Source organism: Onychomys torridus, chromosome 8 (genome assembly GCF_903995425.1).
Source record: "Onychomys torridus chromosome 8, mOncTor1.1, whole genome shotgun sequence".
Lineage (NCBI taxonomy): Eukaryota > Metazoa > Chordata > Mammalia > Rodentia > Cricetidae > Onychomys > Onychomys torridus.
Genome location: NC_050450.1, coordinates 48,147,581 through 48,289,099, shown reverse-complemented (window position 1 = coordinate 48,289,099; position 141,519 = coordinate 48,147,581). Strand labels below are relative to the sequence as shown.

The 141,519-nt window shown below is 49.4% G+C and overlaps 3 protein-coding genes, 1 non-coding gene and 1 pseudogene across 10 annotated transcripts; 4 read left to right on the top strand and 1 right to left on the bottom strand.

Annotated features, from left to right (window-relative positions):
• Nucleotides 1–30,211: 30,211 nt before the first annotated feature.
• Nucleotides 30,212–120,575, top strand: Pemt (phosphatidylethanolamine N-methyltransferase). Of its 6 annotated transcripts, none has more exons than XM_036196013.1 (7): nucleotides 30,212–30,404; nucleotides 43,598–43,701; nucleotides 100,718–100,833; nucleotides 109,910–110,055; nucleotides 113,077–113,188; nucleotides 115,963–116,037; nucleotides 120,199–120,575. In XM_036196013.1, exons 1-7 carry the CDS (start codon nucleotides 30,233–30,235, stop codon nucleotides 120,563–120,565), a joined length of 1,092 nt encoding a protein of 363 aa, XP_036051906.1. In that variant the 5' UTR covers nucleotides 30,212–30,232; the 3' UTR covers nucleotides 120,566–120,575. The 6 variants fall into 6 exon arrangements, with proteins under 6 accessions (XP_036051906.1, XP_036051911.1, XP_036051908.1 ...); XM_036196018.1 differs by having other exon boundaries at nucleotides 43,594–43,701; XM_036196015.1 differs by lacking the exon at nucleotides 120,199–120,575 and adding an exon at nucleotides 116,346–116,593 and having other exon boundaries at nucleotides 30,214–30,404.
• On the top strand, nucleotides 74,375–75,370 carry LOC118590144 (annotated as a pseudogene).
• On the top strand, nucleotides 97,846–97,918 carry Trnak-cuu. Its single transcript has one exon. It is a non-coding gene; the product is annotated as a tRNA-Lys (tRNA).
• Nucleotides 120,576–120,586: 11 nt separating the features above from the next.
• Nucleotides 120,587–122,495, top strand: Rasd1 (ras related dexamethasone induced 1). 2 transcript variants are annotated; one of them, XM_036196021.1, is made up of 2 exons: nucleotides 120,587–121,150; nucleotides 121,363–121,436. In XM_036196021.1, exons 1-2 carry the CDS (start codon nucleotides 120,865–120,867, stop codon nucleotides 121,434–121,436), a joined length of 360 nt encoding a protein of 119 aa, XP_036051914.1. In that variant the 5' UTR covers nucleotides 120,587–120,864. The 2 variants fall into 2 exon arrangements, with proteins under 2 accessions (XP_036051914.1, XP_036051913.1); XM_036196020.1 differs by having other exon boundaries at nucleotides 120,594–121,150; nucleotides 121,289–122,495.
• Nucleotides 122,496–123,548: 1,053 nt separating this feature from the next.
• On the bottom strand, nucleotides 123,549–137,986 carry Med9 (mediator complex subunit 9). Its single transcript, XM_036197546.1, has 2 exons — nucleotides 137,714–137,986; nucleotides 123,549–125,258 (listed from the first exon to the last, which is right to left on the bottom strand). The coding sequence occupies exons 1-2, from the start codon at nucleotides 137,923–137,925 to the stop codon at nucleotides 125,042–125,044; spliced, it is 429 nt and encodes a 142-aa protein (XP_036053439.1). The 5' UTR covers nucleotides 137,926–137,986; the 3' UTR covers nucleotides 123,549–125,041.
• Nucleotides 137,987–141,519: the final 3,533 nt, after the last annotated feature.

Here is a 141,519-nt window from a genome sequence, read left to right as displayed (position 1 = left end):
GCAGCTCGGGTGGGACCCTACAAATGGGTGGCCTCACTGCCTGGGGGTTCCCAGGTCTGAGAATGGGAATGAACAAGGGCTGCTCACTCCACAAGGCAGACATGCTTGAGCCTTCAAGGGGCTCAGTGCATGGCAGGGTCATTGGGAGTGGTTCCTGTTTCAGCTAGTCTAGCCTCTCCCTTCCTCCCGGAACTGGGGTTTCACACAGACCTCTTTCTGACTCTGGGTTCATGCTGGCTTTGGCCTTGGTCTGGAGTGCTGGGGTTTGGGTCTGCCGCCCCAGCCGCCATCCTCCGTACACAGGCTCCTCCTCACTGCACCTCAGCAGGATCTGTGGTCCTGCTTCCAGGTTTTCCACAATGCCCCTGGTTGTGCCCCCAGTTGTTCTTCCAGACATCTTTGCCATCTGGTTTCCTGGTCCTCAGGTCTCAGGTGGACCATCACCTCCTCAGAGAGACCTTCCCTGCTCACTTTTCCTTAAGCTGGCACCTGGCTCCTTTTTTCACACTGTTTACCCTATCTGGAAAGGCTTGGTGCTTTCTGAGTGTTTTGGACTGTATATTGGCTCCTATGTGGACACTGTTTTCTTTGTCCCCCAGCATACGGTGGGATCCATGGACTACATGTCAGAGGGCAAGTCGAAGAGGATGGGAAAGTGAGGAAGAGTGGAAAACAAGACAGGAAGGGCCACAGACATGGGGGCAGGGAGGAAATGAGTGTGTTTAACAGGAAAGTTTACTAGAGGAGAATGGGGTGCTGGGGTGAATTGTGTGGGTCTTAGGGGGATGCGTGCTGCCTTGGGGAGGAGGTCGGGCCAAGCTCTGGATTCCCTGAGACTTGCAAAAGAAGGGAAGGGGCAGCCATTTCATCATTGGGCTTGGACCAGGCTTATCCTGGGCACAGGGCCAGTGTGACAAGAGGCAACTGGTGTGATTTGGCTATGGCTTCCTGTCTGGAGTCAACTGTGTAGGCCAGGTTGACCCACTGGGGAACATGGGCAAGTCTGGCCACTTCTGCCTTCTGAAACAGCTAGTTCCTGAGATACTTTTCTGGGCTCTAAAGTGGGTCCCTGGTACATTTCTCAGGGGCTTATGATGACTCAGGGAGTCAGACAGGCTCTCCCGCTGCCTCCATACCTGGGGTCGCCTTCCTTGTGTTGGAACCTTCAGCCTCAGCCTCAGTCTGGCTGCAGTCCCTGGTGCTGCCAGGAGCTGTGTCCTTCGTTCCCTTTTCTCCCTTGGGCTGACCTGTCGGAGCTGCCTTGGCCTGCCATTACTGCTGCCCACTCTGACTTTGCAAAGTGTTCTCTTTCCACCAGGTCCCCAACCCTGCCAAGGCTCTCATGGAAAGGATCCAATGTTTGGCCATACTATACCCTGTAGAAGCGCATAGTGTGGCTTGAAGCCAGATTTGTGCTCCACATGCTGGTTTATGTCAAGTCAGCAAAAAAAACTAATTCGCATAGGAGCATTGGCTGCTCATCTGGAGTCATAAGGGACCCAACTTCTGGACGCCCTCTTCTGGACTCTGTAGGAACTGCATATACATGGTGTACAGATATACGTGCAGGCGAAACTCCCATACACAGATTTTTCTCTTTTCATTTTTCAAGACAAGGTTTCTCTGTGTAGCCCTGGGCTGTTCTGGAACTCACTCTGTAGACCAGACTAGCCTCAAACTCAGAGTCCAGAGTGCCTCTGCCTCCCAAGTGCTGGGATTAAAGATGTGTGCCACCATTGCCTACCTAAAAAATTTTTTTAAAGGATAATAAACAAAAACAAGGTGGATGACTTTTGAGGAGCCTTCACATGCATGAAGACCTCTGGTTTCCAAATGCGTAGGCACACATATGCAAATACACCCTCTCGTACACACACACACACACACACACACACACACACACACACAACGAAAATGTGGACCAAAAGACAACTTTTCTATCTATAAATTAGTTTCCTCTGAGATTTTGTTATGTTAACATGATACTGGACAAGAAAAATGCCTCAAAGAATTGAAAGTGAGTGCTCAAATACTCATATGCAAACTCTTATAGCCTCATACTATCTTTAACGTATTGGGGTGCTGATAACCAAAGCTCAGACCTCACTCATGCTAGACACATGCTCTACCCCAACCACACCCAGCCCAGCCTCATTACTATAGTCAAATGTCTGCAAACAGAACACCAGTTAGAAACCTGTGGAGCATGCACACAACGGAAGAATACTTATCCAGCCACAAAAGGAGTAAAACACTGACATGTCCCAGTATGGCCATATGGTTTGCACCTGGAATGTCTCCCAGGGCCTTATGTTTGGGGCACTTGGTCCCTAGCTGGTGGCGCTGTTCTGGGAGGTGCTGGAACCCTCCAGAGGCCTAGCCAGCAGAAGTGTATCTCTGGGGGTGGTTCATCGCAGGCTCCCAGCACTGTTACTGATAGAACCCCTCAGATGCATGTGCCACCACCCCCATGAGCCAAAACCTTCCTTAAATTAATTCGGGGACCTATTTTGTCACAGCGACAAGAAAAATGACCAACCCAAAGAATAAAGCTCAACAACATTATGCTTCGAGATCAAGGGCCATATTATTGTATGGCTTCTTTTACATAAAGTAGTGAGACTAGGTTGGTCTGCAGAGAATGAAATCTGGTTGCTGGTGGCCAGGAGTGTGAGAGAAGGGATTACTTCATAGGCACAGGGTTGTTTTGGAAATAGAGACATTGGCTGAAAAACATGGTGAATTATACACTTAAAATGTGTGTTTATTTACATGTTTGGGCACTTTGCCTGCCTGTATGTCAGTGCACCATGTGTGTGCCTGGAGGCCAGAAGAGGATGTTGAATCCCTTGGGACTGGAGTTACAGACAGATGTAAGAAGCCATGTAGGTGCTGAGAATTGAACCTAGCATGTCTGGAAGAGCAGCCAGTGTTCTTAACCATTGAGGCAGCTTTTTAGACCACAAATTATACACTTTTAAATGGTCAGATATTTAGTGAGAATTTCATAATCAACCACCCAGCCATCAAGAATTCATATCTAGCACATTCGAGGAACTCCTACAGTTCAGCAAGAAGGAAGGCAGGAAACCTGTTAGGAAAATTAGAGGTGTGATGAGTTCAGAGGGCTGACGGGTAGACAAGAACACACTGCAGCCCATTCATAGGCGAAGCTTGGAGGCAAAGCCACATGTGCCTTTCCTGGGAGGAGCGGATTGGCAAAATGGTCATCATCTGTGATTGACATGGCTGTGCCTTCCCTTAGGAAGGAGGCAAGTGTCTACGAGACTCGTTAGGAGTCTCTGGTGTGAACTAAATTACTCAATGTGTTGTGTATATATTCCAACCAGGGCCTCAGGGCGGGGAATCCAATCTTCTAGGGAGAGAGAGAGAGAGAGAGAGAGAGAGAGCCACTACTTGCCATGAGGGAGCAAGTGACTGCTTCAGGCCTCAGGTTCAGGATGTGAGATCTCTGCACAGGGCCTGTGGAGAGGAGCAGTCCCGATGGTGCAGTCTGAGGAGAAAGCATCCCCAAGGTGCAACAGAGCAAGATCAGGATCAGTGTAAGCTTTCCAGAGCTGCTTGTCTGCCCCTGGCAGCCTCTAGCATGGTCCTGGAGCAATTGTGGGGTTATCATTCATATGGAACCTACTGAAAACCCAAACTTGAACTTCAGAAGGTTAGCCTTTAAACCAAGGGTGCCGTCAGTGCCTTGGGCAGCCTCCTGGAAGTGGGTAAGTTTTTCTCATTTGTACCTAGGGGCCCTATACTGGATTTTTGTCCACTTGGAGTACTCCCATTGACCCAGGTACCACACTTGGATGCTGATGGCTCTTCAGAGCCAGGGTTTTCCTGAGACCCTTCACAAATGGTCACATTTCTGGCAGTTCTGGGGACCAAGATTGTGGAGCGCCCACAAAACCCTTTATAACCCCTGCCCTTCCTTCTGGGAATCAGGGGTAACACTCAGATCACAATATCTAGGTTGGTCCCAGCTCTCACATTGCCGCCAGGCTGAAGCTCAGGGAGAAGACAGAGGTGGCCACATCTGTATAAGAGGATGACTTCAGGTTGTGTGGCATCAGAAGGATTCCAACAATTCCTCTTTTGTAGCTGGGGAGGGAGATCCTGAGATAGCTGGGCAGGAGGTCACACAGGGAGTGTCATCCCCGGTTTGATTTCCCAAGCCCCCTTCCTATCTGGGTGGAAACCATCACAAACATGTAGCAGGCTTTCTTTTTTTGGGCCACCAACCAGCTCCCAAATCATGACATGGAGACTTATAAGTTATGAATGCTCAGCCTTATCTTATACTTGTTTCTTGCTGGCTCTTATAACAACCTTTTTCTCTTCATCTATGCTTTGCCTCAGGGCTTTTTGTTTTGTTTTGTTTTGTTTTTCGAGACAGGGTTTTTCTGTGTAGCTTTGTGCCTTTCCTGGAACTCACTTGGTAGCCCAGGCTGGCCTCAAACTCACAGAGATCCGCCTGGCTCTGCCTCCCGAGTGCTGGGATTAAAGGCATGCGCCACCACCGCCCGGCTGCCTCAGGGCTTTTAGCCTTTCTTTCCTTTTGTATGTCCTACTCTGTCTCGCTGGCTGGTGGCTGCCTGGTTGGCTGGCCCTGGGCATCTCCCTCCTCTTCTCCTTCATTCTTTCCTCCTTTTCTCTTTCTCTTCCTAGCTCTCTCCTCCCACTTATTCTCTCCACCATCCCTGCCTATCCCTCTACTGCCTAGATATTGGCTGTCCAGTTTTTTATTAGACCCATCAGGTGCCTTAGGCAGGCAAAGGGAAACAAATGTAACACATCTTTACAATGTTAACAAAGGCAGCATAAACAGATGTAACACATCTCTACACTGTTAAAGTAACATTACACACTACAAACTTCTTTGGGGAGGGCTCTGGAGCAAGTGTGAACCCAGTACATGAGTGAGAATAAGGCTGGGCGTTGGGATCCTGGGGTGAGGCTCTGTTTTTAGAATTCCAGTGTGTATCTCTCCCTTCTGTCCTAGAGGAAGCCCTGGAACCCCTGACATTGCTGCCTGTGACCTTGAAGACACCTCCTTCCAAGTTCTGTTAGCCCATCCTATGTTGCCCTGGATAACATGAGAAGCCATGAGCTTGGAATTGGCACAGGTGGTCTAGTGACTTCTATGACAGAACAGCTGGAGTCCCCTGCTGTCCTCATTGAGTTTGAGGGTACTGGGCAGGCTCAAGTCCTCTGTTCCTGCACCCGAGAAAGGAAAGTGAGCAGATGCTAAAGTGGGTGATTTTGTCCAATGTATAGTATTGGCCATGGAGAAGTCCTTCTTTGCTAGACTCCCTGGTGCCAATCCAGAGCCAAAGTTCAGATTGGCAAAGGGCTTTTGTGGGTGACACTGAGGGGGCCCCACAGAGGCTACGGGGAACGGCTGTCCTGTAACACCAATGGGAAGACCAAGGACTGGATAGGCACATGGCTGTGAAGTTCCTGGTGGGAACCTTGTTTAGTTCTTTGGGAAACTCCGTGTCTAAAGGCTCTATGGTTCCTCAGCAGGGGTCACAGCCCCAGCTCTGGCCAATATGACCACCAAGGCTAGCTTTGGAGGGGACTGTCCCAATCCCAGGAGGAGAGACAGCCAAGGACTTGGAAGACAGAGGATGTGGCTATGGTGAATGAATCTTCCAGATATTCAAGAGTTCCTCAGCTCTGAGCAACTTGGCAAATGGGAGATAGTAGTAGAGTGAGGAACCCCAGAAACTGCCCTAATTTGTCTTGTAAGCACTGGAGATACATCCCTGTTCAGGTTCCCAGGAGGCCTCCAGGCCATGATGCCTTACTAGGGCCCTAAGACACTATAGGCAAGCCAGGTACCTTGGTGGGGCAGAAGCCCAGAGCCCACCAAGGAAGCACCTTCAGGTGAGTGAACTGTCAAGGTCCTAGAAAAAGATCTGGTAACTATTCTCTAGCCTTTTGTTTGCATTTTAGACACTTTCCCCAGTAGAAAAAGAAAGCCAGTGAGACTTACTGGTGTAGTCAGGCATTTGCAGCAGCAGTGTGTGAGCATGCCGTCATGTTTGAGGATGCAGACTTGTGTGAGTGTGAACGTGAGGGGAGTCCAGTCTGAGTGTGTGAATCTGTGTGAGTGTGGGTGAGTATGAGCAGGTACATGTGAGTGGGTATACACCTGAGTATGTGAGTGTGAGTGGAGGCATGTGACTGGGCTCACGAGTGGTATGAGTGGGTACATGTGAATGGGTATGTGCCTGAGTGTATATAAGTGAGGATGTGCCTGAGTGTAAGTGAGGATGTGTCTGAGTGTATATAAGTGAGGATGTGTCTGAGTGTAAGTGAGGGATGTGTCTGAGTGTATATAAGTGAGGATGTGCCTGAGTGTATATAAGTGAGGATGTGTCTGAGTGTAAGTGAGGGATGTGTCTGAGTGTATATAAGTGAGGATGTGCCTGAGTGTAAGTGAGGGATGTGTCTGAGTGTATATAAGTGAGGATGTGTCTGAGTGTATATAAGTGAGGATGTGCCTGAGTGTAAGTGAGGATGTGTCAGAGTGTAAATGAGGATGTGTCTGAGTGTATATAAGTGAGGATGTGTCTGAGTGTATATAAGTGAGGATGTGTCTGAGTGTATATAAGTGAGGATGTGTCTGAGTGTAAGTGAGGGATGTGTCTGAGTGTATATAAGTGAGGATGTGTCTGAGTGTATATAAGTGAGGATGTGCCTGAGTGTAAGTGAGGATGTGTCAGAGTGTAAGTGAGGATGTGTCTGAGTGTATATAAGTGAGGATGTGTCTGAGTGTATATAAGTGAGGATGTGTCTGAGTGTATATAAGTGAGGATGTGCCTGAGTGTAAGTGAGGATGTGTCTGAGTGTAAGTGAGGATGTGTCTGAGTGTAAGTGAGGGATGTGTCTGAGTGTATATAAGTGAGGATGTGCCTGAGTGTAAGTGAGGGATGTGTCTGAGTGTATATAAGTGAGGATGTGCCTGAGTGTATATAAGTGGGGATGTGTCTGAGTGTATATAAGTGGGGATGTGTCTGAGTGTATATAAGTGAGGATGTGTCTGAGTGTATATAAGTGGGGATGTGTCTGAGTGTAAGTGAGGATGTGTCTGAGTGTATATAAGTGAGGGATGTGTCTGAGTGTAAGTGGTGCACAGGAGTGTCTCCCCCTCAGATTCCTGAGGATGGTTGCAAGGATTCACTCTTGAACTGTCACAACCCAGCATCCCCGAGAGCCTGGCAACCTTCCATGTACCCAGAGGCCCTTCTAGCAGACAACAGACTGAGCTTCTGTTCCCAGGGTGCAGAGGAAGAGACCCAGGTTCAGCAAGGTGAGGTCACTTGCTCATGGGCCCATAGTCAGCTGAAATCTAGGTGAAGCCCCAACCTTGTCTGAGGCCTGGAGACCTGCTCCTTGTCATAGTCACAGGGCAGGCTGTGAATGTAGACTCCTTGCACCCATGCCCCTGCACATCCTGATGCGCAGGGCACCACCATTTTGGTTGGAGATTCTGCGTGCTGCCAGTTGGGTGGCCAGCTCCGCTAAGAGGAACCTGGCTGTATACATGGCTAGGAGGCATAGAAGAATGGTGGGAACCTTGGAGGTGGACCTCCTGCCGCCTCAGAGAACTGGCAACAGTCCCACTACACAGGGGGTGGCTGTCACGAAGTGAGTGAGCTCGGCAGAACTCAGGGCTGACAGTTTCCTGGCCAAGATATTCTTATAAGGAAACCACAGGGCATGAGACTCTGGCAGCTGTGTTTAAACACGAACACCCTCCGGGCCTTCGGAGGCCTTTTCCAGACACCTCATCCTCTCCTCTCCTTTCAAGGGAGCTCCCTTAGATACAAAACAGTAATTCTGCAGTGGCTGCACGCTGCATACCTGCCAGGAGAATGCCTTGCATTTCCCCTGGAAATAGTTCTAAAATTACAGTTTAAATGTATTTGTTGCGTGTATGAGCACAAATGTGTGCATGCATGCCACACCGGGCACATGAAGGTCAGAGGACAACTTGAGGGAATCCGTTCTCTCCTTCGTCTATTGTGTGGGTCTCCAGGATCAAATTCAGGTGGTCAGGCTCGGTGGCAAGTGCTTTTCCCTGCTGAGCCATCTTGTCAGCCGGCATCTGGAAATATCTCAGCAGTAATCTATCTAAGACAAGAGCTGTTCTTTTGTGAACAAAGCCACTTTTGTAACTGCCGAGAAAGTGCTGATTTTGCGAATGCTTTTTTGTGCGGCTTTCTTTCTTGTGATCTTTCTTCCTTGGCCTGTTGATGTGATGGATTATATAAATTGATGTTTGAGTGTTGAACTAGGCTGTCTTGCATGATGGCACAGATTCCCCTGTAGCCTTGACGTATTTTTTAATCTATTATTGAATTTGCTAATATTTTGTTAAGGAGTTTGCATCCATGTTCATGAGAGAAATCAGTTTGAATTTTCTCCTCTTGTGTTGTTCAGGTCTGGGGTGGGTAACATAGGGTCCCGGAATGTGTTAGGATGTATCTTCTCTCTATGTTTTTGTCTTCTTTAGGGGATTACAGAAAATTGATATGGTTTCCTCAGAATTTCACAGATCTCACAGTGGGCCTGGTGCTCCTCTTTTGGAAAGTTATTAGTGACTGAATGGGTCTCTTTAATGGATATATGCTTAGTTCTTGTGTTTTTCAAAGAATAAATCCAACCACTTTTTGGCATTTTGGCTAAAATCAAGGACTTAATTTTTTTAAAAGATTTATTTATTTATTATGTATACAGTGTTCTGCCTGCACACCAGAAGAGGGCACCAGATCTCATTACAGATGGCTGTGAGCCATCATGTGGTTGCCGGGAATTGAACTCAGGACCTCTGGAAGAGCAGTCAGTGCTCTTAACCTCCAAGCCATACCTCCAGCATGGACTTACTCTTTTGCACCCAGGGTAACACCTTTGTGGACAGCTGTACACAGTGTTAATTTCTCATCTTTTTGATGTTCATGGGACCTGGAGTGCTGTCTCCTGTTTCAAATCATGCATGAATCATGTGCACCATGCTATCTGTAGTCAGGAAGGTATTGATTTTGTTGCTTTCCCCCAAAGGAATCTGCTTTGGACTTTGTTTTATTTTCTGTGCTCAATTTCAGTGTGTGTGTGTGTGTGTGTGTGTGTGTGTGTAATTTGCTTTACTCTGTGTTTTTCTGAAGTAGAACTTTACGTGACTGGTTGGGATCTTTCATCCTTTCTCATATGTAGATTCAATGCTATACATTTTCCTCGAAGTACGGCTTTTTCTGCATCGCATAATTTTTATGTTGCAGTTTCATTTTCATTTAGTTAAATATTTTAAAATTTATCTTGAGAGTTATTCACATCAGGTGTTATTTAGATATCTATGGTTTAAACTCCATTAAAATAGTTTTTTTTTTTTTAAATTGACGTCTAGTTTAATTCCACTGTGGCCAAGAGCAGTTGTTGTGTAAGTAATTTACATTCTTTTACACTTGCTAAGGTGTGTCATATGTCTCATGTCCTAGAAGGTGGTCAGCATGACTGAGTGTTCATATGAGATACAGAAGGATCTGTATTCTTCAAATTTCTGGTTCTTTGTTTTGTTTTATTTTTTGAGACAGGGTTTCTCTTTGTAGCCCTGGCTGTCCTGGAACTCAGAGATCCTCCTACCTCCCGAGTGCTAGGACTAAAGGTGTGTGCCACCACCGCCAGGCAGATGGAGGAGTCCTAAAGTCTCTACCTTTAATAGAAGCATCATCTGTCTCTCCTGGAAATTTATCCATTTGTTTTTCAACAGTGCCAGGACTAAACCTAAGACCACCATACACACCAGACAGGGATCTACCACTGAGCTGTGTAGTTTATCTGTCTTGCCATACGTTTCCATAGTCTGTTGTTATGCATGTTAAGTTTTGCATGTATGTTATAAAGATTGTAATGTTGTAGCAATTTGCTTTCTAATGTTATAAAACACCACAAACAAGAGCATCTTGGGGAGGAATGAGTTTATTTGGCTCACATGGTCCATTGTAAAGAGACATCTGGGCAAGCCGGGCAGTGGAGGCACACACCTTTAATCCCAGCACTGAGGAGACAGAGCCAGGTGGATCTCTGTGAGTTTGAGGCCAGTCTGGTCGCCAGCCTGGTCTACAGAGGGAGATCCAGGACAGGCACCAAAACTACACAGAGGAACCCTGTTTTGAAAAAAACAAAAACAAAATGAGATAGAGAGAGAGAGAGAGAGAGAGAGAGAGAGAGGGGTCTGAGCAAGAACTTGAAGCGGGAACTGAAGCAAACGCCATGGAGGACTGCTGCTTATTGGCTTGCTCAGCTTCCTTTCTTACACCACCTAGAACCACCTGCCCAGGGGTAGCTCTGAGCACAATGGGCGAGGCCCTCCCAAGTCCATCATTTATCAAGGAAATGTACCACAGACTTGCCTACAGGCCAGTCTGATGGAGGCATCTCAGCTGAGGTCCTCTCTTCTCAGATGACTCCAGCTTGTGTCAAGCTGACAAAAGCTACTTACACACTCCACATTTCACAGGCCTATTTACCACCTCTGGCCCTCTGAGGGCAGAGGGTCGTCTTCTCTTAAGACGCGCACACTGAGGCTTAGAGAGACGACATGGGACATTCTAGTCAGTAACCCAGCTGCAGTAGGGGCACAGCTTGTTCTCAGCTCTGGGCAGTTCTAAAGGTTGTTCTTGTAGGTCAGGAATTACAGTGGTTGGTGGGAGAGATCCAATTGTAGTTCTGCTGTGGATATCACTCTGTATAAATAAAGTACTGATTGGCTAGTAGCCAGGCAGGAAGGATAGGGTAGGCGGGACAAGGAAGAGGAGAAGGCTAGGAACAGGAAGGCTGGGAGGAGACATACCAACTGCTGCCATGAGAAGCAACATGTAAAGACACCAGTAAGCCACAAGCCATGTGGCAAAGTATAGACTAACAGAAATGGGTTAATTTAAGATAGGAGAAGTAGATAACAAGTAGCCTGCCATGGCCATACAGTTTATAACCAATATAAGTTTCTGTGTGTTTACTTGGTTGGTTCTGAGCATCTATGGGCCTGGCAGGTGAGAGAGATTTGCCCTGACTGTGGGCCAGGCAGAAAAACTCTAACTACATAGTTCCTTCAACAACCGGGTTTTTTAAACTTCGTATCAGAGATAACTGGTGGCGGGTCCACGGATGGTTTGGAAACTGCACAAAATTATTAGGAGCCCAGACACCACCATCTCCAGAGTATGATTTTCAACCTCAAAATCACCTCACTGTCCACAGTGGCTTCAGAGGCTCCTTTAGTCTATACTTTAGTTCATGTGGTTTGTAGACAAGAAGAGGAAAAGAGAGGGCACCAAAAATTCTTTTCTTTCACGGGAACCCATGGGATTAAAGGGACTCGTTTCCCAGGCCCCCTGCAGCTCGGACAGCCAAAGAACTTGAGTTGGAAGCCCCCAACTAATGACTAATAAAAATGGAGCTGGGAGTCAGTCTTTTTGTGCCTCTTTGGACTGTGTGCTAATGTGCACTTTGGTGGTAAGTTGTCATGTGCTATTTGAGTTCTCTGAGAGGCTGGCTCTGGGTCCATCTATCTCTTACCATTTCAGACCTAAGCATGCTTATCTCAAAGTGTTCTTCAAGGCCCCACTAACTCTGACAGGGAGGGAAGAGAACGGAACAGAGGATCCAAAAGTCAAAGCATTATGTCCTTGAGACCAATGAGAAGGTAACTCTTTTGTATCCGATTTGATGATGTCACCTATCTGCTGCTATTTGTTCTTTTCCTTGGAAGCCTCACCCAAGCCTCACACTGCTCTGCCAAGGACTCTTTCTACTGAGAACTTCAGCCGCTGGCCTCATAAGGGCTTCCTCAGTCAATTTTTGCTAGGTATTTTGAAGACTGATTTGATGATGTTTTGTGCTCTCTCTCTCTACTCTTTTATGTTGGCTTACTATATATAAATAATTCTTTGGGAATTTCACATCATGCACCCCAATCCTGCTCACCTCCCAGTCCCTCTATAGCCTCCCCCCATCCCTGCAGCATCCCCCCCACATAGAAGCCCCCCTGAAAAAAATCAATTAAAAACAAAACAAAAACATAAAAACACCTTGTTCCTTTGTCTTTCCAACACCTCTTCATTCATCCTAGTGGCACTGGGAGCTGCGGTGTGTCACACAGTATACCCTTTTGTCCAATCAGCCCCACCCACAAAAAGTTCATTGCAATGAGTCATAGGTCTGGCTCAAGGCCTCTTGCACAGCATCATCACTGGGGCCTCATCGAAACTCCTCTTGGATATCCTGCTGTTTCCCCAAGTCATGGGGATCCTACAGTTATCCTTCTACAGGACCAGTCTCTTTGAGCACTCCAGCAGGGCATAGATGGAATAGATGTTAGGGTGGACCAACCCAAGGCCCAGGATGTGGGTCTGGGTGGTAGCTGAGCTGGTGGGTCTGAGCCATTGGGACCACTCCCTCAGGTGAGAGACAGAGCCAGCTCCTCTAGGCCCATGGTGAGGGGTGGGAACATCTCTTCCAGTGTAGGGATTTTTGTTTGTTTTTTGGCCAGCTCTCTGGTGGGGGGCAGGGCGGGAAGCAGGGTCAACTCTCCTCCTGCTGTGACCAGCAAGGGGCAGGGCCAGCTATCCCAGGGCCAGTGAAGGGTGGGGCTGGCTCAGCATGGCCCTTGAATTTCAATACTCATGGTTCCTATGACCCCCTGTGGCAACATGGGCCATGGACCTCATCACACACCCCAGCTGCCGCAGGACCACAGATCTAGACATGACCCTTGGCAGCAGCTCAGGCCTGGGCATCACCATGGCCCCAGCGGCAGCACAGGCCATCCATATCAGTGTGGTCCTATCAACAGCAAGGCCCTGGACACCAGCATGGTACTAGGTGGCTGCCCAGACCTCAGGCATCTGAATGGCCTTGGTGGTAATAGGAGTCATGGACATCAAATCAGACTCTGGCTGCTGCTGAGCCACAGATCCAGACATAGGTCTATGCAGTAGTCTAGGCCCGGAAGACACCATGGCCTTGTGTGGCAGTGCAGGCCACCCAGATCGGTATGGCCCAATGGCTGCATGGCCCTCAGACACCAACATGACCACAGGTTCCAGCTTAGACCCTGGAAAACCATAGCCTTTGGTGTTATCATGTTACTACGGACATCAACACAGACCCTGGCTGCAGTACGGTCATGGACCCAGACATGGCCCGAGGCAGCAGCCCAGGCCCAGACACCACTCAGGTCTTAGGTGACAAGCAGGCCGCCAACATCAGCCCGTTGCTCACCACCCTCTCTTCTTCAGATCTGCCTCTTACCACAACATACAAACCATTCCACCTCTCAGTCTCTCCCATTTCTTCATCAAATACTTATTCCTCATAATGGTACCCACCCACACAGGGTGGGTCTGTGGATGCCTGCAGGCAGCCCAGCCTGTGAGGACCCAGGCTGCCCCATGGGTTTCTTTTGCTCACCGGAGTTGCATGGCATCAGGCAGGCCTCAGCTTGATATATTCTTAAGAAACTCATTCATGGGGCTAGAGAGATGGCTCAGCAGTTAAGAGAACTGTCTGTTCTTCCAGAGGTCCTGAGTTCAATTCTCAGTACCCACGCGGTGGCTCACAACCATCTATAATGAGATCTGGTGCCCTCTTCTGGAGTGCAGGTTTATGTGCAGGCAGAATACTGTATACATAATAAACAAACAAACAAATAATCTTTAAAAAATGTATAAAGAAAAGAAAAAGAAATTCACTCATTCAGGCTAGGTGGTAGTGGCACACACCTTTAATTTCAGCATTCAGGAGGCAGATGTAGGTGGATCACTATGAATTGGAGGCCAGCCTGGTCTACAAAGCAAGCTCCAGGACAACCAGGGCTGTTACACAGAGAAACCCTGTCTGAAACCCGACCCCCAAAATGGTATGTGGGGTATGGTGGCACACACCTTTGATCCTAGCACTCCTAGGAAGGAGAATCTCTGAGTTTGAGGCCAGCCTGGTTTATAAAAGAAGTTCCAGGCTAGCCAGAATATGCCAGCCAGCCAGGACTACACTGTGAGACCCTGTCTCAAAAACACAAGCAAAGCAAAGCAAAACAAACAAACAAAAAACCAACATCAACAATGATAAGAAAAACAAACTAAAAGAATGGCGTTGTCGGGCTGGAGAGATGGCTCAGAGGTTAAGAGCACTGGCTGTTCTTCCAGAGGTCCTGAGTTCAATTCCCAGCAACCACATGGTGACTCACAACCATCTGTAATGAGATCTGGTGCCCTCTTCTGGTCATACATGCTGCATACATAATAAAGTAAATAACTCTTAAAAAAAAAAAGAATGTCTTTGTAGAGCATCATCTGGACCATCACATCACAGAAGCATTGTAGGTCCACCAGGAGAGCAAACCAGTGCTCTTGGCTGCTTTGCATGTAGGGATCTTGGTCCCAGAGAACACAGAGCAACCTGAAAGGTTAGGGATTGCATCATGGCCTGTGGCCTCGAAGGGGCTCCATGATGCCTGTGTGTAGACCTTGCTCTTCCATCTTCTGTTCCTGCGCTGCCGGTAGGGACCCCACTTTCCCTCAGCAGAGGCATGGGTTGCTGTGGCTTCACTCCTCTGTTTATAGTACCTGCACTGTCTGTGTTTTCCCTGGAGTGTTCCCAATGAGCGTAGGAGGTGACTGAGGAGGAATCTGAGAGATGGGAGATTAAGCAGAGACGGCTAGGGAAGGGCCACACCGGGAATACCTGTGGTCTGGCTGCACAGCTTTGTTCTGCACACAGCCTGGGAACTGCCCTGAGAGCGTGGGAGGGGAGGATGGAGGTGGTTGTGTTCACCCCATGAGAGGATTCTAGGATGGGCTCCCCTGAGGGCCTGGCTCACCAGATACTCAGCACACAAGGGCACCATTGTCTTGTTCCCAGACCCTTCGACTCTCCTCTTGCTTTCTCACACTGGACCCAGTGTGACTTCCTGAGCACGGATTCTTCCTTCATTTATTTTTACTTCCGTTTCCTTGGAATTCTGAGTTCCAGCTGGACTGCGTGGAGGACCTGCCAATTTCTCAGATGGGAGTAACCAGGAACACTATGTCTATTTTGCAGAAACCAGTGACCAGGGTCTTCTGGAAGGGTGATTCCAGGTCTCCCTTCCCTTCCTGGGGACAGAGTCCAGCTACACCAGAATGGCTGGGTAGAGCCCACTGGTAAAGGCAGTCTGGCAAAGGGTGGTGGCTCCCTGAAGACTTCCTAAGAAAAAGCCCCAAGGTAGAGACTTCACTCTCTGCCACTTTTGTCCTCACAGAGACAGGTCCTAGGGAGCCAGGCTTGCCGGCTCTGGGAAGGAAAGGTAAGTGAATCTCTCTCTCTCTCTCTCTCTCTCTCTCTCTCTCTCTCTCTCTCTCTCTCTCCTCCCTTCCTCCCTCCCTCCCTCCCTCCCCCCCCCTCCCTCCCCCCTCCCTCCCTCCCTTCCTTCCTTTCTTTTTCCAAGATAGGGTTTCTCTGGGACAGCTTGGCTGTCCCAAAATTTGCTTTGTAGACTAGACTGGCCTTGAACTCAAGAAATTTACCTGCTGCCTCTGCCTCCCGAATAAAGGAATAAAGGTGTGCGCCACCACTGCCTGGCTGGTGGATGTGTTTCTAATGCACAAAAGCTGGGACAGGTTGATCAGTGAGGAGACACTGCAGGCTCAGATACAGCCATGAACAGCTCCTCTGGACTTCTGTGTTCTGGGTCCACTGCTGGACCATGGAGAAATGCAGGGGGCCAGGCCCAGCCCTTCCTTTTACAGGGGGTGGTCAGCTCTGAAACTCAGACTGAGTGGGGCTGCTGTCCTCTGCCTTTGCCATCTCTGCTGACCCAGACAAGTGCTTCCTCCAGAAAGCCAGTCGCTGTGACAAGAAAATCTGAGTCTTGGAGAACCACACAGCCAGGCCCTTCTGGGACTCACAACAGCCCATCATTGTTGGCAGGGTTGGGCAGCGGGGAAGTTACTTGGCACAGGCATTTGAGGATCTGGACTCTAGATCCTGGGTCTCTACCTTCTCTGGGTCTTCATCTCATAACCACGGCAAGGTACCTGACGTGAGCTAGTTTGAGGAAGAAGAATCTATTTCAGCTCGAGTTTCAGAGAGTTCCATGCAGTCACTTGGCATCGTGCTTTTAGGCAGAACATCATGGGCGTAGGGGTCTGCAACAGATGCGTTCTCACACGTGGTAGACAGGGAGCCGAGACGGAGGTACTCTTAAGAACCTGTCTCCAGTGACCCACCTCCTGTAGATAAGCCTTCCCTCCTAAAGACTCTAGCGTCTCCTACTGTAGCATCACCAACTGAGCCCTAGGCTTTGATACAATGTGAGATACATTTTATAACCAAACCATTATGATTCTCTCAGCTGAGAGACAGGGAATGAGAGAGCAATGGTAGTGCCAGCAGGGGGTTCTGGGCCAGGTCAGATGTGGTGGTATCACTTTCTCTCACATTCCCATCAGCTAGACCTTTTTACACATCTAACTGTAGTAGAGTGCTGAGAAATGGAGTCTCCTGTGCCCCCGGGGAAGAAGAGCAAACACAGAGGTTGTATGTACCACGTGATCCCTCTGAAGCAGAAGGCATTATGGGAGGTTCTGCCATCTCCCAACCTATCAAGGCAAACCTTCCTCTTATGAAGGCCACACAGTCCTCTTCCCCTGCTGGGGGTGAGAACAGACTTAGGCATCCTTCTTCATCAGCCCAAGACCATGCCCAAGACTCCTTCCAGCATATCTGGGCCTTGCTAACGTTTGTGTCCCCAGACGTCCTCAGTACCCTGGATGCCACTATGTGGAGAAGCACCCCCTGCAGTGTGTCCTTCTGGGATAAGCAGGCTTCTACAGTCCTGCAGCTCCCAGCTTTGTGGAAGTGGCCCTGCATATGCAGGCCTCTAGTACTTCCTTGGCCACTAGCCACTAGATGGCCACAGCAGGCCCCACAGTGCCGAAAACTGAGAATGTTTCCAGGCAACGGCCCAGCCTCTCTGGGGTGGGGGTACTGGGTTCTGTGAACTCTGTGGCTGGCAGGTGCAGGAGCTCTAGAGTGGGAGGGTTGGAAGTGAACCCTTACCCCTTTGACAAAAATCAAACATGGCCAGCCGTATCACTGGGCGCCGTATCATTCTGGATGCAGTCAGATCAGTACAGAAGGAGGTCTCTGCAGGGCTGGGGGCTTCAGGGTGGATAGACAGGCCACGTCTACTTCTGGAGCTTTTTAGAGGACAAGAAGTCCTCCTGATGGCTGAGGTACAGAGGACTTTGTCACATAGGGCTGTGGAAATGGTTTCTGGTGGGTGTACCCAGTCCCCAAGGCAGGCAATTACACTATGCATTGTGGGAATCAGAAGTGTTTTTTTTTTTCTTTTCCATTTTTGTTTTGGTTTATGTCTATTTATTTTGTGTATGAGTGCTCTATCTGCATGTAGGCCTGTATGCCAGAAGAAGACATCAGATACCATTACAGATGGTTGTGAGCCACCATGTAGTTGCTGGGAATTGAACTCAGGACCTCTGGAAGAGCAGCCTGTGCTCTTAACCACTGAGCCATCTCTCCAGCCCCTCAGAAGTGTTTCTATATGACTGGGTGGTCCTCTGGGGCCCCTGGCTCCACAAGTCCACTTCACATTGTTTTCAGTCTCCTTTCTGGTCCCATTTTCCCATTCTCCTGTCTTCCTGCTGATGGTCACCCTGCTGTGGCTTGCTTTCTTTCAATGCCTGTCCTTTTTTTTTTTTTTTTTTTTCTCGAGACAGAGTCTCTCTGCAAAGCCTTGGCTGTCCTGGACTTCACTTTGTAGACCAGGCTGGCCTTGAACTCACAGAGATCCACCTGCCCCTGCCTCCTGAGTGCTGGGATTAATGGGATTAAAAGCATACAACACTATGCCCAGCTACTTAATTCCTGGTTTTTTGTTGCATTGTGTCCCATTCGCAACACAGTCTCAGAAAACTGAATGAGCAAATGAACCAACAGGTGATGGAGCACATGCCTGGTAACATGACTAGAATCCCAGCTCTCAGAGGCCAAGGCAGGAAGACCAGGAATTTGAAGCCTACCTGGGTGGTTGTGCATGCCTATGATCCCAGCACTTGGGAGGCAGAGGCAAGAGAAAGAAAGACAAACCAACTTGAGAGTTCAAGGCCAGCCTGGTGGAAAGATTCTGTTTCCAAACAAAACAACCCAACCATGGAGGACTCCAGACAGCAGCCTGAGAAGATGGGACCTGGAGACGTTAGAGCGGTCTTGGGGTGAGGGGTGGTCTTCTAGGGGTGTTGCTACTGAGTTCATTCTGTGGGACAAAAGAAGAAGAACTGTGCATTTGGGAAAGAAGACTAAAGCAGAGGAAGAGAAAGTGACGGGGTTTGAGAGTTTGAAGGCTCATACAACAGAGAAGGAAGAGACAGACCTGAAGAGTTAGGAAAGTGAAAAGAGCCAACTAATTCAAGCAAACAGCTCCTCGGCAGGATGGGAGGGGCTCAGAGCCAGGAGTCTGCCTGGGCTGCTCAGGGTTGCATGCTTTAGAGGGTTCCCAGCCTTCCCTTTGCTAATTCCTTCGCCTTCCCCTGTTTGATCCTGCCCACGTATCCTTTCTTGGGCGGGATCTTTGACTTGCCAGTGGGCTTTTTCTTCAGGCCATTGGCAGTTTCAACAGTTGCAAGGTAAACTCAAGGAATGAGAAGCAGGCACTGCGAGCAAGAAGCAGTCTCTTTGAAAAGAGTTGACCTTGCTTTCCTGGTAGGCTTATAGACCCCTAACTCTCACACGGATGGAGATGGGGTGACTCAAGATTGGGGAAGGGGAGGAAGGCTTCTAGGAGGAGGCAGCAGTGGGGTGGAGCCTTCAGGATAAAGAAGAAATCTAAGTTGGACATGGGAAGTTAGGGGTGGCTGGAGAGTACAGGACATTGCTGTGCCCACCCTATATAATGGCTGTAGTGATTGGGTAAAGTGTAGGCACTGGAGTTTCCTGGAAGCCACTTTGCGCATGTGTGTGGGGATTCTCAACCCCCTGCAGATGGGGGGCAGGCAAGACTGTAGGTAGAAAACACAGCCAGGTTCTCCTCAGTAACTGGAGATGCCTTGAGAAGCTGTGAGATCTCACGCCCAATTTTATATGAGTGAGAGGTAGGTTACCCCACCTCTTAGAACCTAATCATCAAGAGGCAGGTCACTCAGTTACAAATCATCAAGACACCAGACTCTTCTACAAAGACAAAAGGGTGGCTGATGGCACAGGAAGACTCTCCGTGACATTATCCAGGAGGAAGGCCACCTTGCACTGGGAAGGGCAGGAGGCGGAGCCAAGAGCCAGAAGGTACAGGTGGGCGGGACTTATCATATAGGGCTGGCACCAGGTGCATCCCCAGGACTGAATAAATAAACAACCAACCAACCAAATAAATATTAAATTAAATTAAAGGCAGAAGATACCTGTGCTGGGGAACTGGCTTGTGGTGACACAGGCAGCCACCACATCAGAACCCTTAAGCAGTCCTGTGTTTGAGATGATAAGCCAGGTGGAGATGTACCTGGAAGGGAACGCAGCAAGGAGTTTCCTTGACTCAGAAACAAAAACACATGCCCCTAAAAATCCTGCATGTGAGCCAGACATGGCAGCACACACCTTTAGTCTCAGCACTGGGGTGGCAGAGGCAGGCGGATCTCTGTGAGTTCGAGGCCAGCCTAGTCTACATAGTGAGATACTGTCTCAAAAAAAAAAAAAAAAAAAAAAAAAAAGAAAGAAAGAAAGAAAGAAAAAAGAAAAAGCCCCTCATGTGGCAGACTTCATCCCTTCAACCTATCCAATCCACTCCTAGGTCTACATAATTAATTGGACACAGTTTTTGTATACAGTTGAAGAGGCAAGCCACATGGTCAGGCCCAGTGCCTGCAGTGAACGTCAGTATGCTCGGGTTGGAGAGGGCAATGATTGGGCAAGAAGTTTGCTGGACAAGAATCCCATCTCTCATGAGATGAGCTCTCTTCTTTAGTTCAGCCTTCACTTAGAAGCCCAGGCTAGGCGTCCCTAAGTACACAGAGGTTCATGGGGAGCGAGGGCTCAGGACCCAGGACTTGAGCCTTACTTCCAATCCTTCCTGGTTTGGGGGATGTCGCTTAGACCTCTGAGCTTCATTTTCTGATTGGTAACCTGGATTCCTGAAAGGCCCAGAGGGGCATCAACAGCATGGTGGGAGGCCGGTGCATGGAGTGCACAGGGTACGGTGGTTACTAGTGACTATCTAGTATCCATGCAAGCCTGGCTCCTGCCTCAGAGGGAACAAGAGACTGTTTATTCTGGAGCTAAATGTCTGTGGCCATGGCTGGGGAATGTGGATTTGGTTTACCCCAAATAAATGTCCCCTTCTGGAAACAGTTTCATGGAGTCTTTATAGTTGCAGGAACAAAAGAAAGTTAAAAAAAAAAAAATCAAGGTGCTTTTCAACTCTGTTGGTGGGAAGCTCAGGCAAGCGGGTTACAGGGAAGCAGGAAGGTCTCTGCTCCTGACACAAAACCACAGTCCTCACCACAAGACAGGTGAGAGCTCATTTACTCTGGAGGCAAATAAGAGTGACCGTGGCCTGGAACACAGCTTCTGCTCTCCCCAAGGCCAGGCTCCAATGAGGGGCCAGGCTCGGAACTTCTTATGGTAACAGAACAACGAAATCCACAAATCAGGACTCACATTGGTGGACACACCAGGTAGGGGGTTATGACCACATGAAGAGAACTCTGCTATAGCCTTTAGTTGCTGAGAGCATTCTCGGCCCTTTGGCTGGGGGAAAACTAGGGTTTTGTTAATATAGTCCCAAAAGGTTCTTACCTGCTGGTGACAGGATGTTAGTTCTGACACAAAGATAGGCAAGGGACTGAAGATGGCCCAGATAAACTGTAGTTAGGCTCTGGACCTGCAACATTCCAACTCTGCAGGTCTAATCGGTGGACACTCTTTGCAGACACAGCTTCTCCCTAGGAATTCTTGTTCACACTGCTGTAGATCTCAGATGCTATCTGATGCATTCTTCGCTTCAGGCGGGTGGGTGGAAGCGGCGGGCTGTTAACAATGCATTCCAAAAGGCTTCCCGGGATAGTCACAAGGGTGTTAGGCTAGATAAGAGTAGGTGACAAATGGCTATTAAGGAGACTAAAGATAGTTCAAGATAACTTGGTTGTGGATTTGCAACATTCCAACTCTTCACACCACAGAGTTGTAATCAGCCTTGTAGAACCTTTAACATAGTTGTGGCTTTTTTTCTGGGAGCTTCGGTTTACACCAGCTGTCTTCAGCTGGGGGTTCTACTGTCCTCAGAGACAGCAGCTAGAAGTGCATTTAAAGACTTATTTCAGGGTTGGGGATTTAGCTCAGTGATAGAGTGCTTGCCTAGCAAGTACAAGGCCCTGGGTTCAGTTCTCAGCTCCGGGGGTGGGTGGGGTGGGGGGGGGGGGGAAGGACTATTTCATGGGTGAGAGCCAAGGGTACCCAAACCATAAAAGTTGCCCTGCCTTATGCCATGTACCCTGAACCCTACCACATCCTGTCCACCTCCGTGTTGGGGATTGAATTCAGGGCAGCTACATACTCAGCCTTGAACAGACCAGACTCTTCTAGGCACTTAACTCACAGGCAAAGGGTAGGGCCCAGGGGATCTGGGGTGGGAACTGGGGCGGGTTGGTTAAGAGCGGCTGAGCCTTTCAGGTTGCATCTGGGTTGGATCTGTAGTCACTCATGAGCCCAGCAGCCTGATTCTAGTGGGCAGTTGCAGAGATGTCTCTTCAGCCCCAGGGCACAGGGCATGTGATCCCCTTTCTCCTGCTAGCACCTTGTGCCAGCGGTAATGTGTGCCCACCATGTGGGCCTGGGAGGGCTGGTGTTGGCTGCCGCCAGTCACCGTGTCTAAGAACCAAGAGGAACAGCACAGGAGGGCGTACATGCCCCTCATCCCAGCACTCAGGTTGCTGAGGCAGGAGGACTTCCAAGAATTCAAGGCCACCTAGGGAATTCTATGCTAGCCAGGGTTAGAGAGTGGGACCCCCCCAACCCCCACCCACGTCTCAAAATAAAAGAAAACAAACAAAATGCTATCCAAACAAACAAAACCCAACCAACCCAAACACAACAAAACAAACTACAGAAGAGAAAGGGCACATTCCTAGTCTGTGACAATACACCTGTGGGGACATTCCTGATTAAAGAGGCCGAGCACTCGGTGAGTTGTGACAAAGCTCAGAAACCCCTGGCTTGGGCTCTCCCAAGCTGCCGATGTCAATCTTCAGCTTCTAAAATATTATTGTTGAAGCAGGGTCTCATTCTTTAGGGGAAGTTGGCCTGGAGCGTGTGGTCCTCCTGCTTCAAGCCTTCCAAGTGCTGGATTACAGATATGCCACCACACTTGTCTTTGATGTCTCTCTCTCTCTTTTTAAATTTGGTTAATTAATTGTGTGTGGGTGGGTGTGGGGGTGTGGGTGTGCACGCACACGCGCGTGCGCGCACATATGCCACAGTGTACACGTGGAGGTCAGGGAACAACTTTTGGGATCTGGTTCTCTCTTTCCACTCTGGATCCTGGGGATTACACTGATGTCCTCAGACTTGGCGGCAAGTGCCTGTATCCTCTGATCCTTCTCATTTCCCTCTCCACCCCTAGATATTTCTTTTCTTCTTTTTCTCTTTCTTCCCTGCCCCAACTCAAAACAAGGTCTCACCATGTAACCCTGGCTGGCCTCTAACAGAGATCTGCCTGTCTCTGTGTTCTGGGTGCTGAGATTAAACGTGTGTGCCACTGTGCCCAGCTCCCCAGTATATTTCTAATGGAAAAAGACAGACCAAAGCTGGCTGTGTGTGGCCTGTACTGTGGATCTTAGAACTGCATATTAGCAGGGCTGTCTCATTGTGGATCCTGGCTGGGCTGTAAGTCAGCCGACCATGCTGGCTATCTGTAATCCTGAGCATTGTGCTGTGAATCGACGCAGTGACTGTTCATTAAGTCCCAGTGAAATCTACCCCTACCCCTCAAACAGTTCACAAGCAAGCAGAACATAAAATCAGAAGCAGATGAAACATATGCCAAGAAATGCAGAGGCAAATCCAGGGGAGAGGTGCTGGGAGCCCACTGCATAATTCTTGAGTGTTTATTGTGGCTTGAAAATTTTTGAGATAGGAAATTATTAAGGTATGAGTTTTCTACAAAAAATAAAAAAAAATGCTTAAGTCTGTGGTGTAGTTCTATGATAGAGCTCTTGCCAAGCAGAAACCCTGGGTTTGACCCCCAGCGCTGTGTACCGAACGACACCCCCCAAACACACAGAACCGGCTACACACACATGGAACGGTACAGAACAAAGACACCTAGGAAAGCATTGTAGTGCCCTCTGTAGTTCCTCTGTGTATGAGGGTGAGTCATGCCATGAGTCATGGCATGAGACCAAAATCCTTTGCATATGTGAAGTCAGTCTCATGCTTACACACGGTCCGGTCCGTTTGGGCTGAAGCTTCCTGAGAACCGGAAAAGCAGACCTGGTGGGGGTGGGACTTGTGGACTCGCAGCAGCATGCGGCTTGAGTCTGCAGCCTGCTTGATTTTTCCTGCATTTGCTCTCAGTTATCAAGACAAACATTTTCAAGTCTACAAGATAGAGCCATGGCTGCTAAGCGTCCACCACTCCTTCCCGTCTGTTGACATGGGCCACTTGTCCCCACTTCTCTGTGTCTTATGTGCCAACTTCTGTGGGGCAGTCTTCAGCTGCTGGAAGAAGTCCCCTGCAGTTGCTCTTCTGGCTGGATCTGCTCCCAGCTTCTGTTTCTCTGAAAACGTATTTACTTTGCCTCATTTTCCTTTTCCTTTTTAAAAGATGGAGCCTTGGGGCTTGTCTCAGTTAGGGTTCTGTTGCTGTGAAGTTACCATGACCACAGCAACTCTTTTTTTAAAAATATTTTTTAAAAGATTTATTTATTATGTATACAGTGTTCTGTCTGCACATATCCCTACAGGCCAGAAGAGGGCACCAGATCTCATTACAGATGGTTGTGAGCCACCATGTGGTTGTTGGGAATTGAACTCAGGACCTTTGGAAGAACAAGCAGTGCTCTTAACCTCTGAGCCATCTCTCCAGCCTGGCAACTCTTATAAAGAAAACATTTAATTCAGGTCCTCACTTACAGTTTCAGAGGTTCAGTCCATACGTGCTGGCAGATGTGGTGCTTGAGAGTCCTACATCTTGCAGATAGCAGGAAGGAGACTGTGACACTGAGCGAAACTTAAGCGAAAGACCTCAAAGCCCACGTCCACAGTGGCACATCTCCTTCAACGTGGTCATACTTACAGCCACACCTCCCAATAGTGCCACTCCCTTTAGGGGCCATTTTCTCTCAAACCACCACAGGGCTGGAGAGATGGCCCAGGGTTAACAGCACTTGCTGCTCTTTCAGAGGACCCAGGTGAAGCTGGAGACCTTCTCTCCAGCCCCCGCCAAGCCCTGTTAGTCTGACAGCCCAATTATAAAATAAACACACAGACACTTATATTATTTAAACTGCTTGGCCATTAGCTCAGGCCTACCATTGTCTAGCTCTTACGCTTATATTTAGCCCATTTCTATTAATCTATACTTTGCCCACGTAGCTCATGGCTTACTGGTACCTTGCATCTTCCTTGTCCTGGCAGCCACTGGCAGCTCTCTCTGCCTCTGCTTTCTCCTTCCCAGAATTCTCTTCTCTACTTGTCCCACCTATACTTCCTGCCTGGCTCCTGGCCAATCAGTGTTTTATTTATACAGAGCGATAGCCACAGCACCCAGGTTTGGTTCGCAGCACCCACAGGGTGGCTCACAACTCCAGTTGCAGGGGATCTGATGCACTCTTATGACCTCTGTGGGCACCAGGCACCCAAGTGGTATATGTGCATATATACAGGCAAAATACTTACAAACATACAATATAAAAACACTAAAAAAGGAAGTCTTGCTATGTTGCCTGGGCTAGCATTGAACTCATGGGCTCAAGGGGTCCTCCTCTTGCTTCAGCTTCCCTACTGGGTTAGAGTAGATAGGAGTTTGTCACCATGCCTGCTTTGGGCCTTCAGTTTTGAAGAATAATTTCACTTAACCAAAACAAAGCCTTGACCCCATTCATTCAGCAAATAGTTGATGAGTTCTAAGTAGGCACCAGGTACATGTAGGTACAAGATTCAAGGGTAGCTGAAGTGGAGTTCTTGTTCTCTGAGAAGGGAAGAGTGTGGCTGGCAGAGGAAACTAGAGGTACCAGGGCCCCGAGACTGGCAGGAATGGACAAAGAGGCCAGTGAGGTCAGAGTGAGTCCGGCTTGAAGGAGTGTCCATCTTCTCAGACTGTGCTGGGATGAGACCCTGAGCTTGCAAGAGAGATGAACAGCCACAGAGAAGGGGCAGGACCAAGAAGGGTTTTAAGCACCCACCAAGTGAGCGCTTGGACTTCTGGGGATCACATCTGGTCCCAGGGAGGTGGGTTTTAGTGTTGGGTGAAGAACAGTCTCCACCTTGGCTCTTTGAACGGTGGGTTTTAAGGCTGACCCTTACTCAGTGACTGTGGGGTCCATTTCCCCAGGACAGAATACAGCCTCTGCCTCCACAGGGCTGCTGGGTGGCTTCCAAGAAGCCAGAGGCTCTTGAAGTGCTGACTCTAGGGTTTGCAATCCCGCAAGAACACAGATTAGATTTCCATGGTTAGGAGTTTGAGAGTCAGAGAGAGCAGGCCACTTCCCCCAGGCTTCACAGCCAGTAAGTGGTGGGGCAGAGAGGCCAATGGCAAGAGGTAACTTTAGTTTTCAGCTTGGATGGTAAGTAGTGTGATTTCCCATTCCACAGACAGGGCCTGTATGGCTCAGAAAGCTGCCTTGCCCAAGGCCCTCAGCTTAGAGTAGCAGAACTGTTCATCCAGCGTTGCTTACTGAGTGCCTGCTTTGTGTCAGGCATAGTTTGAGGTACCCAGGGAAAACAGAAAACCACTGCCCTGGTGCGGTGCACATCCTGGTGCCCAGAATAAAGGGGCAAGTGAGATAGAGTTGCTAGACTGTGACAGGGCTGTGGGGAGAAATCAGGTTGGCCAAGGGGAAGGAGTACCTTGATGGGTTGGCATTCACAGCAGGGTGACATCCAAGTGCAGTCTGGAGTGCGTGAAGGAAGGATCTGTGAGAAACCTGGGGAAGAACATCCATGCTGAGGCAACAGCACATATGAAACCGCTGGTGGGAACACATGGTAAAGATACATGTCTCAGTCACTGTTCTGTTGATGTGAAGAGGGGCCACGACCAAGGCAACTCTTAACAAAAGAAAGCGTTGAATTGGGAGCTTGCTTACAGTGTCGGAAATTTAGTCTATTATCACTGTGGCGGGAAGCAAGGCAGCAGCCGTGGTGCAGATGGTGCTGGAAAAGTAGAGGGCAAATCCTGATCTGCAGGCAGGCAAAGAGAGACACTGGGCCTGGCATGGGCTTTTGAGACTTCAAAGTCAACCCCCAGTGACACATTTTCTCAAACAAGGTCACACCTCCTAAGCCTTTTCAAATAGTGCCACTCCCTGATGACTAACCTGAGCCTAGAGGGCCATTCTTATTCAAATGATCACATTATGTGGAGGAGCTGCAGGGAGGCCAACAGGAAGCAAGGGTTAGTGTACTTTGGAGGCTGCGGTGCAGAGAAGGCCCACCAACACTGGAGGCCATGACGGGGTCCTCAGCTGGCTGATATCATGGGGAACTGGTTCAGATGTATTAATTCATGTGCCCTTTCGCCACCACGTAGGCCACTTGGGGAAAGGGCTACTTGCCTAGTGCGGAAGGGAACATGTGGGAACTCCGCAGAGCTTGCATCTCAAAATGATCTCTGCTCTGGAAAGATCTCCCCACCGCACCTAATTCTGCCCGCACCCCTCTCCCCCAGCCTGTTCACGGAGAACAAGTGTACTCAAGACAGGACGCTTCCTTTATGAATAGAAAATAGACTGTGAGCTGGGAAAGGATTAGGCTGTACCAATCTCCAGGAGCTACTACATCCAGATTCAACATAGAGGGAAGGCAGCATGGAGGCAAACCTCTGGCCCAAAAGGACCATCTGGAACAGCAGAGGGGGGGGGGGGGGAGAGAGAGAGAGAGAGAGCTCTAAGGATTAAAAAAAGAGGTTCATGTATTACAACTTTAGAAATGGAGAGTGGAGTAAGCAGGCATCAAGCATGGACACTCCCACAGAGGAGCAGGCTCTGTCAAGTGGTGAGATCCCCATCATTTGGGGGCATGTAAACAGAGTCATTAAAGAAAATCCCCAGTGAGAGACTGCCTGGATGTCTTCTCTTCAAGCTCAGATGTAGAGGTTTCCAAAGAGCCCAGGCAAAAGCTTCTGCCTCAAAACATCATCCTTTGAGCTGGGCGGTGGTGGCACACACCTTTAATTCCAGCACTCCGGAGGCAGAGCCAGGCGGAACTCTGTGAGTTCAAGGCCAGCCTGGGCTACAGAGTGAGTTCCAGGAAAGACACAAAGCTACACAGAGAAACCCTGTCTTAAAAAAAAAAAAGAAAAAACAAACAAAAAAAACCCAAAAAACAAACAAACAAACAAAAACAAAAAACAAACAAAACCCCCCAAAAACCAAAACCAAAACATTCTTTGGCTTGTGACTTGAACCCCAGTTGCATTTCAAATGGCAAGTTTGGCCCCATGACACCATAGAACAACCACTCTGGTGGGGTGATTTGAGTAGGGTGACAGACTACATTGCATCAGTTCTGATGTGAGCTTTAACCTTTACCCTTCTCTGTCTCCTGAAAAAAGCAAACACATAGAAATTCACAGTCACAGTTCAATAAAATAGCCAAAGGTATCCAGTAGCTGAGAAGCCTGGACCTCCCTTGGAAAACATGTCTGGTAGATGTGGGTGACCTCTAGATAGATGCTGTCTCCTGACAAGCAGGGCTGGTGACACCGAGCAGGGCCAGGCCCCTGATCATCGTGAGCAGCACAGCAGTGGTCATTCAGAGACCAGCTCTTTGTGTCCAGTCCAGCAGTGGCCAGTGCTAGTTCCCATGGATCAGCTCCTTCACGAGTCTTACCACTGTGTATTCCCTTTACTCCAAAGCAGGGGAAAGCTGGGCTTGGTCTCAGAGCTAGTGTGTGTCCTTTAAAGCCAATGGCCCTCCTGGCTCCTTGGTCTGCTTGTCCCATCCTAGGCATTTTGTGAAGCCTGGGACCATCTGTGAGGTGGTCCCACAGAACTGAGCCAGACACCTGTTCAGGATAGGCTTGATTCTTGGTGCAGGGGTGTGTGTGTGTGGGTGGGGACGAAGTGCAGAGAAGTGGTCCACAAAGAATTAGGAATCAGCTGAGGTGGATGATGTCCTGCCTGGCCACCTTGGGCTGGTTGAGTGCCTGAGCAAATCTTAGAATTTTGGATTCTATTTCTCCATAGATCTCACTAGCTACAAAAAGCGATTGTCCTGCACCCAGTCACCTAAACTTCCACCTGCTCCCCACATTGTATCACTATGTAGAGCTCACCTGTACTTCCCATTCACAGGCTCTCCCAATGTTGTCCTGCCTCCTGGTTTGCCCTGTGCTGGCACTTGCCATACTTGGCACTTCCTCTTAGTATTCTAAAGCTGTGCCCTTCCATACTATCTCAACTAGCCTGCAGTCTTTCCCACCATACTGCTTACTCAAGTTATTACCCCCCCCCTTTTTTTTTAAATCTCTGGAAGCAGAGGTCAGGGATCTTGTGTTAATGTCCATAGCACCACCAGCATGAGGCATGTTCAGCAAACACTTATGAATGAATAAGGAAATCAATGCAGGAATGAGTGGGGCAGGGGTCTCTGGTTGAATCAAAGGCTCTTGGGACTTTGGGGGAACCCAGAGGAGCTGTAGTTGACCTGGCTCTACCTCTGGATTGTGCTGAGGGACACTGGCCTGGGCTTAAAAGCAAGATGGTAGAGGGGTGTATACAAAGTTGCCTATAATTCTGGTTCACTGTTTGCAGTCTCTAGTCCTATCTACCGAAGGACCCAGCTTCCTATCCTTTAGGGACCTTCTCTCAGGTAAAGCTTCCTTTACTTTATGGTGGAAAAGAATTTCAGGAGAAGCCAGTTTAAAGCAGAGTTTATTGGGAAGAAAGTTTAGAATGGATATAAGCATGGGAGATTAAAAAGAGGAAGTGCTCAGAAGAAAGACACTGAAAAATGTGGGTATGGGCTTCTCAGAGGAGAGCCACACTTAAGTGTTTGTAGCCCAAATATGCCATTCTGGTGACTCTCAAGTTACATCTTAGAGGGTTGATAACCACACTCCTCGACATATGACATCATAGGGTGGCTCCAGATGTGCCTTGGTTAGGATGGTAGTCTAGAAAAACAAACAGTGGGTTGCATAAAGGGGTCAAGAAATATCTTTTGCTGTAAATAGGGTTTGTGAGACTCCTAGACAATTGTAGGTTTGTAACTGGAAAAGGAGAAAGGCCATAGACTCTCAGGCTTTAAAACTCAGTGAATTGTTATTTTAACATTTTTATTTGAAAATATCCAGCAGGGCGGTGGTGGTGCACGCCTTTAATCCCAGCACTCGGGAGGCAGAGCCAGGCAGATCTCTGTGAGTTCGAAGCCAGCCTAGTCTACAAAGCTAGTTCCAGAATAGGCTCCAAAGCTACACAGAGAAACCCTATCTCAAAAACGAAACAAAACAACTCCCCCCCCAAAAGAAAATATCCATATCCATATAAGAACTCCGCCCCCGCCCCCCAAAAAAGAAAATATCCATATCCATATAAGAGGAACACTTTCTGTACATAGGCAACTTTCACAGCAAGAGTTAACTGTGCTGGAATCCTTGATCCTCAGCTGGCAAATGTCTTACAACTATACTCTGGAGTGAGGATCCTTTTACTTTCCATAAATGCCCGTGTCTTTTTATCCTATCTCGGGGAAACTAGCTAAGCTGGGGGATGGGGTGCAGCAATAGGGCCCAAAGTAGCGGGGTAAGAGCCTCAATCTGAGGGACATTACCCGAGTCCCTCCGTAACCAGCAACCTCTCTCTAAAAGTGCCCTGGGAATTGTAGTCCTCCGCTTCTTGCGACTTGGAAGTGCGCCCCACGAGGCAGTGTCCGGAAACTACATTTCCCAGAAGGCTAGGAGTCGTTGGGGGACACCAGGAAAGTCTACCGGCTGGCCGCGCTTCCTTAAATGCCAAGGGGCCGGCTCCCCAGCCAAGCGGCGGGGCGAGGTCCCCACGTGTCACCCTCTGAGGGGGCTCACGGGGTGGAAGGAGATAACGAGTCCGGCAGCCGCACTTATGAGCAGCTTGGCAGAGGGACACGACTGCTGCGGAGGCCTCGGCAATATCGACTTCAGGCAGGTACACTTCCGCACTGCAGCTCCGCTTAACCGAAAGCGAGGGACCAGGCCGGTGCCGGCAGGCAACGCCTTCAACGCTTGGTGGGCGGGGTTACCCTGTTCCCAAGCAACGATGGGCGGGGCCTGGAGGAGAGGGGAGCGCTCGATTGGTTGTGGTGGCAGTGGTGGTGATTGTCGGAACATGGCGCGAATCTTGTCATCTCTGTTGTAGCATAGGGGAGCCTCTGTGTCTGTGATTATATACCGCTGGGAAATTGTGCGTGGAAGTCTCTTGGAAGGTGGGAGCCTGGGGTTTTGCATGTGAGTTCCTGGAGTTGTGTAGGGATGTCCAGAGTGTGAGTGCGTGTAGGGAGAAGGCGGCTTACTGCTTTTGGGTGCCTGCTGTGTGGCTTCACACTTGTGGCCTCCTGGTCCAGTCGGGACGGGATGGGAGTGGGCCCTGGGCCACCCTGGGACTTGATTGACCTCCTGCAAACTTCTGCAAACTCATGGGCATCTCCCCAGGTTCCTGATTCTATCGAGTCTCCTCTCCTGTATGTTGCCTCCTTTTACCAGCCATGCTTCGCAGAGCCTGTAAAATCTCCAATTCACGTCATTTGTTTCCTTTTTCATGGCTCAGTGTGATCATACTCATTTATTTACAGATATGGTCAATATTCAGAAAGGGACTGTTGAGGTCCGGTTTCTGGGACAATCAGTCGCTGGCTACCACTGAGCTTTCATTCATGTAAAGAAGACTACAGGCATAGAAGTAGTTCTTGAAAAGAGAGGAAACTGATCCGTGTTTTAGAATAGCAGGTGAAAGTTTGCCATGTGTGCCAGGGAAGGGATGGAAATATAAGCATTGAGTGATAAGCCGCTGGGTAGGAGTTCCTTGTGGAGGGACAGCAGGCACACAGGAGGGAACAGGAGACCGTTACCCACTGGTGTTAAGAGTGTGAAGGGCAGTTGAGGTGGATGGGTGGGCAGTGGATGTTGGAGAATAGTTTTCGCCTTTAGAATATTTGTTACTGAAGCATATTCTCCATCCAGCTAAGTAACTGGCAAGTCCTAAGTGCATCTCCAGCCTTTGAATAAGGCAGGGCCTCCCATCCCCCACATCCCTATCTCCTATCCTCTCTTCAACCCCTTTCTCCAACTAGTGTTTTTCTTGGGCATGTGAGACAAGTGTTACACCAGCCTCAGCTCCAGTGAGTCATGCTTTCTAACCTAGTGCGTCACACATAGCAATAATACTGGCTGGAGTGGTGGGTAACCTTGAGCTTGGGAGTGGGGAAGATGTGAGGGGGCAGGCTAGAATGCAGGGGGTGAGTGACACATTGTAGATTGTTAGCACTAACCGAGGGTTCTTGGCTTACCCCAGGATGATGGAAACAAGGCATGTGTTGTAGGCCTGGAGCCAAGAGACAAGAAGTCTGTCCTGGCTGGGATAGCTCCCTGGGTGTGACGTCTTCCTGTCTTCCTAACCCTCTCAGGTCTAGTGGGTTTTCCTATCCTGCATGCTCCCAGCCTTATACAGCTGGAGAGCCAAGGGTGTTTCCCAAGATAGGTTAGGATGACCCTTGTTGACTAACATTGTGTTGCAGCCTGGTCAGCTTCCTATCTCCAAGGGATTTTTCTTAATAAAATAAAAGCAATAACATCACTGTCTTAGTTACTTTATTATTGATGTGATAAGACACCATGACCTGGGTAATTTACAGAAGAGTTTATTGGGGGCTTGCAGTTTCAGAGGTTTAGAGTCCATGACCATCATGGTGGGGAGTGTGGCAGCAGGCAGGCAGGCATGGCTCTGGAGCAGTAGCTGAGAGCTCACATCTTGATCCACAAGTAGAAGGCAGAGAGAATTAACCGGGAAGGGCATGGGCTTTTGAAGCCTCAAAGCTCCTTCCTCTCCACTTCCCCCCATGACATACCCCCCAGTGACATACCTCCTCCAATAAGGTCACACCTCCATGAACAGTTCCACAAACCATGGGACAAGCATTCAAACATATGAGTCTTCAGGGGCCATTCTCACTCCCACCACTACATACACATATATATACATACATACATACATATATACAGCATTAAGGTTTCTCTTATGCAGGAAATCTTCCTCTGTCAAAATCTCTGGGTAAAATAGTCCCTGGCCTAAGAAAACGTCCAGGTTTTTCCTTCACTTATGGACACCTGAGCTGAGGCACTCAGTGCCATCTAATGAAGTGTTATGTATCCCATATATAATTTGGGCTTTTGTGCTGGGGTGTGGCTCAAAGGTAGAACACTTGCCTAACATGTTCAAGGCCCTGAGTTTGATCCCCATCATTGCAACAAACAAAAGCAATATATATATATATATATATTTTAGTAACCACATTATTTAAGGAGAAATATAAAAGAGGGGCTGAGTAGATGGCTTATTTGGTAGAGTGCTGGCTTGCTGTGCACACATGAGGACCTGAGTTCAGATCCTCGGCATCCACATAAAAGGCTGGGTGCAGCCACAGCATCCACAGTCCCAGCTCTGGAGAAGTGCAGACAGGAAGGCCCCCAAGGCCCTCTGGCCAGCCAGTCTAGCCAAGTTGGTGAGCTCCAGGTCCAGTGGGAGAGCCTGTCTCCAAAGATAAGGTAGAAATCATAGAGGAAGACATTTATTGTCAACACGTGGCCTCCACACACCCCATCCTAAACACACAAAACAAAAAACAAAACAAACAAAGAATTTTCCCAAAATACAATTTCCTTCCATACCTGCAGTTTCTTTATCTGCACATTACCTTATCCAGATTGAAAGAAATTGTGTGCACCCATGATAGAATTTTTTTCTTGATATAATCCACTAAACATATAGCAGTAACTATCTATACAGCGTCTCTATTGTGTTGGGATGTGATTTAGAGCATGTAAGTACGCACACATTCTATGCAGACACTATGCCATTTAACATGAAGGACTTCAGCTGCCCCTGGTGTTGGTGACTGCAGGGGATGCTGGAACTAATTTTTTGTTTTTTTGAGCTGAGGATCAAACCCAGGGCCTTGCGCTTGCTAGGCAAGCACTCTACCACTGAGCTAGTTCCCCAACCCAAGGAACCAATCTTCTATGGGGTGTCTGAGGGATGTCTGTATTTGATTATTAACTGTATATGTGGTGACATGGTGTCCCCCAATATATTGTGCACCTTAATAAACTTATCTGGGGTCAGAGAACAGAACAGCCACTAGATATACAGGCCAGAAAATGGTGGCATATACGCCTTTAATCCTACCATTCTAAAGGCAGAGATCCATCTGGATTTCTGTAAATTCAAAGCCACGCTGGAAACAGCCAGGCATGGTGACACACGCCTTTAATCCCAGGAATTGATGGCAGGAAGCAGAAAGGTATATAAGGCGTGAGGACCAGGAACTAGGCCTAGTTAAGCTTTTAGGCTTTTAAGCAGCAGTTCAGCTGAGATCCATTTGGATGAGGACACAGAGGCTTCCAGTTTGAGGAAACAGGATCTGCTGAGAAGTTGGTAAGGTGAGGTAGCTGTGGCTGGTTCTGTTTCTCTGGTCTTTCAGCACTCACCCCAATACCTGGCTCCGGGTTTGTTTTTATTAATAAGACCTTTTAAGATTCGTGTTACATGTATATAAGAATATTTCACCACGTGATGCTAAGGCACTCACAGCTTCTTGTTGCTGGTGGCTGCTGTGCTGACTGATCGTTCCAGATGTTGAGGAACCGGCGCTTAGCCAGGCACCACTAGTCCACCCAGCTGTTACAGTAGTCTTGTTTTGGTGTTTAGTTTTAAAAGTCATTGGTTAGGGCAAGAAGTGGTCCTGTCGTAGCTCACAGCCCAAGGTACTTCTGTCCCCTGTGTGGCAGTTGTAAGAAGATCACCCTGGGATACCCAGAGCCTGAGGCATGATGGTCCAGGTGGTCCTGTTTCATGGCCATCCACCATTTTCCTTTTCATGAGGACTTTTCTGCTCAAGGGAGAAGATGGGTGATAATGTCACCGACTCAGCCTAGGTGTCACAAAATGTGCTTCAGTTTTTTGTTTTTTCATCTATCAGATGAGTATAGGAACAGCTGTGGACAATGCTCTTCAGCTGTCCAAGTTCCTGGGCGCAGGAAACTGAGAGTAGATGGGCATGGCTTCCTTCAGCTGCTCATCCCCGTTTGCAGTAGCTGTGCCCAAGTGCACCGCTGGAGACCAAGCCTTCTTGGTGGCAGATGTGGTGTGCCTTGACGATTGTGCTACTCAGCTTTTCTAACACTGTGACCAAATACCAAAGAGGATCAATTTAAAAAGATAAAAGGTTTAGTTTGGGTCACAGATTGAGATGTTTCAGTCCACAGTCACTTTCTCCGTTGCCTTTGGGCTGGTGGTGGCATGGTACATCATAGTGGGGGCATGTGACAGCATGTTCACTTGATGGTGCCCAGGAGAAAAAAGAGAGGAAGGGTCCATGGTCCCCGCATCTCCTTTATGGTCTCTCCACCAGTGACCTACCTTCCTTCCACTAAGCCCTGGCTCCCAAAGCTTTTGTTTTCTCACAGTGCCATCAGTTAGAGAACAAGCCTTCAACACATGGGCCTCAGCGGGTCACCTCAGATCCAAACTATAGCTGTGCCATTCAGGGAAAGATGGCTGCTTGCTGCCAAATTGTCATAAATTTTCTTTCTTTCTTTCTTTCTTTCTTTCTTCCTTCCTTCCTTCCTTCCTTCCTTCCTTCCTTCCTTCCTTCCTTCCTCCCTTCCTTCTTTCCTTCTGTTTTTCAAGGCAGGGTTTCTCTGTGTAATTTTGGAACCTGTCCTAGATCTTGCTCTGTAGACCAGGCTGGCCTCAAACTCACAGAGATCTGCCTGGCTCTGCCTCCTGAGTGCTGGGATTAAAGGCGTGCATCACCAATGCCTGGCTTCTTTCTTTCTTTCTTAAGACCGCACCTTACTACATATCTCTGGCTGACCTGGAACTTGTTATATATTTAGATCAGGCTGGCCTTGAACTCACAGAGATCCTCCTGTCTGTATCTACTAGCAGCTAGGATTAAAGGAGTGCACCACCATACCAGGATTAAATTATTTTTCAAACTGATCATCGTGGTGCACACCTCTAATTCCAGTACTTTGGAAGAGAGGCAGGAGAATTTTGAGTTTTAGGACAATCAGGGCTACATAGTGAGACCCTTTTCAAAACCAAACCAAACTAAGCCAAACCAAGACACCTTTCAGTTTAATTACTTTTAAATGACTATCAGGCCGTAATTTAAATAGCTTATTTTATGAACTTATTAAGGACATACATTTTGTCTTTAGGTTTTTGTTTGTTTGTTTGTTTGTTTGTTTTTCCATTTAAGGTAGACTAGGATGAGAGCTTTCTTTGGTGCTCTTAGTAACCAGGTGCTACTTCTGCTTCTGCTGACCCATGTGTGGCTCCTAGCATGATGAGTGGCACTGAGGCTGAGTGCTGAAGACCTTTGAGCTCCAGGGATGGCTGCCTTTTGGTCTTGCCAGGTTGTCATTTGAGTAAATTGCTGAGTTGATTTGGTATTATTTTGTACAAGATTGCACAGCTGTGCCAATGAGAAATGTGGCTTTTGTTTTCCTTGTGGTATCTTTATCTAGTGTAGTATTAAGATATCGTTGGTCAAGCCGGGCGGTGGTGGCGCATGCTTTTAACCTCAGTACTTGGGAGGCAGAGGCAGGTGGATCTCTGTGAGTCTGAGACCAGCCTGGTCTCCAGAGCGAGACCCTGTCTCAAACATATACATATGTGATATCTGTTGCTGGTCTGACAGAGCAAATGGGAAACAGTCCCTCCTCTTGCATGTTCTAGAAGCAACCCTGTAGAATTGGTATTATTTCCATAAGTCTTTGGTAGAATTCATCCAGTGAAACCATCTGGACCTGGAGATTTTTCTTCCTTCTTTTGATAGTTTAAACTATGAGTTCACTTTCTTTCATAGGCAAAGTACTATTATTTCTTCTTGAGTGGATTTTGGTACTTTGTGTCTTTCAAGAAATGGTGCATTTCATCTTCATTGTTGAATTTATGGGACTTAAGATTCTTCATAATAGCTGGGTGGTGGCGGCGGCAACAAACACCTTTAATCCCAGCACTCAGGAGGCAGAGCCAGGTGGATCTCTGTGAGTTCAAGGCCAGCCTAGACTACAGAGTGAGATCCAGGACAGGCACCAAAACTACACAGAGAAACCCTGTTTCAAAAAACTAAAAAAAAATAAATAAATAAGAGAAAATCCTTCTTATTACTGATGTTGGTAACTGCTCCCACAGCTATCTCTATCCCTTCTGGGATGAAAGGGTTTATTTATTGGTTCATGCTTCCAAGGGCTGCCAGCCCATTGTGGAAGGAGGCTGACAGGGTGGGCCTTGTCCTTGATAGCAGGTGAAGGCAGGCAGGAGCTGTTAACTTGTACTTGTCTCCTTTGCTTCCTAGTCAGTTTGGTTAGCCGTTGGTCTATTGCTTTCTTTCCCCAAAGAACCAGCTATGGGTTCTTTGTGTCCTCACCACCCCTCCCGCCCACTTGGATAGGATTGATTTTTGCTCTTCTCTTGTGCTTCCCTCCTGCCTATCATAGGATGACCGACCCCCACTGTCCAGGACTAGCTTTGGATCAGTGTCTTCTGGTTCTTGCTTTAGGATATGCCTCCCAAGAGGTCCCTCCAGAAAGTGAGAGGTGACACATCTGTATTTCATAGTTAGTGTGTAGTAGAGGAAAAAGTCCAAGTGACTTGATGCCAGAGCAGCCCATGTACCTGCACCTTCCTCCCTGTACTTCACATCTGCTTTGCACTCTGCACGGGTAGTCTGGGGTGGCCATTCTTGTCAGTGAGGGAATCTGGCCTGGATTGGTCCTGGAGGCTGCTGTGAACTCTGTAGGGATCAGGAGGAAGGTAGAGCTCTGCTCTACACCAGATCCCACCTCAGACCCAGGCAGACCCCACTGCAGCAAATGGGGTGGAAGGGATTCCTTAATGTTAAATGTAGCGCCTACTCCTCCTGGGGCATAGACCTAGATGGAAATGTCCCAATACCTGCTTCCCCCTTTTCAAGGCACAGGGCTCTTGTGGAATTGTCTTGTGGAATTGTTCCTGGATCTGCTGGCAGTACCAAGACACTGAGACAGCCGGGAAGGGGGAGAAGGGTGTGCAACCACAGAGGCCCACTGTATGAGGTGAAAGATCCTGTCCCTTTTATCCTTTGACGTGTATGGCACATGCCACAGAGTGGCCCATTACTGTCGGGTGATCAATGCGGAGTTGACTGTCCTGTGCTCTTGCTGTTTGTTTGGATGTCACAATGTAGCTTGCACCTGGGTGCTGTTGACCCCCTGCAAATCATTCCCTAACAACAGGACATTGCTCGGAAGTGTGTCCAGGTCTCCAGTGCATCGGAACTGCTATGTGCCTCTTTTCTACCAGCCTGTGGGGGTTCTGCAGCTGAGTTCATCAGCAGGGACAGGTGACCTGAGCTGTCCCTGGAGCCCAGCTCCCATTTCCTTCTGGTTCTGGTAGGTTGAGTCTCTTTAGCCTCCAGTAGGCCTGTGACCCTGAGGGAAAGTCCTTTCTTAGGAGTCAGGCTTCCCTGTTTGAAGCAGGTTGAAACTGGGAAGGGGCCCTCTCCTTCACTGAGGTGGCCCACATGGAGCCTCTGGCACTGGTTGGGAGGCAGAGCCTTGGTGAGAGAGCCATGTTCCCCTGTTCATGTCAGACGGATTTTGGGTTAATTTCGGCTGATCTAGTTTTGAGTGGGCTTTGGGATGTGGGCCTCTCTATACCTCTCGGGTGTAGAGAGCTGGGAGCATGTCCCCCACTTCTGGTTTCTGTCCAGCATTAGTCACTCTTTCCTAGGAGGCAGCTGCTTCTCCAGGCAACACTAACCCCCAAGGTGACCTGGCTTCCAGATGCGCCCTCCCCACCTGCCGAGGCAGGCTGACCGGGGCACTGGGACCTGGTTGTGTGGCCATATTCTGGTTTGAGTGACAGATGGATGCCAGTGTTTGTTGGGCCCAGCCATGTTTATTAGTTTTTGAGTGCCTCAGTTTCCCTCCTTTGTCTTAGCTCCCACAAAGGGTGGAAGAAGTGTGTTTTTCTGGATTCACTTCACCCATCTTATGGTGGGGGCCAGGATCCAGAAACTGTCTTTTATCCTTGTCCACTGGGGTGGGTGGTCCTCCCCTGGTGAAGTCCACATTTGTGGGGTTTCTTGCCTAGGATCCAGAAGGGCTGATCTAGTCAAGGCTGGTGCTGGCCCTCACAGCCTGGGCTCTGTGGGTTTCTCCAGACCCTGGCTGTCCTATCTTCGGTGGGGCCAGTGATAAATCTTCTTTCAGAGCTTGGTTCCTAGACCTTGGTGATGGGCCCTAGGAATTCTCTCAGGCCTGGCCATTTTTTTTTAGTCCTTGACACCCTGTACTAGGACAGGCTCCCTTCATGGTGCTCATCACCTGGAGAATGACATTGAGTTGAATTCTTGACAATCCCTAAAGAGTGTGAGAACATTTTTCACCCCAGAGCCCACGGAGAAAGAGCGAGAGTTCTCACTGCAAGGGCAAAATGCTGTCTCCTGCAGGTGCCCCGCCTCCACCTTGCTCCCATAATATGGCAAGCTCACTGTTAAAAATCACATTGGGATTTACTGGTTTTGCATATGTGTGGCATGCATTCACGTGCCACAGCACATGTAGGGCCTTATGGACATATAGGCCCAGGAGGTCCTTCTGTGGGAGCTGCACGGAGGCCAGCCAGTGGAGGGGACAAGTAGTGGAGCAGGGTCTGCAAGGGAAGGGGGGCGCTGGGATTCAGGCCAGGGCCAGAGCCTCAGGACTTCTAGCCCTCTACCTTGTCTCCCATGTCCTCCTCCACCTCTAACTTCATACCTAGGCACAAACAAGCCTCACCTGGGGAAGTCCCTCCTCTCCCTCTAGCTTGGCATTCCACCTCTGTCAACTCTTGTAAAGCATAGTGTTGAAGCATAGTGTCTCTGTAGCTGGTGATCCCAGGTCTTGCAATCTTACAAGAAGCCATGCTTCTGTGTCCAGAGGGGCCTGTTAGTCATGTTGGCTGCTAGCTGTCTGGTTGCTTGCAAAACAACCTCCAGGGGCTGCTTTGGCAATTTCTTATATTTCCAAAGCCAGACTGGAGGAGGTCACAGGGTGGCTCAGCCACTGAGCCCCTTGGAGATGACCATTAGCCTTCAAATTTTAATGATGATGAAACAAGGGCTTCTGTTCACTTAGCAAATATTTACTTTCTGCCAGCCTTGGCAGTCAGAAATGGAGACACAAAGATCAATAAAAATGTGGTCCTTAGCCCGAGGAGCAGTTGCAAGACAGGGATGATAATTAGATAATCGCAAAGGCTGAACTTCAGGAATACAATAGAGTGCCCTGGTAAGAAATAGAGGGTGCTGGAGAGATGGCTCAGCGGTTAAGAACACTGGCTGTTCTTCCAGAGGTCCTGAGTTCAATTCCCAGCAACCACATGGTGGCTCACAACGATCTGTAATGAGATCTGGTGCCCTCTTCTGGCCTGCAAGCATGCATGTAGGCAGAACACTGTATACATAATAAATAAATAAATCTAAAAAAAAAAAAAAAAAAAAAAAAAGAAAAATAGGGGACTGCTCCATCTGGGTCGAGGGATGAGCAGGAGTTTGTTCACAGTGTGTAGAAGGACAGATAGTATAGAAGGACAGATGGTATTCCTGGCATGCACAGAGCTTTTGTAAAAGGATGGGTTGTAGGTGAGGGACTTGCACCCTACTTTATGGGGTGATATAGGGCTCATCTGCTGGTGTGCCTCAGTGAGCAAAGTGTAGGTGAGGAGGTGTGGGTGAGGGTGGCCAGCAGGATGTGAGGTGCTATCTAGGAGGGCTCAGAAGGGAACCAAAAGGTAGGAGGTCGTGAAGGTCCTTTGCTATGCCCTGGGGGAGCCATGAGCACAGGGGTGGTGAGGGTAAGGGATGGATTGAGTGATTAGGTAAGAAAAGACTAACAGATAAGACAATGAGACAGGGGTGTGGGTGCCTAAGCAATCCAAGTTTTGGGCTGGGGCTTGAAAGGCAGAATAGGAAGGAAGGGTTGTGATGTATAAGGACTTCCTACTGGCTAAGGACATGTGGTCCAAGTGAGGGAAGTACCATCAGCATGCTCTGGAAGTGGTCAGGCAAAGTCAGAACTCTTTTTTTTTTTTTTTTTGAAGATTTATTTATTATGTATACAGTGTTCTACCTACATATATGCTTGCAGGTCAGAAGAGGGCACCAGATCTCATTACATGTGGTTGCTGGGAATTGAACTCAGGACCTCTGAAAGAGCAGCCAGTGCTCTTAACCACTGAGCCATCTCTCCAGCCCCAAAGTCAGGACTCTTGTGTCTAGACCAGCTGCCCTTCCTCTCTTTTTCTGCAGTGCCTGCCCCCCACGAGTGGTTGGGGCCTTGTGATCATGGATGCTTAACACATGTCTCTCTCAGTGGGCTCCGATTCTCGAAGCTCTAGGGCTACACAGCTCCAATCCCCTCCTTTTTCTGTAAGGCAGCATGGTCAAGTTTGAGGTCTGATCCAGTGGCTTTGTCCTGCATGGGCGGTGTGTGCTCTGGGAGCATATGACCTTACTTTCCACAGCCCAAGGTTGTGCTAAGAGGCCCTGATGTTGTCCAGGGTTTCCTGAGGCTTTGTCTAGGGGCTCTGAAAGGCTAGGGCAAGTTTGCCTGCTGTATTGCCTATGTGCTCTTGAACTGTCCGCAGCCTGGGACAAGGCTGTGCCTTCAGGCTCATTCTCCCTGTAGGTTCCTGAGCAGGATCTCTGTCACTCATTTATCAGCACCCTGAGTGTGCTCACTGAGGTGTTTCACATACTTGCTCCCACACTAGTGCTCCTACTATTGGCTCCTTATCTGCTGAGCAGGACGATCCTGTGTCTGTGGTCTCCACAGCAGGATGGTGAGTAGAGCACAGAAGAGAGGAGGGGTGTCCACACCACCTGCTTGTCTGTTTTAATCACACCCCTTCCTCCCTCCCTCCCTCCCTTGCTTCTGTTTTCCTTGTTTTTTTTTTTTTTTTGAGACAGGCTCTCACTTTGTAGCCTGTTTGTGGGCAGGCTCTCAGAAAGTATCTTTTTTACTTGGCTGGGCCTTAAGCCTGCTAGGGATGAATCATCCCACAGGAACTCACTGTTTAGACTAGCCTGGCTCATAGAGATCAGCTTGCCTCTGCCTCCTGAGTAACGGGATTCCAGGTGTGCACACCACCAAGGCCTGCTCTGGTTCGAGTTACTGAGTAACTAGAACCAAGAGGTTATTGTTAACCTCTTTTGTTTTTGTTTTTCGAGACAGGGTTTCTCTGTGTAGCTTTGCGCCTTTCCTGGATCTTGCTCCGTAGACCAGGCTGGCCTCGAACTCACAAAGATCTGCCTGCCTCTGCCTCCCCAGTGCTGGGATTAAAGGCGTGTGCCACCACCACCCGGCTGTTGTTAACCTCTTGATGTGCCTGGTTTACAGAATGTTTTCTATTGGAGATGCACGCGTATTAGAAGAGAACAGTATAGTATCTATCTGCAGTTTTGGTGCCAGCTGCAGTTTTGGCATCTATAGGGGTCTTGGTGTATCCCTTGTGGATATGGGTGGCTGTGCACTGGGTTTGAGCAGTTAGCATCTGTTCTGCCCCCCTTTGGTTCCATATCCTGGTGAGAACTGGGGTTTGATTGGGCGGAGAGGTCGTGGTGGAAGACCTTACATGCCTAGTAACTTTCCAGTGTCTGTGTCACACTGGGCACTGTGGTCTGGACGGCAGGCTGAGTCTTCCCAGGAGACGGTTACTGGGTGAAGTAAGAGCCCGGGTAGAGGTTGCTGCTCTCTCTCCAGGGATGGGCAGCTCTGGGGGTGGGGGTGGCGTTCTAGCAATGTAGCATATCATTTCCCCTCCTCCCCCTAATGTGGAGAACGGAAGCACTCTTTGAAAGAAATTATTCCTTCCTGAAATGAAACAACTAAGCATGCCATGAGAGCAGAGTCTGAGGAAGGCCAGCGGCCTGGTGGAGGAAGCCTCGTTTACGATTTAGTGTGGCTTTTATTTCAGTTGCATGTGGGCAGACTCCACGAGAGCACCAGTGCTTTGGGCCTTTAAGATGCTTCCTAAAATGGAAACTAAGGCAGTTTAGAGAAGAGCACAAGGACTCAGCGATACCCCCCAGCGCCAGAACTTTCTCACTGTCTAAGAAAGAAGCTGGTGCTGAAAGTGGCTGGCTGCTCCTCCTCTCTCCTGTGGGCAGAGGCTATGGGACATATGGAGCCATCTCTGGTTGCCTGTCGGGAGGAGCTGCCATCTTCCAGTGGGTGGAAGCTGGGATCGGGGCTGCCAGGCACCCTAAGGGCGCACAGCACAGCCTAGTGCTGACAGCTTGTACCAGCTGTCAAGGGCCAGAGAATTTGTATGCGCGGATGGAGCCGTTGACCTCTGTGGTTTGGGGGCTTCACACATGGGTCATACCTTATTTCTCTAGGTTGGGCACATAGGTTGATCTGGTGGTTCTGTTTTGGTGATGGTATTGCAGGTAGACTCCAAGGTTTTGTACCTCCTAGGCAGGTGCTCTGCTACTGAGCTGCCCCCACACCCCCGGGTTGTGTCTTACGACCCCTGGTCATTGTCAGTGTGAGCTGGAGGGAGTGCTACCACCTGCTCCCCTCATGCTGTGTGCAGAACCACTTCCATCCTCAGCTGCAGTCACACGGCTCCTCCTGGGCTGCTGGGAGAGGCAGCCATTGCCCGTGGTCATTAACTTCTGCTGCTATCTCCTGAGGCTGAGCTTCTCTTCCCATGTATTTGGGCCACCTGAGTTTTCCTTGGGTCTCCAGAGAAGCCTCCTTCAAGGATTTCCATCCCATCCAGGCTTAGTGTCACTTCCTTCTCGGGCTGTCTTGAGAGCCATTGACATCTACATACAGTGCCCATAAGCACCTCGGCAATCATTAGCCTAGCGCCTCCTGATAGCTGACATGGCTGACTAGTTTTCAGCCTTTCATCTTCCCTTTTATGAGAGTCAAGTGTAGTGACTGTGACTCTGTCTGGACTTGGATGTCCCAAGCTTCCTTTATTTTCCCAGAGGTCTTTGCATCCTGGGGCCTCACAGATCCTGGCAGTTTCTGGGTGTTGCTAGACAGGTCTCCTGCTGATGGCAATTCTGTCCTTGCAGGCAGATCTCTTCGTTATGACCTGGCTGCTGGGGTTCGTGGACCCCACAGAGCCCAGCTTTGTGGCTGCCGTGTTCACCATTGTGTTTAGTCCACTCTTCTGGAATGTGGTGAGTACCATTGTGCTGGCACTGGCTAGCTGGTGAGCCTGGTGTGGTGGGGTCACTGCTACCAGTAAGCCAGACACATGGACAGAGGGGTAGATGGTGGCTCAGTTCTCTGCCTTTCCACACCTGTCACTGTCCTCTCCCTTCTTCCCTCCCGAGGTGGCACTCAATGAATGGACGCTGAGGGGACCCTCTTGCCTTAGTGGAGGCCCTGGGCCAGTGTCAGGGTGATCTAGGGTGTCCCAAGAGCCTGCAGCAGACAGCTGCATGGTGGAGGGGGGCTTCCACCTGTACCTGGCCCTCTCACTGGGTGGCCTGGGCTGTCCAGGCTCTCCCTGTGCTTCTCCCTGGGTTGCTCTGTGGCAGCACTGCTCTTCTCACAGGAAGTTCCTGAAAGCAGCCCACACACTGGGTGGGTGTGCCTGATGGGGGACAGGGACCGAAAGCCGAAGACAGTGGTACCCAGTTCATTACGGCACAAGGAGATCATGGAGGCCAGAGTGCTCGCTGAGGCAGAGCCTGGGATACCCTGTGATTGCCCTGGAGCTAGTCTGTAGAAGGCTGTGCTTGCTGTCAGCAGCACACTGTTCCCAGACTGTTGTCAGATCAGCCACACCAGGGTGGGACACTGTATTCTTTTCATCTGATTTGGGGCTCTTTTCCACCTGGGCCGAGGAGAGCAGGGTAGATGGGGGCAGGGATGCTTGGCTCAGAGCCACCACCTTCTGAATGTTTTGTCCCTGCAGTCCTGAACATGCTGGACCTGCCTTAGGAGGGGCTGCTGGCAGGGGTCCAGATGTCAGCCAAGACCATTGTGTAGGTGTGACCTCCCCTTGCTCCAGAGAAGCCATGGCCTTGGAGTGTTCTGCTAGCGTGTGCCATTGCTGGCCCTGGTTCCCTTGTAGCCTTCTGGTAAGACCAGAGACATGGTGCTCTGTGCCCTTAGCCTGCCCCACTCAATCCTCACCCTTCCTGTGTGCTCTCTGCCCTACTGTGTGCTCAGAGCCTGTATGGTGCAGAGCCAGCACCCCAGGCTGCAGGACCTTGTAGGGGACAAATACTGACTTAAGCCATGCGAGAATGTTTCTCTTGTTTTCAAGGAGCCAGAGGAAACTAGTACAGGGCACTAAAGAGGCTCCTGGCCTGGCTAGGAGATAGTGCAGTCGTAATTCACTCTCCATTAGATGTGTGCACAGGACTCTCCTGCAGGAGGCTGCTGGGCTCCATAGCTGGTTGGAGCCTGTGTTCTCTCTTCTGGTAGGCCTAGGCTGATTAGCAATGAGTGTGGACTGGGCTCTCAGCACAGGGAGAACAGCTGGCCAGATGCACACTGGGTATGGGGAATACTTTTTTTTTTAAAAGATTTATTTATTTAGTATACAGAAGAGGGCACCAGATCTCATTACAGATGGTTGTGAGTGGTGGCTGGGAATTGAACTCAGGACCTCTGGAAGAACAGTTAGCGCTCCTAACCTCTGAGCCATCTCTCCAGCCCAAGGGAATACTTTTTATTGATGCCCAAGTCCCCTTGTTCATTTCCCAGTGACCCTTGAAGCAGTATGTCTTTGCACACTTAATTTGGAAGCTGAGTTTGATCCACAGGAACAGCCCAAACAGCCCAGATTTGGATATGAGTGAGTGCCCTGTGCCTGGTTCCTTTTCTTTTGGTAGTAAGTTTTTTATTTGACTCATTTTGAAAAACGTATTCCTTGGAAGAATGTACAGTCATCAGCAGAGGAATGAGTGAGCTCTTCAGAGTCAGTTCAGGAGGAGACAAGTCAGAGTGTTGTGGTTGGGTCAGCTGAGCTCAGAGGAGCTGACGTGGCATCTGGAGGCAGGAGGGCAGGAGGCTGGAAGCCTAGCTCCGCCTTGGTGGGGACCGGAAACTGCTGTGAGCAGGTGCATGCTGGGAGAGTAGTGCAATGTCTTACTGACTGTAGCGCTGGGCAGGGCTCGCTGTGCTGAGGCTTGGTGCCTGGCATTTCTGCAGGGTAGCAAGCACTGCAAATGCTGTCGCTCTTACCCTAGGAAATGGGTGTAGGGACAGTTTTAGCCCCTTTCTGCGGCTTTAATACAGCGATTCTCAACCTGTGGGTCACAACCCCTTTAGGTATTGATGACCCTTTCACAGAGGTCGCATGCCAGATTTCTTGCATATCAGGTATTTACACTACAATTCATAACAGTAGCAAAATTACAGTTATGATGTAGCAATGAAAATAATTTTATGGTTGGAGGTTACTACACTATGAACTGTATCAAAGGGTCCCAGCATTAGGAAGGTGGAGAACCATTGCTTTAACAGAATAACTGGTGTGGAGAACTGTATACAAGGAAGATGGGTGTTTAAATCATAATCTTTGGAAGAACCTAACAGTGTGGTGCCAGCATCCTGGAAAGGGCCCCCTAGATGTATCAAAATATAACAGGGAAGCAGAAAGGAAAATGGCCACATGCATAAGAGGCCGAGTGCGTGTGGGTAGTTTCACTTTATAGGAGTCCACCCTCAGGAGAAAGAGCAGTCCTCAGAGACCAGCACCACTCCCTTCCCAGGGGGTCTGCCATGATCAACCACCTCACACTTGCCCTTCTTAAGGGTTCTAGCACCTCCCAACACCATCATGCCTGGAATCAAGCCTTCAGCACATCAGTTTTAGTGGACACACTGGAATCATGTCCAAACCATATCAAAGAAAAAATTTCATTTATTCTTCAGATACTTATTGAGGTTACCAGTAAGAGTGTGTGGGCCTGGCCCTGGTGCGGTGGCCTCTAGGGAGAGCAGAAAGTGGATAAAGACACAAACCAAGCCCTCAGGGACAAAGCAGGTATGAGGAGAGACAGGAAGGGTAGTCAGGGAAGGCCTGTCTGAAGGGGTGGCCTTTGGCCGAAACCTGACACTTGCATAATAAGGTCCCGGGTTTCTGGGGGAAAGTTGCAGGGCTTGAGCTAGTTTTTAGGGTGGTGTAGTGAGGCCAGTGGGGAGGCAGCCAGGGTGAACTGGGAGGCCCAGATGGTGGCTTGCAACAGAATGAGGCCGTGGAGGTGGGAGAAGTAGCAAGGAAAGGTCTAGAAGGATTGCAGTAGCAGCCACGTGCCTGTTCTACTGTGGGCTTGTGTGGCCAGCAGGAGGGCTGGTTTTTGGCTGAGCTGGGCAGCTGAGGATGAACTTGTCTGTGGGCTTCAGGAGGAAAGGCCATATTGGTCACTTTGCTGTGCTGAAATAACATGAGCAAAAGCCACGTCTAGAAGAGTTTGTTTGACTTACAGTTCCAGAGGGTAAGAGCCTTTGTAGAGGAAGGCCTGGCAACAAGGGGCAAGCATGGGCTGGAGCAGGAAGCTGAGCGTTCACATCTGTAACCACAAGCACAAAGCAGAGAGGGCCAACTGAAAGGACCGGGGCACGTCCAATTCTCAAAGCCCAGCCCCAGTGACACACTTCCTCTAGCAAGGCTAGACCACCTAGACTTCCCAGGCAGCACCACCAACTGGGGACCAAGTGTTCAAACCACCACAAGGCTGGGCGACACGGGTCTGCTTTTGGGTTCCCATCCAACCCCTGGGCTTTAGCTGGAAGAAGTTTGTTGGTAGCCTTGGGCTGGGTAGAGTCACTTCAGGTGGCAGCATTTGGACAGGTGGGGTGATCCTTCCTTGTCCACATCGGTCTCAGCCTCTACTCTCCCTCTCCGACCATGGCCCCCTTTTACTTTGTCCTCACATCACAGCTGACTTGTATCCACTACCCTTGGGGACCCTTATTCTCCTGAGGCCTCTCGAGGCTCTCTGTTGGTCAGCCCAGATGAGGCCTTCCCAGCCCTTTTGTGCTCGGGCCTCTGGGACCGTCTCACCAGGGCCTTCCTTTCCTGGGGCCCGCTTTGCTGATTCCCCTTGCTGCCTTGCTGGATGTGTTTCCCCAACACCTCATATTTTCAAAGCTGCAGATAAGTCTGGAGGTCCCTCTATGCCAGAGAGGGGGCTGTTTGGACACAGGAAGAAATGTAAAGGTCATGAAAACTGGTGGAGCAGGGAAGGAGGGGCCAGGATGCTATCAAGGAGCCATGTGGGGCTCTCACTCTGAGATAGGGATCTCTGTGGCCCAGACTCTGCTCAGAGGTCTAAATGCCCAGTGTCTGCAGCCCATCTGAGCACCTCCAGGCCCCAAGGGAGCTGCTGGGCCAATGTGCTTCCTTCTCCCTCCCTGGCCCTGTAGGGGAGATGCCAGTGGGAGGCCTGGCCACCATCCTCTGCCATGACCCCTGGGTCTGTCTTCACAAACTACAGCTGTGAGCAGGAGTCATCACGGGGTATCAGACACCCTGTGTCGGTTGCTGGCATCTGCACTGCTCTAGCTGTGTGGCTGTTACAGGCTTAGGAGGTCCAGCAGGGAGGGCAGAAGTACAGCTCTTAGCCTGGCTGGGGCCTTTGGGTCAAGTGTCTTTTTACCCACATCCTTGGTTACCCTGGGCCCTAGCCCCTTATTGGATGTATGACTCCTGCTTTTTGAGGGTTTCTAGAAGACCTTTGTCCCTGTGGCCTGTGGTGATCTTTGTCAGCTCACCTCACTGGTCTTTCCCCCCTCTCTACCTGCCTTCTCTGGTTCTAGATTGCAGACATTTGGGGCCAGCTACCAAGTACACTGTAGTGTGCTCAGCAGCCGTAGCTCCTGCCCAGCAAAGGTCAGTAACACAGTGGACAGTGGCCCAAGTAGTCTGAATGTCCGCTCTGTATCTTGTACATCTGTTAGTGCTGCTAGGAACACTGCTCCTGTCTGCATCCTAGAGTGCTCCCGAGTGCGTGCTTTCCCATGCTGTCCCCAGCCTGCCACACACTGTTCTGGGGAGCAGCTGCTGCTTGGCCTGCATCTGAGGGGTCCAGCCCTGGTCTCTTCGGTGCTCTTGTTTCCATGGACGTATACTGGCTCATGACTGGCCTGCTGAATGGCGCCCAGCGAACACATTCTGTGTCCATCTGATGTGCACACCCCCTCCCTCTGGCAAACCCAGGAGGGAAAGCACCAGAGGGTCAGTGACAGATCCCAGGAGAGGTGAGGTTGATGGCTCCGTGAAAGCTCCAGTGGCCACGCTTTGCCTGGTCAGAGCCCTGGAAAGCCAGAGCCTGGACCCCAGCAATGGCCTTGAGCTTGGCGGTTTACTTGAGGAAATGTCACACAAGCTTTGGTATCCTTAGCCAGATGGAACAGATTGGCGACAACAGTGGAGACAGCCTATTTGGACATGGGGCAGACGGTGATGATCATAGAGCATGTCCTGAACCAGTCCACCCTGAGGGGGCAGGCTGCTGTTAAGACCCTTGTCAAGACAGCTGGTGTTTGGGGCGGAGCTCCTCACAGGCTCCTTCCATGTACGCTTGTTGCTGTGACTCCAGCTGCTCCCTCAGGTCAGAGAGCAGCTGCCCTCCCTTACAGGGTGAGGGGCCCTTCTGAGGAAGTCTTGGTTGGACCAGCTGCCCACGAGCACCAGGCCTCACAACCACCGCAGGGTAAGTCCAGCTGCAGGCAGACACCATCTGAAGCAACCCTGTGTCAACTCTGCTCAGGAGGTACCTATTGTGATCCACAGGCTGTCCTGAAGGCCCCCCGGTGGCCCTAGACAATGGTCACTGTGTCTGGGGAGCTGGTTTGAGAAGGTGACGGTCCTTTCAGGACTTGGGAAGAACAGCTGTGCTGGACACAGAGGATGTTTAGTCTGGGACTGTGGCCGGACAGCACAGGAGCCTTGGAAGGAGATCCCGGCAGCTGAACAGTAGGGGGCGCTGTGGTCTCGAGGCCTGCACCCTTGTTCCCAAGGAGGAGGTGACAGTGAGGGGGAGGAGGTGACAGTGAGGAGGAGGAGGAGGAGGTGACAGTGAGGAGGAGGAGGAGGAGGTGACAGTGAGGAGGAGGAGGAGGAGGGGACAGTGAGGGGGAGGAGGAGGTGACAGTGAGGAGGGGACAGTGAGGAGGAGGAGGTGACAGTGAGGAGGAGGAGGTGACAGTGAGGAGGAGGAGGAGGAGGTGAGAGTGAGGAGGAGGAGGGGACAGTGAGGAGGAGGAGGTGGGAGTGAGGAGGAGGAGGAGGTGACAGTGAGGAGGAGGAGGAGGAGGAGGAGGTGAGAGTGAGGAGGAGGAGGTGAGAGTGAGGAGGAGGAGGAGGTGAGAGTGAGGAGGAGGAGGAGGTGAGAGTGAGGAGGAGGAGGTGAGAGTGAGGAGGAGGAGGAGGGGACAGTGAGGAGGAGGAGGAGGTGACAGTGAGGAGGAGGAGGAGGTGAGAGTGAGGAGGAGGAGGTGACAGTGAGGAGGAGGAGGGGACAGTGAGGAGGGAGGGGACAGGAGGTACAGTGAGGAAGTTTCCTGGAACTGGATGGATCACAGCGTGGTAATGGTGTCCTTTGCTCTGGTGGTGGCCAGCAAGAGCTCTCAAGCTTCCTCTGTCCCCTGCTTGCTCTTCCTCTTCTCTGGATGTGAGGGAGCCTCTCAGGGCAGAGACGCTTACCCTGTGCATCCTGTGGGGGGCAGCCTAGCTTTGTAGTCTGGCTCTGCCCTTGCTGACTGCTGGTCAGGTGAGGTCTAAGCTCTGAGGTCTCCTCCAGCTGTGGAAACCTGCATTTACCCAGGCCTGGCCTGTGGTGGATCATCTTGGCATCCTACCCTGAGCTCCTGGAGTGAGCCTGTGGCTAGGCAGGTTAGCTTGGATACCAGAAGAGCAGCAGGGTTACCAGGTGTGCTCTCACAGCTCCAGAGGCACTCAGGAGAAAGTGTTACAAGCGCAGGTGAGGGCTGGTGAATCCAGCTGTGGATTGGAGGGTGTGTCTTGAGGTGGTGGAGGGAGCGCATATGCACTTTCTAGAAGAGGAGGAGGGAAAATGAGGGGGATGTGGAGAGAGAGGGTGAGAGGGCTCTGGTTCCCCTGAAGGATGGTCCTGCCTGCTGGCCTGCCACCCTAGTTGTTTCCTGGAGGCTCGTGGTGTGGCTGAGAGTATATGAGTGTGATGGTGTGTCTCATTCAGACACCTGGAGTTAGGAACATCAGTGTGCAGTTTGGGATTCTTGCCGCATCTGCCTTAGCAATCTGGCACTGGGGGCATGACCTTGTACCCACTAGGCTCAGAGCTGGAGCTTGGGGATCGGAATGTCTTCTCTTGTTGAGCTGCAGAGGCGGGCCTGACCAGTGCTGCGACTCAAGGCAGCTAAGCATCTCTTTGAGCAGAGCCAGCTGGCTCACAGAACAGGAGACCTTGGTTGTGGGCTCACCAGGCTCACACCAGCCAGCCACTAATCTCTTTTGACTGATGTCACCTGATGCACCATGGCACTCCTAAGTCTCCCCTGGTTCTGTCTCAGCTGTATAGTCATGATACTCCTCCAGAACCAGTGCAGGCCCAGCCTCATACTGGGCTGAGGATGACAGCTTCCGTTTAGCAGTGACGCGGCCACACCATTTGCCCCTCGGTGTTGGCTTAAGTGCAGAATAGCTCAGGGCATTTGAGCATTTGAGGGTGTAAGCTCTTCTGAGCTGGGCAGTAGATGCGCATGTAGCTGGAAGCAGCCTCGTCTCCTCACTGATCCCATCCACCGGGCAGCTTGCTGTGCCTCCAGCCACCAGGGCTGCTTTAGAACCCAGCACCCCAGCAACGTGAAGGGGTGAAGTGCCCTATAATGTCACACACAGAGTGAGCTCACAGTCTCTGCCAGGACGGCTCAGAGACACAGCAAAGAACAAAAGGAAGGAAGGTGGGCAAACTTGCTGAGTGAGGCTTGTCCCTATAGAGTTGGTGCCGTGGTCTAGCTGGTTTCAGTTATCTTCGAGTATGCTAGCTGGGTGGGGCCAGGGACATCTTCCCTCCATGATTATTTGGATACAGGCTATTTTGGTGTTTTTGATTAGTTTGTTGTTTCAAGGTTATGCTACACCCAAGCATGGCTGACATTAATATACCTGAAAGATGGTAGGTAGACAGAATGTTTGGCCGTGTGGTTTGATATGGATGAGCTCAGGGACACAGGAAGTGGGGTCTTAGTACTTTGCTGTTTCATCTGTATTCCTGGCAGGTCAGGCTGTTCTACTGCAATGCCCTCCCTCCCTTTCTCCCTCCCTCCCTCCCCCTCCCTCCCTCCTTCTCTTTTCCCCTCCCTCCCTCCCTCCTTCTTCCTGTTCCTTCTCTGAAGACTGAACCCAGGGCCTTAACATATGCTTGTGTTTCTCCACTGAGCCACACCCCTAGCATCTGACCCTATAGCTCCTGGCTGCTGTAGCATGGTCTGAGAGGTACTTTCATGACACAGATGTACCTCCAAGGGAGCACTCCTCCTGCGACATCTTCTGGAGCCCTGGCCACCTGACTTATCACCATTCTACGGACAGATAATTCTCCATGTGCCTCTGACATTCTGTTCATTCTTCCTAAAGGATTTCCACCATGGCCTTGCTTAGCTACCCTTCCCCTCTTCAGCTAGACCCCTGATTCTATCCCTAAGGAAACATGAGCCCTGGCCATGGGACTATTAATGCTAAATGTGGGTCCTGCTTTCTCCCAGACTGAGCTCAGGGAAGGGTTGGAGCCATCCACAGACACCCAGGGCGGAGCCTAGGATTGGAAAGGATAGATGGATCAAGGTCTCCCTCCTTCCTGGAGAGTGAGCCTGTGGTGGCCCCGGGAGGAGTAGAGCAAGGAGTGATCAACTCCTACTCTGCTGAGAGCACACAGACTTCTGCTGGCCATTCTCTTCTTTCTTACTCCATCTGTAAAAGGGACTTGCAACTACCCCAGTGGGCCCTACAAGGTTCTTTTTGGGATCTATGAGGTACAACCATGGCCCTTGTAAGCCTAGAGCCAGCCTGGCTATTCCTTCACTTCTGAAGTCTGGGGTCTTCAGCAGAACTAACATATGTGTGGAGCAGAGTGACAGTTCCATGTGTGTCTACAGTGTGTAGTGGTCACACCAGGTTTAAGCAACCTTTCAGTCTCCTTAACCATCTGTCATTGTTTGTGCCGAGAGCCTTCCAACTCTCCTCTGCTTCTTTACAAACTTGTAACAAGCTGTTGTAAAAGATGCTTGTTTACGTTAGGCAGTCATTCTCCACCCTCCTCTTCCATCTGTACTTTCCTCCTCTTTCCCTCCCCTCCCCTCCCCTCCTCTTCCATCTGTACTTTCCTCCTCTTTCCCTCCCTCCCCTCCTCTTCCATCTGTACTTTCCTCCTCTTTCCCTCCCTCCCCTCCTCTTCCATCTGTACTTTCCTCCTCTTTCCCTCCCCTCCCCTCTTCTTCCATCTGTACTTTCCTCCTCTCTTCCCCTCCTCTCCTCTTCCATCTGTACTTTCCTCCTCTTTCCCTCCCCTCCCCTCCTCTTCCATCTGTACTTTCCTCCTCTTTCCCTCCCTCCCCTCCTCTTCCATCTGTACTTTCTTCCACTTTCCCTCCCCTCCTCTCTTTCCCTCCCTCCTCTCCTCTTCCATCTGTACTTTCCTCCTCTCTTCCCCTCCTCTCCTCTTCCATCTGTACTTTCCTCCTCTCTTCCCTCCCTCCCCTCCTCTTCCATCTGTACTTTCTTCCACTTTCCCTCCCCTCCTCTCTTTCCCTCCCTCCTCTCCTCTTCCATCTGTACTTTCCTCCTCTCTTCCCCTCCTCTCCTCTTCCATCTGTACTTTCCTCCTCTCTTCCCCTCCTCTCCTCTTCCATCTGTACTTTCCTCCTCTCTTCCCCTCCCCTCCTCTTCCATCTGTACTTTCCTCCTCTCTTCCCCTCCTCTCCTCTTCCATCTGTACTTTCCTCCTCTCTTCCCTCCCTCCTCTCCTCTGACTGCATCTGCTTTTAGCTGCTTCCACATTTGTCATGCTTATTTCACTTAGCGTAATATCCTCCAGCTCTAACCATTTTTCTATCAACAATATGATTCCATTTGTGTGTGTGTGTGTGTGTGTGTGTGTGTGTGTGTGTGTGTGTGTGTGTTGGAGACAAACCTTGGGTGTTGTTCTTCAGGAGCCATCCCAGTTTTTTTTTTTTTGGAGACAGGTTCTCTCATCGTCCTGGAGTTCATGCTTGTTTGGCAAGCATTTTATCAACCAAGCTGTCTCCTCAGCCCAGGAGTTCATTCGTTTTTTTGTGTTGTTGAATAGTACCATATGCCTCATTTCCTTATCCATTCATTCATCACTGGCTGATATGAATAGTGCAGAAATAAACATGAGAGGCAAGTATCTCTCAGCTGCACTGGTCCCGTCGCCTTTGACTATGTGAATATTAGTGGGTTTGCTGGATCTTGTGGTAGTTCTGTTTCGGATGTGTGTGTGCATGTGTGCATGTGCAGGTGGAGGCCATAAAGTTGACATTGGATGTCATCCCAAATCATTCTCCACTTTAGTTTTTGAGACAGGGTCTCTCACTGAACTTAGAACTTACCAATTCAGTCCATCCTGATGGGAAGGTTGGGACAATTTGGTCTGTGGTGTGGGGAGTAAAGTAGGTGGGAAGTGGGGGCCTGGCCGTGGACATAATGGGCCAGTGACACAGAGTTCCTCCTTCTACCTTGCCTGGCTGCGCGCACTGTGGGTGACATGGGCCTCAGGGGAATAATGCTTATATGTAATTCCCGACATTCAGTACTTGAGGAGGGTCCTTTGCCATTAGCAGGATTGATTGGGAGGCTTTGTTGCTGTTTGCGGTGCTGGGGGTCTAACCAGGGCCTTTGTGCATCCTAGGTGAGTGCTCCACCCATGAGCTTGCCCAGTCCCTGCTTGAGAGGTTCTGGCTGCCTTGCTGGCACCAGTAACAACCTTCACAGGCCAAGTATCCACCTCCAGCCCCCATCATGGAAGGGCTGTATCTACCTTTCTGTGTTTGCTCTTCCAGCCTGCCTAGAGGGATGTAGAGGACATCTGTGTGGGTTCTCCTGCTGACACTTCCTAAAAAGGTGTCTGGTGTCTCTGGGAGCCATGTTGGGGCAGGCAGGGTATGGGCTCCAAGGTAGGAAGCAGCTTTCCCATGCAGGGTGTGGAGAGTCCCTGACCTCTGCACACCAGGGAATAACCTTGACCCGGGTAGGGTCCCATGCTTCTAGGCATTTCAGAGCTTCAGCCAAGGTGTCCAGGGCAGAAATCAAATCCACCAGCTCCCACTGGGCCTCTTTTCCCTTAGGAGGGAAGGCAAGGAGGCAAGGAGCACTTTTGCCTAGTATGGAACAGGGGGCCGAGGTTGGGGGTTGTCCTCTGCAGATCCACCTACTGTTCGTTTGTTTTTATCAAGACAGGGTTTCTCTGTGTGTAGCCCTGGCTGTCCTGGAACTCACTCTGTAAACTGGGATGGCCTCAAAACTCAGATCCTCCTGCCTCTGTCTTCAGAGTGCTGAGATTAAAGGCATGTGCCACCACACCTTCTTATAAAGGAAAATATTTAATTGGGTCTGGCTTGCAGTTCAGAGGTTTAGTCCATTGTCATCATGGTGAGAATCATGGCAGCATGCAGGCAGACATGGTGCTGGAGAAGGAGCCGAGAATTCTCTACATCTTGATCCATAGGCAGCAGAAGGAAGACTGAGACACGCTGGCCAGACTTGAGCTTCTGAGACCTCAAACTCCCACCCCCAGGACTGACTTTCTCCAACAAAGCCACACCTATTTCAGCAAGACCACATCTCCTAATAGTGGCACTCCACTCCCTATGGGCCAGACATTCAAATACATGGGTGTATGGGGGCCATTCCTATTCAACCACCACAAGCCCTACTAAGGGTAGTGTCAAGGGGTCTCAGCCATCACATGGGTGGATGTCCTAGTTAGGTTTCTGCTACTGTAATAAACACTGACCACAAGCAACTTGGGGAGGAAAGGGTTTATTTTGCTTGCAGGTCACATTCAGTCATTGAGGGAAGAAGCCACAGCAGGAGCTCAAGGTAGGAACTGAGAGCTGCGACTATGGAGGAATGCTGCTTACTGGCTTGCTCCTGAGGCTTGTTTAACTACGTTCTCATACAATCTGCGACCACCAGCCTAGGGGTAGCACCACCCACAGTGTGCTGGGCCCTCCCACATCAATCATTAATCAAGAAAATGCCCCACAGACATTCCCACAGGCCAGGCTGATGGAGGCAACTCCTCAGTTGAGGTTCCTATTTTTAGTGACTCTTGTGTTGACAAAACCTAACCAGTACAATGGGGGATGGTATCCAAGGCTTCCCCAGTGCTCCATAAGCACAGCGCTCTTATGATAATTACAATCACCATAATGGCCCGCTTTGTGTCCCTAGCATAGTCTCAACGGACAAAACTGATAATGAATATATATATATTTAAGGGGATTTATTAGACTGGCTTACAGGATGCGATCCAGGTGGTCAAACAACAACTGTCTCATACTAGAGAGGCCAAGAATCTGGTAGTTCAGTCCACAAGGCTGGATGTCTTAGCAGGCCCAATATGGTATTGGAGGCCTGGGGATTCTTGGGAGCTGCTGATTTTTTTTTTAAATTTTTTTACATTCATTTTTATTTTATGTACGTTGGTGTTTTGCCTGCACATATGTCTGTGTGAGGGTTTCAGATCTGGAACTGGAGTTACAGTTAGTTATGAGCTGCCATATGGTTGCTGGGAATTGAACCCAGATCCTTTGGAAGAGCAGTCAGTGCTCTTAACCTCTGAGCCATCTCTCCAGCCCTGGGAGCTGCTGATCTTAAGTCTATGTTGGAATCCTCAATGAAGTTGGTTCTGTTATTAGTGAACTAATGCTGCAGTAAGAGAATAGGTGAACTTGCCAGTGACAGTGAGGACAAGCATGCAGAAAGCAAGCTTCCTTCTCCATGCCCTGTTATGTGGGCTGCCACCAGGAGGAGTAGCTCACATATAGGGTGTGTCTTCCTGCCTTAACAATCTGATCAGGAAGATCCCTCACAGGAGTGTATTGTTGGTTGTTTTTGTTCTCTGGAGGGCCCACCACCCAGCTCCCAAATAAACCACACACAGAGGCTCATTTTTAATTATAAACGTCCGACCTTAGCTTGATTTGGTTCTTGCCAGCTTTTCTTTTCTTTTTTTTTTTTTTTGAGCTGAGGATCAAACCCAGAGCCTTGCGCTTGCTAGGCAAACACTCTACCACTGAGCTAAATCCCCAACCCGCCAGCTTTTCTTAATTTAACCCATCTACCTTTTGCCTCTGGGCTTTTTCCCCTTTTCTTACTTATATATATCTTTTTTTCCCCCATTTTCATTTATTTATTTATTTTTCTATTATCAGCTTGATACAGTACAAATTTTTATCCTAATAATGAAATGTTTCACTGAGGCTTGCCCAGTGATTGAGTAAAACCAAAACTTACTATAAGCCACAGTCATCCTAGGGTCCCCCCTGCTAGGTAGCCTCCCTCATTCTGTGGGTTGCAGTCTGATTGTTCTTTGCTTTATATCTAGTATCCACTTATGAGTGAGTACATACCATGTTTGTCCTTCTGGGTTTGGGTTACCTCGCTCAGGATGATTTTTTCTAGTTCCATCCATTTGTCTGCAAATTTCCTGCTGTCCTTGTTTTTCTCTGCTGAGTAGTACTCCATTGTGTATATGTACCACATCTTCTTAATCCATTCTTCTTTTCTTACTTCTGTGGATCTTACTTTCACTCTTACTCTGTGGCTGTGTGGCTGTGTGGCTGGGTGGCTGTGTGGCTGGGTGACTGGGTGACTGGGTGGCTGGGTGGCTGGGTGGCTGGCCCCTGACATCCTCCTCTCCTTGCTCTCTTGCTCTTTCTCTTCTTTTCCTCCCAGATTTCTCCTTTTATTTTTTCTCTCTGCCCGCCAGCCCCGCCTATCCTTTCTCCTGCCTTGCTATTGGCTGTTTGGCTCTTTATTAGATCATCAAGTGTTTTAGGCACAGTAACACAGCTGCACAGAGTTAAACAAATGCAACATAAAAGAACGCAACACATCTTTGCATCATTAAAGCAAATGTTCCACAGCACAAACAAACGTAACACATCTTAAACTAATATTCCACCACGGAGTGCCAGTAGCTTAAGTTCTGGCTGATTCCAGATGCAGTCAGTTTGCAAACCAAGATTGACTGCCACACTGCCCGGAGCCCATTCCACAAGGCCACTGAGGACTGGACGTGGATTTTACAGAAATAACCACTGAGGGTCAGAGAGGTTCTTTGACAGGCCTAAGTCACATACACCTAGTACTGACCTGGGCCAGCCTGCTCGTGTGCTTTCCTCCACCTGCCCTTATGTACACCCACAGCCACAGTGTGGTACAAGCTGAGATGTTGTGCTGTGTTGAAGGACAGCGACATAGCCTGGAGTGGCGGCATGACCTGGCCTGGCCCAGATCTGCCCAATCCTAGGCCCTGCTGTCATCAGTGCCCGAGAGCCAGGGTGGGGCTACACGCGCCCTGCAGCCCTTCGGGGATTTCTCCATGGTCTTATTTCTGAGCTGGTGTGTGCTTGCCCTGTGTCAATGTTTTGAGTACATGTAGGTCTTCCTGTGGGCAGGGCTGCACATGGGCCAGCCTCGTGTGAGACAGTCACGTGGAAGCGACATTTCTGTATCCTTCAGCCTGCCACCTTTCCTGGACATCCTCAGGAACTTGGTGCAGTCATGTCTTCCCACTTCACTAGGTCTCTGAGCACACTCAGACCCATCATTCCCTTCTATTTCTTAGTACTTGGGCCTGGGCAGGATTCCTGGCTTCTCGGAGCCCTGGTTTTTCTCTTCTGTAAGTAGCAGGTAGGGGTAGCAGCGTGGCATGTTGCTACAAGACAAGGAAGGTCTTGGTGAGAAGGCTGTCTAGACCTGCACTGCAGTTGCTGTGTTGGGCTGTCTCTTCTTGCCCCCTGCCTCTCTCTCACGGTTGGCAGCTCTCTGGTTTTTACAGAACTGGCCCATCCTCCTGCCTGTAGGATCCACTCAGGCTTCTGTAGAGTGTGCTCACTGAGGCTCCCCCCTCTCCGCCGCCTCATATTCATGGGTCTTGGGTGTTGTTTGCCACCAGGCTGAGCCTGGGAACTGTGCCTTCATTTCCTTCCCTGTGAAACAGCATCAGCAGAAGCTCTCCCCCACTCCTGTATTGTGGGGCGTTATTCCTGGGGAGGCATGAATAGATATCTACTCACACTAGATAGGGAACTGATGACAGGTCAAAGTACCATGTGAGTGTTCTCCGGGACTAGCACCACGAAAGCCCAACTTGGCGAACCAGTCCGTTCTCTTGGGGTTGCTTATAGGGATATGGGTGAAGGGTTACTTATAGGAGCAGAAATAACTCAAAGAGAGCTTCATCACCAAAGCCTGCCGCAGCATGGGTGACAGCTCATGAAAGCTGGGAGCCTGGAGCACACTGCGCAGGCTGCGGGCAGCTCAGCAGGTGGAGAGCTCCTTTCCAGGCAGCTCAGTTGGTCTGGGTGTCTTCCAGGCAGCCTGGCTGGTGGCTGTTCTAGGCCGTTCAGCTTGTCGTGGCTTTTCCAGGCAGCTCTGCTGGTCTGAGCTTCTTCTAAAGCCCCCAGCTTGTCTGAGGGCGTCTCTTAGCAATCCTTACATAGATATACTTGCGGAGGGAGTGGCCTAGCAAAGCTGGTCAGTTTGAGGGACTTCCTGGGCTTAAGGAGCTTCCCCACAGGGTGGAGCGTTTCACCTCCCCTTGGAACACCTCGCTGTTTTAGCTCCTGTAAACATCCCATCTTAAAACTATCCCATTGTTTCACCTCCCCGTCTTAAGGAGTGAAGGGCTGTCCCTCCAAGATGGAAGGTTGTCATCTTGGAGGAAACCGCCACACAACGCCCTGTCCAGACTGTGGTGAAAGCTAAAGAAGTACCCTGAGGCGAGTACCCAAGACAGTGCTGGGCAGGCCCAGCTTGGCAAGAGCAACTGTAAGTATCATTTGTCCTGTGTACTGGTGCCTAGTAAAGGTTTGGTGACTGGGGAACATGGGTCCTAATGATCCTGTGGGATCCCCTGGGTCCTGGGAGCAAATTAGAGAAAATTAGGGTTCAGAGGAAGGGCAGCAAAGTGGGGAGAACATGGACAAAAAGGAGATCTGAGCACTCCCTTGTCTCATCTCACACATGCCTAGGTTGGAAGGCAGTTATGGAGTGGGCAGGTAAGAGCAGGGCCAGGGGGAGTTGCATGATGTAGTGGGTGGAGGAGCCAGGTGCTGCCTTGCACTCATTATTGAGGTAGGACCAGGGCAAAGCAGGAGCAGGTCAACACAGGAGACTGGTTGAATGGAGAGCCGTAGGCACAGTGAGAGCCCTTTGCTAGTCACCGTACTGCCCCTTGGATCTGCCGCACTGTTCCTCATGGCCACTTGGTTACCAGTGCTGACACTTGTGTTGACTTGCTTCTGGACTCCTTCCACTGTGGGTTCTGTGGCCTTTTCTTTCTGATCTTCCTCCCAGCCTTCTGGGCCCCGAGTAGTATAGCATGTAGGGCTGTGGGCTCTCATAGGCTGGGCAAGCATTTGGAACAGCATCTGCTGCTGATTTTCTGTGTATAGTTGGGCAGGTTCTTTGCCTTTTCAGGGCCTCAGTTTTTCCTCAGATGACTCTGCCTGGGTGTTTGTTTGGTGTTAAAAACCAGATTATTTGTGTCAAGGGTAAGACACAGAGGTAGCGGTCTTTGACGTGTGGTTTATGCTGTTGTGTGAAGGATGCAAGAACCAGGAGGGCAGGAAGTCACTTCTCCTTTTGTCTGTCTGGGTACCAATTCATTCCCATGCTCTTCCCTCCCCAGCACCTTTGCTCTGTCTGTCTCCCAGCTAACCACAGTGCCAATCATTCCAGCCTCTGGTTCCTGGCCCAGCCCACCAGGTACTGTTCCGCCTCTGTTGCTTAGCTGACCTGGCTGCCCCTTGGCTGGTTTTTGGCTTTCTCTGGTCATCTGGGGTACCATTTTCCCTGCAAACCCTCTGGAGGAGCAGGGCTGGCTCTCAGCTCACCTTGACATTCCTCAGTCCAGTAGCCAGAGCTTTCTCCAAGGGCTGTTTTCTCCAGCTGCCCAGGCCTCAAGAAATACTTGCCTCTGCCAGGAAGCAGATGTGTCACCTGTTGCTGCTTGAAGCCCTGCCCTATCTCCTACTAACTCTGTGAAGACTTGTGTCCATCCTTTGCTCTCGCTGACATTCTCTGGTTGTCTTACTTTTATGTTTTAGGCAGTCTTGCTATGTCCCAGAGCTGGCCTTCTACATTCTGTATAGCTGGGACTGTCATGCAGTCTGAGTCTGGCTCATGGTTTTGCTCATTCCAGTGCCACTTCCTGGACATTTCCCCATGGACAACACTGTTCTGGTAGGAGTTCTGGGTGTTAGAAGTGGACAGGAAGCTAGCCTATCCTGGGAGTCTTCTGATTGGCCTCCATGGCCACAGAGTTCCTAGCAAGAGGAGCCTTTTGGCTTGTGAGGCTGCCAGCTATCTGTTCAGCCTCTTGCATGGCTCCGTGGGCACCAGCATTTCATCTTCCACATCTCATTTCCGTTCCCTTCCTGTTTAATGTGTGCGCCTTTGTAAGTGTCTCACTTTTCATAGTGGGCGGTGGGACCAAGAAACAAAAGCTTCAGAGCCCAGTGCGAGACAGCTGGTTGGGCTTGTGCTTGAGCCCCTTAGGGACACTGGGAAAGCAGCATGGCTCTTGCTGGCTGTGTCTTAGGTGGGATATAGCTGGGCAGGTAGCCTGGTCTGTTTAAAGGTCAGGGAAGGGCTGCTGGGATTGCAAGGGTAGAAGTATGGAAGGGAAGGGGTCAGGGGAGGGAGGGAAGGGCTTGAGCCTGGGATCTTCAGGAGCTGTGATCTTGCTCTCTCTCCATTTTGCTCTTCAGCTGAAGATTAGAACCTGTGGTACTGCTACAGTGCTACTGGACTGTCTCTGTGCATCTGGTTCTCCATTAGCTGCAGAATACCTGCTGCAGAAGGCTTTCCAGCCAACCCAAATGTGTCCCTCACTGTCTCAACCCCCGTGCTGTGTGGCTCATCTGGCCTCTGCTGGAAGAGAGAGGATGTTTCAGAGCCCCTGCAAGTGTTTAGATGCCCACAGGACCCCAACAGGAGTGGGGATTGGCCCTTGGCAGCTCCAGCACGGCCAGAGTGTCTGATGCCTTGGGCACCTGTGCCAACCCTTTCTCTTGGGCAGTGGGCCAATCTCAAGGGCTGTGCTGAGTTTCATTGGCTTGCTCTAAGTTTTAGGGAAGTGATATTGATAGGGCCTGGCCATGCTTTGGGGAACCTGTGCTCTGCACAGGTCCATTTGCCTCTGAACTCTTTGGTCTTTTTCCTTGTCCTGGGGCCTAGAAGTGATCCTAACTTGCCATTTGTGGCTCCTGTGTGTATCATTTGCTCTCAGAGAGGGTGTGCCTGAGGGGGTGCATGCACCTGTGAGCACGCAGAAACTTTGTGTTCTTCTTCCCTGCCTTTTCACTCTGTGTTGTTTGGATTTTGTTTTGTTTTGTTTTGGTTTTGAGCTGAGGATCGAACCCAGGGCCTTGCGGTTGTTAGGCAAGTGCTCTACCACTGAGCCAAATCCCCAACCCTGTTGTATAGATTTTTAAAAACCTGGTGAAACCTCACTGGCTGTTACTGGTGAAACTACAGTTCAAGAGTTCTTTGGTAGAAGGCCTACAAGACTCACAACACATGTCTGCTGGCTTTAAACATGGCCAGAGGTAGGGGAAGCCAGCTGTTCCACCCCTGCCAGTAGAGTTGGAGTGTGCTTAAAAGGTAGTATTGATGCCTCTGAAGCTGACCATTTTCCCTGCAGCAGGATGTGGTTGGAAAATTCGTAAACAGTGGTGTGTTGACTTCTGTTGTGCCATTGTGGACTGTCAACAACGTCCTGTTTGCCGAAGGATAGAGGGTCTGACTTCACAGCCTCTAGCTCCAGAGGGCAGGCCCAAGTCTCTCATGCTTGATGCCCCCTTTACTCTGAAACCTAATCTCCGTGGGAGGTACTTTGGAGAGAAACCGTGTAGATACAGAGGAGAACTGAGGCCAGGCTGAGGATGCTTGGGCTCTTTTAGCCTCAAGGTCCTCTCTACAAGGCCATGTTCTGGTTTCTGCCTGACTTCTCCAGGCCAGCTCCTGCTTATGGGCCAGGCTACAGATCCAAAGCCCACACGCAAACAAGCTTTGAGACTCACTCTGGCATTCCTCACCTGCTGCCTGGGCATGTGCCAGGTGGGAGGGAGGGATGACTGCTTGCTCCAGATGCAGTCATAGACAGAAGCCGGATCTTCCAAGATGGCAACATATGTCAAGGGAACCAAAGAGAGTTATCTGGGTATTGCTGGACTCTCTGGCATCATTTGAAGGAGCCTGGGGCCTCACATGATTGTGTGAGTGACCTGACGTCTCTGTAAGTGGCTCTTCATGGAGATGGCCATACATGGGAAGCTGGGAGGTGTCTGGGTCAGTCTGGTACTGGAAGTCAAGTAGACATGAGGCTCTTCAGTGTCCCAGGTGTCCCAGAGTGAGAGGCTGGCCTGTAATTTCATCTGAAGGATTTCTCTAAGACAAAGGGACCAGCAGCCTACCAGGGGACCCACATGGTTGTTGATGGGTCCCCATGAGTGTCCCCTTCTTTCTTCAGTCTCTTGAGTTCTCAGAGCCTTCCCAAGGAAGCAGGGAGCGTCACAGATAGGTGAGAAGACAGGGGTCCCGATGTGCCATGTCTTACATGTCCACAGCCTGGCCAAGGACGGCCACCTTAAGGGTATGTTGTATTCCCACCTGCTGGCCTGGTGACAGGTAGCTGGGTCTCCTTTTCTGGACTGGGGGTGCAAGCTTCTGGGCTGTCAGGGGTCCTGTCCTGCACCTGTTTTTTTGTCCTTTCGTCTGACTTTGTTCCTAGACTGAGAGGCAGTAACATTAGCTCCTTTCTGGCCTTGGGTACTAGGTCTGCAAAGGATACAGCATGTAAAAGCCTTCTGAATCCCTAGCTGGACAGGTGCTCTTAACACTTAAGTGTTTCCCTAGAGGGAGGGTTGTAGCAGGGGATTCTGGGAGATAAGGGAGGTACTCCAGCCAGACTTCGAGCGTTGCCCTAGGCCCACCAAAGCAGATTACCCCCACCTGTGGCTCCTGCCGGAGTGGTGAGGCTGCTGGGGGAGCAGCATGTTCTCTGTTCAGAAGACAATGTTCTCAGGTGGATTTACACCTCTTCCACTCAGAGCTTGGAAAATGAGGTGTGAGATGCTAATTTTAGACCTTCGGTCTCCATGTCAAAATGGCAGCAGGATATTTAGAAAGAAAGAATGACGGCATGGCTTTGTCCCTCGTTAATTGTGGGTCAAACACATTTCCATGAGAGAAACAGGCCCATCATGACTACATGTTGCACCAGGGCCTCTCAGTTGCCTGGCCTGGGGCAACTCTGTGGGCACCTAGGTTAGGCTAAGGACCCGGCAGACAGCAAGTGTGTTTTAGTTACAGAAGCTGTCTTCCTACAGTGGCAGAGCGTGGAGACAAGGTATCTGGAGTGACCATTGTAGCCCTTTGGGGTAAATTCATTGTTAGGAGACAGAAAGGACAAGAAGTCTGAGCAGGCAAGTGAGGCCACTTGTCAGCCAGAGCTTCCATACAGGAGTCTGTTTCACATCTGAGAACGCCCAGCTTTTAGTGAACTCCCAGGCTATTTTGTCCTCTCTGCCTTCTTGCTGGCAGTCTTCCTGGGTCACCCAGGCTCCCTCCCCTCCTCAGTCCTCCCATGATGCAGTGGTGGAAGGTCCCCAGCAGTCCCCAGTTACTAGCCAGCTGCCACTGGACCCAGCTATGTGGGGCGCCTGCTGCCATGTTCTTCAGAAGCCTGTTGTGCGTGCTCTTCCAACCCCGCCCTCATCTCAGTGCACAAGGGCCTGGTGTCCTGCTCCCCTCCTACCCAGTGCTTTGTACCACACTTCTCGCCTCCAGGTGATTGGTTGTTAAACACAGGGAAGCAAAAGCAGCAGGGTCTGAGACAGGACCTGCTGTCCCTACAGCATGCTCACCCTCACTGGCACAAAAAGAACTACCATTTATTTATTTATTTTTGAGACAGGGTTTCTCTGTGTAGCCCTGGCTGTCCTGGAACTCACTCTGTAGACCAGGCTGGCCTCGAACTCAGTGATCCACCTGCCTTTGCCTCCCAGTGCTGGGATTAAAGGTGTGCACTACTACTAAACCCAGCTGAGACCTCCCTCTTGACATGGCAGTCCCATGTGCCGGTCTTGCCTTTTTCTCCACACATCCTGGAGTATGCTGAACTGTTAGCTGTGCTGCACCCCGCCCCCAGCACCCCTGTGGCTCTCAGTGGGTTTTGGAGGTGGTTCACTTGCTGTCTGTCTGTAGAGCCTCTTGTTCTTTTTCCCAGCTTCCCACTCAATATTCTGCCACAGAGATGCCCTCTAATTCTTGCCTTATTTCCTCACTGGTGGCTTTTGACTTGTGCCAACTTTTACTACTGTCCACAGTGCTGATGGGAACTGCCTCATGCCACTCATGGGCCCCATGGGCAGGCCCGTGATAGGTCCCCAGTAGACATGGAATTGATGTATGACAGTGATATCTACAGGGAGGGGACTGTGTTTCTGAAGGATGGAGACCCTCTGTTCTAAATTAGGCTGCTTCAGTGTGGCTTGTGCAATCTGAGTGTCACAGGGGCCTCCAAACTCTGTCATTTGCAAAGCATTGTGGGGCTGCTTAACCCTGACTTGATAAGTGATACAGCAGACCTATGCCAGATCATCCCCCAGAGAGCCTGAGCTGCAGCAGGCTGTGAATAGGCAAAGAGCATGCTGTTCTGTTACATTGTGTGTCCCCCACTCCCCAGGATGACATCCTAGTCTTCTGAAACATTTTGGGGTGTGTGTGTGTGTTGATAGTGGGGGTACTAATTAGCACAGAACATGATATTTAGAATTTAGACTGTACCCAGTGAGGAGAGAGAGTTCCCGTGCCCAGTGGCTGCCAGCCTGCAGCTGTCAGACACCGCTTTCAGGGACAATCACACCACTCTGTGAAGTGGTGTGGAGATTGGCTTTCTGTGAACAGGCTGACTTTTTCTGTTCCTCATGGCTGTCGGCCAGGGTACATACCTCCCCATGCTCACAGCACCCCGCACCCAGAGGAGGGCTCAGTCTCTTGAGGGAGGACCACAGACATGGGGTGGCTACATAGGCACCAAGTGGTCCTGCAACCGTGGTGTGGATGTGTAGGTACTAGTTGGATATGTGGACATGGTAGCTATGAGGCTTCTCCAATCTGCTGGGCCCCAAAGCTAAGGAACCCTCACCTCAAAAGAGGACTGCTTTTGCCCGAGTCTGGACAGCATGTCTCTGCTGTAGTTGTGACCTCTGGCCTCTGTCTTGTGAAGTGGTGGTCACAGGGAGCTTGGGGAGGCACGAGAGCAGTAGTCCTCACTGTTTCTGGTGGACTTTAGAGATCTCAGAGTATTCTAGAATAAGGGTTGTTTTTAAAATGTGCTTGTCATTGCAGAAGGTTGGGAGCATGGCTTGGACAGAATCCACTGCAGGAGGCCAGAACTGCTCATCCTACTTCTGGACATTTGCACAGGGCTTGGGCATCTTGAGGTCCAAGAGCTCCCAGCCTGCTGCCAAAGAGGCCCTGCCGCCACTCTGCCAGTCCATAAACCCACAGCAACACCAGTGCAACATACTCAATGTGGTGATTAATCTTGACTGCCAACTTGATGGGACGTAGAAAACAAACCTCCGGGCACCTCTGTGAGGGTGTCTGTGAGGGAGTTTCTTGTTGACCCATCCTGAGTGTGGGCAGCATCATCCCATGGGCTGGGATCCTGAACTTACTTAAAGAGAGAAAGGGAACATAAGCACTCACCTCTGTCTGCTTCTTGACTGGTGCAATGGACCAGGGGACTTGAGTTCCTGCCATCAAGACTTGCTTGTCATGGTGGACTGTGCCCTCAAACTGAGGCCCAGAATAAGCCCTTCCTTGAGGTTCCTTTGTCAGGCATTTTATCCCAGCAGTGAAGAAAGGGACTGATACAGAAATTGGTATCTGAGAAGTGGGGTAATTGCTGTGATAAATCTGGCATGGTCCTTAGGCCTTTGGAACTGATTTGTGGGAGGATTGTGGAAGACCTTGGAACTTTGGGCTAATAATGACCTTAAAAAGCTACAAGCAGCCAGAGATGATTGCACATGCCCACACGCCTTTAATTCCAGCACTTGGGAGGCAGAGGCAGGCCTCTGTGAGTTTGAGGCTAGCCTGGTCTACAGAGCAAGTTCCAGGACAGCTAGGGCTACACAGAGAAACCTTGTCTTGAAAAACAAAACAGAGAGAGAGAGAGAGAGAGAGAGAGAGAGAGAGAGAGAGAGAGAAAAGAAGAAGAAGAAGAAGAAGAGGAGGAGGAGGAGGAGAGGAGGAGGAGGAGGAGGAGGAGGAGGAGGACAGAAAGAAAGCAAAGCAAAGCTATAAGCCGAGTTTCATAGGCCATTCTGATAGGAGCATGAAGACAAGATTGCTGGGAGATGCTCATGAGGTTACAGACGGAGAGCAAAGACCCGGTAAAGGACTGGGACAGGAGGAGAGCTGTAGGCCGAGTGAGGGAGAAGCAGCAGCAAGCAGGGGTGTGGCCCTTAGACAGGCCTTCCAGCAGGAGCTGGGCTCATGGCATACAGTCAGAGCTGTGACACCGCACAGGAGATGGGCAGGCTGCACCAGAACCTTTGCACATGAGTTTTCTATCCCCCAAATCCTTTCTGTCATTTAAGAAGTCTCCTTCTCACCCTTTAATCCCAACAGGCAGAGGCAGGTGGATCTCTGAGTTCAAGGCCAGTCTGGTCTACAGAGCAAGTTCCAGGACAGCCAGGGCTACAGAGAAAATCAAAACCAACCAACCAACCAACCAACCAACCAACCAACCCCCCCCCCCCAAAAAAAAACAAACCACCCAAAAACCTGTCTTGGAAAAACAAAAAAGTCTCCTTCTCAGTTTTTAGGTCTCAGTATGGAAGTTGCCCTCCCAATTCCCCACCATGGCTTTCTCTCAGTGGCTTGTTCCTGGACAATGACACCTCCAGCATTAGAATGTAGAATACCCCACAGACAGGAGGCCTCTTGAGGGCAGAGGTCACACCCAGTATCTGGCACATGGCTTCCTGTGTGTGGAAGAGGTTGAGCTGTATATGTGTATGCACCTGATCCTGAGCCTGGCCTGTGCTCTGGTGGCTGTGAGTAGTTTCCAGATTCTTTCCTTTGATCCAGCATGAACTTGACTGTTGAGCTCCAAGGGCGCATGCCCAGTGGCTACCGATTGCCATAACAACAAAACTGCTCCTGGGAAGCATTGGGTGCTTGAGGATGTATTGGACTTGAAAGCATACACAATGTGCAGGGTAGGAGGCAGCTTGGCACTCTAGAGGACATGTCCTCAGCTGGTATAGATGGTCCCCTGTAGCCATTCAGTTATAAGGCCCACACTCATGTCCTGTTCTTTAAAAAGTCAGGAAAGCTAAGCCTAATGGACCAGGGTCTGGGTCCTCACATAGCCAATGAAACAGTGTCAGCATTTCCAAGACTGTCTCTGTGAGGATAATGAGATAGCCTTTATCGTCATGGCCATTCAGCAACCAGCAACCAGCTCATTGGGAATTTCTGACCTGCTTCCAAACTATGAGCCCTGAGGGCCACCAAGGACCCATCCTGTCGTGATAGTCTCCTTGATCATGTAGGAAACTACAGGAGAGTATACTTGGAGCATGTAGGGTGGAGACTAGGTTGAAGCAGGGCCAGCAACTCAGCCCTGAGGTTGGTGGCAGGCTGGCAATGGTGAGTGGTGACTGTGGCTGTTGGGCAGGCACGGACCAGGCCACTATTCCAAATGTTTCTTGTGGCTCCCAATTTTGTAGATGCTTCTCCTTTCTCAGCATCGTGGCAGATCTAGCTCAGATCAGAGCACTACAGGTGGCGTATTTCCTCATACCCACAGCCCCTTGGCCAGCCACAGGCGCACAGTCCCTGCCTTCTGCCTGCTTGGATCACTCTGTGCTTTCAGGGTGTTTAGGATTCTTCTCATGGACATGCATCCCAGGGGGTCGCAGCCACGGGGCCATTCCTGGGAGCAGCTGCAGCACAAGCCACCCAGGGTGGGTCTTTGTCTTGTGTTCTGAGTTTTGGCCTCATTTCTTCCACTTGACTCAACCCACCTACAACAAAGTTCTTGGGCTCTTCTTGTCCTTCCTAGGGGCCTGTACATCCTTGACTCTTTCATTCCATTCCTGAACAGTCCCTATGCCAATTTTAATGCTCAAAATGTTCTCTTGTGATAATGAATTGTTGGCGATATAGGAAGTGCCCTTAGTTTAGAAATGCTATGATGAAGGAGGAGTGGAGAACATGTCCTGGAGTCCATGATGTCACCAAATACAAAATGTTCTGGGATTTTGATGCTGGTACTTGGAGGTTGGTTCTTCCTACTTTTACATGGGTTCAAACATCTGTCAGTTAAAAGAAATCCCCTTATACCTGGGAAAAAGTGTGTGCTGGCAGGGCAGGATGAGGGCCTGTCTGATCCCTGGAACTCACCATGGAGGAGGAAAAAAATGACTCTCAGAAGTTGTCTATACACACACACACTAATAATAATAATAATAATAATAATAATAATAATAATAATAATAATAAAACAACTTTAAAGGCTTTAAATAGCCAGTATAAAGTCAGGTTTTGTGGGGAAGTTCTGGCTTTCTGTCCCTAAGATGTTTCTAGTTACCTGAGACATTTCATAGATACTGGTGCAAGAGGGATGAGGAGTCTGTTGCCCCCTTCTAAAAGACTGACAGAAAGCTAAACTGCAGAGTTTTTAAAAATTAAAAGAGAAGACACAGGGTAATGAAGATAACAGTCTTTTTTGAAATATTTTGTCCTTTAAAAATGCTAGTCCCTTTCTAGTGAGGGTCCACACACAGCCTATCCAATATCCAACAAGTACCCAGCAGGAGAGAGCACAGTTTCAAACATATAAAACTGTCAGCACAGACTGGAGGAAGGCCAAGTGTTTAAACAGACAAGTTCCAGAATACCACGGGAATAAAAGCATTGGAACAAAGGGAAGTGGAAGCTGTCCGGGAGAGGATGGAGAGAGGAGCGCTGACTCCTGGTATTGTTACACCAGGGGAAGGTGGGCTCACCACTGTCAACTGCTGAAAAGGAAAAGGAAGCTCCCAAATAGATTAGGGGTGTTGAAAACTGTCACATGCTGTTGGTAACAGTAACGTGCAGAAAACCAAGGAAGTGAACCAAACTCAAAGTAGAATTTTTAGCACATTGTGTCTGCCAGTCCTAAGTTTAGAAGCAGGTTTGTGAGAAGGACCAGATGTGGGGTTACCCTCAGGAGAGCTTTGTTAGGAGAGAGACTCATGAACATGGGTAGCAATGAGGGCCTTAACGTGGGTGAGCATTAGGAGAGAGGGAAAGCATCATGCCTGCAGTACCATGAGGGGCCTTCAAGGGAGAGAGAGCCCTTTCCTTCAAAATCCCAAGAGGACTTGCATTAGGAGAGACATCATGTATAGCTGACAGGGGTCCTTGGGGAGACAGCCTTCAAATCCCCAAATGTCAGGAGAGGTAGAAAATCATGGCCATAGGCAGCCACTTTGGAGCCTTCAAAACCAGGGCATAAAGGGGTTTCCTTCTGACTTTTACAGGTTTCCGGAGTGGGTGGGCAGCCTTTATACCATGTGGTCCAGCCTTTGTGACTCTTGGCAGGGAGGCAAGCACTAGGTGGGGCCATAGTTTAAAAGTTGCCTTTGTCCTTGGCAGCAGAGAGGATGCTGGGGCTGATTTTCTTGAGTTACAGCAAGTTCCTGTCCTCCTTTGTCCTAAGGGACAGACTGTGGGCGGCAGTGCTTGATTTCTGGGAGAAAGAGGCAGCTAGAGGGTCTGTGATCTAACTGTTACATAATGTATTGCATCTGTCCTAAGAACATTCTTCTTACAAACATGAATAATATTATGTTCATTAGTCTGGTAAATGAGACTCTGGGCCTTTTGAGAATAATACTTTTTTTTTGTTGTTGTTGTTGTTTTGTTTTTTTGTTTTTTCGAGACAGGGTTTCTCTGTATAGCTTCACACCTTTCCTGGAACTCGCTTTGGAGACCAGGTTGACCTCGAACTCACAGAGATCCGCCTGGCTCTGCCTCCTGAGTGCTGGGATTAAAGGTGTGCACCACTCGGCATAATACTGGTTTTATCTTGATAATTTTACAATGTACATTCAGGAGACAAGTATTAATAGGCTTAGGGGCTTGAGGATGAACCCATTCTATAACCGAACAGACTAAAAATTAGTGAGTAAATAAAAAATAAACATACAAAAAGGTGCCCTGCCCACCAGGATGGCAAAGCCTTTCCTTTGCATACCTTGTATACGGTGTAAATGCAACCTTTGCATACATTGTATACAGTGTGAACCCATCCTTTGCATACATTGTATGCAGTGTGAATCCATCCTTTGCATACATTGTATGCAGTGTGAACCCAAACTCTGCATACCTTGTATGCAGTGTGAACCCATCCTTTGCATACCTTGTATGCAGTGTGAACCCATCCTTTGCATACCTTGCATACAGTGTGAACCCATCCTTTGCATACCTTGTATGCAGTGTGAACCCATCCTTTGCATACCTTGTATGCAGTGTGAACCCATCCTTTGCATACCTTGCATACAGTGTGAACCCATCCTTTGCATACCTTGCATACAATGTGAACTCACTCCTCTCTCCAGTGCTCTGAGTTCCTGGGAGAGACAGACATCACTGACCTCTCCATTTCCCATCCCACATCGTGTTCCATTCGCTGAAGTAGTCTCGTCCCCTTTTTACAGTTGCCCACAGGTCCTCACTGCCAGCTTCACCTGCCTTTCTAGTTTTGAGCTCTAGTTAAAAGAACAGAATTTTCCTTCTCCCCTTTCTGTCTCTTGGGTGCTGACAGGGAGCATTCTGGCTCTCTCTGATGAGCCTGCTCCCTCCTTGTGTGACTCATAGGTGTCTACCATTGAGCCTGATGTTCCCCTTCTCCCAAATTTCAACAAAACAGTCTTTGAGCTTCCTTCTGGGTCCATTTCCAAATCTCCTATCAGTGAGCTAAGAACCTTCAAAGGAAACTCTGGTTCCTGGTAACACATTTAAATATTATGATATATAATTTTAAATCCTGTAACATTATTTACAATGAAATGTGCTATCTACTAGTAATTATCCCAATAACAAAATTAACTCATTTCAACATTGGCAAAATATACATGTATTTCATATGGATCAATGCCCAGAAATCCTAAATAAATTGTACCTTTCAAATTTGCTAGCAAAAAACAATTTAGATATTTTTCTGACCATTTAGAAAAAGCATATTTTACTTAACTAAGTAAGGTCTTAGTTTATCTCCATTTGGTAAAACTTTAAGGAAGTAGCCTTCATCTGTTTTGTATATAGAGCCAACTAGCATGGACCCTCAAAGCTATTGTTTGTAGGGATATTTTCTTCTGTAATTTCTATCATAAAAAGGAAATGTAACATTTTTTTGATAAACATACATATCCATCATTTTTATTTCATATTTATCACTTATATATTAACAGTATTCTTAATAAGAAAACCACAGCAATAATCTAACAAAAAAATTTTCTCCCTGTCTCATTTTCCAGAATATTTGAAAGTATCTAGCACTAACATTCCTTCAGCAAAGACACTCAGAATTAATATTTCAAGTGGTTAACATTTTACACATGAAGTAAAGTTTATCATTCTTTTTAGTCTAAAATTCAAATTTTCCAAATTTTTGCATCGTTGCTTTCTCTTTAAAGGAAGACAAACTGAAATAGAAAAGCAAAGGCTCCCCTAAACACCCACATTCATTTATACACATACTCATACAGGGTAGTGTGTATCTGGATTCTCTAGAGAACGGAAGTGATAGGATGAATTAATTAAATGATTTTAGCTTACGTTTAATGACAACAACTAGTAGCAGCAGCTGTCTCACACCTTAGAGGCCAAGAACCTAGTAGTTTCTGGGTTCTTGAGGCTAGATACCCTGGCAGCTGGAGGAGTCCCACAGTGGCGGTCTCACACTGGAAGTTCATGAGGCTGAGCACCTCGCCTCTTCCATTCTAGCACAGAACACCGGAAAGGTTCCTGGAGAGCTGCTGCTGGTCTGTAGTCAATGACAGAAGCCTGGAAACACTGGCTCTGATAGCAGTGAAGGAATCATCATCAGTGGCAGCAGGGTAACTCAACTCTGGAGAGAGGGAGGTCAGGTGAGCAAGTCATCCTCTATCTGATGGCCCTTTTTATCCCCACTGCTAACAGAAGGTGCTGCCCTCACTTGGTCGGATCTGCCCACATGACTGAAGCCATCAGGACAATTCCTCAGTGGAGGCTCCCTACCTAGGCATGATGGTTTGAATAGGAATGGTCCCTAAAGGCTCATATACTTGAATAACTTGGTCATTAGGGAGTGGCACTACTTGAGAGGGATTAGGAGGTGTGGCCTTGTTGGAGAGGGTGTGGCCTTGTTGGAGTGGGTGTGGCCTTGTTGGAGTGGTTTTGTTGGAGTAAGTGTGTCACTGGGTGTGGGCTTTGGGGTTTCAGAAGCCCAAGCATGCCCAATGGCTCTGTCTTTTCCTGCTGCCTGGGGATCTGAATATAGAACTCTCAGCTCCTTCTCCAGTACCATGCATGCCTGTGTGTCGCCATGCTTCCTGCCGTGCTGATAATGGACTGAACTTCTGAAACTGTAAGCCAGTTCAAGTTAAATGCTTCTGTTTATAAGAGTTGTTTTGGCTGGGCAGTGGTGGCGCATGCCTTTAATCCCAGCACTCGGGAGGAAGAGGCAGGCAGATAGATCTCTGTGAGTTCCAGGAAAGGTGCAAAGCTACACAGAGAAACTCTGTCTCGGAAAAAAAAAAAAAAGAATAAAAAGAAGAGTTGTTTTGGTCATGGTGTCTCTTCACAGCCATAGAACACTGACTAAGCTACCTGGTGACTCTAATTTGTGTGGCAAGTTGACATTAAAACCAACCATCATGGGGTTGGGGATTTAGCTCAGTGGTAGAGTGCTTGCTTAGCAAGCTCAAGGACCTGGGTTCGGTTCTCAGCTCCAAAAAACAAAAACAAAAAACAAACCCAACAAACAAACAAACAAACAAACAAACAAAAAACAAAAGAACTAACAATCACAATCTGGGACCTACTGCTTTAAGTGATCAGGTGGACACTCTGGGAGAATCAGGCCACACTCCTTCAGTCTATCATTCAGGACAAGGACTTAACAGGTGCCTCTGTGACAGAGCACTCAGGCCTCAATGGGAAAAATGAGCCAGCTCCTCTCCCTTGCAACTGCAAGATAAGTTTACAGTCTTACCTAATGCCTGTCTCTGTGGCCCTTGGCACATAGGATAAGCCAGGCTAAGTCATGTGGTATGAACTTCTCCCAGCCCTGAAAACCTGCAGGGGTCAGAAGGCCCTTTTGTCCTGGGGTCAGAAGGCTTTCCTTCAGGTCTCCCATCATGTGTTTATGGCACCTCTTTCCTAATGAGCATCCCCTCCAGGGTTCCATCTCCCAAGAAAGCACTTCTGAAGGCTGACTCCTGTTGGCTGCCTCCATGAGCTGAGAAGCAGAGGAGCAGTGGCTGGCTGAGCTGAGCTACATGCCTGGTTCTGCTCTCCATTAGCCAGCCCACCTACCAGTTGAGGAAATGGTTAAAGAAACCACCCCCAATGATGTTTTGGGGGTCAAACTCAATGCATTCAGAACTGACAAAGGCCTTGAAGTACCACCACCCTGATAAGAATCCAAATGAAGGATTAAAGTCTAAACAGGTTTATAATGCTTATGAAGTTCTCTCTGCTTCCAAAAAGGGGGTGGGGAGAGACAAAGAAAAAATATGACAAAGGAGTGATTCAGGAGGATGGAGCAGATAGTGGCTTCAGCTCCCCATGGACATCTTTAGTATGTTCTTTGGAGGAGGAAGAAGGATGCAAACAGGGAAGAGAGGTAAAAATGGTGTGCATAGGCTCTCAGTGACCTTAAAGGACTTGTGTAATGGTGCAGCAAGGAAGCTGGCTGGCTCTGGAAAAGAATGTGACTTGTGCTGGATGTGAAGGCTGAGGTAGTGAGAAAGGAACAGCAAGTAGAATGCTTCCCAGCTGCCGAGGTACTGGCGTGCACACAAGGACTCACCAGATAGGACCCGGAGTGACAGAGCGAAGTCAGACTGTGTCATGGAGAACGGATCAGTTTTGAAGACATATGTAAATGACACAGGAGAAGAAAGGAGCTCTGAGAGCAGCTTTTAGAAATTCCTATTGACAAAGCATGAAAGACAGCCAGAAGATAGCATCCATGGTGAGAGAGACCCAAAACCGGGGCTGCAGCCAGGAAGGACCATGCCTTTTTTACTCGAAGAGAAGAACTTTACATATGTGTGGACCTAGAGCTGATTGAAGCATTGTGTGGCCTCCAAAAGCCAGTATCCATTCTTGACAGGTGAACTGTTAGCATCATCTCTCCCCCAGGTCACATGGTTGAGCATGGAGATTTTTAAGTCCTAAGTGAAGACATGCCAGTACACTGTTGATCATGTGAAAAAGAATGTCACTCAGAATGGCTTTCTCTCTCCTGATAATTCTCTTTGCTGGAAAAACTCCTTTCCGAGAGGAAGGCTATAGAAGAGACTGGCGGAACCCTTTAGGAAGAGAGCAAGGACTTTGATCCAAATCAAAGCCAGTGAATAACACTCACTGCCAGCATTTTATATGCAGCACATAGGATTATCATCATAATATAGTTGCTATTTGGCTGTTGTTTTTGTTTTAATACTCAACTATAGTATCAGGATTTTAAAAGCTAGGTAAAGAATAAGTTCAAGAACTCTGACTTTACTATGTCTACACGCTGATTTCAGTGTGTGAGAAGTCCAACACCTGTAAAATGATTTTAACAGCTCCCCAGTGTCTGTTAGTTACACCGTGTCCTGACTTAGGTGTGCATGAAGAAAAGCTTAGACTGACATTCTAGGTGCATGTGTTGACTTCCTTGTGTGACTCTTCATTGTTAAGGAAGGTATGAAATTAAAATTCTGTATTTAGCTGGTAATCAGAAACACTTAAGTAGAAATGTGTCAGGCTAGTTATATGAAGTGAACTCAATGATGCCTCTGCATTGTATTGCCTCAGCTATTGCTTGAAGGTGGCATAATACAAATTACATAGAAATGAAACCTTCCTAAAGAAGTTTGTCATCATAAGCTGTTGCTTAAGTGCGTAGATTTCTAGACTGCATTCCTCCTGTGGTACCATCTCTCTCTCTCTCTCTCTCTCTCTCTCTCTCTCTCTCTCTCTCTCACACACACACACACACACACACACACACACACACACACGTTGGCCAGTCCTGGTTACATTCTTTGCCCCCTCTCTTTGAACTACAATAATCCATGAGTAGAAATTCCAAATTCAAGTAACTTAGAAATCAAAGGGAAGAGACTTGTGTGTTTGTATTAGAATCCAGGAAGATGTCTTGGATACATCTCCACTTCCTTTAAACCATTTGACTTAGGCTCCAAAGTAAGTACAATTTATGTTGGTAACACAGCAAATTATGAACAGCTTTAATTGTAGGTATAAAGTTGCATGTTCCCATGCTTAAATCTGGATACTAGAATTTAAGCAGTTATTGAAATGTATGACTGACTGTCTCCTAAAAACTGATTACAAAGCCCCCCAAATTGAGGCAGTCACTGTAATCCCAATTTTTAGTGCATAATGAGTTCCAAGAAATGCAAGTGGCCAGAGGGATTTTTTTTTAAACTTAGTTATTTTTAGGAGCTCTGTGGCAGAGATTGGTTTTGCCCCATTGATGGCATACAGAACAATCTTAAGTTTGTGAGGGACTAGTTAGCTACAACTCTCCCTAAGGGTCATGGTCACAGAGGCAGGAAAGACTTAATATTTTTTATCATTACACACAAACACCTCTTTTCTCTGTCTCAAATGAACTGTCTCCAGAACTTGGTGGCTCAGACATGGAAGCTCAAACTCCCCTTGTCACACAGCAGATGTCCAAACAGTTCAGCAGAATTACAACTTTGCTTGGAAAAAAACTTCCTAATTGGCAAGGAATGTCTTACAAATGACGATAGCCAAATAGTCCCACAAAAGAACCCCAACAGCTCAATGGAGTGCCCAAACAGACAGGAAGGCAAAGCCTGAGTCACACTGATGGGGAAGAAACCCACCACTAGCCAGACTTTCCCAAGAATTCAAAACAAAGTCCAAATCCTCATTTATCTGCCTCACTAAATAGAGGTTTAAAAAGCAGCTGATGCTGGCTAAAGTGGGAGATTAAAAAAAAAAAAATACCCTGGAGTAAAGAGATTATGGCAGCTGCTGGAGACATTCTGTCTTTGCACACACCAAGGGGCAGCTTGTTGCAGGTGGCAGACACCCCAAAATGCACTTATCTCCCATCTAGGTTGCCAAAATTAAGGGTCAGAGCCTGGGTCCCGAGAGCCCCAATAAACCAGGTCCATCTGCCTGTTCTTAATAAGCCAACTTAACAAATGAGTAATAGTAAAAAGTACAAAAAGAAGAATTATTTAATGTGACCACAGTGGGAGGGACAGACTGGGCCAGTGGCCCTTTCCTGACCAGTCCATTTTCAGGGTCCTCATGTGAGGGTAAGGTTAAGGTAGAGGGCCAGAGGAAAACAGTTAAGTCATCCTGGGCATGGTGTAGTCCTGGTCATCATTGCCTTTGTTCCAGCCTCTCCTGTAAGGTGGCTCAAAAATTATGAGCACGTGAGATCACTTTTCCAGAGACAAGCTCTGTCTGCTGATGGCACAAGGCTGGAAAATCAACCCCCGCCCCAGCCCTCTGACATCTTCTGTTCACAGTCTGGTAGCCGAAAGGAGGGACGCAAGTGTCTTCATGCCTGCCAGGCTATAGGCTGCAAAGTGGTCTCATTCTAAACAGGTTACAGAGGTTTAGGGAGATGTGTCCAAAGGCCCGTGTGTTGTAGGCTTGGCCCCCACCCAGCCTGTGTCACTGTTGAGTGTGGTGGGGCATTTAAAGGGTATGGCCCAGCAGGAGAACATCAGGTCTTTAAGTGGGACTCTACCCCCCCTCCCCCCATTTCCCAATAATGTGGTGAGAGGCTTTGTTCTGCCTGTCATGATGTGCCGTAGACCGGAAGCAGCAGGCCTGGCTGATGATGGAGGGGAACTGGGAGGTGAGACTGTTGGTGGATAGAAACCTCAGAAGCTGTGAGGTGAGACAAAGCTTGCTCACCGCTCACCGCAATCAGGCATTGCTGGTGTTTGTGACAGTGGTGGGGAGCTCCCTAACACAGCCAGGGGACACGTGGTGGCTGTCGCTATGGAAACTGGAGATACTGGGGAGCTCTGTGGAATAGGAAACGCCTTCTCTCAGGGCTTGTGGACCTGGAGTCCATCTGGCCATGCTCAGGAGGAAGGAAGCCCTGGAACTGATCCTCCCAAAGCACAGCTGTGGACCACTGGGTGGGAGCTCTGCAGATTGTTGTTAGCCCAGAGGGTGGTGGCTCAGATGCCTGTTTCTGCACCAGTTTTGTGTGTGGAGGATGGTCTGAGGTAGCATATCCTGTGGGAAAATGTTCTTGGGCCTCCAAGGAAGTAAGGAAGTAGGGGAATAGCTAGCTCTGTTTGGCCTGAGCTGGCTCAGATGTGAAATGTCAGCTATTAACTGCACTCTACCCTCCTCTCAGGCGGCCACACTGCGATCTCTTCAGCTAGTCTGGCAGGGTAGTTGCAGTCGAAGGAGGCCATAGGATTTAGAGGTGTGGACAGAAGCTGCTCTTTCCCATGGCCCAGCTCTATGGCTTTGGCAAGTTACTTAGTGCCTTTGTCTCCTCTTGTATAAATGTTCATATTTGGCAGAGGATTCTATGAGACACCCGTCTGTATCCATTAGGGGCATTTACAGACTCATCCAAGCTGTCTGCTCCCTGTTGTGTCCCCACATGCTGGTAACAAGGCTCTGTTGTGAGGTGCCTCAAGATAGGAGCTCCATCTTGAAATTCCCCTCACCTCCAGTGACAAAGCTTCAGGTTGTCACTAGTAACTGCAAGTCACAAACTACTTAATGGCCAAGCTCAGACGTTCTGTTTGAGGTCAGAAAAGTCATGAACCGGGTTTGCCCTTTGCTGAACACAGCCAATGTCTCTTGCTTCCCTGAAGGTTCTTGCCTCTGTATGCTGAGCAGGAACTTGGTTCTTTCAGCGACCCTGAGAAGGCACTATATTCAGTTCTACCCCTTTGGCAGTCCACCCATAGTAAGATATCTGACCATGGTGAAGAGGCAGGTTCTTTCTGTACTGATATCGTTAGAGCTTTGCATACGGTATGACAATGTGTTCACACAGCCTCTGTGGACAGAAAGCTGAAGAGCCTAGCACAGCCTAGGGTGACGGGCTTGAGGGAAGAACTCCCGGCCATGGAAATGGTTATGAGAGTCAATGTGTGAGGGTCCATAGAGCATAGTAGAATGACTCAGCTCTTCCCACAATCCCTGGGGGCTGAACAAAATGCAAGTTCTGAGGCCACACTCCAGCGGAGCCTGAGAGTCTGCATTCTAACAGGTCCTGTGGTGATGCTGACCTGGGAATCATGCTGGGTTTAACAGGTTTTGAGAAGAGAAGCAGGGCAGCCACTAAGGAAAGCAACCGCAAAGAGTGGAGCTGTGTCCCAAGGCTCTCTCAGTGTCAATATGTTCCAGCCTGGGTGGTCTGTGGGGATGACGTCCAGGGATGGCCTCCAGCTTATTCCCTCCCCCATAGTTGCTGCAGGCACGGCAGCCTCTTTGCATCTCAGTGAGATGATGCACATGCTCTAACTGCTTCCACTTGCCAGAGCCCACTGAGGACCAGACAGACCTGTTTATGTGGGGAAGCCCCAGGGCCCTGAGAGGTATTTGAAAGGCCAGAATTATGGCTGCTGTCTTCCTGCAAGGTCCAAACCATTCTCTTTTTTTGTGTGAAAGATGATCCTGTCCAAGCACAGGAAGCCCTGCTCTGTAGCTGTTTGTGTCCTTGCTGCGGTTCAGCTTTCTCAGATGGCTCTCCTTAGAAGGCTGAGGCCTTTCTGGCTCCTGGTGCTTAGGGCAGACAGTGTGGGCCAGATGGGTGGAGAGAGGTGACAGTGGGTGAGACCTGGGGTAATTCTGGGAAACTGTGCTGGGCCAAGGGTGCCTCAGCTTACCTGAGCTGGCCCTCTTTACCCCAGGCCAGCGTCCCTCTGGCTGTGACACAGGAGCCCACAGAGCTGCCCGCCCGCCCGCCCGTTTCTAGATGAACTGCAGGAGCTCCACTCACTCATATGCTTTCACCTTAATAACAGGATTAGCTGTGCCCTTCTGGCCAAGTGTTGACTTTCAGGGAGCTTCACTGGTCCTGGAAGGACCTTCTAAAAGGCAGCACCTAACAGGTAGTGCTTAGAGCTAGCCCAGGAGGCCATAGAATCAGGCCCAGCAGCTCAGTCCTCTGGGGAAACCTTTATATGTGTCAGAGACTCTGGATCCTCTGCACAGAACTGGACCAAACATCTTCAGGCACCTGAGTAATAGCCCTTTGTCCAGAACTGTGCATTCCTTGTCAAGTTCTTTATTCTCTGAAGGTCAGAATCCTTCCGTGGAAAATAGTCATCCCGCTATTTACCCCTCCAGGCCCCTGGTTGCCACTCAACATCCCTAGTTTCAGAAGGTTCTTGTGATCAGTGAATGGCTTCCATGGCTCGTGGGATACAGGGCCGGGGACCAGGCCCCCTGGGGATGAAAGCCCACAGTGCCCGAGTCTTCTTAAGCTGCAGCTGCCACTGTTGACCCCAGCACCTCTGGGAGCCTTCCCTCCTGGGAGCCAGACCTTGCCCATCCTGCTAGTGGAGACCAGTGAGCCTCAGTTGCTACCGACCCTGTCCCTAGAGAAGTTTTCCTGCTCTCTCAAATGACTAGTGAGAAGCCTGGGTCATGGAGATGTCATCCATGCAGAAGAAGCGTTATGAGAAGAACCTAGATTAGATTTGGGTCCTCAGATGACTTGACGTATCTTGGAGAAGCCACTGTACCGGAAGATGTACCAGGAGCTCTTTCCTGTGGGGTTCTTGGAGGTATCATCTAGCCTGGTGCCTGGCACCTGCTCACCATAGAGCTCCATATTGCTGCAGGTCTGTACATAGTGCTGTTGACATCCTGACCTATTCTGGGTAGGAATGGCCATTCAGCTACTCCCGTAACCCCAGACAGAACCCTTCAGCTGGACTTATCTCTAACTCAGCAAGCCTTGAACTTTCAGTAGGTGCTATGCATGGAATAGAGGAGCCACAGTTCACAAAGGGGAAGAAAGTCCCCCCCCCCAGCCCCCAGCAGTGAGTTCACTTCCTGTTCCTTGTGTTTTTATAGTCAGTGGATATTTATGAAATAAATACCTGCTGTATGCTTTGAGGAACTCAGAAGTGAGTGCTTGGAAATTCCCATTTGCTTGGTGTGAATGCATGCTAAGTGCCCTTGATAGTGGGAGGAAGTGTCTCTCCAAGCAGTCTTACTGTCCCTTCTGGCTCCTGAGCCTGCCTGGAGGAAGGGCTGTGTTGGGGAAGGGGTGCTGCTAGTTCTGGACAGGCACACTGTAGGGATGGTGGGAAACAGACACCATATCTTTGTCCAGTACCTAAGTAAATGTTTGGTTCCCTGGCAGTGGCCCTAGCCCCTGCTTTACCTGGGCACCTCCTATGAAAGGGCCACACTGTGCTCACACAGCTCTGCCTCCAGCCACTGGTTCTGGGGGTCTGGTCAGCTGAGGCCCGGCCAGTGTTTCCTGACACCTTCCTGATTAATGGTTCCTCCCAGGCCTCAGCTCCTCTGGTCCTTCTGTGACAGGTCCATAGTTGGTGCACCACCTGCCCTTCTCCTTCATACCACAAGCTCACCTAGTTGGTGTCTGAGCCTGTATGCTATCCCAGAGCTTCAGGGCAGGTCCTGGCGAACTGTCTACTTAGAATGCTTGGGCAGTGTTGTCTCCATGCAGCCTCTGGCCTGGAGGAAGCATCTGCTGCTTTCCTTTGAGTCTCTCAAGGTGAGGAGCATGGAATGTCCTGACTGCCAGGTCAGGGATCACTTCCTGTCTCGCTATCTGGGACCTTCTTTCCTATCCTGCTAGGCAGGGGTGGACAGTAGTGAGTAAGTGGGGCATAGGGACCCTGGCAGAGAGGAGGGCACAGAGTCCTGCATGATATTTCCTTGACCCAGAGGAAGGACCTCGTCTCCCCTACTCAGCAATCGTGTTAACAGCCAGACTCTATGGTTGCACTCAGATGAAACTCCATAGCCTCACAACTCTACATGTGCAGATGTCTGCTGCAACTGTGTTTAGCATAACCGCATTCTACATTTAACCCAAGTAGCCAGCCTCCAGGTCAGCCAACCCGGTCTGTCTGTACTGTGGAATCCTTTGCATATATTCAGGGATCAAGTCACAAATCTACCCACACATCACAGGGACTCCTTGTAATGCAAGGAGCCACAGGCCACATGACTGCTTTTCTGGGGAACACGAAGCAAAAAAGGGGTGCACAGACCAGGGACAGGTGGAGCAGACCTGGTTATTCCAGGGATTTTTCAAGGGGTGGACAAGTTTGTTCCCTGTCTTGGCAATGTGTATATGACTACATTTCTTTGTCGGAATTTGTAGACTCTGTGTATACATTTGCTGGGCATGGTGGCACATTCCTGTAGTTATAGCACTTGGAAGGTTGAAGTAGAAGGATCAAGAATTAGAGACCAGACATAATCTCAAAAAACTGAATTTTGTCTCTATCTGACCTTCAGTTTAAAAACAAAACAAAACATCCTCCTGGAAAATCTGCCTATCTTTCTTCATAAAAAAAACAAACTAAGCCTGCAATAAAAACAAAGCCAGCCTGTAAGCTGGTTGGCTTGATGGTGATGAATGTGTTGCTGCCCACCCACTTTGACTCCTGTGACAGGCTGCTTGGGGCCAGGGCCTGACTGCTATCAGGACAACCACTCCATCGTTCACCAGATACTTGCAAGTTTCCTTCCCAAGGCAGGCTGAAGTCCATGTCAATATTGACTGTAGAGGCCACCGGGTTTCACCATATTTGGTTAACAGCCGAAGAGTCATCTCTAGGTTATTTTCCAGTGGCTTTACACAGGTGAGCTGTGTTTTATTTAGAATAAAGAGAACAATCTAAAAGAGCTCTTCTGAATTCAAGATCATTGTGCTAGGAAAGCCACAGGTGTAGATGAATCTTGGTGCAAACCTTTCGGCCTCTCCTTTCCTTTTCAGTGGATTTAGCATGATTTTTTTTAAAAAAGAATATGTGCTTAAGAGCTGGAAAGTGATTTCAGTCCATAAAGTACTCACCACACAATCATAAGGAACTAGTGAGTTAGATCCCCAGTTCCCCTGTGAGAAGTTAGGAATGGTAGAGCACACTCGTAATCCTAGCTCTAGGGAGGTGGACACAGGCTCACTGGCCACTAGGGCTCACTGGTCACCCAGCCTACACTAACCAGTGAGCTCTAGGCCAGTTCTCCAAAGACAAAGGTGGACATCTTCTGAGGCTCTCTAGATGTATATGTGCATATACACCCCCCCCCACACACCACATATATATATACACACACAGTATGTTGACTGATGTCAGTAGCCCATGGCCTCCATGGTACATAGTCCTTGTTCTGACCTAAGATTCTTGGGGAGCTGCCTTTGGAGGAGCCCAGAAACACTGATGCAATGGTGTGATCCCTCAGCAGTTCATTCTCTAGCGTCCCACATCTACCTTTGTAGGACCTGAGGGACTGCAGGTCCAGTGAATTCTCTGCCGGATGCCCTCTTGTGGAAAGGAGATAATGGGCTGGGAGTTAGGATAAGTCACATTATGGGTACCAGGAACCAATTTGTTCTCCATCAGAGGGCTCTAAAAAAGTTTTTAAATTGATAATTAATTTGTGTATGTGGATGTTTTGTCTGCCTTCATATCTATGTACCACTTGCATGCCTGGTGCCCTTGGAGGCCAGAAGATGTTGGATCCCATGAAACTGGAATTATGGTCAGTTGTAAGCTACCATGTAGGTGCTGGGATTGAACCCAGGTCTTCTGGAAGAGCAGCCAGTGCTCCTAACCACTGAGGCATCTTCCTGTTCCCCTGAGGGCTTCCTAAGACAGCCAGCTGCTCCCTGGCTCCTCTTGCCTGGATCTTTCCTAGAGGTCACAGCTGGACACAAAGATGAAGTCCTGCCTTAGTACAGCTCTGTGGCCTTCTTCCAGGTCTGCAGACATTCCCCAAGCCTCCTGGAAGGTTACTTTCCTTGTACTCTTGTTAACCTGTGCGAGGCTGTCCATACCTCAGATTCCCTTCCTAGAGGAGCCTTAAGAAAGGCCTGGCAGCTGCCTGCAGGACCCACTGACAGACACCTCTGTAAACATCTGCTTCTCTGCCTTGCCACCCCACCAGCAGAGCTGTAGGCCTCAGGGTCTCAGGAGCCAAGACCTGTCTCTGCCTTCCCTCTTCATCTCTCAGCCATCTTATCTTTCCCCGGCACCCCCACCCCATTCTAGTTTATTTTCTGTTGCTGTGATAAACACAACTTTGAGGAGAGAGGGTTTATCTCAGCTTCCCATCCATCATCAAGCGAAGTCATGGCAAGACTCCAGTAGAAACTGAGAAATGAGGCTTACTGTAACAGGAGCTGTAATGGTCTATGTATATCAATTGATGAAGGGTTCTAGGGGAACAGACTCACTGATGCAGGATAAGTTAAATCCAGTTGCAGAGTCTTTGAAAGCTGGAAACTATCACACGCTGCTTCAAGCAACCTGGTCTGGTCTTCATCAACCAAGAGAGCAAAACTCACGTTATCTTCCCTTTTAAGTAGTCACATAGGCAGATAAGAAGCACTGCCTCTATCAGGCCAGATTGCCCAAGGTCATGGGCGGAGCAAATTCCTACTACACTTCCCCTTTTTGTCTAAATAAGAAGGTTCTAAACCTAATATAAAACTATATACAATAAGAAAGATTATCAAGTATTGTCCAGGAGAATGAAAGGGTAATAACATAAACAAAAATGGAACTATAACCAACAAGAACAGCATCAAGAAAGAAACACATACTAAATGTCCAGACCATAGGTAAATGGCAAATTACAGAGATTACTCCAATAGCTGTTCTATCCTGAAGAATCTAAATCTTGTACCTGGTATGCTAAGATACAACTAAGATACGAGAGGATTGTAACTGTAACTGTCTAGTCTTCAACCCTGTCAAAGACCTGAGAAGGAAAATATTACCTGTGAACAGGAAGTGCAGGCAAGCAACTTCCAAAACAGTGGAAGAAATGACAGAGACAGCTGGCTGCCTGGACAGTCACCCAGTGTTTCTCTGCAACACTGGGGCACCACTCTTGGCTACAAGCCTAGAATACCTGACAGGCCATTCTCAGCATGATACTTTGAAAGGCCATCTTACCCTGTCTTGGCATGGTTCCACGTCACTTTTACTTATGTCCTGCTTGTCCAGAATGGACAGCGAGCTTGGGACTCTTAATCCCAGGGTCATGGGTTCATGCCCCACACTAGGTGCCAGATAATGGGTAAAGATGCTGCTAACAGCCTACTGCCTTGCTCACTGGCCTATGCTTAGCTAGCTTTCTTATTCAGCCCAGATCCACCTGCCTTGGGATGGTGCTGCCCCACAGTGGGCTTTGCCCTTCTGCACCAATCATTAAACAAGGTAATTCTTTGAAGACATGGATACAGGGCAACCTCAATTGAGGTTCCCTTATTTCAGATGGCTCTAGGTTTTGTCAACCTTACAGAAATACTAACCAAAATATACATATCCCCTGCCCAAAAAAGACAAACACCAAAGCCGGAGACAGAGAGAATCATAACCAATGGATAGGTGAGCAATTTGTACAGTGGTCCTGCCCAAGGCTGGTGATGGGGGCTACAGGGCTAGCTGTTGAGAGGCAGATGTATCCAGAGGTCTGCAGCCTTAGGGTGAAAACTCTTTAGGTTTGGGCAGTTCTCAGGAGGAAAATCTGTATGGTTGGAGTAATGCAAGGGGCCACAGGCTCTTGAAATCCATGGAAGCTGGCTGGTGGGTAGAGAACACAGTTTCATGAATTCTTTCTTGTAATATGTCCGCTACAAGGGTACCAATGGAGCTCTCTGTGGAGGTGACAGTGTTCCCAGGACCCCCTGCTCCAGGAGGAAGATCCAGCAGCACCTAGATGGCTTTTGAAACTTAAGGGTGGGTCCCTTGCAAAGTCTGAGATTGTTGGGTAGCCAAGCACAGAGCCTGAGGTCAGCCAGGGGAAAAGGTGCTGGTGATGTAGGTTCATGGCCTTTGCTCACCTCCACCTCCAGCTTGCTGGGTTCAAGAAGATTTCTGGGATTTGGGGAGATGTCCAAGTGCAGATGGTTATGAAGGCTGATGGACAGCTCTCCTGGGGATTGGGTCTGTGCAGAACTTCCCTATCACAGCAGGAGCCAAGCAAGTCAGGTCATCCTCAGAAGGGCTGTAACTGGGACAAAACACTGGGTCTGATGCATTTGCTCACTGCTCTTGGACAAATCCTTTTGTGAGATATGTTGCTATCCCTGGTGGGGATGGAATCAACAGAGTGTATATGTATGGTTTACAGTAAGTATAATGACCTCATCAGGTCTCCTGCCACAGAGTAAGACAGTGCTAGGGGCTTTGGTCACATGGAACAGAATGACAGAACTGGGGGAATCATCACCACTTCTTTCTCTGTGTGTGTTTGTGTATGCATATATATACATGTGTGTGTGTGTATATATATACATGTGTGTTCAGGGGCCAGGGGTTAATATTGGGTGTCCTGTATCACTCTCCACCTTATTTTTTGAGAATGAGTTGTGTGCTGAACCTGGAGCTCACTAATTTGGCAATACTAGCTGACCAGCAAACCCAGGGATCTTCGTGTCTCTGCCTTCCACAGCACTAGGATTACAGGTACACACAGCCGTGCTCAGCTGTTTTTCTTTTTTTCCTTATTACATGGATGTTGGGATCCAAACTCAGGTCCTCTTGTTGCATGGCAAGCTCTTTACAAACTGAGTTATGTCTTCCACTAGAAGCATACCCATCTCCCACAAGCCTCTGTGAGTATTTTTGTGAGATCCTGTCCCTACCCCCATCCAGCTGCCCTTCATCTACTTTCTGTCAGTAGACAACACTGCATTTTTAGAAAGTTTTTATTTTTTTTAAATTATTTATTTATTTGTTTGTTTGTTTGTTTGTTTTGTGTAGCTTTGTGCCTTTCCTGGAATTCGCTCTGTAGCCCAGGCTGGCCTCGAACTCACAAAGATCCTCCTGGCTCTGCCTCCCAAGTGCTGGGATTAAAGGTATGTGCCACCACCGCCTGGCTAGAAAGTTTTTTTTTTTTTTTTTAAATAAGTGGAATTATCCAGTATGTTTTGGTCCAGTTTCTTTTACTCTATGGTGGTGTGTGATGGTCATTGTTGATTCTTTCACTAGTTCCTACTGCAGAGTACTGTCATGTATGTGTGTGCACACTGCATGCTGTCACTGGTTCTTACTGCATAGTACTGTCATGTGTATGCACACACTGCATGCTATCACTCGTTCTAGATTCCTGATCCTTGAGGAGAGGTTTGATGAGGACATCCCATTTGGGACTGGGTTCTTTAAAATCTCTTACTCTCTGCACATTGTCCAGGTGTGGCTCTCTGTTAATTCCCATCTGCTGTAAGTAGGAGCTTGGGAATTCATGTCTCCATCTTTCACAGCACTGGGATTATAGTGGGTTGAGCAAGACACTGATCTATGGGTATGGCAGCATGCCATTAGGAGTTGTTTTATTGCTATGTTCCTTTAGCAGAACAATAGTGTTAGGTTTCCCCCTAGGCCCATGGCCTATCTAGTGTCAGGTTGTTGCCCACTTTAGCAGAGTCAGGCATGGATTCCATCTTGTGGAGTAGCCTGAAATCCAATCAGAAAGTGGTTGGTTACTCTCATAATGTTTGTACCACTATTGTACCAGTGTATCTCGCAGGCAGGTCACTTCGTAGATCTCAGGGTTTGTAGCTGGGAGACACTGATGATTATTTTCTCTTCTGGTAGTGTGCAGAGTACCTTCCAGTACCATGAATGCTAGTCAGTAGGGGTGAAGGCTCTAGTTAGGCACCAGCTCAACTTCTCTGGTGGCATATGTAAGTCTTGTCTTCATAGGTCCTTACTATCAGGCTGTGGAGAATAACAAATAGCCTTAGCAAAATAGTCTGTGATGTTTGAAGGTTTCCATGGGCCCCTTTGGTCAGCAGCTCAACAAGATGTAACCCATTCCTGGCACTGGCGGTTTTACTTTTACTTGATGGCATATGATGTCTCATTGGGGCCTCATCACCCTGGTTATTTGCTGATGCCATTTAGATTCCTTTCCTCTGTGTGTGTGTTTTAGGAAGCTTTGAAAGTAGGTTTCCATGTGTGTAGTGTTGGCTATTCCTCCTCACAGCCTCTCCTTCGCCCCCTCCATTTTTGTTCCTCCTGGGCTAGTTTCTCCTTTGTCTAACAGTGTGTTCTAGCTCCCTTTTCTTGGGAGAGCCTCTCCTCTCCCCTAGTCCCTTACTAGGTACCTAACCTCTGTGGTTATTTAGATTGTAGTACACATATTGAAGGCTTAATAGCTAATATCCACATATAAGAGAGATTATACAGTTGTCTGTTGAGATCTGGGTTACCTCAGTATGTTTTTTGTTTTTTTTTTTTAGCTCTGACCATTTACCTGAAAATTTCATGATTTCATTTTTTTAACAGCTGAGTGGTATTCCATTGTGTAAATGTAACCACATTTTCTTTGTCCATTCATCAGTTGATGGACATCTAGGCTGGTTCCAATTTCTGGCTGTTATGAATAGAACAGCACTGAACATGGCTGAGCGAGTGTCTCTGTAGTAGGATGTGGAGTCCTCTGGGTAGATGTCCAAGAGTGGTAGAGCTGGATCTTGAGGTAGATCTACTCCCAGCTTCCTGAGGAACCGCCACACTGATTTCCATAGTGACTGCACAAGTTTGCACTCCCATCAGCAATGTGTGAGTGAGTGTTCCCCTTACTCCACATCCTCACCAGCATGAGCTGTCATGTTTTATTGATCTTGGCCATTTTGACGGTATAAGATGAAATATCAAAATAGTTTTAATTTGCAGTTCCCTGATGACTGAGAGTGTTGAACATTTTAAAAAAGAGTTTCTCAGCCATTTGTGTTTCATCTTTTAAGAACTGTTTAATTATGTTTCTTTTTTTTTTTTTTTTTTTTTTTTTGGTTTTTCAAGACAGGGTTTCTCTGTGTAACTTTGCGCCTTTCCTGGAACTCACTTTGGAGACCAGGCTGGCCTTGAACTCACAGAGATCCACCTGCCTCTGCCTCCCAAGTGCTGGGATTACAGGCATGCACCACCACTGCCTGGCTAATTGTGTATCATATTTTTAAAGTGAAACATATTTGTTTTCTTGGCGTTCTGCTTTCTTAGTTCTTTATAACTTTTAGCTATCAATCCTTTACCAGATATGTAATTGGTGAGGATCTTTCCCCGTTCTATAGGCTGTGCTTTGCCTGAGTGACGGTGTCATACAGAAGCTTTTCGGTTTCATGAGGTCCCATTTACTAATTCTTACTGCCTGTGCTGTCGGTGTCCTGTTCAGAAAGGCTTTTCCTGTGCCGTGAGTTCAAGCCTCTCTCTCACATTCTCTTCTATCAGATTCAGGGAATCTGGCCTTATGTTGAGGTCCTTGACCCCTTTGGAGTTTTGTGAAGGTGATACATAAGGACCTATTTGCGTTCTTCTGTGTGCAACCATCCAGTTGGGTTTTTTGTTTGCTTCCTTTAGTTGCTAGTACTTTTAGAATTATTCTGGGAAACTATCCCTAAGTTCAAAATCATGAAGATTTATATCCCTGTTTCCCTCTAAGAATTTAATGGTTTATATCTCATCTTCAGATAGTCCCATTATTTTGACTAAATGTGTGAGGGTGCAAGGCAGGATCCCTGCTTTATTCTGTGTGTGTGGCTTGTGAGTGGTGGTGTGTGCTCTCAGCAGCCTGAGGAGTTCCCTCCCCAGGAACCTCCACTCAGGTAAAGCTGAATTCTTGACTACTCCACAGAAAGGAATTCCAGGACAAGCAAGGGTAACTAGTTTATTAAGTAGAGATAAGGGAAAATACAGTTTTCAGATTGAAGAGCAGGTGTGTTAGAGAGAAGAGGGAGAGAGGGAGGAAGGGAAGGAGGGGGAGAAGGGGGAGGAGAGATTATTTGGTAAAAAGACCTTCTATATTTAGGGTGAGGGTGTAGGTTCTCAGGAGAGGGTCACACTTAGGTGTCTTCACAGTGACTGGAGAGATAGCTTAGTGGTTAAGAGCACTGGCTGCTCTTCTAGAGGACCTGGGTTGGATTCCTAGCACCCACATGGCAGCTCACAACAGCCTATAACTGTAGTCCCAGGTGATCCAACGCCCTCTTCCGGCTTCCCTGGCATATACATGGTACATGGAGGCAAAATACTTATACACATAAAAATAAAAATATAAAAAGTCCTTTAAAATATAAAAAAATCTTTTAAAAAGTGAACTAGCAAATTTTCCTAAAATAATTATATATAGGATTCTATGCCTTTTAAAGTCACATTGTTTAAAGGTTGTAATTTACATCAAGGTTAAAAGATTAAACAAAATTTGTCAAAACACATGAGCTGGTTTACCCATGTCTTTTATCTGGTCGAATCTCCTCTCGTCAATACAGTGTGAGGAGGCTTTGGTGGCAGATTGCTTAGACTCAGATTGGGAGAGGCGTGCTGACATAGACTCAGGGCCACGACCCTCAGCCCTGATGAGCACAGTGTGCTATTTCTAGCAACCTAGTCTGAGGTGTCTAGGAAAGCCTGTCTCTGTTGGCCTCATTAGCTGTGTTGAGGATGCTTGACTCTCAACCAGATCCCAGGCTGACGGGCTTCATTCTCTTCCCATGGCCCCTTAATCGTCAGGGATCTTCTTCCTGCCTCATCCGCCCATTGCCTCAGCAACTCTGCTGAACTATTACTCTTTCCCTGCTTGTTTGCTTTGGTGCCCGGTGGAAAAGCAGTTGATGAGCATAGGGAGTTTCTGGATCCCGTATGTTCGTTTTTTTGTGCTAGCACTACACCGTGTGGATTACGTTGCTAGGAATAAGTTTGAAATCAGGAAGCATGTGGTCTCCCAGTCCTCTTTCTCAGGATTGTGTTGGCTCTTGGGTTCCCTACCATCTGAATGGTAGTAATCCTGTTAATTTCTGCACGGAACCCAGCTGGGATTCTTCTGTGCATGCTTTTTAACTGAACGTTACCTCCTGGAGTATTCTGCGATGATTGTGTAGGCATCTCCTTCCCACTTGTTAGCAGAGTCATTCTCAAGGGTGCGGCTGCCCATCCCTTCCTGATGGACTCAGGAGAGGGCTCTATCTTCATAAGATGCTACAGGCAGTTCTGTAGCCAAAATTAGAATCCAGATTGAATTAACAATCTGACAGACTTCTTCTTCAGGCTTTCTCCCTCCCTCTCTCCCCCCTCTCTCTGTGTGTGTGGGGGGAGGCAGTGTCTCCCTGCATTACAGAACTGTAGGAGGCCTGCCCACCTTGCCTCCTGCCACAGCCCCTTAGGTAGAAAGTGAGCTCAAGCAGTGGGCTGACTGGAAATGGCAGCCGGTACTAGATTGGCCAGGGTTTTGTGCCCTGATTGCCAGATGTGACTGGGACCATCTCCAGGCAGTCCACTGCATAAGTGAATCTGCACAGGGGGAAGGGGCTGGCTCTCTCATCAGGCTGGTTTTCGGAAGCAGAAGATAATTTCATCAGAGGTGACCAGCTGGGTTCCATGACGGTAACTTTTAGAGGATTCAAAGTTCCAAGGAGGAAAATGTTTCCTGGTAGACAAAAATAGGCCTCAGAAAGGAGCTAGGCAGTCAGTGCCTGAATGACAGGCAGTACTGAGTGTTGGGAATGGCAACTGAGAGCAAGGCCACATCAGCGTGAGTGCAAGAGGGAGACATGTTGGACAGGGAGGCCTGGGTGAGAGCTTGCTCTCTGGACCAGGAGCTGCCTGGCTCATCAGAGTGATGAAGGGTACTGCTGGGTGCTGCTGAGCTCCCAGGCCACAACACACAGGCAGAGGGAGGAGTGATGGTCCAGACCCTGCCAGTGTGTGTGTGAGGCGTATATCAGCTGGCTGAATGCACAGGTGTGTTCCTACCCCTGCCCTGGGCTAGGAAGCATGCACATATGAGGTGAGCTTTCTCATGCTTCTGGCCCAGGCCCTCTAGGACTGTTGGGACAATGGATGGTGGCCTTGGCAGCCTTAGCTGTGCCTTCAACACCTCTGGGCCAGAGGGATCCAAACCCAATCCCACCCTAGACCCTATCTGCCAAAAGAATAGGTAGTAGAACACTAGGTCCCCCACTAAGAGTCTGTTTCTCTGGAGTCCCTGGGGCTAGGGAGACAAGAGCCATGTATCCTCTGGAGCGTCTCCTCCTCTTATCTAGTGCCATCTTGCTCCATGTGGGGGAAGACTGCACCCTTCCTCTCAGGGACCAAAATGAAACAAATGGCATCTCCCCCAGTGTGCGCATGCTCCCAACACATTCTCCAAGAATTCCAAGCACAGTGATTCCTTATCCCTCACAGTGACTCTGAGGCAGATTATTATTAGTTCCATTTTACAGAAAGGGAAGCTAAAGCAAAGAGACAATGAGTCACCTGCCAAGGCGGGGTGAGAGGAGCTGGTTCTGCAGCCCGGAAGCCAGTACTCCACGTACCCGTGTTCTGCTGGACACCATCTCGATGCCTGGCAGCTAGTTCTACAGTAAATACAGCCTGTATCCTTTCCAATGGGACATTTAAAATATTCCCCTGGGGCAGGAGAAGTGGTTCAGCAGTTAAGACCACTTGCTGCTCTTCCAACGACCCGAGTGCAGTTCCCAGCACCCACATCAGGTGGCTACAACAACCTGGAACTCCAGGTCCAGGGGCTCCAACTCTCTCTTCTGGCCATCCATACACATCACACCCACCCAGCACCCACCCACATCCACAAATGAAAATTAAAAATTAACCTTAAATTAAGAAAATCTACCCTCACTAGCCGTTATCTCCAGGATTTTTTGGAACTGTGAAAAGTAAGCAAGAGGATTCTTCCAGAAAATAATCTAGGTCCTCCAAAGCAGCTCTGCTGGCTTTGTAGCTCTCACTGGATTGGAAGAGCCCGCCTGCTCTCATTAGTCAATTCCACTGTGCCCAGTGGCTCCCTGTGGGAGAAGCTCACGCTGGTGTTTTCAGTAATGAGGCACATTTGGCTTTAATCACACCCATGGCATAAAAACAAGAGCACTATTGCTATGTTTTTGTTTTCTTTTCAAAGCACCTTACTTTCTAACTGTTACTGACCTATAACAGCCCCCAAGTAAATGTTGAGTGTGTGAGTAGAATGATGCATGAATATGAATGGATGGATGGGCAGGTGGGTAGCTGGATGCATGGGGGCGTAAATGCATGGTTGGATAGATGAATAGGTGGGTGGGTAGATAGGGAATGGATGGATAGAAGGGTGGGTATGGATGTACTGACAGGTGGATGGGCAGGATCTATATCAGTAGATGAACAGATTACTAGGTGAGTGGATGGATGTTGTGGGAGAGTATTTCCCATAGCCGTCTTGAGCTGGAGACTGACTCTGTGCTTGAGGTTATGAGCACTAAAAGTACACTCACAGGATATCCTGCAGACCCTGACCTTCTTTGCTTCTACCCCTGACAAAGTTGTCAGCATTCCTGGGAAAGGGCCCTAGAGGACACAAGTCTTTGTGACAATAGAATAAATAGAAACATCTCCCAAGCACTTTTCTGGTCCTGAGCTAAGCACATTTATAGATCTGGAACTCCTCAGTAACTATGGTAGGTAGTTATTTCAGCAAGGTCACCTCGTTTGTAAAGACTGACTTTATGAACCGGGCATGGGCCTCACACCTTTAATCCAGGCACGGAAGCAGAGGCAGGAGGATCTCTGTGAGTTTGAGGCCAGCCTAGTCTCCAGAGTGAGTTCCAGGACAGCCAGGGCTACATAGTGAGACCCTGTCTCAAGAAAACAAAAGACAAAACAAACAAACAAACAAACAAACAAACAAAAGACAGACTCCATGATCTGAGCAGGCTGCAAACCGACAGCATAACCAGGCTTTACTTGCTTGCACTGGAGCCTCCTGGGGCCTCCTCTTACACCCAGCAATCCTAGGGTCTGTGTGGCAGGGACAGGTGACCACGGGAGTCTGAAAGCTCCTGGCTCTGACATTATGAGTTTGCGCCCAATAGGATCTTCACAAAGACAGTTTTCTTTCCTGTGGACACTGACCAGGATTACATGTTGCACAGGTTCTGACAGCAGACTAGGTTTACATACCGAGGGTTTGGGGAGTGTGAGATCACTGTAAGCCTGCTGGAGGCTGTGTGAGCCTCTGTCATACATGAGCAACAGGGAAGATTGCTGGCCACATAGAGTGGCTGGTACAGTGATCTCTCATAAAGATTTTTCATCACAGACTGGGAGCCAGAGAGTTAATGTGAAAACTCAGAATGTTTAATTGTTAGATAAAATATGTTTAGTGCTTTGAATTTGACCAAAACTCATCATGGACTACTGGTTAAGACCCCAATCTGAGGCCAATGGTGTAGTGCCTGGTGACACCAAGAACAGAACTCTAGAAACTTCCAGTGAGGATCATCCCTTCCGGCTAGATTGGCAGGTGTGTGGCCCTCTAGGGAGAGGCACACACATGTGCTACTGATATGGCCAGGATGGCATCATTGCCATGGCCAGAACACCTTCCCAACCTGGGTGGGTCCTGGAAGAAAGAGAATGAGGTCCCTGCTCAGGTAGCTATAGACCCAGGGAAGATACAGCATTCATACCCCCTGGGAGAGACACTTGTGCCAGATTGTTCCTGTCCATCACCTGGTCTGACTCTCCCACCATACAAGGAGGTAGCTGACTCAGTGGGGTAGCAGGCTGGTGACAATCATATCCATGGACCTCTCCCCGGTGCATGATCTCAGTGCTCATGGGTTGTTTCTAAACTGTCAGCAGCTTTCACTGAAGCCCTGGCACCTTTTCTTGCCTCTTGGATGAAGTGTGTAGTTCAGCATCCAGAAAAAGGACAGCAGAACAGAGTCACCCTGGGATCTGGGAGTCTTCACAGGCTACAATTTGATTGGCTCAAATAACAGCTTTTGAATCCAAGTGATGGGGTTATTCATAGAACTTGCTGGCTGCTTTCCCCTTTTCTGTGAGGCCTTTGGTGCCATTTTGTTCAAAAAGTACATTCCTCACTTACTGTCATAGGCTAAGTGACAGATGGAGTTGGCAATATGAGTGAGGCCCAGGTGTCACAATGCTCAAGGATACCTCCTCTTGTGTCCAGAATACCAAAGGCTGGAAACAGCAGAGCTTGGTGTCAGGGACCCAAGGCCTGTCTGGGCTTATCCAGGCTTAGTTTGCTTGGCTACAGGATGGCCTCCCTCCTGCTTCATGAGAGTATTCTTGCAGTGTGGGCTTCAGCAGGCCTGCCATGTACCCTTGGGTATTTAGGGGTACATACAGAAGGCCTCATTAAGCCAGGAGGAAAGACCTGCCTTCAGGGAATGAGGGAGGGCCTGCAGGGTCCATATCATTGGCAGCCAGCCTCACTCTCTCATCTGACCCTAGAGGTCAGGTCCAGCAAGGATGCGATTTCTAAGGACTTCCTAGAGTACATTGTCCACACAGCGAAGCATACATACTGAAGCGCACATCTGTCTCAGTCCTGACAAATGTCACCACAGCCCCCACCAACAGTAGGACCCTTCCATTCCCTTTGGGCTTCTTCCTAGGCCATTCCCAATGCCTTGTTCACTGCTTCCATTCACCCAATATTGGGATTCCTCCTGTTCTTCCTTTTTTCCCTCCCTCTCTCAAGGAAGTCTTCCAAACTGTGGTTCTCCATTCCATGACCTTTGTGTGATATAGGTTATGGGATGGTCCCTTAGGGATAGAGTTATGTTATTGTGTGATCCCACATGTCCTTAGACTTTATATCTGAGAATATTATCAACTGGGAGAAGAAAGATCAGTGAACCAGAGGTGGGTAATCCAGTGACCACAAGTGTGTTGGCTAATTCTATGTCAACTTGACACAAGCTACATTTATCTTAGAGGAGGGAACCTCGATTGAGAAAATGCTTCCATAAGATCTGGTTGTGGGGGATTTTCTTATTAGTGATTGATGGAGGAGAACCCAGTCCATTGTGGGTTTTACCATCCTGAATTGATAGTCCTGGGTTCTATAAGAAAGCAAGCTTAGCAAGCATTTATGATCAAGCCAGTAAGCAGCACCCCTCCATGGCCTCTGCATCAGCTCCTGCCTCCAGGTTCCTGCCCTGCTTGAGTTCCTGCCCTTGCTACTTTGGATGATGAACTGTTAATGGAACTGTGAGTGAAACAAGCCCTCTCCTCCCCAAGTTGCTTTTGGTCATGGTGTTTCATCATAGCAATAGTGACCCTCACTAAGACAACAAGCAAACATGATGATTAGGTGTTTGGAAAGAAAGACTTCTAGGCTGGGGCCCAAGGCCCCAGTCTCCGTCTCTGCACTTGTGGATGGGAATTTCCCATGCATTTGGCTTGTTTTGAGATCAAGGAAAACAGCAGCTGATGCTTTATAGTAGTTTCACTAATAACAGTAGCACTAACTAGGGTTACCAACCCCTCCACCCATGCAAAAATTCCCTGGGCTGAGCCCACCCTTTCCCTCCTTATCAATCCCAGCAATTGCACTTGGGTGTATGGCCAGAAGAGAGGATAACACATGCCCATAAAGAGCTTTAGACGTGAGTGCTCACTACCATCATTATTTAAAACAGTCAAAATGACAATTCTCTGATGTCCACCACTATTGGTGAAATTATTAAGGCCACTCCATGTAGTTAAAAGGGAGGTTTATTTTGTGGGGTAACTTACAAATGAAGGGATAGGTTGTAGGGTCTGGCAAAGGTATGGTGCTGTCTGGCGGCGTTCTCTGGAGAACTCTGCTCAGTCTACCTCCTGCGTCCAGCGTCCCAGAACCAAGAGAGACCTCCTCTCTATCTTGGGTCTTCCGCTTCCTCCTCCGCCCCGCCTTGTGGGCGTGACCATTACCGAAGCCTTAATGTGGGTTGGAACTTCCAGGCCAATGCTGGGATGGCTATCCACTACATCTCCCACTTTTGTCTAAATAAGAAAGTTCTAACCTAATACAAGACTATATACAAAGAGATGGTTATCAAATATTGTCCAGGAGTAATGAGGGATAATGACCTAGATAAGTTGGAATTACAATAAGTGCAAACAATATCAAGCAAAAAACACATAGTGAAATCCAGGGAAGTCTAGAGCATGGGTAGGTGTTACAAAGATCATTCCAAAAGGTGTTCTATCCTAAAGAACCTGAGTCTAATACTTAATATATTCTATCTAAGATATTATATATGTATATATACTAAGTTGTAACTATAACTGCTAATCTTCAACCTCATCAAAGACCTGAGAAGGAATATAATAATACCTGAGAAATGGGAGAAAGACGCAAGCAACTTTCGGGAGTCTTGCAAGAGTAGACAGAGACAGCTGGCAGCCTGGACAGTCACCTAATGTTTCTCAGCATCGTTGGTGCATTCAAATTGGCTACAGGCCTAGAGTATCTGACAGACCATTTTCAGAAGGAGGAATTCTGAAAGACCATCTTACCTTGTCTTGGCAAAGTGTAGTGGTCGCTTTCCTTGTGTCCCGCTTGTCCAGAAAGGACAGCATTTTTACTGTCAGCAGTTGAGGCAAGGGCAGTTCTTTGCCCAGTAGGCCATTTTGTGCCAAGAAGACAAACTTCCAAATGGAAATGTCTTAGAAGCCCAACATTCTCTCGGGATCAAATTGGTGCTGCCAGGAGCAATTGTGTCTCACGTCAACAGAATTCTAAGTTATTTAAATGCCATATTCTCTAGGTCCATGAAGTGTTTGAAGATTACCTGTCCTTTGGTCTGACACCAGCCCGACTAGCTCAGTCGGTAGAGCATGAGACTCTTAATCTCAGGGTCGTGGGTTCGTGCCCCACGTTGGGCTCTATTGGTGAAATTATTAAGGCCACTCCATGTAGTTAAAAGGGAGGTTTATTTTGTGGGGTAACTTACAAATGAAGGGATAGGTTGTAGGGTCTGGCAAAGGTATGGCACAGTCTGGCGGTGTTCTCTGGAGAACTCTGCTCAGTCTACCTTCTGCATCCAGCATCCCAGAACCAAGAGAGAGAGACCTCTAATCTATCTTGGGTCTTCAACTTCCTCCTCCACCCCGCCTTGTGGGCGTGACCATTACCGAAGCCTCAATGGGGGTTGGAACTTCCAGGCCAATGCTGGGATGGCTATCCACTACACACCACCTTGTGACTGGACAGGGTAATGTTGCATCAAGGACTCGAATCTATATACCCTTTGCACAAATTGCAGGAAGCCACCCACAAAGGCTGTGGGTCTGTGTGAAATGTTGGCATGGCAAATCATTGGAGATGGAGAGCAGACTGGTGGGTAACAGGGGTGGGGAAGAAAAATGGGGTGGGTGGGTGGGTACTGAGGGGTCTAGGCTTTTCTGTGGGGTGATGGAAAGGTCCAAAAGAAGTCACAGAGGTTGTGGCACTAACAAAACCCTTTTGAGTTTCAGCCCAAACACAAACACATGAAGAGGTCCCAAAGAGTATGCTGAGGTGGCTTTAGGCCATAGGCATTTGGATCCCTGCCCCCTTCCCCCCAGCAAGGCCCTCCTTCCTTCTTCCTTCTAAGAGAGAACTCAGCCTCCTATGGGGTTGAGGTGAGGGGTACCTTCCGGAAAGGTCTAAGGGCTGTTTGCCTTCCAAGAGACCTGGGAAGTGCACCAAGAATGACAAAGGAGAAGGCCTGGGAGAGCCCTCCTGAGAGAGCCATTCCTGCCCTTATGTGGGCTCGAGGATAGCATCTCCAGGGATGCTGGAGATGGAGAATCAGTGGCCCTATGCCAATTAGTTCATCAGTAGTACCTGGAGCTGGTGAGCACTTCCCCACTAATTAGCTTCCCAAAATGGCAGGCCAGTTTGGGAAGTCAGCTGGGCAGTAGACAGTGACTGTGGCGCCAGGATGATGATAGATGTAGTGATGGACCCTGGTGTCCTGTGCCCCAGAATGGTGGGATGAAACAGTGCAGCTCTATGAGAAATAGTCTCTCCTCAGCAAATAAAGATCACTGGCAGTGTCAGCAATGTGGGGGTCCTTGGGGGCCCCCCAATGGATATACACTGCTTATGGTGGGGGTCTGGTCTGGGTGAGCCATAGTAAATTGAAAATATCAAATACCATAAATAAAAATTTTATCTGGGGGCTTGTAAGTTGGCTCAGCAAGTTAAGGGGCTTGCTGCCAAGCCTGATGACCTGAATTCAATCCCTAGAGGCAGCACGGTAGAAGGAATGAACAATTGTCTTCTGACTTCCACATCTATTCCATGGTATTTGTGTGTGCATGCCTGTGTGTGTGTGTGTGGTGTGTGTGTGTGTGTGTGTGTGTGTGTACAGGTTTCCATAGTTTTATGCAAATATAGTAGTAAATATAAAAACAAACAGACAAACCCCACTGAATGTATTTAAAACATCTAAATAAGTATCCAGCTCAGCCGCTCCTGCTGTAACAGGCCGAGCTGGGGAAGACACACAACCTATTTTATGATAAACTGTTGACTAGCTCATGTCATTTATTGACTAAGTGTCCCCCTCCCTGACAAAAAAAAATTCTGCCTGCATAGCCCACTGTAGAGGAGCAGTCAATTCTCTCATGATCGATGGGCTGTACCCTGACACTTCAGTGCTGTGAGGGAATTAGATCACATGTCATAGTCTGGAAAGAACTGAATGTAAATTTTGAGTGTGGTTTCCACCAAAAACATGACTTTTGCACCATTCTAAAACTGAAAAATTCCAAGTTGAGTTGAGGGCCATCCACGCACACATACATGCGGACACAGAGATACACGGACACACACATTCACATGCATATGCACAGACACATGAACGTGCACATGTGCACATACAAACATACATGTGCACACACATACATATTCATATTTAGGTCTTGGGGGGATAGCTTGCTTTCATAATTAGGCAATCAGAGTGTATGTTTATCCTTTGGCATCCTCCCGACCCCTTCCTCTCTCCTCTGCATCAGCAGAGAGCTCATCTGAGCACCTGGGTCAGGCTCAATGCACCAGGAGCCCAGTGGGGCAACCCTAGCAACCCGGATGTAGATGTGTGCAGGGAACTCAGGGGTGGGGTCTGCAGAGAGACGAGAGAGCTGCCTCCTTTCTTCTGGCTGGCTACTTAACATTGAGAGTTGAGATGTGACTAGTTGGGTTCTAAGACTAAAAATGATACATGTGCAGTCTGAACCTTTGGGAGAGGCCAGGCTGAGCAAAGTGGGGATGGAGGCCTGCCTTTCCTTTGTCTTGCCCCTTGAAACAATCCTATGAGAGTTCCTGATGGCGACAGGAAGAAGCTTGGGGCCACCATTTTGGGGCTTCTTTGTTGGTGGTGTCTTGTCTCTTTCTGAATAATAGGAGCTTTGGAACTGCATGAGATGGGAGACAACACAGCTCCCAAGACAGCCTGAGAATTGAGTCCCCACATTTAGGCATGACTGCCAGCCTGTTAGCTACCCCGTCCTGCCTACACCAAGGGATGGTGGAGAACACCCCGAGATGCCGCTGACTCCCAGTTGGCCACAGCTGCCGCACCGCTATCATTCACCTTCTTTGGAACTGGGCCTGGGCACTCAGACCTGCTTCTTCCACCCTTTCTGTTCCCCAGCAAACACCTCACCTCTCACTCTTATTCTTGGCCCTTCATGCAGGTAGCAAGGTGGGAGCAGAGAACTCGCAAGTTGAGCAGGGCCTTCGGTTCCCCCTACCTAGCCTGCTATTTCCTGGGCAGCATCATCCTGCTTCTGAACGTCCTCCGCTCCCACTGGTAAGCCCTGGGCAACCATGAAGGCTGTTGTCCATGTGAAAGTCATGGTCAGCAGGAGAGGGAGGGCCAACTGGTCCACCAATGTTTGGGAGTTCTATGTCGGAATGTCCAGGGAGCACTGCTCCCAGAGGCCTCAGGCCATTGTCAGCCACCTGGATCTCTGTTGGCAGAGGCATCCTTGTGATTTTGGATATGACATTTCATTGTCCAGTGAAAGGGACAGCTTGAGCAGAGGGACAATACTTGGGGAGATTCTCCTTGCTTATATCCCCATCAAGGAAAATGGACAGAGCAGTTGATGGTGTAGATGGTAAGGCTAGCGAGCTGAGCCTCTGCATAGACCTCCCTCCCTAGAGTGGGCCTAGCTGAGCTGTGCCATAGGGTCTCAGGCTGTGCAGGAAGACAGTGGAACCCATTGTTCAGATGTGGCTCAAGACTAGTTTGGCTACTTCTGAGCCTTGTGTCCACTTCTCAGGTCCCTTGGATTCATCACAGGCCTTGTGCATACATAGGCTGGAGGAAGTCTGTATACTGCTGTAGGCAATAAAGAAGGTGGGGTGGGCAGGACAGCAACTCATTTCTGACTTGCTGTTGCAGTTTAGAAGTAGAGAGTGCTTGGCTGGAAAAGTACCCTGTATGGACCGATCACCGAGGCTTAGATAGGGCATGCACCCTGGCCTGTCCATTCCACTTATCTTGGCTTGGCCCTGTAGGTGCAGGAGGCACCTATGAGGTGGCTATCTAGTCACCCAATGTCTGGAGTGTGGGAAGCCAGGCAGGGATATGAGTGATGGGCCTAGGTCCCTCATACTCACATTCCCCATGGTGGGACACCCTAACTGCAGACCCTTGTCTTTTTTCCCTTGCTGTGAATCAGGAGTGTAGGGTGGGGCAAGGGTCCCACTTAGCTTGTCTCTCTGCCAGAAGCTGGTCTATGCGTCCTGGCCCTGAGGGCTTGGGCTGCTCAACATCTCCAGGCTGGACAAATACTACAAATGTCATCATCCTTAGAGGGAGCAGGTCCTTTGACACCTATCCTTGGTTGGCACATAAAGAATCTTTTGTAGGGTGGCCTTGTCCATCCCCACACAGGGTAAAAATGTGGCTTAAGGCTGCACATCTGATTTCCCCATGCCACGTGACTAGTCCTCCATTCTGCTCTCCATTCTCCAACCTGATGAAGTCGGTCTGGTCTGGGAATGCTCTCTATGAGCTTGGCCAATCAGCTGTTCCCTTCATAGGCTCCTTTAGAAATGGGTGCCACTAGGTGCCTGGTAGGAAGGCATCTTTAAGCTCCTCAGACAACCTAAAGAGCCCATGTCCATCCCAACCCTTAAGGGAATCTGTCAAGTCAGAGGTCATTCCCCTGCCCAGGTGCTTTCAACCCAGCAACCTCAAAGGTCATTTGAGCTCTCACTCCATTCTGTACAGTTCCAGCCAGCCCTGCCTACCCCAGTCCAGGTGCCGTGCTGAATGGGCCATCTCCCCCTTAGCTGTGAGAAGTCCTTTCTGAGTACACCTCTCACTTGGTCCTGTGGGGTCATAGCCCTCATTCAGTCCTTCTGTGGGTTTTATTCTTAAGTACCTTTGTGAGGATGGGGTCTCCTGACAGAGCAAGATCAACCCAGTCTACGACACAGCTGTGACAAGCCTGGCTGATACCCGGATTGCTCTCTAAAGTCTCCCAGCTATAATTAGGTCATCTGGTTGCTCTGGGCTCTGCTTGGCTTCCCAAACCTCACTCTAGTTTGTTTTGTTTGTTGTTTGGGGACAGGCACTTACTCTGTTGCCCAGGGCATCTGGAGCTTACTTTATAGACCAGGCTGGCCCTGAGTTTGTAGCAATCCTATCTCTCAAGTTCTGGGATTACAGGCGTGAGCAACATGTCTGGCTTCCTTGCCTCTCTCTGAGGACTCTTGGGGGGGGCCAGGGCTTCAGATGGGTTCTGTGTCCCTTCCCATAATGCAGGACCCCTAGGGGAGAAGGGGCTGGGGCTCAGAGTGCAGAGCTGGAGGCCAGCAGCATTCCTTCCCAGCAGGCCCCCATTCACCTGTGGCCCAACAAGGCCCTTTCTGCTGCTTCCTCTGCAGCAGCAGAGCCTGAGGAACACCCAGGCCCCAGCTGGGAAGTTGGAGAGCTTTGGCCCTTGGGAAGTAGGATGCCTGTCATAAATGCTATGTGGGCAGACCTGGAAGCTTCTGGGGTCTCCTTCCTGTGGCTGGGTCATGGGAGCAGCCTTGGAATGTGTCAGTTCTTACTGTCCTAGCCAAACAGTGGTCAAAAATTTAATGGGAAGCACTGTGCCCCTACCCATTTTCAAGGGTTTAGTTCAGTAACATTAAACAGTTGGGGTTTTTTTGTTTGTTTGATTTTTTTTTTTTTTCCAAGACAGGGTTTCTCTGTGTAGCTTTGGATCCTGTCCTGGAACTCACTCCGTAGACCAGGCTGGCCTCTGGGATTAAAGGCGTGTGCCACCACCGCCAGGCTCGGTTATGTTTTATAACTTCACCACCACCAGTCATCTCCAGAACCTCTTTATTTTACAAAGCTGAAACTCTATACCATTTAAGCACTAGCCCCCTCCCACGTGCTGGCCCTGGTTCCCCTCTCTGCTTCTGTCCCTCATGTCACTTCTCCAGGGACTTTGTGTAGGAAGAATCAGGGAATGTAGCCAGTGTACTGCACTCAGCGTAACGACCTCACGCTGGAGCACATGTCAGAACTTTCTCCTCCACAAGACTTAGGGATGTTCTGCTGTGGGGGTTAATGCAGTTCTGCTCATCCATCCACCTGTGACACACTTAGCTCCCTTGAGAAGTACAGCTGTGGGCATGGTGTACAAGTATCTGAGTTTCTTAGTTCCTTCGGGTGTGTTCTGAGGAGTGACATTTTGCATCCCAGGGTCACTCTGTTAATGTTTCAGGGACCTGCCAAACTGTTTTCTACAGTGGCTGCTCTACTTTGCATCCCACCAGCAACTCGGGAGTGCTCCAGTTTTTCTACACTCCTCCCAGCACTGAGCTCCCTGTCTTTTTTTGACTGTGACTGTCATAATAGAGGGGTAACATCTTGCTTTGGCTGTGACAGGAAGGTGTTCCAAGCATCCTTGGCTCAACAGCCTTCTCTGGATTCTACTGTGAATCAAAGCCTTCCTGGGGGAAGGTCCCCAGTCAGCCTCAACTCTGTTCCTTAGTGCTGGTGACCCTGAGCAGGTTACCTCTGTGAGCTTTGGCTTTCTCCTCTGTGAAGTGGATTGGTAGCCTCTTCTTGGAGGGTGTTGGTGGGAAGGCAGGAGCCAGGGTGGGTTCATAGGCATGCATGCCTGCATGTGAAGGGACTTTATTGGGGCACCAGGGCCAGGAGTGGGGAGCCAGGGAATGGTATCACAGCCCAGCTCGGGTCCAGGTAAGACCATGAGGAGAGGATTCAGTGGATGGTACAGTAAGTTGAGCATGGTGGTACATGCCTGTGGTCCCAGTTACCTGAGAGGTTGAGACAGGAATAGTGACTGAACCCAAGAGTTTAAAGCCAGCTTGGGCCATATAGAAAAAAAACAAAAATTGCCAGCTGGTGCAATGACTCCTGCAAGAGCTGGGGAGGGTGCTTCTGTGTCTGGATTAAACACCTCCTCAAGCGCTGGACTCCAGCAGAGCTGGAAAGACCCTGTCCCTTTGGTCCTCTGGCTGTATCCCTGTAAGACAAATCTTAAACAGGTCTTATAAAATAATAATAATAATAATAATAATAATAATAATAATAATAATAATAATAAAACAACCCTGGAGCCAGATATTGGGGTAAAAGCTGAAAGATCAGAGAAACAGAACAAGCCAGCCACTTTCTTACCTCTACGAAATCCTCAGCCTCAAGAGAGTGAGCTCCTGTTTCCCACACCTTATATACCTTTCTCTGCCCAGACATCACTTCCTGGGATTAAAGGTGAGTGTGCTTCCTACTGCCTGGCCTCTGTGTCTAATCTAGTGGCTGGCTCTGCCCTCTGATCCCCAGATAAGTTCATTAGGATACACAATATATCACCACACACTCCTTCTACCCTAGTCCCAGTATCCTAGTATCTCACTATAACCCATCTGTAGGTCTGTGTTCTGGGTGTAAAAGTACACACAAGCTAATAGCTGGTATGCAGTTTGGTGACACTTGTGCAGCCACCTCTTTCTGGTTCTCAAACATTCCCCAAATGATGGCCCTATGCCCATGCAGTGGCTACCATGTCCTACCGGTCTCTGCAGTGCTGGCCTGCCTTGGTCTCCCGGGGTCAGCCTGGTGCTTGTTTCTTCTTACAGTGCTAGAGATGGAGTCCATGCTCCATACTGCTAGGCCCGTGCTGCACTGTCAGGCTACATGCCAACCCTGGTTCTGGATGCTTCCTCTGATTTTGTCCTTGTCACCTGGGATGATATGACCCCAGATGGTGTGTGCCTCACTGAGGCGGCATGGTAGGAGAATATGTGCACTTGAGCCAAGTCTGCCTGCCTCTTGCAATGCCAGGACTCCGCGGTGCTTGGCGAGTCTCTAGGACTATGATGTATCAGCTGGCCTGCACTAGCTGGTGGTCTGAGAAGAGACCAGGGCAGATAAGCTAACTTGCTATTTGGAGGTGAAGGCAAAGTCTATACTCAAGGGAGCGATTAGCAAAGAACTGTTTGTTCTGCCTGGGCTCTGGCTGGGTTCTGGCTGTGCCTTGAGTGAGGAGAGAGCCTGCTGGATTGGGAGGCATCCATTGAAACCCCTCCCTCAGCAGCCCCCTGACTGCTGCCAGCCTGAGCTGCAGCCCTCTCCCGGGCCACAGGCTAAAGAAAGGCCTCTGGTAGTGTGGATGACCAATGAGGCTGGGCACCAGGGAACCACTGGAGCCTCTTCTGCCCTGCTCTCTCTTAGTGGAGGTCCCTGTGCATGGCTGGAGAAGCAGAAAGGGAGGCTGAGTTGGGTTTCATGGATCCCAGGAAGGGAGGATGGAGAAGACCGGCCAGAATGATACCCAAGCAGAGCTGAATCTGTCCTCTCAGCTGGGGCCCCAACACAGCCTGGAGTTCTGAGTGACAGTGCTATGTGTCACCTTTCACATGGTGAGCCTGAGGACCTGCTTGTTCACAGGACAGGAGAGGCAGGACCGGCTGGTGCCTGCCTCCTACCCATACTGCTGCCCTCCTCCTGTGTGTATGAGACCCTCTGGATGCTGCTGGGCTCAGGGAAACCTTGGGAAGGTGCTCTGGTTAATGTGGTATGATAGCCAGGGCCTTGCTATAGGGGATAATGTGATGAGCATTTGATTTACTGTGCTCTGTATTAGGAAAATAAGCCCACCAGATGCCTCGTTGCCCGGTCTTACTTGGCTTGGCTGGACTGTGACGAGCAGCTGAATGAAGCCTAGAAGGGGAGTTGAGGCCACCCTATGCATGGCTGTCTGCAAATGCAGCCCACTAGTGAAGCCATAGAAACACAGGGACAGGTGACTGCCTCTCTGGAGCTGCACACCCCTTAAATGGTCTGGTGTGAAGAGCAGAATGCAGGCAGCTTCCAGTCTCCAAAACAACCAACCAACCAACCAACCAACAAACCAACCAAACAAACAAACAAACAAAAAACCAGAACTCAAGGGGCTGGAGAGATGGCTCAGTGGTTAAGAACACTTGTTCTTCTAGAGGACCGAGGTTCAAATCTTAGCACCTACATGGTGATTCACAATCATCTGTAACTCCAGTTCGAGGGGATGTGACTTCTGGCTTCCACAGGCACCAGACATACAAGTAGTGCACAGACATATACATGCAGGCAAAACAACCATGCATATGAAATAAATAAAAATTTACATAAAAATGGAACCCAAACTCCAGGAATGAATCTCACCACTGACACCCAGTGCAGAGTAGCTCTGGAGGAAAATTGCTCCTGCTACCCAACTCTGCCCTGGAATGTGGTTACAGAGCACTTGCTTCTAGTTAATTCTCCTGTGGAATGGACTGTGCTTCCGTGACATATGAAAACATATAACCAGCCACCTAGTTGGGCATTAATTCTAATGTACCTCCATGTGTGGGCCACTAGGCTAGAATGAAACACACACACACCACATACACACACACACACACACACACACACACACACACACACACACACACACACCATCTCAGCAGGTGCGCACCCATGATGCACTTTGCCTCTCTGCCCAACCACCAGAGGAAAGTCCACCAGTGGTGCAAACAGAGCCAGGGGTGAGCCATCCTTGGGCACAGGGGCACTGAGTCTTTGAGGTGTCTGCTATGGGCTCCAGACAAGGTCTGCAATCTCCTTCCTTCCCAGCTGAACCAGAAATCACTGGTAGGAGAGTCGTTTCCAGCAGGCTCTCCCTCCACAGGGACCTCAGTCTTTGGCCCTCTGCTCCACCCAGTTGTGCACATTACAATTGTGTAGCCCCTTCCAAATGCCTCTGTCCTGCACTTTTTCTTTTCTGAGCCTCAAGGCATCTAGCCTTGGCCATTCCTTATTCTGGAATAGTCTTTCTGTAACATCCTAACCATGTGAATTCTTCCTCCAGATCTCAGCTGAAGCATGAGGTCCTCACTCAATACCCACATTATCACCTCAGCTAGCACAGTGTCCCACGTGCTTTGCATTTTCCCAGAGTTGGTCATGGGTTAGCCACAGATTGCTCCTGTCCTTCCACTCTCTACAGTCTGGAGCTGTGAACTTCTTGGTGGATGCAGCCCAGCAGCAGCAGCCTCTTAAAGGAGAGACCGATAGGTTCCAAGTCTGTTTGAAGCATCCTTCCCCTTTTCTGCCAGGAGTTGGCAGCTCTTATGTGGTCACTGGTGAGGTCCCTGAGAACCCAAGACAGATGGCTAAGGTTGGCCAGAAAGAACCCCATAGACTCTCTGTCTTCCATTCAGGTAGATGGAATCCAGAGGCTACTAGGCAGTTGGAGTCACTCAGCCTACTGAAGAGTCAACCTTCTCTGTGCCAGGGGCCCTTATGCAGTGTGGCCAAGAAGCTGGTATCTGCAGGTAGCCCACATAACTCAGCCTGAAGGCCTGGTCTATGTGCCTCTCCCATGCACATACATTCGAGGGAGAGCAGAAAGGGTGTGAGACTGGGAGTCTAATTTTCCATGGCCTCAGCAGCAGAATCTGCAGGGTGGAGGAGTCCCTGTCCTGTCCAGAGTGGGTTATCAGTGCAGCTACCTCTCACAACACAGAGTGTGAGTGATGCTACCTAGCTCCGTGGCAGCTATAATCGAAAACCTATCTCAGCAGTTAGCCTGGAGCTGCAGGAGAACCCTGAGCCAAGGCAGCTGCACTGATGGCTAAGTTTGCCCTGACATTACATGTTGTTGGTCACAGGTCACCTGTGGGTTTGCCCTGACACCATACACTGCTGGTGGCAGGTCACCTTCCAGGCTGTCATGGTGTTTGTGTCCCTTCTTCCTTATCTGCCTCCTGGCCTGTGCTGAACACCAGATTTAGGAAGAATTCCAACGAGGCTAGGTTTTGTGTGTTCCAGGAACAGCATACAGCAACCACCTTCTCCAGCATGTGAATGGTGTTTTGCGGAAAGAGTCTGAAAGACAAACAAGCTTCTGGGTGATGGTGGATGCAGAAGTAGGTAGCTGGGTCTCTAGTGACTAGGTTAATGAATGGCAGGAGAAGGATGGACGGATGTATTGATGGGTAAGTGTATGGATTGAGGAAGGAATGAATGGATGGATGAGTAGGTGGGTAGCAGGTGGGTGGGTGGATAGATGGACGGACGGACAGATGGGTGGGTGGATCGGTGGGTTGGGGGAACCTATAGAGAGAAGTATATGTAGTTGTGTGTGAACACCAAGTCTCCATGTCTCCTCTGAGCACTGTGATTGTGACGGAATGGAAACGTGTTTGTACAGGAGTGCTTGCCTTACACATCCTTCTTTTGACATATTCAGCAGCTTCCTCCTGTCAGTACCACACTCCTCTGGGGAGGCCCGACCCATCACCGACCTGCTTCCCTAAACACTGCACCCTCTCCTGTGCCAGGTGCCACAGAGAACCTGACCCTCCCAGGCCACCGCACTGCCATTGGTGACGTGAGCCCCTCTGCTCAGACTCTGCCTTTGAACAGGGCTGCAGTCACTTGGCCACAAAGCCTAGTTGAGGGAGGACATAAAGGGCCTTGATGGGACTTAAAACTTAGGCCAGTTGCCCAGGTGTGGCTTGGCCTAGTCAGGGGCTATGGCAAGCAAATCAGCAGTATGGACACATGCCAAGCTCAGGCCTAGATGTGCAAGGAGAATAGTACCCATCACCACACATAGCACATGCCAAGCTCAGACCCCAGGTCTGGGCTTGCTGTGTATCCTGCACTGGAGGTACACCCATTCTATGAGCTTACTTCTCATTCATAGTACAAGTTGACAGGTCTGGATGTGCAAAATGCTGGCCCTTGGACTAAACCCTGCTAACATGCATAAAGCTGTGGCTTTTATGAGTGATCTATTCTAAAATTTAGGATATTTTGCATATATGCCAGAATTTATGACTTCTCATTGAAAAAACAAAACAAGCAGAAACAAACAAACAAAACTCTGGCCAGCCTGGGCCTTTGGTCTTGTCTGGTCCTCATGACACTGAAGACTGGATAGTTCATCCAGGAGCCTGAGCCTACCTGTAGTGTCTCTGTGGTTGTTGAACATGTGACCCCAGGGTTGACAGCAGGAGCCTGGGTCTACCTGTAGTGTCTCTGTGGTTGATTTTTTTTTTTTCTTTCGAGACAGGGTTTCTCTGTGTAGCTTTGGTGCCTTTCCTAGATCTTGTTCTGTAGACCAGGCTGGCCTTGAACTCACAGAGATCCTCCTGCCTCTGCCTCCCAAGTGCTGGGATTAAAGGTGTGTGCCACCAGTGCCCAGCCTCTGTGGTTGTTGAACATGTGACCCCAGGATGGTTGACAGCAGGAGCCTGGGTCCTACCTGTAGTGCCTCTGTGGTTATTGAGCGTGTGACCTCAGGGTTGACAACTCTGAGAAAGGCAGGGTACCTGCCATACATGCTGTGACATGTTGTCTCTCCTTGTCCTCTGTTCCACAGCTTCACACAGGCCATGATGAGCCAGCCTAAGATGGAGGGCCTGGAGAACCACACTACCTACTTCCTGGGCCTTGCACTCCTGGGTGGGGGCATCGTATTTGTGCTGTCCAGTTTCTTTGCACTGGGGTTCACTGGGACCTTTCTAGGTAAGACCCTGAGTTATGGGGTGTCCTTGGGCAGATAGACGGGTGCAAGGAGGAGCAGAGCCCAGCGATTGTTATCTACTATCTCTGATATGCCTTGAGAAGCCACTGGGGGACCCAGCCTGTCGTGGCTAGGACAGGGTCAGTTTTGCTAGCTCATCGGACTCCAGGGCACCAAACTGTTCCCTGGGAGACAAGAAAGACCCTAGCCCTGGTTTGTGGGCCCCAGAGTGCTCTCCTGGGCTCAGCTCCCCTTGAAGCTCAGCTCTTGTTTGCATGGAAGGGTGAGGTTGTAGGGTTCCTGGGTGCACAGGGTGTGCAGAGTACCATTGGGACTGGGATGAGGGCAGGCAGGCCTGAGACCCCCACCACATGACCACTCTGGGGTTACTTAGCATGCTTGGTACCAGGTGGTGGGATCTTGGCTACGTAGGTACAGGTAAAGCGTGTACAGGTGTAGGTTGGGGTGAAGGGTAGAGAGATGTGGTCTCTTCTCCATCCTCTACTCCCTGGGGCCCTGGTACTTTCGGCCTGGGAACCCAAAGTGGTCTGGTCTGGCCAGAAACCTCAACTCATGACAACAGTGACTTCCATCATCTTGAAAGCAAGAGAGGGCAAGCTCAAGAGAGACTTCCACAGAAGAGACTGAGGGTAAGGGGGCCTTCAGAACATTGATGGAGGGAAGGTAGAGACCCCGGCTACAACGGTGCACGTCGCAGCTCCCAGGATGTCCCTGGGGCTAGCACAGCCACAGGAAAGCTGGCTGTGCACAGGGCCGTCAACTTTGGCCCCCTCCTGGCTTCTGGTCATGCAAAAACCAGACCAATCTCTGGGCCTTAACTTCCACCAGGGCCCCTGGTGGTCTTCAAAGCCCTACTATCACCTAGCCTCCCAGGGCATACATATGTATGGGCCTGGGCTCTGCCTGGGCCAGGCTGCTCAGCAGCAGACTTGGAGCTGTGAAGTGTGTGTTAAGAGTGACAAGACCACGAGGAACCGAGACGCACATGAACTAGACACCCTAGGGCTGTCACTGGTGGTTCGGTGCTTGCTGCTCAGGCAGGGGCTGCTGGGAGTCATCCTGGGAGAGAGACCAGCCTGGGGAGAGGAGAGGCAGAGTGCGAGCTGGCGGAGGTCAGAGTGGAGGCTGCAGGCAGTGATGCTGGAGAGCTGTGCCAGTCGGGACAGGGTTAGGGAGCAGACAGAGACTCTGAAGGCTGCCTGGAGGACAGAACCTTCCCAAGGAGGTAGGAGCCGTGGAAAGGATCTCAGCAGCAAAGAGTTGGGGATGGGGAATGGTGGGGCCAAGACAGAGGAGGGAGCTGTGTGTAGAAACTGGTCCTCCTCATAGGGGTAGGGAGCAGGGAGCAGCAGGAGGGTCCCCCAGGGCTTGTGGGTGGAAAAGGGGCCGTGGCCACCTACGAAAGAGCTAAGGTACTGTCGAGTTCTGGAGGACAGGGTGAGCAGAGGGGGGGGGGGCTGCAGGCAGTAGGGGTGGAGAGCCAGGGATGGGGCTTATGGAGGTACCCGGGTGTTGGAAGACAGGCTGGGGTACCCACTGTGGATGGTCAGGGCCAGATGGGGAAACTTAGCAGGGGAGTGAGTCAGAGGGGTGCAGGCACATCTGGCAAGGCTTTGGTTGAAATGGCCTAGAAAGCAGAGGGCCCTGCAAGCTTTGGAAGTAGAGCAGAATGGCCGGTCCTCTCCTGTGACTCAGCCTGAAGCAGGTTTCTGTGCCACCCACCGTCAGGCCCCACTGCCCTGCTTCCTGCTTCCTCCCAGCAGGCCCCAGGCAGCCTCTTGGACTTTTGTACCTTTTGTCCCTGACAATGACAGCACCATTTCTGCCAGGCCCCTCCTGCAGGGTTCCCCTTGTTGAGCTGGCTGCCCTACTTTCTGCCTGGGATGGAGCTGCATTGTCTTTCTGGTCTAATGGGGGACAAAGGAGAGGCTGCTGGGAAATGCCGCCCTGGCCCAGGGGAGACACTCACCAGGTAGAAACCTGGGCCACATGCTTTGTTCTGTGAGAGTGGCCTGGTTAGGTGGATGGATGACTGGCCATCTGGTGGTCTCTCCCCCGCCCCATGTCAGCTCCCCTGAGCTGACCTCCAGAGTGACAGGAGGCATGTGGTGGGCAGGCTGGAGCCTCAGCTCACCTGCCCCAGTTTATTGCTGTGATAAACACCATGAACAAAAGTAACCTGGGAAGGAAGGGTGTAGTTGGCTTACATGTTACAGTCCATCGCCGATGGAAGGAAGCCAAGGCTGGAAATTAAGGCAGGAACTTGGAGGCAGGAACTAAGTAGAGACTATGGGAGAATGCTGCTTACTGGCTTGCTCTCCATGGCTTGCTCAGCTACCTTTTTTTTTTTTTTTTATACAACCCAGGACCACCTACCCAGGGATGGGTACCACCCACACTGAGCTGGGCCTTGGCCCTCCCATAAAAAGCATTCATCAAGAAAATGCCCCCAAGCCAGTGTCATGAAGACAATTTCTTAGTTAAGGGTCCCTCCTCTCAGGGGACTCTAGGTTGTGTCAAGGTAACAAAGCTCATCAGCACACACCCTAGCATCTGGCCACCCCAAGAGGAAGAATGAGGCTTAGTGGGTAAAGGGATGGCAGCCAGGGTGGGAGGAGGGAAGAGCCAGGCAGATAAGGGTAGGCCCAACACTCTGAAGGTACCAGTGGGAAGGGCTTCTGAAGGAGGGAGGGAGGCCCTGGGACGGAGCTCTACACTGACAAGGTAGGGCTTCTCAAGAGAGGGACGGGCAGACACAGAGGCAGGCACCTGGTGGGGAGAAGGGGGAGACCAGTGGCTGGGGCTCAGAAGAGGATTCAGCTGGAGGGCTCAGTGCCCAGCTCACTTGTGGAGCTGGTGGGAAGGCTCTGATCCTTAGCTGTGGGTGCTGATCCCCTCCTGTAGATTTTCCAAGGCTCAATGGGGGATTTTCTTTAGTAATAGTGTGGCCAAAGATATAGATGGCTAAGTGACCCTCACATCCAACCCTGTCTCATCCACAGGTGACTACTTTGGGATCCTCAAAGAGGCCAGAGTGACCACATTTCCCTTCAACGTGCTAGACAACCCCATGTACTGGGGGAGCACAGCCAACTACCTGGGCTGGGCACTTATGTGAGTACTTGGTACCCTCAGGACCCCTTGGTATCCAGACCCAAACCAAGCCTTCTTCTACCCACTCATCCTGCCATCTCCTGACCTCCCAGAATACACAGCTCCGCTCCCATGCTACATACATGTTGTCCCTACTGACTGGAACCTGCCTGCCTCCATCCTAGTCCATTCTTCCAAACCCAACTGATGGGGAGCCTTCCTTCAGAAAGTCCTTCTTACCTCCTCTAGGCTTCTAGTGCCCTGTGCTGGGAGTCAGTGACCAGTGGCCTGTCTCCTCACTTATGGCAGAGCCGCACACATGTCCCTCTATGTCACAGTAGTGCCCAGTGCCCAAGAGTGAAGGTCACTCCAAGCTCGGAGTGGCCAGGTCAGGGTTCTGTGACATGTGACAGCTGCCTCCAGAGATTATTGATGTGCACTGCTAAGAAGAGAGAGGTCCAGCATACTGGAGACAGAGCATTCATCTGAGGGCTTAGTAGAGCTACACCATTACATCATTACAGTGGTCAGTGTCTGCTGCCACTGACCCAGCAGGCCTGTCTGTGGCTTTTCATGTCTCATTCCCACACATGAATCCCTAGCAGACAGGGCAAGGGATTTATTTCAAGGTGCTGAAGACTGACACAGGCCCTGGCTACCACCCCTTTCCCCCCTACCCCTCCACCCCGCTTTCTCCAGTCCTCCACCTCCCCACCCCTACCACAAGGAGTGGGTACCCTGGGCTCTGCTCTCCTTGACTCTGGGCTCAGTGTGACCATCTGTCAGTGGGACTGCCTTGTCTACCCTGGTTGTTAGGAAGTCAAGCTGGACCACAGTGCCAGTAAGTGGCCAGGTTCTCCTGGAGATGGGGGTGTTAGGGAACCAGCAGACAGGACTGGTCATGCCCATATCACCACTTCTAAGCAGGTCTTTGGACTTGCATTTACCATGGGCCTAGTGCTGCTAGCTGAGGCAGGAGGAGGGGTGTCTGTTCACAGCACCTAACCCCTGCTGGAGAGCTGGCCTCCCAGAGACCTTGGAAGCACTGTTTCCCACCCCAGTATCGTGGGTCAAGGCAGGGCAAGTTCTTTCAGGGTCTCCCACAAGCCTTTGGCTGGGGTCATATCAGTGACTGTTGTAGGCAATTGAAGACTTGCTTCGATTAGGAATCATGACAGAAGATCAAGGGCAATGAGTCCATTCTTTCCCATGACAGGTGGGGAAACTGAGGCCGAAGACTGAGTTTACCTCAGGCCATATAGTAAATCGGGAGCAGAGATGGTCTTGGTGCTTCAGTTCCTGGCTCCAAAGCATATTATCCCTTTAGCGGTGCTTGCTTTTTGTGTGGTAGTGAACTGTGGCGTCGTGCTCACCGCCACCTTGGTGTTGAGGGCTCTCAATGCACCAAGCCCAAGGTTTCATTCATCAGCCATCTTCCAAGGTCTTCCCTGACCCATAAACCTCATGTGGCCAGAAGCACAGCTGACCCCTGGCTAGGGACAAAGTGCTTATTTAGCCAGGAGGGAGGGAAATATCATGCCCATAGTCAGGCCAGACACAGACATCAAGAGCTGTTCCAAGTTCCAAGTTGAAAGGGACAGCAAGGACAAAGTCACAGGTTAGAGCCCAGCTAAGCTCTGTGGGGGCACAAGTTGAGACCTGAAGGTGTTGAGGGAGTTCAGGGCCTGGGGCAGTTGCAGAGGTGGCTGGAGTGTCGGAGCAGATGAGCCCTACAGATGTTCTGTACTGTCCAGTGGAGGGGGCCTGTGTCCCTGCCCTCCCAGATTGGACACACGAGCAGACTGGTCAATGTGAGGTCCAAGTGGGCACTAGGGAGTGAACAAGGCAGAGGGCCCTGTAGGGCATACACACTCGTGTGCCCTCTGTCCTTGGGTGTCCAGATGAGGTAGTCAAGGAGAGCAGATTCTCCCTGAAGCTGAGGTCTGTTCCTGTCCTTTCTGGTTTATTCCCTTCCTGCTGAAGGAATGGTCAGCCCAGGCCCTGCAGGAGTCAGTAGAGCCAGAGGTTACCATAGAAATAGCCTGGGGGCTGCTCGGCAGCAGCTATTTCTGGAAACCTGAGGCAGACATGCGTGGGCTCCTCCCTGCTCTCACTGACAGGCTGTCTGCATTCATTGGCAGAGTGAGGTCAGAGACTGGTCACCTGCAGAGAGTCATGACAGATATGCTGGGTACATTCTGCCAAGGACTTCTCTCCTCCGGCTGGGACTGCTGGGGTGCAGGAAGTGCAGCTCAGGGGCTGGGGCATGGCAGAGGTGGTAGATGGACCGCAGCGGCAGGTGGGCCTGAGTCCTGTGCTGTGCAATGCAGAGCCCTGTGTCCCTGCCCTTCCCAGACAGACTTATGGACAGACTGACCAGTGTGAGTGAGCATGGCAGAGGGCCAGTGTGGGACTGCTGGCTCTGAGGGGAAGGTCTTGCTGTGGGCCACCCCACAGGTGACTACGGGCTGCAGAGGTCAGGTGACAGAACTTGCCCATGAGGCCATGTGCCCGTGGCAGCCCTGGGTTGGCTTTTCACAAGTGACTTGTTTTCTAAGAACACTGTCTGGTAGGCAGTCCCCTGTCCCTGAGCCTCGACCTCAGCAGGCTAAGGCAGGGACTACCTGACGAGGTGTCCTTTCTCCCTCCTCTCTCCCTGAGCCTCTCGAAAAACTGACTTAGGAAGGGGCACCTCCAGGCTCAGCTCATCACGAGCATCCCAGCATCAGCCAAGGACCAACCCACTCTGTTGGCAGGAGTGTCTGTTCTTCAACTGATGGTATGTCTGTCTGCAGGCACGCCAGTCCCACAGGCCTGCTGCTAACGGTGCTGGTGGCGCTCGTCTACGTGGTGGCTCTCCTGTATGAGGAGTGAGTAGAGCTGTGGTGGAGTGGGAGATGAATGTGACAGCCAAGTCGGCCAGGCCTCTCATTCAGAAGTGCTTCCTGGGGCCTGGCTCAAGAGGCTGGGGGCGGGGAGGGGACACTTGGTACCTGAGACCTAGGCCAGCAAGCAGGTGGTCCTGGTCCCTCCAGGCCCCTCTTGCTCTTTGAAGCCTCTGGGAAAGTTCTGGGAGACAGTGGGAATGTGGGTCCTATCCTTACTGGTGGGGTAGGTTCTGGTACTGGGGTGCAGTAGTGTCCTGGAACAGCCTACTGGAGCCTTTTCCTGCCCACAGGCCCTTCACTGCTGAGATCTACCAACAGAAAGCCAGCAGGCTGCACAAAAGGAGCTAACAGGGCCGTGGGGGATCTGTGGAAAGCCGGACTGGCCTCCCAGCTGCCCCAGGCATCAACCGTGCTTGGGGAGAGCAGCACTGTGCCTTGGAAACCAGTCATGGGGACCCAGGCATTATGCCATGTGACCACTGAGCTTCCCATCCCCACCATGTCCCGACACACTAATAAAGGCATTGTGACCTCAGCACCTCTCTGGGCCCCTTTCCATCTGGTCCCAGGAGGGAAGACAGGACATGGGCTCTAGGCTGTATGTAGGAGGACTGGGCAGGGCAAGAAACATTGCGTCCCTGGAGGGCTTCTGGACCAGACTGGTTTGGCCCCTTCTTCCCAGTGCAGCTTCCTGGTGCTGTCTGGGATTCATAGAGAACTGTTTCTCAAAAGACCTCAGCAATAGGCTGGAGCCACAGCCTTTCCCGGGCAGCGGGACACCCTGGGTCGCCTGCCATCTATGCCCCAGCACTTACGGGTCATGCCCTCACTGCTGGGAGACCCAGTTCAACCTGAGAGCGGAGGTCTGTCAGGTTGAAACTGTCATTCCACTAAGATTACCATCCAAAGGCAGGATCTAGTGGGTTCCCTCCACCATGTCCACCGGGGCTGGGTAAAATTCAACTGGAGAGATGGGCTGTGTAGGCAGGGCACAAATGACCAAGAAAGTGTGGTCAGAAGTTGACACTGGGCATCAGGGGACCAAAGGACAGTCTTCCTCTGCTCCTCCTGGCATTGTATGGCCATTAGCAGCTGGGCCCGCCTTGATCCCTAGGACTCCAGGCTCCTGATGGATGGCTTAGGGGTACTAAGCTTTCTGGACTTGGGGTGATTGTCCCAACTCACCAGAGGCCCTCATCCCTTTAGTCTCAGTTGCCTTCCTTTGTCAGGGCTCCTCACTGGTCCAGAAAGCCTTGTGAGATTTGGGGGAGGTCCAAAGGATCAGCCTATGTCCATTCCAGCCCAAGGCTATGAAGCTCATGGGACAGTATCTAAATGCTGCCCTCACCTGACATCTTGTTACTGTCACCCAGGACTCTGGCCAAGGCTTGCATGGATTTTTACAAGTGCCCTGGGCCTACCAGCTCGCTGTGCACTGATCTCCCTGCTCCCATTTCCAGGTCCTCTGAGGAGGCCTGAGCTTCTCCTCCCAGCCCCAGGCCAGAGCACCCTCTGGAGTCTCAGGTTCGGCAGACAAGGATGACACCTTTTATTAGTGTGGCCTCAGATTCTTGTTGCCCTAGGTCCTTGACAGAGTCTGGAGCTGTCATCCTGAGCCCTGCCCCTCCCTCATACACCTCTGGTGGGTGGAAGGCGCCAAGAGTAGCCAAGCAATCAAGCTTCACCTGTGTCCTCGCTGAAGCTAGTCCATGCAGGTCCCATCCCACAGCCCTGGCAGATGTCCTGGTAAGACCAGGCCAGAGAAACATTGGTACCGTTGGTACCAAATGGAGCAGAGATGGCTCCTTTGCCAATGCTGGCCCTTATCGAGTCCTCTGCACCGAGGGAGCCTCAGCTCTGATCACCAGTGTCTCCGCAGCTCCAGCCCCTGACAGCTGGGTGGAGGCAACAGCCAAGGCACACATGGAGGAGATAGGATTTCAGAGGTGAGAAGGAGCTGCAGAGGACTCTGGGGAGAGGAATAGGAACCTACAGTTTTTTCCTCTGAGAACAGATGTGTTCTCGTCATACACTCAGCAGGACTGGGCTCATTTGTCTGAGCCCCAGCATGTCAGTCAGAGTCCAGCAGGAGACAGAGAGGGGGTGGAGCCCACGGGAGGCTCCGCAGGCCGAGGTGGACCAGTTGCCAGAGAGCTGGACCTGCCTCCCGATGAGTTGGCCCTGTTGCTTTGAGTCCAGGCCAGGCCAGTTCATTGTGGTGGGAGCACACAGTAGGGCAAGCTGCCCACCTGATGGCAAAGGTAAATAGCAGATGAGAAGGGCTGGGCCCACAATCACATTAAAAAAGGCACTCACAATAACCTGGAGGCTACCCACCCGGGCCCACCTCTCGAAGGCTCTGCCACTTCTCAAGAGCACACTTTGGGGACCCAAACTTCCAGCCTCCACACTCTGGCAAGTGACCATATTTGGTGAGGTCCTTGCTGATGGAGAATGCAGAGTCCCAGAGTGTCCCTAGGGACCACACCTGGGCCCTGCTGGACTTACCTCCCTGCTGCTTTTCTAATGTGGGGAGAGCTGGACCAGATCTTTGACCTGCCACTTCTATTCTTTTTTTGTTTGTTTGTGTTTGTTTTTGTTTTTCAGGACAGGGTTTCTCGTGTTAACAGCCCTGGCTGTCCTGGAACTCACTCTGTAGCCCAGGCTGGCCTCAAAGTCACTGAGATCCACCTGTCTCTGCCTCCCGAGTGCTGGGATTAAAGGTGTGCGTCACCACTGCCTGGCTCACCCACCCTTCTCTTCTTATCCCTTGGATCTCCTGGGACTGGAGACTCAGGGGAATGGTGACATTGGCTCTGGCCATACTGAGTCAGGGCCCCAGCCTTCCACACAATGCCTTCTCAAGGCAAAGGAAAAGGGCCTCGATCTGGGGTGAGCAGGCCCTCACTTGCAGCCTTGAGTGGCCCCTTCCTGCAGTGAGCACCCTGTACATACACAGCAGTCCTGTGTTTGGCTTGGCTCAGGTCCTTCTCGCAGATGAGGAAGGGAGTGGCCAAGCACTCACCCCACCTGCCTGCCCTAGATCTAGCCGCTGAGGCCCCGGGTCACTCAATGGATGTGGGTGTTGAAGCAGCCTGGAAGGGAAGGGGAATGAATATGGATGTCCTGCTGGACTGAAATGGGCCAGACAATTGGAGTGGGCACTGTTGTGGGGGGCACAAGCAGAGGCGTAGATGGGACAATGAGAACCAGGTGGCCCAAGCCCCAGGCAGGCCTGCTTGCTAGGTAAGCAGCTTGCTTCTTTGAGCTTTACTTTCTTCATCTGTAAAGTCCAGAGTGCTGCTTCTCTGTCTCCAGGGAGGGTATTATCACAGGACCAGGACCACCAAATCAACACCCTCAGGCCATGTAGTGCCTGCCCGGTGCAGGATGGCTGCTGCTGCTCTACAGAGGCTGAGCTTCTGCTGAGATCCTGAGTCATAAGGAAGGGATGAAAACTTTGGGGGCACTATGCAAATATCTCAGCGGGTGGGAATGACTTAGTCCTCTCCTGGGGCACAAAGACTACCTGCTTAGGTGAGTGGCATCTGTCAGCTGGTGGGTCTCTGGGCTTCTCCTAATCAGACAAGGTCAAAACAATGAAAACACAGCTTGACTTCATCATCACCAGTTACAAGCAGCCAACACATCCCATTTCTCCCCAAGCATTACTCAGTCCTGGTTACTGATCAACCGGCTGCTGGCTTCCTCTTTGGGCAGCCTCCCTGGTACTATATACTTTTATCGTTCTGACCAGGCCTGGATCTTGGAAAGTGTTTGCATTTATAATTTCACAATCAAGGAACCAATGCCATCTTCCAGAGAGGGAAACTGAGCTCCGGAGAAGGCTGTGCTCTCAGGCCTCCTCTGAGACTTTCGGCCCCATTCAGCTCTCTCAATGCAAAATGAGATGATTGGCCCACAAGAGAGAAAAAGCCAGAAAGCCATAAAAGACTGTAGGGGGATTCAGGCCTAGGATTGATTTTTCCCCCCAAGGGCATGTCTCTAAGTATGTTGTCAAGGAAAGATGGTGGTAGCTGTCCCTTGCTGAGGTCCCCACAGACCAGATTATCTCTAGTTGGGAGAATAGTACGCAGGAGTTTGGGGTCCGTTTCAGTTGGCTTCCTGCTTTACACCTTACAGCTCCTTTCCTGGCCACAACTTTTCGGCCTCCCAGCGTGCCCGCGGGGCTCTCTGCTTCCCTCTGGTGGCAGAAGCGCAAAGCGCGGACCTTAGTGCAGGAAACCCCAAAACACCGAACACAATGCCCGGAAAGCTGGCACGGACCCGGGGACCTAAGGGGCTGGCGCTGGGGCAAGTGCCTAACAAACATGTTGTTATCACCGAATCATATTTTCTGGGAAACCGAGGCCCAAGGAAATTGAGTGTCCGCACATTGGTGTTGAGAGAATGGGGATCCCAGAGGTCAGAGAGTCACCCGCACAGCCAGGACCCCTGCGGCCGAAGCTGGGTAGCGCCAGATCCTCTCATTGCGGTAGTTCGGAGTTAGTTTTCCTTGCAGCGCACGTAGGGCTGGAGGGGAGCCACAGGCTCCAAGGCAGAGGTCGCTGTGTCTGGGAGGAGCAGGGCGCGCCCGGGGGCGGGACGTGACGCACCTTGGCTGGGAGGCGCCAGCCCCGGCGCTTCGGGCCGGCTGCATATAAGGGCGGTGTGGGGCGCTGAAAGCCAGAGCTCGCTGTCTCCAAGAGGCCAGCCAAACTCCAGCGGTCCTGAAGCCAAGCCCTTCCACCACTCCCGAGCCTCTGCCTTCTCTCGGCCCCGCATCTGCCCCCGGGGTCTCTCTGCCCAATGAAACTGGCCGCGATGATCAAGAAGATGTGCCCGAGCGACTCTGAGCTGAGTATCCCTGCCAAGAACTGCTACCGGATGGTCATCCTCGGCTCATCCAAGGTAGGCAAGACCGCCATCGTATCGCGCTTCCTCACGGGCCGCTTCGAGGACGCCTACACCCCTACCATCGAGGACTTCCACCGAAAGTTTTACTCGATCCGCGGCGAGGTCTACCAGTTGGACATACTGGACACGTCCGGCAACCATCCATTCCCTGCCATGCGGCGCCTCTCCATCCTCACAGGTGAGTAGGGAGGGCCGGCTGAGACCCTGAGGTCGGAGTCTTGGGGTTGGGGGATTGGTGTGTTGCGCATGGGGCCGGGGCTGTACGCTGTTTAACTCCTGACAACAGCCCTCACCTTTCCCACTCATTTCCCTATAGGAGACGTTTTCATTCTGGTGTTCAGCCTGGACAACCGCGACTCATTCGAGGAGGTGCAAAGGCTCAAACAGCAGATTCTGGACACCAAGGCTTGTCTCAAGAACAAAACCAACGAAAATGTGGACGTGCCCCTGGTCATTTGCGGTAACAAAGGCGACCGGGACTTCTACCGCGAAGTGGAGCAGCGGGAGATTGAGCAGCTGGTGGGCGACGACCCTCAGCGTTGTGCCTACTTCGAGATCTCGGCCAAGAAGAACAGCAGCCTGGACCAGATGTTCCGTGCGCTCTTTGCTATGGCCAAGCTGCCGAGCGAGATGAGCCCCGACTTGCACCGCAAGGTATCCGTGCAGTACTGCGACGTACTGCACAAAAAGGCTCTGAGGAACAAGAAGCTTCTGCGTGCAGGCAGCGGCGGCGGCGGCGACCCTGGAGACGCCTTTGGAATCTTGGCGCCCTTTGCGCGCAGACCTAGCGTGCACAGCGACCTCATGTACATTCGTGAAAAGACCAATGTCGGCAGCCAGGCCAAGGACAAGGAGCGCTGTGTCATCAGTTAGGTGCACCCAGCATCGGCCACACAACCTGAGGACCTTTTTTGTTCAAAAGTCAAATCGGATTCCCGGGCTAGCCCGCGCGCTCCGTGCCACGAGGGTGCCAACTGGCCTTCTCCCTCGCTTCCTGCCACCTAGCCCTGCGTACCGGGAGACGCTGCCAGACCAATAAGGGACAGTCATCTGTTGTGAAAGGAAAGAGAACTGGCTAAGACTGGACTCTCTAGCCACTGATACCCCTCGTTGGTGCCTGCCCTCACTTGTGGGATGCCAGGACCCAGCAGAGGTACTTGGCTTCTCAGACTTGAGAATGAGAGTGTGTGAAGTTCATCAGCCTGTGAGACTTCAAGTAACTAACTGTCCTGCCTGCTGAAGGGCCAGGACCAACAAGGCATTATCCTGTCTGTGATTGGCGTTGCAATGACAGCTGTCAGCCACTTCAGCCCTCTGCAAACTGGAAACTTTGGCGCAGAGGTGGGGGTTCGATCATAGGCAAGAGACTTGTTTACATGTGTGTGGAATTGCTCAAAGAAAAACACAGAACTTGCACTTTAGTTCCAGTGTCAACATGACATGAACAAAATCTCTGCATTTCTATTGTGTGAGGTCTTTATTATTTTTTTTATTTAAAATAAAATAATTTCAAAAATGGAAAATGGTGTTCCCTTTGCTCTTGCTTTTAGGGAGCCGGGTTCCTGCCTCAGTGGCAGTGGACAAGCAGAACTGGGACAGGACCTTGCCTTCTGGGATGTGCTCTACACCTCTCTGGCTTTCTCTGTCCACTCCTTGCCTCTCCTGGCCTGTCACAGAGGGGCCCGTTTCTGGATATATATTCATATTCCTCTTCCACAGGGCCTGTTACTCAATCACGGCAGGCTGCAGAGAGCCGTCACTCTGGTAGATCTGACCCCATCACAAATCAGGAGCCAGAACCTGAGAGGGCACCTGGGAAGATGCCAATGCTAGATGCTTGCCCCCTGCCCCGGGGTTGCTGGCAGGACCTAGTAAAGTGGGAAGGACAGCTTGCAGCTCCCCAAGCACTCACCAGGTGAGGCCCACCTCCTCTGCACCTTGCCATCTCCCTCTGTGGCTAAGGGCTCATGGCTTGTGACCCAGATTTCCTTGCCACTCCTAATGTCAACTTAGGACAAGTGTCACCTTCCAAGCCTCCAATTCTGCAGCTGAGAAACAGGCACTGTGGGGGGGATCAGCATGGTATCTCAGGATCAGCACAACTGCTGCACACCATGCCAGGTACTAGGTGGTTTTTAAGAGGGTCTTTTTTTTTTTTTTTTTTTTGGATTTTCGAGACAGGGTTTCTCTGTGTAGCTTTGGTGCCTGTCCTGGATCTCACTCTGTAGACCAGGCTGGCCTTGAACTCACAGAGATCCACCTGCCTGTGTCTCCTGAGTGCTGGGATTAAAGGCGTACACCACTGCCGCCCAGCTCTCAAGAGGGTCTTGAGCTTCAAGGGATGCTTCAGCCCTGCTTTGGGAAGGGCCACTTCCAAGAAACCGCTCAAATCACAGGAAAGCACTCATTGCTCAACAATGGATGGCGGGATGCACAAGCTAGGTGGAGGAAGGAGCAGACATCTTGCTTCTACACTACCTATCAACATTCCATTCTAATTCTTCATCATAAAACCTGAAAGCCTGGGGTTTGACCTAGCACTGTTGGGGAAGAAAAAGACAGAGGCAAACCATGTGTCCTGGGAGCAGAGCATACTTTAATTACATGTCTGAAAATGTGACAGGTCGGCACACTGGAGCAGAGAAGACTCCATCTCCCTCGGGCCTCTGAGGAGCCCTGCTCTCTCCGCCTATGGGAGGATCTGAAGCTCCTGCATTTCATGTGCTCTGTGCTGCTTCACAGAGAGCGGCCAGAGCCTGAAAACTGGCTCACCTACTGCTCAAACTTTCTAGAAAATAACTGATCCAGTTAAATAACAGTTCCAAGGTAGATGCGGCTTAATTGGCACTCTCCACTCAAATTCAGAGCCCTCTTTTCTGCCCAAACGACTGGAACTCAACACTCTTTTACACACATCCCAGGGCCCAACTGCGAGGCATCTTGGATAGATAATGCCACCAGAATCCCTGCTAAAAACTTATCCCCAGCCAGCACTCCTGCCAACAAGGCCAGTTGGCAGGCACCTGCTAAGTCCTAAACTGGTCAGCCCAGGCTGTGCTCACTTCAAGATCCAAACAATACTGGGTACTCTCACCTTACTCCCAAGAGAGAAAGGGCCACCCTGCCCTCAGTGTAACAGCCTGGGAGGGAGAGAACAAAGTGTCCCACCTGGGACTAGCTGGGCACACTCTACAACACACTATGGAACCTCCAGGCTTAGCCCCCCCTGCCCTTCAGACCTGACTCAGACCACACACCCCTGGCTGAGGAACCATCCCGATTACCCCTTCCAACCACTGCTTCAAACCAGCAGTATGCAGGGAGCATGTGCAGGGTAGCGGATGTGACTGACTCCTTGGCCAGAGGGGAGATGACGCTGTAAGCCAGGGCCTACGAATCAGGGCAGGGCTGCTTGCTTACTTAACAGCCTCTTTGAGCCAGCGTGGGAAGAACAAAGGGCCCCAGGCAAGCAGTGCTTTGGCTATTCTGAGCACTGCCTGGAGTGATGGAGATAAAGGGAGCAAGAGCCTCTAAGGCTAGTATGCAGGAGGCTGGAAACTGGAGTTGGTGGCTGGCTGACTGGCAGGACTCTGGGCTGACACCCCGGAGATACAGTTTCATTCAGTAGCTCAAACAAAAAAGGAAGTGAACTGTTTGGTGGGGAGAAGCCACCCACCCTCTGGCCTTTCAAAACAATGTTCACACTCTTCCAGCCTTCTTTAATTATATTAAATCCATGCCATCTGAGTGCAGGCTTAATTTACCCCACAAATTCTATGCAAATGCTTCATGAAACTGCTGTTAATGGGAACAGTATGTACCTGATACCCACTGATGGTATCGGGAGCGGGAGGAGAGGAGGGAAAGAAGGGAACAGCTTCCTCCTCTCCTCTTGTGCACTCTAGATCTGCTGATGGAGCCCGGGCATAGCTAGTCATGGCTGAGTACAGCCACTGAGGGCCCCCACCAGCCACATGTGACCACACAGTTTAGAGGGGGGCTCCCCCAAGGAGCTGGATAGCACAGGGTGAAGCTTTCAGTCCCTTGGCAGCTGTCCTGGGAGATAGCCCTACTCCTTGGGGATCTCAAACATGCAGAGGCTCTTGTACTTCTGCAGAAGCTCATTCTTGGTCCTGACTTGCTCCCGGAGGCTGTGTAGCTGCTGCTGTTGCTGCTCAGGGCTCACGTGGATGCCGGGCATGGTGCCTATGAGCTTCCGCATCTCCTGGAACTTTGTTTTGAGAGCATTCAGGTCCTGGTGGAGATCTGGGCTGTCCTTGTCCATGCTATGGGTGGCAGGGGGAGCAGAAGGCAGTCAGTTATTAGCAACTGCAGCTCATCTCCACACGGGCTTCCTTGTTCTACACCCTCTGATACCTTTTAGAATGTTGTTTGACATGTCTGCCCCCTGACTAGGCTGCCCACCCAGAAGAGAGGGATTGGTCTCTGGTTTTTTCTTTAGCTTTAAGTTAGATCATAAAACAGTCCCTTCACTAGCACATTTGACAAATCAGGTACTTAAACTCTACCCACTGAGGGCAGGGACTGAGCTTGCTTCATCTCAGGTGACTCGCTGGCCTGGCCCTATACATAGGGCAGTACACTCAGGAAACAACTGTGGATAAAGAATGCCTGCCCAAGTATGACAAGTTGAGTTTGGAGTCACATCACCCATGTAAAAGTAGAGGGGCACAGGTGGGGATGGGGTGTAGAAACAGGCAGACCTCAGAAGCCAACGGGCTAGAATAGCAGGCCTCAGGTTCTGTGCAAGGCAATACAGTGAAGAGTGAGAGAGCAGGGCATCCAGAGTGCCCTCCTCTGGCCTCCCCAACCGTACACTTGTACTCACCACAACACACCAAACTAAGTTTTCAAAACACCACCTGTCCAAAGAGTGACTGCCTGGAGAGCAAGGCCACAGCATGCTGAATGAACACACCAGCACCAATCAGCAGCTGGCTGCTACCCCAAACAAAGAACAACAAACTTGGCGCCATGCTCCACTCCATCTGACCTCAGCCATTTTTCTAGGCCACCCCGGAGACTCTGTGAGTTAGCAGGACCTTCATTTCACTGAGGTGTGATGCTGGCTGAGGCTTTAGTTAACAGAAAGACGAATTCCCATCGAGCTAGTCATGAATTTAACTCAGCTACAAGTCACTGCAAGTTCTCAGCAGACAGACCTTTTCTTCTACCATGGTTCTGCAAATGCCTTCTTCTGGGTCAAGTTCCTTGTAAGGCGGCTCATTCATGTCCTTTCAGAGCTGTGATCCACTCAAAGATCCCCACTCCTGCCATCAAACCAAAAGCAAAACAAGAACAAAAACCCTAACAACTGGGCAGTGGTGACACACACCTTAATCCCAGCACTCGGGAGGCAGAGGCAGGCAGATCTCTGTGGATTCAAGGACAGCCTGGTCTACAAATCGAGTTCCAGGACAGCCAGAGCTGTTACACACAGAAACCTTGTCTTGAAAAACCATGCCCCTCTCAAAAACAAAAACCCTAAGAATAAAAGAATCACCGTGGAAGCAAGGAAACAGATGAGCTTACGAACAAGCTCCAGCTCAGAGCACAGACATGGAAGACTGCCACCGATCAGGTGTCAGATTTTAAATCCTCTTTTTTTTTTTTTTTTTTTTTTTCCCTTTGGTTTTTCGAGATAGGGTTTCTCTGTAGCTTTGGGGCCTGTCCTGGAGCTCTCTGCAGACCAGGCTGGCCTCGAACTCACAGAGATCCACCTGCCTCTGCCTTCCGAGTGCTGGGATTACAGGCATGTGCCACCACCACCCAGCCTTAAATCCTCTTTTAAGAAAACTGGTTCACATTGCAAGTCTAGAAGGATACAGTAAAAGCAAACAACAAACCCCACATAATTAAAACATGGAAGGAGGTTTACAGTAATATTGTTCCTGAAGCAAACCTAACCAGCCCCGAAGAAATTCTAATTCAGAAAGCCAAGTGTGGGCCATGTGTAAGATGCTCAGTTCTGAAACTCTCCAAACTCAACAGATCCATTCTTTACCGGGTGAACTTTGGGGAAGAAGGTAGACTTCAGGAAAGAAACAGAAGCATAGAGAAAGCCGCCTGGAGAGGGTATGGGCTGCAGGCCTCTGCAGTAGGCTGTTCACCTGCCCTAGTTGGTAGTGGTAAATAGCACAGAAGTCCTGGGGTGAGGAAAACACTCTATTCAGGAACCTGTTCAAACCAAGAGGGAACCTGCTATGGAAGGATGACTGTGAAACAGTGAAAACCCCAGGCCTAAAGAAAAGGGTCAGGCTCAACAGTGAGGGAATAAAAGTCGAAAGCACTAAATGGGCCCGCCTTTGTGTTCAGCGTTAGTCACCATCCAACTTTAGAAGGGAAGAGAGACTAGGTCAGGAACGATGGGAATCATCCAACAAGGACAAAGTTAGAGCACCACGTCCACCTCCCGTGCTTTCTCAAAGGGTGGGCAGAAATACTATGGCCATGGGGGCATGAAGAGCAGGGCATCCTTTTAGCAGCCAGCATAGGCATTTAGGCACAAGTTCCAGGCTCTTGAACAAAAGCCTAGGAACAATAGGTGCATCTCAGAACATGCCGATTTCTCCCAATTTCTTTTTGGCACAGAAACAAACTGGCAACAAGTGAGCAGTGTGTCCTCCAGCAGTACAGAAACAAGAGGCGGCCATGGGTCAGCAGGCCAACCTCCTCTCAAACCGGACAGCCACTCTCCCCAGCTCCGGGGAACCTGACCTGGCTGCCTCCACCTTCTTCAACAAACTTCTGGTGCCCTCAGAAGCATGCCCATTCCTGCTGACCTACCTACCCTGGGGCTAGTTCCCTCAGTCCTCTCTGTCCACAGCCTTTCCTCCCCACTGTACCAACTCTGGCGGCTTTCACGTCCCCAGTCAAATGTTTCTCTTAAGTATTAGTAGATGCGGAGGCAAGAAATTCAAAGTGCTAGATACCAAGGCTTGGAAAAGGGAAGTCCTTTCAGTCCCAGTCTCAGAGACACCTGTGTTAGCATATGATGTAAACTGTTGTACATCATCTCAAAATGTGCAATAACATACAACCATGTGTAACTTTCGTTATTCTGACAGAAGCACATCAAATGTGGTTCCCACTTAATCCATATTGGAGGTCTTCCCACATTAATATGCATTTGATTACATTGTGAAAATATTTTTTAAAGATTTATTTATTTATTATGTACACAGAAGAGGGCGCCAGATCTCATTCAGATGGTTGTGAGCCACCATGTGGGTGCTGGGAATTGAACTCAGGACCTCTGGAAAGGCAGTCGGTGCTCTTAACCTCTGAGCCATCTCTCCAGCCCCTACATTGTGAAAATATTTATGGACCATTATCTGGAATGCCTGTAATTCATCAAAATGGCAATGGACATCGTACATCTGCATCTTTGTATAACTGTGCAAGTATTCTGGAAAGATAATGTCCTACCAGGGAGAATTCTGGGTCAAAGGCCTTATATAATTTTTCACATATATTGCCAGGATACCCTCTGAGCACAACAACACACACCTATAATCCCAGTTTCTTGGGAAACTGAGGCAGGAAGACCAAGTTGGAAGCCAGTCCAGGCAGCACAGGAAGACTCCATCCTAAACATAAACACATATCTCCTCAAAACTCATGGCTGTCTCTCCCCTAACTGTGAGCAATCTTATCTGGCTATTAGTGGCTACTTCCTGCCTAGCAGTGATCTGCTTTTCTCTGTAGATCTGCCAACATCTACCAGGTCTTGGTACAGTGGCTTTGGATTTCCCACACTAGCTTTCATTTGCCACAGGATTGCAGATGCTTTCAATCTCTTAGTGATCACTTACAGAAGATTCTGTTCCTTAGAGAAGTTGGAAAAAACTGCTTTACAGCATGCCTGTGGGCTTGTTCCCTCACTCCCAGCAACTAACTCCCACAGCCGTCTTTTCCAAGTCTAGCTCTCTGCCAGCATCCAGATTTCCTCCCGGAGTCTAGGGAGTCTGCAAGCATCCACAGTGGAATGCCATCTGCCTGCCTCTGTCTGCATCCACAAGGGGACGGCAGCCCCCACACCCTAAGGTGGCCCTCTCCAATTCTCCCAGCCATGTGTCCAGCCAACTCCCCTCCCCCACACACTTCAGACACCCAAGTCCTCCCCCCCCTCCTAATCTCTGTGTCCCACCCACTTTTAGAAATCCAAGTCTGGGCAGGTCACTACATGAGCTGGAGGTGGCTCTCCACCCCAACGTACCCATTCGGCAAATTCAACTGTGAAGGAGCCCACCAGGAGAGCACTCTTAACTTACTCTTCCCTGGACCCCTTTCCTGGCAGCTTTTTTTGTGTGTGTTTGTTTGTTTGTTTGTTTGTTTTTTCAAGACAGGGTTTCTCTGTGTAGCTTTGCGCCTTTCCTGGAACTCGCTCTGTAGCCCAGGCTGGCCTCAAAGCTTTTCTGCTGGGGAAGCCACCCTTGTGAAGATCATCAGGGCCTGGGTAGTTTTACTGTGAGTCTGAAAGGAACAGACGTAGAGGCCAGGATGCAGCTTTTCCAAGCAGTCTCCAGACAGGCTCTAATGGCACCCTTTCTGCTCCAGGACACAGCGGAAGGAGTGGGCACTGGGTGGACACAGTGGACACAGGGCAGCGGAACTGTGAATCCCAGACATGGTCTGTAGGGGCACTTCCTACACAGCCCAGCAGGCCTCAGCTGGCAAGGAGCCTGTGTGTGGGAAGAGGCAGGTCAGCAACACCCTGTTCCCATAACAGAGGTCTTGCTGACCTGCCATGAGCAGGAGGGAGGGATGCTTGCGCTCGTCACTTGAACTCCCTGTGCTGGGTCAACAAGCATGGCTCTCCAGAACCCACTGGCAACCTAAGACATCTGACAAAAGTATGACATTTAATTAAAGCCTCATTGCTTAAGTACTCAAATCAAAAGACTTACTAACCGGGTGGACCAAACAGCGGCATCCAGGCAGGGACACCTCACTTCAGAATCGGTAGGCTAGGATGCTTTAGTTTCAATTTCCGATTAGAGAAGCTGAATTTGAAGACCAGGCTTTATTCCTCCTTTCTTGTCTGCGTCCTTTGTAGCTTCACTATACACAAAGAAAGGCCTCAAAGAGTGGGGTTTATAATGGTTCTTATAAGAATTTCCTCTCCTCATTCTTTCAAACTTCAAAAAGAGGCCAGGTGTAGTGGCACATACCTTTATCTCAGCACTTGAGAGGCAGAGGCAGGCACTTCTCTATGAGTTCAAGGCCAGCTTAATCTATATAGTAGTTCCAGGACAGCCAGGGATACATAGAGAAATGCTGTCTCGAAATAATAAGTTAAGTATACAGCCTGTAAATTCTGGCACTGGCATGGAATCTAGGGCTTCATGATTGACAGACAAGCACTGAACCACTAAGTTACATCCTAGTCCTCTTCAATTTCTACTGCCAATGTAAGCCTTGAATTCACAATCCTCTTACCCAAGCCTCCCCAGTGGCTGGGCTCACAAGGTTGCACCACCAGGCCTAGCAAACATGTAGTTCACATAATTGTTCACTCAACTATGGGAAAGATGATGGGCACAGAGCCAGTGTTTGGACTCCAACTCTAAGCAGGGCTGTTTCAGCCACAGTCTCCAGGTACCAGGCGGAGTCACAGGGTGCACTGGAAAGTTCTGGCTCACAAAACCCTGAGTGTAGGAGTGGCCTCTAGGTAAGTCCTTAAAGATACACAGGTTCCATGAATGCTCTGCCCAGTCAAAGACACATGTAACTACCCGGCTCTGCAGTGGCAGCTTGTCCAGTCAGGGCGTATGATATGGTCTGCTGTGACCCTTGAATAAAAGGCTAAAAGTCTGGGCTCAATTTAGGAAAAGGGAACCGAGTGAAGCATTTTTTAAAGACATAGTCTCACCATGTAGCCCAGGCTAGCCTCAAATGAGATCTCCCTTAGCTCAGTCTCCTGAGTGTCTGTACAGAGGTACTGTAGTGTACAATATTCCAGAAAATTTTGGACAGAGAAAAATGAACCTGATAATGCCCACAGAATGAACTGGAGAGACTTTAAAGGCAAAGAGACTAGTTAAGAAGTGGTGGTGAACACCTTTAATCCCAGGCAGAGGCAGGCGGATCTCTGTGAGTTTGAGGCTAGCCTGCTCTACAGAATGAGTTCCAAGGCCTTTCTAAGCAAGATTCTGTTAGGTTTGATACAAAATGTCTCCTACAGGCTAATATTTTAAACACTTAGTGACACTATTAGTGACTCTAGAAACTTCAGGGTGTGGGGAACAAATCTGAAAGAATTAGGAGCATTTTCTTGGGGAGTATTTTGTCCCTGGCCCCTTCCTTGCCTTCTCTCTACTTTCTGGCCATCATGATGGATAGATGCAACTGTGTTTTGCCAAACTCTCCATCATGATGGACAAACACTCTCAGTGAGCCAAAACAGACATCCTCCAGTAGGATTTCTACCCTGTAGGGTTCTGTCACATGACAAGAAAAATAACAAACACAGACTCACACTCAGAAGCTGTGAAGGAAAAGCTGAACAAATCTGACCATATAAAATCATGATTTGAAGTAGGAAAAAAATCACCATGACCATTACAAAAAGGAAAGAAGAGTCAACAGCCTGGGAATTGACATCTGAAAGGCAGAGATGAGAAGCCTGGCTCAATAGAAGCCCAGGAAACTAGCAGGGAAGGGTACAAAAACACCAACAGTAACAGGAAACTAAAACTGCAAACCAGGCACGATGGCGCACACCTTCTAATCCAGCACTCGGGCAGAAGCAGGTGGGTCTCTGAGTCCAAGGCTAGCCTGGTCTACATTGTGAGTTCCAGGCCAGCCAGAGCCACATTGTGAGACCTTGTCTCAAAACAAATTAAAATTGCACATGAAAAAGATGATATACTGAAAATAATACAATATAGCAATCAACTATCATTTCTGACCTATCTATCAGACTAGCCAGTTAAAAGTTTAATGGTAGCAGCAGGGGTATGGGGGAAAGAGAAATACACTGGTAACAGACGCATAAATCGATGCATTCTTTCCAACTTTGCTAATAGTGACTGGAATGTTATATTCACATACCACATCACTAGAAATTTCTCCTGGAGACTCCAGAGAACGCACTGAGAAAGTGCAGACCCAGGTACTCATTTCAACTCCAACTACAGGAGCAGAGCACATATGCACTAAGAGTCATTGGGTGGCACATTTCAAGGACTGATGACTCAGTCCTACACAGAATTATGTACAGATCTGGGAGAGGGAGGCAGTGGAGAGGAGTGGGAGACAGATTACTTCCTACTGTCCATCTATGGAATCTATCTTTAATCTGTCTTAGTGCTTCTCGGCTGGCAGATTTATGGGCCATTTCAGGTTAATAGATTTTCAAGTTAACTGAAGTAGCCTGATCTGAAATTTGGAGGAGTCAGCTAAAAAGATGAATGAGCAGTAGCTGTCAAACCACAAACTGCATGTCCCCGCTTCAGTGGTTCCATGGCTGAGGATTACCTCACTCCAGCTCAAGCAAAGGGCTGTTCATCCCAGCATGGTGCCTGCTGCAAAAATGAAATACCAAATGCCTCCATGTGAAGACCAGCTGCATCTCAGATGGGATTTTCTGCAGCTCCCTTAATGAGACAGACTTTTGCATGTGCACAGGATGGAATCTACAGCAGCCTAAGGAAATGGCACAAGACAGCCTGGTCCTCATTTCTATGACTTTCTGAAAAAGACACACAGGTATATAAACCCAGGGAAGAAACTTAAGGCATTCCCAGCAGCCACAACTTGTTATATGCGGCAACTGTTCCTTTTGTTAATTAAAACCCCCTTATGTGGAGCTTTTTAGAACAAGGCTATGTCCTCTGCTTCAGACTTTCTGTCCTTACTCATCCTAGAAAAGGGGGGGCACACAGCTCAAGGACTGCTGAGGGAAGCACAGAACAAGGCATCCAAGCCTGGCAGAGCCACCCTGGACCACTAGGGCAGTCCTTATCCCTGACTCCCAGCCTGTAAGATTTGCTGGCAGCTTAGTCCTCCAAAAAGGATTACCCTCCAAAGGAAATGCTGTCTTCAGTTTCCTGGCTCCCCTACAATCTCCCTCTTCCCTTGGCTTGTGCTGAACACATCACCCTGAGCCACTGTGACCTCAGGAGTCCTGAGTGCACAGCTTTTCTACCCTGCCTTCTTCCCTCTTGGAATATCAGACTCGCAGTGGCATTACTCACTAAGAGCTGCGACTGCAGGCTTCCCTTCCTTCCCGTCCCTACCATAATCCTAACCTCTTTCCCTCACTGGCCTAAAATCTCACCCAATATCCCAGAGCTTTCAAACTGGACCTACCTTTTTTCATGGAGACAGTACCAGCCGACCTCTCAGAGCATACTGCTTTCTCTTGGATCCTGTCTTTTTTTTTTCTTTTCTTTTCTTTCTCCCAACCCTCGAGACAGGGGTTCTCTGTGTAATAGCCCTGGCTGTCCTGGAACTCACTCTGTAGCCCAGGCTGGCCTCTAACTCACAGAGATCCGCCTGGCTCTGCCTCCCGAGTGCTGGGATGAAAGGCGTGTGCCGCCTCCGCCTGGGGGTTCTGTGTTTCTTACTGCAGTTTCTTTGACGTGTCTAGTGGCCAGTGCTACCAGTCACATACTTACACGTGAGCTGCTCGAGGCTGAGTAGGAATGACACCTCTTCTGTTTTGTAGGATGGACGGAACTGGTTTTTCTTGAAGAAGGCTTTTCTCCCCAGGGTCCTTTCTTTCCTGGCGTCTTTTCCCTTTAGCTCATCAGACACTCCAGGAGGATCCCTTACTCTCCGCCAGGCTAGCAGCCACACTGCAGGGGTGCCCGAGGGGCTCATAACCCATTTCCAGCTGGTTTTCCTTCCCAGCCCCGAAGTATGTTGTATCCTACCCTGACTCTGGCTTATCCTTGTAAAGAATCAGTCTTGAGCAGAGCCATGCTTTCACTGTCCACAGGATGGAAGAAGGGTATTATCTGATTGCTTCAGGCATGGGAGCGAGTCAGAAGTGTGGGTGTGTCCTTCTTAGACTTCCCCATTCTTAGACCACCTTCTTTCGGGTGTAGAGAAGGCTACCCCTTTCTACCACTACAGGCCCTAAAGAGTGGGGAAGCCATGCATGGTCAAGACAGCTGCTTCCAAGTCAGTAGGTGAGTTAGCCCCTGCCAGCTGTTTCCTGGCAATCACTGCCTGTCCTTCCTCTTCTTATGCTAAATAAATAAATATAAAACATAAAACCCCTGGTATGTCCTTTGAGACAAGCCCGCATGATCAACCTGTCATCTTTCGTAGGCATGCACTGTAGAGCTCTCTGAGTTCTATGAGAAGTGGAGTTACCTGCCCAAGGCTACCTAGCCATAAGCCACAGAGCTGTAGTTTGAACCTATTGTTCCTAGCTGGCCTGGAACTAGACATGTAGACCAGGCTGGTCTCAAATTCAGAGATCAGCCTCAGCCTCTTGAGTACTGGGAGGAAAGGTGTGCACCACCATGCCCAGCATTTGGATCTACCGATGAATTAGAGACAGGAAAATTACAGCCTGGGAAGGTTAAGTACTTACAAAGATAAGGCAAGCCTCAGTACAGACTTGAACTCAGACCCTCTGAGTTCATAGCATGTTCTGGGTACATCTCACTTCCTGTCACTAAGGCTGGCCCAACCAACAACCCAAGTGCTCTGCTGGCTTGGGAGCGTCCACTCTGTAGCATGGGTGAATGGGTACCCATTTGTGCTTTAATTTTTCCATGTCTACCGGGTTACTCTGGATAACCAATACTCCAGCATTGCCTGAGATGGTGAGGGCTTTGGGTGGTATTTGTTTGCTTGCTTGCCATCGTCCTCTCTTCTGTCTCACTAATGTATTTGCCAAAAGCTGTCACAAAGGGGACAGTATGCCTTACCCTACAAACAGGACGTTAGGTTGTTTGAAGCCAAGAGACTAACATGAGAACCAAAGCTTTGAAGTCATTTGAAGAGTTGCAGATGAGCAATGTGCCTGCTAGTTTTATGTCAACTTGACACAAGCCAGAGTCATCAGAGAGGAGGGGGCCTCAACTGAGGAAATACTTCCACAAGATCAGGCTGAAGACAAGCCTATAAAGCATTTTCTTATTGTATTGATACAGGAGGCCCAGCCCATTCACTGTGGGTGAGCTACCCCTAGGATGATGGTCCTAGACTCTAGTAAGAAAGCACACTGAAGCTGGGCGTGGTGGCCCATACTATTAATCCCAGCACTCGGGAGGCAAATGCAGTTGGATCTCTGAGCTGGAGGCTAGCCTGATTCCAAAATAGCCAGGGCTATACAGAGAAACCCTGTCTCCAAAAAACAAAAGAAAGAAAGAAAAAAAAAGAAAGCTGGTTGAGCAAGGTATGTGGAGCAAGCCAGTAAGCAGCATCCTCCATATCCTCCATGGCCTCTTCATCAGCTCCTGCTTCTAGGTTCCTGCTCTGACTTCCTCCAGTGATAATGAAAGTGTAAGCCAAATAAACTCTTTCCTTCACAATCTGCTTTTAGGCATAGTGCTTCATCACAGCAATAATAATCCTAACTAAGGCAAGCACCAAGAAACCACACAGCAGGGGACCTAGGCTGCCTCAACTCCAATGAAGCTGGCTATTAAGATTTTTAGGCCAAATGGCAGTTCCATATCAGTGAAACATCAAAGGGCATGCCAATGTTCATAAACATGACTGGTACTGTAATTTTGTCTTAATTCACTTCTAGTATTTAATGGTTTAGCAGAAGTTACAAGTTCAGGGGTTTGCACCTAGTGTCCTGTGGCTATCCAGTCAGCGCTGAACAACTAGTCAATGGCAGATCATATAAACAGTAATAGTCTAATGGTTATAATGTAACCAAAATGTGCCTAGGAACACAGTAGCTGTGGTAACTCTGCAGCAGATTACATCACTCACACACACACTACTGTGGAAAAAAAAAACAATAATTACTTCCAGATGTATAAAAGTATAGCATATACAATTGCAGATAGTGCCTAATGCTTGATAATGATAATGACGATGTCACTAGTTTATGCGTTTACTATACTGAACTTTTTACTGTGGTTTTTAAAGCACACTCCTCCCTACTAAGAGATTCACAGTTGCTAGGTGTAAGGGTACACACCTATAGTCCCAGCACTCAGGAAGCTGAGATAGGAGGGTCAAAAGGTCAAAGGCAGTCTGGGCTTTGTAGCAAAACCCTGTCTCAAACAAACAAATGTGTAAATAAAATTCTGCCTTTCAACAGATGTCCTAATAATACACAGCAGCAACTTTCATACCTCCCATGTTACCAAGACTTTCTTGTTTATTATATATGTGGTATGCCTTGTATGTGTGTTGGGGGGGTGTGTGTTATTCCAGTCTATGAGTGTGCAGGTAGGCATGCCGAGGTAGGGCGTCTTTTTCTATCACTCTTCACCTTACTGCCTTGAGCCAGGGTCTCCTAATGAAGGCGAAGTTCACAGTTTCAGCCAGGCTGGCTGGCCAGACCTCTCAAGACCTGTTTGTCTCTGCCCTGAAGTGGGGCCACAGGCACGAGCAGCCATGACTGGCTTTTTATGCGGGTGCTGGGGATTCAAGCTCAGGTCCTCTTGCTCGAAGAGCAAGTATTCCACCAAACCATCCGCCTCTCTCTTACTGTTCCCAAGAATCCTGACAGCACCAAGGGGCCCTGGGAGTGACTGTCCTGCGCCACCTAAGTTTATCAAGGCACACGAGATGAGAATGCTTGTACAACAACAGTGTACCTCTTGGAACTGACACAACTATATATGGAGATATCAACAAAAAAGGTAAGCCATCTTGGAGACCCGAGATGTTGGGCCAAAAACATGGCGCCCACATCCTTGGATGTTCCGTTAGCATAGTTAGCCCTGGGACATAATCATTTGGAGCAACTTCTGTGTCTTTGTTTTAAATTGTTTCTAGCATCACCCCGCCCCTCTCCAGTTTTAAAAATGATAAGACTATTATGTTTGTTTTTCTCTACGTCTAACTGGTAAGTCCTGTGATGGCACATCGCTGGTTCCTTTCCAGTGTACACCCATAGTACGTAACAGTGCCACACGGGTAAAGATGCTATCTAACATTGAAACGGAACAGTGTACAAGGTGAGACTCTTGAATCTTAACATCTAAAATCCACCAATGTTCGAAAACTTTTAAGGGCTCACATAATGCTACAAGTGGGAAATTCCACACTAGGCTTCGTATGAACAGTCAAAATGCAGGTGAATTAAAACTATGTCTGTATAAAATTGCCTTCAGATGGCCGGGCGTGGTGGCACATGCCTTTAATCCCAGGACTCGGGAGGCAGAGGCAGGTGGATCTCTGTGAGTTCTAGGCCAGCCTGGTCTACAGAGTGAGTTCCAGGACAGCTAGGGCTGTTACACAAGGAAACACTATCTCAAAAAACAAAAACAAAAATGCCTCCAGACTATGTGTGTTAAGGACTTGAGAACCATCCCCAAGACGCTGCGGGATCTGGGATACGAACAAGAGGCGTGCAGCGCAGAACCTGTGAATCTGCTCGGTATGCGGGCTTCCCCCGGGTGCACAGTGTGACTCTCAAGGCCTGGGAGTTTGCTGAACTTACCAGGCGACCGTAGGCCCGTCTGGGGAAATGGGGCGTGGCCCAGAGAGAGCCTAGGCTTTGGCTGCTCGGACGAACCAGCAACACCGGAGGCCGGGAAAGTTGGTGTCTTGACCTCTCCTAGGCCCTTACCATTTGATGACATTGTGAACCAACGGCAAAAAGGAGTAATTCTCCTCCTTCGCGCCTGCGGGGGACTGAGGCCGCGGAGCCGCCGGCGGCGGGAGCGCGGCGACCGGGAGAGGCTGAGGCGGCGGCGGCGGCTTGGATTCCGGCAGCAGCTCCGGCGGTGGCTGCAGTGGATCTTCGGCCTGTCTCCCACCCGCCACCCCCGAGGAAGCCATGGTACCACGCGTGCGGTGACTGCCGAAAGTCGCGGAATGCTTGCGTCACAGCTGCGCGCCCGGGAAGCCGAGCAGGAAAAGGGTCTGAGCCTGCGCTGTGGGCGCAGGCGGGCCAGTGTTGCTAGGCGACAGGTGTCAGGACAGCTAAATTAAGTAGCCTGGAGTAAGGGACCTATTTCAGTCATCTTTTTCCAGTTCGCATGACAGCGAAGGGTCAAAACACCAACGAGGAGCCCCCACACACGCTGGGAATGGCAGGAAGAACGGATGACGCCAGTGAGCGCAGTGTGAAATTGGGCTCTGAGGCAGCGAGCATCCGGATGACAAGGATTTATGCTTCTCTGTGTCATGCCGGCCTCCAGGAGGGACCCGGACTGGCGACAGCAAAACACACCATACAAATACATTGTCTCTCCAGGTTCCACATGGCTGCTGAGGGAGAAATTAACTGTTCTCATGCATTTAGTCTGCATCTAGCAGGTGCCAGACTACATATCTTGGGCCTGCAGAGAGTGTCCCAAACAGAGGAATGAAGGAAGTGTTGGGAAGAGAGTAATCGCAGTGTTGCATAAAGGAACACGGAAACAGTGAAATTTGTTGATTTCTTTTTGAAAAAATGAATGCACCAGAACCCCAACCAAGACAGCAAAAATACTCAACAAAATGCCCACTGCCTTTTACCCGACTTAGGTGGTGACCGCATTTCATCGCATTGGTGGCAACACAACTTCACAATATGACATGAAGGGCTCAGGAAATATAAGCCCTTGTGGGACTAAGTGTCTTTGACAGAAAATGTTTCTCACTGCAGGAAACTGTAGAGTTTTCTTCTAACCCAGGATCTCTCCACCCAAGGGGAGGGTTCAGAGTCTTGGGGTGTGTGTGTGGGGGGGAGAATAGAGGACAGAATGACCTGTTGAAATTGGACCAAGTGTGCCAGAAGAGATGGACACCTTTGGAGGTATGGGGGGAATGATGGTAACACAGCAGGGTTAGTGAATCACGAACACAGCACTTGTCACTGCTGTGGTGGAATAAAAAAGACAAGAAATGATTAAAACCCTCGTTTAATCCACCAAGAAACTCTGGAAGGTACATCTTAGTTTTTCATTTATAGAGAAGGAAACTGAAGTTAACGAAGCCTATAACATCAGCCCCAGGATCACAAGGTCACAGAGCTTCCCAGTTTGTGGTCTAAAATCTACAGGTAGGTGATCTTAAGGTCCCCTCCCTGATCTGCAACTTTTTGATTCTAAGTGTTAACATGAATTTTTATTCAGAATTCAAACCGCAATCTAGTAGCCACCAATAATACACTCATGGCATGTCATTCCCCATCCCAATGTGTTTTATAACTTAATTACAAGCCCCAAACTTATCATTGGCAGAATGAGGGCATCTCTTTAAAAATCCCTTAAGATATAAATAGATATGGCTACAGAAAACAAATTGGGAATGTAGGAAGCATGAATAAGTATGGTGCGCTGACAGTTTGCCCTAAAAATAGTTAATATAATTAGTGGCAGAGAATAGAGCTGACTTCACAACACTGAAAACAGATGTCAGAGAAATGCTCTGTATTCTGGTGTCATTAAAGCTGAAATCGCTGAAAATAAGTGTGTATCTGTGCAGCCATGCTGATGAAAGTTAGGAAAGGCGGGCGACACTGAGACATGGGGAGATTATGTGAGAGGCTTCATCCAGTTAAACTGCAGTTGTACCTTCTTGGGTAGGTTTGCATGGCTTCTCAGGGCACCTTGTTCCATCAGGTTTGTGCCTAAAAGGCCAGGCTTGAGCAGCCTGCCTGCCTTCAAGCCAGGCTCCACTCTTGGGAGTGGTATGACTTTGGACAGTTGCTTAACTTCACTTCGAATAGCTCTATAACATCACAGGAAATCTGAGTGGGTTTTTCATGTATTGCAATAGTGAGGATGTGATCCCAAAGTTCATGTGTGAGAAACAACCCCAGGGTCAGGGGTAGCTCCTTTATGAGTCATTAGGTTGAGTAACATGGATGAATTCGCGTTACTTTAAGAATGAATTCTTTCGAAGGGAATAGGTTTGCTATAAAGGCATGTTCTGCCCTCTCTTGCTCTCTAGTTACACAATGCTTATTGTCACACTGTGACAGAACCATAAGCCCCTTGACAAATGTGGCCCCTTGACTTTAGCCATCTCAGCCTCTGCAACTGTGTACAAACTCTCTGTTCATTATCAATCATTCAGTCTGTCGTCTGCTAGAATACAAAATGTACTAACACTGAGGATAACTATCTGTGTGAAGTAATATAGAATGTATTCCCACTTGGATGTGGGGTGTCCTTCCTTTTCCTGTTAATAAAACCTAGACTGGCAACAGATTAAAATATACTCGGGAGCTCAGTGGTTACAAGCACTGGCTGCTCTTTCAGAAGACCTTGGTTTGATTCCCAGCATCCACACGGGCAGTTCACAACTGTGTGTAACTCCAGTTCTGGAAGATATGATGCCCTCTTCCAGCATCCATGGTCACTAGGCATATAGCAAACAAAACATCCATACAATAAATGGTAAAAAAAATAAATTCAAAATTTTAAATAAAATAAAAATACACCCAAAGTTAATGCTCCTAAAACATCATCTTAATTATTTAACTAGGATTTCATTTTTAAAAAGAGAAACTGGTCTCCATCAGCACTCTCCTGTAGGAATGCAACATGCACCACAGATGTAAGGCATGGGGCCTTTCAATTTTTTGTTTTTTGGTTTTTGTTTTTTGGGGTTTTTTTGGAGCTGAGGATCGAACCCAGGGCCTTGCACTTGCTAGGCAAGCACTCTACCACTGAGCTAAATCCCCAACTGCCTTTGAGTTTTTTAGTAGTCATATTAAAAACAAAAAACGAGTAGTGTTAATAGTATAGTTTGTTTAACCCAGTATAAAAACTATTATCCTCTCAACTAAAAAGAATGCTAAAAATCATTACTGAGGTGCTTATCCTATTCATCACACTGCCTTTGAAATCTAGTGTGTGTTTTTATAGCAGTACCAGGCTGTTTTTATTACTATAGCTCTATAGTAGAGCTTGAGGTCAGGGGTGGTGATGCCTCCAGAGGTTGCTTTATAATATAGGATTCTTTTAGCTATCCTGGGTCTTTTGTTTTTCCATATGAAGTTGAGTATTTTTTTTCTAAGTCTGTGAAGAATTGTGTTGGGATTTTGATCTGTAGGTTGGGATCATTAAATCTGTAGATTGCTTTTGGTAAGATCGCCATTTTTACTATGTTAATCCTACCTATCCATGAGCATGGCATATCCTTCCATTTTCTGATATCTTCTTCAATTTCTTTCTTTAGAGATTTAAAGTTCTTATCAAAAAGGTCCTTCACTTGTTTAGTTAGTGTTATCCCAAAGATTTTATATTGTTTGTGGCTATTGTCAAGGGTGGTGTTTCTCTGACTTCTTTCTCAGCCCTTTTATCATTTGTGTATAGGAGGGCTACTGACTTTTTTTTTTTTAATCTTGTATCCTGCCACATTACTTAAGGTGTTTATCAGCTGTAGGAGTTCCCTTGTAGAATTTTTGGGGTCACATGTATACTATCATATCATCTGCAA

Excerpts from the sequence above, each read along its gene's own strand:
- Pemt (XM_036196013.1), top strand. The coding sequence starts at position 30,233 with ATGCCAAGGGGCCGGCTCCCCAGCCAAGCGGCGGGGCGAGGTCCCCAC. Across the intron at positions 43,702-100,717 it reads GTCCACTCTTCTGGAATGTG|GTAGCAAGGTGGGAGCAGAG; the intron begins GTGAGTACCATT and ends CCCTTCATGCAG. Across the intron at positions 100,834-109,909 it reads AACGTCCTCCGCTCCCACTG|CTTCACACAGGCCATGATGA; the intron begins GTAAGCCCTGGG and ends TCTGTTCCACAG.
- Rasd1 (XM_036196020.1), top strand. The coding sequence starts at position 120,865 with ATGAAACTGGCCGCGATGATCAAGAAGATGTGCCCGAGCGACTCTGAG. Across the intron at positions 121,151-121,288 it reads GCGCCTCTCCATCCTCACAG|GAGACGTTTTCATTCTGGTG; the intron begins GTGAGTAGGGAG and ends ATTTCCCTATAG.
- Med9 (XM_036197546.1), bottom strand. The coding sequence starts at position 137,925 with ATGGCTTCCTCGGGGGTGGCGGGTGGGAGACAGGCCGAAGATCCACTG. Across the intron at positions 125,259-137,713 it reads GTTCACAATGTCATCAAATG|CATGGACAAGGACAGCCCAG; the intron begins GTAAGGGCCTAG and ends TGCCACCCATAG.